The 103,796-nt window shown below is 43.3% G+C and overlaps 1 long non-coding RNA gene across 6 annotated transcripts; it reads right to left on the bottom strand.

Moving 5' to 3' along the window:
• Positions 1 to 15,224: 15,224 nt before the first annotated feature.
• On the bottom strand, positions 15,225 to 80,871 carry LOC144579427 (uncharacterized). 6 transcript variants are annotated; one of them, XR_013526902.1, is made up of 10 exons: positions 80,683 to 80,871; positions 76,219 to 76,362; positions 72,194 to 72,294; positions 59,238 to 59,493; positions 56,383 to 56,604; positions 51,378 to 51,516; positions 50,076 to 50,176; positions 25,737 to 25,804; positions 18,852 to 18,983; positions 15,225 to 18,395 (listed from the first exon to the last, which is right to left on the bottom strand). It is a non-coding gene; the product is annotated as an uncharacterized LOC144579427 (long non-coding RNA). The 6 variants fall into 6 exon arrangements; XR_013526904.1 differs by having other exon boundaries at positions 75,422 to 76,362; XR_013526901.1 differs by lacking the exon at positions 59,238 to 59,493.
• Between the last annotated feature and the right edge of the window lie 22,925 nt (positions 80,872 to 103,796).

The following is a 103,796-nucleotide window of genomic DNA, read 5'->3' on the forward strand; positions in this document are numbered from 1 at the left end:
AACGAGTTCCTTTAACTCCCAGAAGTTTCTTATCATCCACCTTTTAAAGCCTACTTCAGATAATGGAACACAGTCCTTTTCCATCAGGGCTTGTTCCGTTACTGATGAGTCCTTTTCCATCAAGGCTTGTTCGATTGCTGATGAGTCCTTTTCCATCAGGGCTTGTTCGGTTGCTGATGAGTCCTTTTCCATCAGGGCTTGTTCTGTTGCTGATGGGTTCTGACCTTGAGTATACTCGGCCTTCTTAGGCTGTTTTTTTCCCTTCATTATAGATGAACCGCCTTTCTAATTAGTTTTCTGAGTCGACGTCTGACTTATTGATTCCCAGTGTTGGGATCTGAGCAACCCGCTGTGGCAGCCTAAATAGCAGCGATAAGACTGATGGTGCTCTTCTGCCCGGGAATCTCTGGTCTGGCTTCCCTCTTGAGTCCGCAACAAGCGGCTCTGACTTCCCGGAGCTCCAAACTCCGGTCAGTAGGGGAAGCAGTCCCGTTGGCTCTGCATGAAGAGCTGCTGCGCCGAGACACCGGCAAAACCGCTGCGGCAGCCACAAGAGTCGCGCTGGCGACCCATGGGGCTCCTCCACTGGGAATCGGCTGATCGGTGAGTGACGAAAATTTGTCTAAAAGTGTGGTGTCGTCTCGTTCTCTGGGCTTTCACTGGGAGCTACAATCCTGAGCTGTTAGTGGTCGGCCATCTTGGATCGATCTGTCTCCAGATTTTTTAATGATCGCCATTCTAACTGGCGTGAGATGGCATCTCAATGTGGTTTTGATTTGCATTTCTCTAATGACCAATGATGATGAGCATTTTTTCATATTGTTGGCCTCATGTATGTCTTCTTTTGAAAAGTGACTGTTCATGTCCTTTGCTCACTTTTGAATGGGTTTGTTTGTTTGTTTTCTTGTAAATCTGTTTTAGTTCTTTGTAGACTCTGGATATTAACCCTTTGTCAGACGGGTAGATTGCAAAAAGTTTTTCCCGTTCTGTTGGTTGCTGGTTCACTCTAATGATTGTTTCTTTATGTGCAGAAGCTGTGGAGTTTGATTAGATCCCATTTATCTATTTTGGCTTTTGTTGCCAATGCTTTTGGTGTTTTAGTCATGAAGTCCTTGCCTGTGCCTATGTCCTGAATGGTTTTGCCTAGATTTTCTTCTAGGGTTTTTATGGTGCCAGGCCTTATGTTTAAGTCTTTAATCCTTCTGGAGTTAATTTTAGTGTAAGGTGTCAGGAAGGGGTCCAGTTTCTGCTTTCTGCACATGGCTAGCCAGTTTTCCCAACACCATTTATTAAAGAGGGAATCCTTTCCCCATTGCTTGTTTTGTCAGCTTTGTCAGGGATCAGATGGTTATAGATGTGTGGCATTACCACAATCCAATGAGGTCAGTATTAACCGAGTTCTCAGATGAGAAAATTGAGTCTCATTCGACTTTGGACTATGTGTAATCTTCAGACCTAGAGGACCAGAGGAATCTGTAGAGAAGTGAGAGTCGCATGTTCATGATGTTCATCCTGGAAACTGCAGGAATGATCAAAGTTCCCTGCATTGGCCCCTTTTCTATCAGCAGCCTTACAGAAATTGTGTTGACTCTCATTACTATCTGCCATTATACATTTGATTAAAAAAACAAAACACCTCACAACACAATCCCTTAGGGTTCTGGGAATTTACAAAAGCATGAATTAATTTAATTTTGCTGAGGTAATGACATGGTTAAAATAGATCAAATGTGCATATATGATAATGGCCACTTTTGCATGAACTTGACCATCAGCTTCCTAATAATCTTGTTGGATATATGACAATGTATTTGTCTCAATCCCTGTGATTGGAAACTTAGGTTACCACCATTTATTTTATTATTTTATACAACTCAGTAGTGAACATCTTTGTGCATATGACCTTTTGAAGTATTTCAGAAGATTTCCTTAGAAGAAATTCCCAGAGGTGGATTTAATGGGTCAAAGCATCTTGATTGATATTGCAAAACTGCTTTTCAAAAAGGGTTCACCATGTCTGTGGCCACCAGATGTGATTTCCAGGCAGTTTTCTGGGAGAAATCCTCCATAATCAGTCAAGCATATCTGCAAAGGGTGAACTTGCTGCTGCAGTGATGTGGGGCATGGAAAAGGGCATTCCCTCTTAGCTAGCCTCCCCAGGAACAAGAGCTTGAGAGAGAGAAAAGCAGTCCCTGTCCTCCTGGAGCTGGCCTGGTGCTATCAGCCAGGCTTTGGTGTTGCTCTAAGCTGGCCTGGAACTCACAGTTAGGCCTTAATGTTCTCCTTTGAATACAAAAAAATTATCATAGACCAGCAACCACGGACAAGACTGTACTGTGACCATGATGAATCAAAATAAAAACAAGGCGAGGCCAAGGCGGGCGAATCACGAGGTCAAGAGATCGAGACCACCCTGGCCAACATGGTAAAACCCCGTCTCTACTAAAAATACAAAAAATAGCTGGGCATGGTGGCACATGCCTGTGGTCCCAGCTACTCTGGAGGCTGAGGCAGAAGAATGGCTTGAACCCAGGAGGCAGAGGTTGCAGTGAGCCAACTGGCACTGGAGAGACGGCACTCCAGCCCGGCCGTAGAGCAAGACTCTGTGTGAAAAAAGCAAAACAAAACAAGGCTACTCCCTAGTCATGTCTGAACACAGGCACACGTGAGCATTGTTCGAGCCACAAAAATGACCAAACATCCACGTATTCTGGCTGATACGAGTGATGGCTGTCTCTTTTCCAATTGTGTCTTGAGCCTCGCTCTAGTCTGCCATTCCTGTAGCTATGATCTATGAAGATCCCCATTCATAGACTTGTTCCTGCTTTCTGATAGCATGGGAGCCAGTTCAAATCCTAGTTTCCCTAAACCCTCCTTCGGGTCACCTAACACAAGCCCAAATCCTATTGTAAGTGTCCTACTACCTTGTTCCCGAGATGCCCTGTGTGACTCCCCAAGTTGTGTGTTCTCCCTCCCTGCCATGAGTAGTAAGTCCAGCATGTTCAACTACAGGTAGTCCTGGAGGCCATTGGCTGCCGGACATTGACAAGGCTTCATCCTGCCCCAAGCCTCCCACTCTGCCTCCCCTCGGGGAACATGCCCCAGGGCTAACCTTGTTTTCCATTTATAACAATCACCAACCTCAGCCCTCAAACTCAGCATGTAAGGAAAAACATCACTTTATTTTCTATATTAAATTTAACTTCTGATTCCAAGCCTCTATTTCACTAGACTGGAGGAAAACCTCTCCTAGTATTTCCTGGGATTCTCCCCCTTCCACTTTGCCATGGTTGGGTCATGATGATGTTTCATATAGTCAGGGCACCTGGACCTTGATCATTACTGCATATAGGTTTCCTGAACTCTCGGCCCTGCTCACAAGGACCCTGAAGGTGTGGAGCTCTCTGCTGCTGCTTCTGAGCAGTGACTGTGTCTAAGAATAGTTTGGGAGGCTGCTTGTGGTTTCATGGAGGGCAGCACTACATAGTCATGTCTTTCTGGGGCCTGAGGACCTCCTGGGTGGAGCTATGAGGGTGAGAAGGAAAAGCCTTAATTATCTCTGTCATTCCCCAAAACGCTCCACGTCACCTATAGATTCTCTATTTTAGTTTTCTATTGCTGCAGTAACAATAATAGCGCAACCTTAGTGACTTAAAACAACACACAGGTATTATCTCACAGTGGGTCAGGAGTTGGGGCACAGCTTAACTGGGACCTCTGCTTAGGGCCTTGCAAGGCTGCAATCAAAAAATGGTAAGTTTATGCTCCGTGGTTCTCAGTTATTCTCCTGGCACAGTTTATGTCAGGGAGATCTGGGGTGGTAACTTGTAAGAGAGGAGTCCCTCACCATGCAGGCACCACTGAGGGACCAGGGAGACCCACGAGACCATGAGTAGAGAGGGACCTGCATAGAGACCAGGTGTGTAGCTTTGCACACTACCATGCCCTCAGGCTGAGGGTTTCAACCCACATACCACCCAGACCCCCATCAAGGTCTTTGGAGCCAACCTCAAAATAGTCTGAATAAGAAGCAAAAGATAAAGTCAGATTTTCTGGGTAGAAGAAGTCATGTGCTGAGGTACTTATAGTCGGACTTAGTCCCCAAGCAGAGTTGACTGAGGATCAGGTTAGTGGCAGCCATCAGATGGAATGACAGAATGATACTAGTGGCCACACCACAGGTAGCAAGGCTGGTCATGGGAGGAGGGTGTTGCCACTGTCCAGGCTTGCGATGGCTGGGAGAGGGATGGATGCTTGAACTCAGCCCATCCAGCCCTCCCAGGGCAGGGGCCAGAGTGGCCCCCTACCCATTACTTCTCCAGGTGAACATGTCATGGCCAAACAGGGCATGTGAGTGTCCTGTGATTTTGGGAATGAAGAGGGTACCCATGGGTCAAATCAGAGAATCAGCAAAGTCATGGGCTCCCACAGGTGCCTGTCCCGCTGACCATCACTGGGACATGCTGGACACTTGTGGAGGAACAGCCAACACTGGTCCTCAATACAGCTCAGGCAGGAAGCTCTCTCAGGTAGACCCTGGTGGGATGGTGGGCATGGCCTCTGCTCCTGCAGGACTCCTGGGTGCTCACCTGGGTGGGGGCACTGCCTGCTCCTGGTGTTGCGCTGTCTGTGAAATCATGTGGGTCTGGCTCCCCGGTCTGAGATCCCATGACTGCACTCCCTTGCTGCTTTTCCTCTGCCTCTCTCACACTCTCCTTGTCTGAGGACACTTTTTGAATTTCAGGGATAGGAAAACTTGCTAGTTTTCCTTATGTACCTCTCAAATCCTTCCTCTATGTTCTGAATCCTTCTCTCAGCAAATAACATCAACAAATAATTTGAATGAAATTAAAAACCACCATGTAGGCCGCTCGTCCACCATGGCAATAAAAATGCACATGGCTGAGTTCAGCTTGGAGGCTGCCACCGAGGCTTCTGGGATTCCTCCCTGCCAGTCACCTTGGCCTGGGAGTCTCAGAGGAACACCTTGAGATGGGGATTCATGGGAAAGAAAGGGCTTTATTAGAAAGCATTCCCGGGAATACCGATAGGAGAGTGAGAAAGTGGGACAGGGAAGGGAAGAAGGCCCAGCTATAGCAGACTGCTCTATAACAGGCAGAGACCTACAGAGGGTCACTCCTCCAACCCTGCAGGGGCTCTGACACAGGACAGGCCCCCCCTTCAATTATCCTGACTGGGGACGAGGGAGTTGCTGTGGTTTTACTCCCATGCTCATGGGTCATCGGCTAAGGGCGTCTCTGGGTAGATGCAAATGTCCAGGCATTTCCTGCTCCCAATGCACTCAGACAAAGGGGACTGGTTCCTGAAGCCCCTAGAAAAACTAGCACGTGATAGTGCTAGCACATGGGATAGCCTGTGTGCAGGACAGCAGGGAAGCCACCCAACAAGAGATGGGAGGAGCACCAACAGCCTCTTCTACACCATGAAAATCTCTGGATGAATGATGGTAGGAGTCTTTTCGAAGAATGAAGCTCTAGGGGTTGCACTTGCCTAAATCAATTGTGGAAAGATGTCATGGGACAGGATACAGTAGTAACTAGTGACTAGTTTCCTCACAGCCAGTCTTCGAAATTAGAAGCAATGTCCACCTTGAGAAACATTAATGGCTTCCTGCCAATTGATCCAACAGCAAATACACTCCTGAAGTCAAGAAGAAATGATACCACCTGTAAATCCAAGCCACAAGACATACAGAGAGGTTGAAAGATAAGTCACATACTATGAGACAGAGAGGATGAAAGATAAGTCACATACTATGAGATATGTCCTAGGTCTGTCTTCTGTTACAAGAAAGAGACTAAGCTCCTGGGTAATGTTCTTGGGAAACAGAGGGAGAGTGGTGAGAAACTTCCTCCAATTCCTAGCTTTCATCCTCACCTCCAGGAAGGTTGGGGCATAAATGTCCCTGGGGCTCTCCAGGAAGAACATCACTGCATTTCTGCACAGTGCCTGGGAAGGTGTTCTGCCATGTTGAGACCAGAGAATTTTGGATTTCTCATCAGGGAGTATAATTGCTTTCCTGGCAGTCAAACAAATAGAATTAAGACTCTTCCTTATTTTATGGTTTTTGTTGTTGTTGTTGTTGGCGGGGGTGGTTAATCACTGTAGTCTGACTCAGGGATCCTGAAAGCCCAGACACCTGGACTAAGTCATCAGTAAATGTTCTCAGTCTGCCCTTGGGATCGATCCAATAATAAACTTAGATTGAGTGCCTACTACGTGCCTAGTGTTGTCAACTCCTAGTGGGTATAATGTTAAAAAGACTTAGATGCTAGCCCTAGGAAGTTCTGTTTTATTAGGCTGGTCATTTATTAGGTCATACAAAGTAATGCCAAAAACAGCAATTGTGCCCCAACCTCATAGATGTCCAGTAAAGCAAAACAAAAGTTAGTAGTCAGTTAATTGTGCTCTGCAGGCTGTGTAGAAATTATTTCACCAAGGCTGAGTTGCAAGTGAGTGAGAGGACTGACATCTCCTTATGCTAAAGAAAGGTTAATAAGACACAATATTGTCGGCCTGTGCGAAACTGTAAAACCAGAATTCAAGGGAAGACCCTTAGGCCAGGGAGAAGGTAAGGAGAATTTCATTGAGCTGAAAGAACAAGAAATAATCTTGAAAACCTTGTGTGCCTGAGATCAGAAACAATTAAGAAATTAACTGACAGATATACACCACAATGTTATTAGTGGTTTTCTCCAGGGGATGGGATTTTGGTTGAGTTTAATTTTCTTTTTCTTTTTTTTCTGTTTTCCATTCTTCCTTTGTTAGTTGTTTCCTTACTTCCTCTCTCCCTACCTTCCTCCCTTCCTTCCTTTTCCCCCTTTCATTAAAAAAATTCTTTTATTTTAATTTTTTTCTAGCTTTAGTGAGGTAAAATTGACAACAAAAACTGCATATCTTCAATGTGTACAATGTAATGATTTGATATATGAATACAGTGTAATGATCACATTAATTCTTTAACCTATCCATCACCACCCACAGTACCACTTCCTTCATTTTTTCCTACCTCTTTCTTTTCTCTTATGCTTTGTTAGTATTTGATAGTTTTGGTTTTTTTTTTTTTACAATGTGTCATTAATTCATTTTGAAATAAGGTCTTAGTTTTAACATAAAATAACTGAGAATCTAAGGCACATTGTATTTGGGGTTGAAGGTCAGGACAAGTTGGTGCCAAAGATAAGCTAACCCTGCCATAGGCCCCCATTCTCTCTGCCCTTCCCCGATCCCCGATGCTTGGCTATCACTTTGCCGTCATCAGCTCAGGGGAACTAGTTAAACAGATCCAGTTTTTAAATGTCTCTTTATTTAAAAAGTTTACAGACCCAGTGCTTATTCTTATCACTTTTCCCTCCTTGGACAGTCACCAACACTTCTCTTCAGATCATTTCTTCTCACTGAGAATGAAAATAATTAGGAAACCAAGAGCGAGAGATTACCTCGACCAATTAGGACCCACCTTTATTATTACATTTTTTGAAAGACGTTCTCCCTCAATAGTGTCAATGGCCCATGTAAAGCAGCCACAGCTATGTCACTGAAAGGGGTCCTGATCCAGTTCCCAAGAGAGGGTTCTTGGGCCTTGTGCAAGAAGGAATTCATGGTGAGGCCATATGGTAAAGTAAAAGCGAGTTTAAGAAGTAAAGGAATAAGGAATGGCCACTCCATAGGCAGAGCAGCAGCGTGGGCTGCTGGGTTGATTGTACTTATAGTTATTTCTTGATCATCCGCTAAATAAGGGGTGGATTATTTATGAGTTTTCTGGGAAAGAGGTGGGCAATTCCAGGAACTCAGTGTTCCTCCCCTTTTTAGACCTTTTAAGGGACCTTGCCTGACTTTGCCATGGCATTTCTAAACTATCATGGCATTGGTGGAAGTGTCTTTTATAATAGCATGATATGATAATGCATTATAGTTAGCATATAATGAGCTGTGAGGATGACTGGAGGTCATTTTCGTCACTGCCTTGGTTTTGGTGGGTTTCAGCTGCCTCTTTACCACAACCTGTTTTATCATCAAGGTCTTTGTGACCTGTATCTTTTACCAACCTCCCATCTCATCCTGTGACTAAGAATGCCTAACTTTGGGAAAGCAGCCCAGTAGGTCTCAAACTCCTTTTACCCAGCCCTTATTCAAGATGGAGTCACCGTGGTTTGAACACCTCTGACAGTTATGGTGTTTCTTTACATTCTATATTATACACAGTTGCATCCAAGTTACGATGATAATGGCATCAACAACTATTCTATGAATCAGAAACAGCCCCCAAGAGAATAAGAAAACCAAAACTATTTATGTTTGTTTAAAACACATGTTGGCACGTGGTTCCAGTTCTCTTTTCAACTTAAAATTTGTAAGTAACTGGCATTTCTATACATCTCCAGAATGCTTTCATGCCGAAACTCATTGTGCAACCATGGTTGACGTTAAGGCACCAAAATATCTACAAATGTAATCGTTTTGCATGCAAACTACTCTTCAGCTTCCTCTTTAAGATCCAAAAATACCCCTAAGGAAAAATCCACCTTGGTGCATTCAGTCCTCTCGTGCTGAGGTGCCCCGCTGCACTCTTCAGCACTGTTCTTTCTTTCTAATAAAACTCCTTTTTCAAACCTACACTGTCATCAGTAAAGGTTCTTACCAACCCATGGATCAACTACTTTCCCATGCTGGGGCTCTGATACCTCACTTGGTGTTAAACAGAGAAACTGAGGGAGCTAGAGTTTTGTTTGTTGTCTGCTTAACACATGTGGATTTGGAGTTTGTACCTGGGACTAGTGCTTTTCAAATTTTAGGTCACAACCCATTAGCGAGCTATAAAACCCCTTTTGTTTAGTAGATTGATACCATCAGTTTTGAGAATAAAGCAGAATAGAAAATATAAGGGTGTAAGACGCACAGTAAGGGTGAGTATTGTTTCAGGGGATTTTGTATATGTGTGTGTGTGCGTGTGTGTGTGTGTGTGTGTGTGTGTGTGTGTGTGTGTGTAGTGGGGTGGCATGTAAATGCACTTCTCATTGTGGGTTGTAGTTGAAAGTTTGTAAATCACTGCACTGGACCGTCGTCTTACGGTGCCAGGAATGGGCCCTGTTGCCTTGAGCTGTTTGTATGATGTTGGAAAAGCCTGATTAGGATGGCCATCCCTGCTGAGATGCTTCAAGGGGATTCAGGTGTAGAGGAGGCATTTGGAATAGGGGACCTCTGAGGCTCCTTCCAACTTTGGAATCCCGATTTTAGGATCCAACAAGATTTATAACAGCTTGGTCAAAAGAATGTGATTGACCAACTTTTTAAAAGTGGGTTATGTAAATAAATGGTCAAAATAATGGTTCCATGATAAACCCTGCAGTGACTCAGGATTTCTTTCCTAAGTGTTTTGAGGCCACCACAGTGGATGTTAACATATTTCTGTAAGGTTCAGTCCCGTTCCATGTCTCCCTCCATGTTAATAATCTGTGGGCTTCTTCATTGTTAGGGCAACCCCCTTCAATGTCACTCAGTCCACACACTCCAGCAGCTGGCATGGGAGCCAGTGGACAGTCTACACACCAAGAAAGAGTAAATAGGGCAATCCCTTCTTCAGAAGAGTGTATCCCAGCTGCCTTGGTCAGGAAGGAAGCTTTTCTCTCTTCCTCAACCCTTCACGCTTCCCACTATCAGGACATGGTCCCTCTATTTATGATCTTGGAGTCATCTTCTTTGTCCTTCCTTCCCCACAGCCAATCTGTCACCAACTCCTGTCTGCTCTACCTCAAACTAAACACCAGTCCATCCATGCTTCCCTTCTTCACCTTGGGCAAAGCCACCATCACTTCTTGCCTGGAGGGCCAGAGCCACCCTCTAATTTGTCTCCCTACCTCTTCTCTAACTCTTTGCCAACCCCATTTGCACTCTGAGCCCTGAGAGGGCTTTTTGAAAGGCAAATCAAATCACGGCACACCCCTGCCAAACCCCACCATAAACAATCCTAATTTCAAACTAATGTTGGAACTGGAAGAAAAATCAATTGTATTCAAAACCATGACTCACTTTGCCTTGACAGCACTCATTCTGGATTAATAAGAGTTTTTCTTACTCCCCCCTCCCTGCCACTTTCTTCCTGGCTTCTCTGTCTTTTCTTCCCTTCTCTACTTTCCTCTCTTATCTTTCTTCCTCTCCCTCTCATTCATCCACCTCATTCCTTCCTTCCTTCATTCACTCATTCTGTTTTGTTTTCAATCCTGAATGTCGTCCTTCATTTCCTGTCTTGAGATCTGGACTAGGATGAGACAGGAAATGTAAGGAAGACCCAAAGTTTATTCTTCACAATGGCTTTGACTCTCCCAACAGCTGCAGTGAATTGCACCTTGTCACCCTGTTCGGACCCTCTGCCTTACTAGGAAGTCAGTCCTGTTTCATTGTCAGGGCCCACCTGGAGAACTGAGGTCCTGGAACCAGACAACAAGACCCCAGCCTCTTAAGGGGGCCCTCGGCAGTTGCATCAAAGCAGAGGATCAGACGGATTAAATCAATCAAGCATGAAGTGCCGTTACTTGCACTGAGGTTCCATTTAGCACCACAGTACCGGGTTTCAGCAAAGAGAAAATCTGGAATCAATACTGCTGTCATTTCACAAAATTACAGTACTGGGTACTGAAAATGAGCCACAAGTCAAATTCAGGCTTCACTTGCCAGAGCAAACAGTTTTCCTGTGAGAATGACGGCACCCTGGAACAAGAGGGTCCAGGCCTTCCCCATGGTCATTTTCCCACCTGGGAATGCCGATGATCTGGAGAGAGGATTCCCAAGTGCACCACTAGGAGCGGAGGCTGGTCAGTAGGCTCGGATGCCTTGGAAGAGCAGCCTGACTGAAATGCGACAAACCTGAATCTCCAAAGCCAGCCAAGCGGAAACGGCTGCAGACAAAATTGGGAGATTCTGGCCTCGGAGGTTGCCCCAGCCCATTCCCATGCCCTAATTTCCTTCTTTCCAGTTTGGCCTTTCTTGGTGAGCTGGAACTGTCTCACCTGTGGATTTCAGCCCCAGGAGTTGGCTGGGAGATTAGTAGAGGGAATACTTTGTTTGCTGGGAAGGCTCCCAGCTATGGAGCTCCTGACCTTGTACCACACAGAGTTGTCTAAAAGCCTTTCTCTCTCTTCTCTTTTGCTTCCTGTCTGACATTATTTACAAAAAGCAGAGCTCTGGGCATTTCTGTCCTGGCTACACTTAGCACACCACCTTTCCTTCATGAAAATTGTGAGCATAATGGTCAGGGGTTATCAGATGCACCAGCCCAAGCACCTTGAGATGAACCAGGCTGCCCTGCCTAGGGATGTCCTGACCCATAATCCACTGTATGTGTCTTGGGCCACCTTTTTGCTGCCCCACAAAATTGTAATTGCTAAAGGGCATAGAGTATGCCCTCTACATTTTGTACTCTTTCCTGGTCCATAGTGCAAAATGCCAAAGTACGTACCTACTGAGGTTGAGAACTAAATATATTTCATCATTTTCTGATTGCCACGATAAAATGGGAAGATAAATCCAGGTTATATAAGTCCAATTATCTGAGTTTTTATCTGCTGCTAAGTTCTCAATGGGAATTTATTTTGAAGGGTATTTGTAGAAGGGACACTGGAAAGCATAAAGAAAAAACCTTCAACATGGTTTTTATGAGAGATTAAGCTATCCTATTAATAAACTATGCCACTTACCCTTGGTGGGCTTATTTCTTCATCAGTAAGTAGTAACAGTAATAAAAACAACCTTACCGACAGGGTTGGGGTATTACAGTATTTTGTGAACATAGATGAGTATCACATTAAGATGGCAGAATGCCATGTGGGCACCATAATCATCTCGATGTGGACTTGCTCAGAATCACATGTATAGTGAGCTCCAGCTGGGACCCAGCTCCTTCAGGTTGCTTCCCAAGATCCTCAGTTCCCGTCCACCACCTTGTGCAGTCTACAGAGACTACTCCTAGCCTGCCTCCTGTCCAGGCTTGTCTGCCTTGTGGAGGACTACCCGAATTTTCCAGGCACCTCCCACAGACTTCTCTTTTCCTTTAACCATGGGGGACATGGGCTTCTGTTTGAAGAAAGATAATCATGATCTCATCACTAGGGAGGACTCTTCCAAGACAAGTCTCACAGTGATCATGAGAGAGAATTTTTTTTTTTTTTGAGACAGAGTCTTGCTCTGTCACCAGGCGCCAGGCTGGAGTGCAGTGGCGCAATCTCGGTTCACTGCATCTCCGCCTCCCAGGTTCAAGCAATTCTCCTGCCTCAGCCTCCTGAGTAGCTGGGGGGACTACAGGCTCGTCCCACCACACCCAGCTAATTTCTGTATTTTTTAGTAGAGATGGGGTTTCACCATGTTGACCAGGATGGTCTCGATCCCTTGACCTTGTGATCTGCCCACCTTGGCCTCCCAAAGTGCTGGGATTACAGGTGTGAGCCACCACACCCGGCCATGAGAGAGAATTTTCAAGCCTAAAGAAAGGCATGAATCCCCAGTATCAAAAGTCACACTGAGTTAGATGCAGGATTAAAAAAAAATCTGCCCAAATACATTAGAGTGAAACTGCAGAATAAACAACAAAACAAAAAGCTATCCAAGAGACAAGACAGCCTCCAAAACAACAAGAATTAGATCTACATCTAGTTTCATTTTTATAACTGGACTTCCTATCAGGAACAGTGGGATTGCTAGCAGACACAGTCAATGTGCACACAAGAAGTCAAGAACGACTACGAGGAAGTCTACGTCTTACATCTGTTAAGAAATCCCCACTGTAGTGCACGAAGAGGCAATTTCTTGCTACTCTGCCATTGTCAAAGGTGCCGTCCTTTGCTGGTGGCTATTTTAAGGCAGGCCTGTGAATGCTTCTTAAGTGATCCTCAGAGAGCTTTTCTCAATCGGTGAAAAAGCAAAATGTCCACTGTTGGTGAAGATGTGGGGAAATGAGCTGTCTCACTGTTGGTGGGAATGTAATACGAACAGTTTTTTGAAGCGTTTTTGTTCCTAACCTCGAGTTCTGCTTCCTGGGATCCACTCTACACAGACACACACACGCACAAAGCTGGCTGCATGGTACAGGGAAAGTCACCGCAGCTTTCTTGGTTGTAGTAGTGAAATACCTATTTGCTGGTAATAGCAAAAAATGACTATTAGCTACTAGGGGACTCGAACTCATCAGATAATGTTATAAAACCTAAATACAACAGGATGCAATGCAGCTGCTAACATAAATGAAGTAGATCTATAGATGCTAACATGGAAGGACATCCATAATATACTGTTCTAGGAAAAAAACAAGTAAGTTGATGATCGAGATGCATGGAGTGACCCTATTTAAAAAATATATATGTATAAGTGTAAGTATATGTGGGATGTGTGTGTGTGTGTGTGTGTGTGTGTGTGTTTACTTAGAAAGTCAAGAAGCCAATAAAACAAACCAAACTGTGGTTACCTCAAGGTTATGAGTCCTGCATGTAGGACTTTCTTTCTATTTTTACTTTAGATACTTCTGCACTACTTGCTTTATTTAGTAATTTTTAAAAGCCAATAAAGGGACAACTAGCAAACCTCCCACTGTGTATTTGTTCTACTTATTAACATCTTTGGTCTTCAGGTCTCTCATCTACATTTGGGCCAAACAAGAATTGCCATATTCAAATGTTTCTTAGTCTGTTTTATCTAATAGAAATTTTTATTCCTAATTAAATTTTACGTAAAACCCCAAGGTATAAAAATAGATAAAATTAGGACTGCTGTGTCAGTCAAGGGCAAGCCTAGAAAACAGGAATCACTCCAGGAATTTTAAACAAAGGGAGTTTAACACAAGCACCAAGGGAAAGTGTCAACCCAGAGGTTAACCAAACAGGAAGCTGCTACCATCACTGCTGGTCACCCCATGGAAGCTGGAACCACAGTGAGCTGGAGCCACAAAGTAGATGCAGCCTCCTCTGGAGATGCCACTGAGGCAGAGAGGAGGAGAAAATGAGAAGTGTTGATGCAAGGCAGAGCAGGGCCAGGGTGGGGAAGGCTGTGAGAGCAAACAGGCATGTGGCCAGTGCAGATGCCCTCATGGCTCCCTCATCCCTGGCAGCATGTCTTGGAGGACAATTTCACGGCATTGGAAGCTATGTGTGATATCTATCGTTCCGTGGCTTACTTGCCCCTTTGAGAACTGAATAGTGTCAGAAGGATGCTTGTCCTTGTTCCAAACCAAATCTAAAGGCCATTGGAAAGTAGAAAACGTGTTCCTAAAAAGTGTATGTTTCTTTCACTTTTAATTATGTGCCCCTCTCTGTCTTTTCTCTTTCCATTCCTGTGAGTACATCCATCTTACCTTGAGTGCCTAGAGCTCCTCCTTCCAGTGTCCTGCCAACACCAGACCACCCAGGCAGCAGTCCTACATGCTGAAAGGATCTCTTTCTTCAACCCCTGCATTCCACAATGCATTAAAACTCCGTTTTCTAAGCAATAGGTCTCCTCTGGCAATATGGAGCAGAAAGAGTCTGGTGTGGGCATTTGAAACCCCTAAATGATGTGGCTGTGCCACTGTGCACCTGTGTGCAGCAGCTGACCTGGGACGTGCCCTTCAATGCTGGCATGACTCTGCCTCGCCTGCTTGTCTGTCCATACTCTCGCCAGTGCATTACCACCTCCACTCTCGGGCTTTGGCTTACAGGGTCCCTGGTAAGGGGATATTTCAGGAGCTATGACTCAGTGGCTCTGAGGACCCGCCATGAAGTCAGCTTCTCTGTGTGTCATGCTCTGACTTCAGGCACCATCTAACTCACTCTTATGAGTCAACCTCCACCTTGTGCTTCTGGGAACTGAGGCAGTAGAAACAATTACTGAGCCCTGGTGTTGTCTCCTTGGGACTAGTTTTTGCCTTGCCATTCTGTCTTGTTCCTTGTGCTGTGACTTTTCTTTTCTCCTTCAAGATGGCAGAGTGTCCTCAAATGGCTCTCAAGTCCCTAAAATGGAAAGATACATACCTGGAACACCAGGTTAGTGCTGCTTAGCAACATTAATGCTACACAAGAGTTTCTGTGCATTTCTACTCTGAAAGTTGGCCACGCTGCACCACCTAAAGTCCCCTGAACACAGACACAATCTCTTTGTCTATGGCTTTGTGAGTTTGGTTCCTTCCACTCCCTAGCCATCCTTCCAGCCTCCGCTTACATCTACAGCCCATAAATCCACCAGTGTATTGCCAGAATTATATTTATTAAGGGATAGATGAATAATACCACAACTACTGGCCCTGCCTGTCTCCTTCCTTTTTATACAAGCTGAAACATACTTTTGAACCTTTAAGTTCAGGGGTACAAGTGCAGATCTGTTACATAGGTAAACTTGTGTTATGGGGATTTGTTGTACAGACTATTTCATCACCCTGGTATTAAGCCCAGTACTCATTAGTTATCTTTCCTTATTCTATCCCTACTCCCACCCTCAATCCTCCATTAGGTTGAGCCCCGGTGTCTGTTGTTCTCCTCTATGTATTCATGTGTTCTCATCATTTAGCTCCCACCTATAAGTGAGATGCATGAGGTATTTGGTTTTCTGTTCTTGGGTTAGTTTGCTAAGGTCAACGGCCTCCAGCTCCATCCATGTTCCTGCAGAGGACATGATCTTGTTCTTTTTTATGACTCTGTAGTATTCCATGGCATACATGTACCGCATTTTCTTTATCCAATCTCCCATTGATGGGCATTTAGGTTGATTCCATGCCTTTGCTATTCTGAATAGTGCTCAATGAACATATGTGTGCATGTATCTATCTTTATGGTAGAATGACTTATATTCCTCTGGGTATATACCCAGTAATGGGATTGCTGGGTTAAATGGTAGTTCTGCTTTTAGTTCTGTGAGGAATTGCCACACTGCTTTCTACAATGATTGAACTAATTTACACTCCGACCAATAGTGAATAAGCATTCCGTTTTCTCCACAACCTTGCCAGCATCTTTGATTTTTTTGACTTTTTGTAATAGCCATTCTGACTGGTGTGAGATGGTATCTCATTGTGGTTTTGGTTGACATTTCTCTAATGATCCATGATGTTGAGCTTCTTTCATATGCTTGTTGGCTGTATGTATGACTTCTTTTGAAAAGTGTCTGTTCATGTCCTTTGGCCACTTTTTAATGGGATCGTTCGTTTTTTCCTGTAAATTTAAGTTCCTTATAGATGCTGGATATTAGAACTTTGTCAGATCCATAGTTTGCAAAATTTTTCTCCCATTCTGTAGGTTTCTATTTACTCTGTCGATAATTTCTTTTGCCTTGAAGAAGCTCTTTAGCTTAATTAGATCCCATTTGTCAATTTTTGCTTTCATTGCAATTGCTTTTGGCATCTTTCTCATGAAATCTTTGCCCATTCCTAGGTCCAGAATGGTGTTGCCTAGGTTGTCTTCCAGGGTTTCTGTAGTATTGGGTTTGACATTTAAGTCTTTAATCCATGGAGTTGATTTTTGTATATGGTGTAAAGAAGGGGTCTAGTTTCAATCTTCTGCGTGTGGCTAGCCAGTAATCCCAGCACCATTTATTGAATAGGGAGTCCTTTCCCCCTTGCTTGTTTTTGTCTGCTTTGTCAGAGATCAGATAGTTGTAGGTATGAGGCCTTATTTGTGGGCTCTCCATTCTGTCCCATTAGTCTATGTGTCCATTTTTGTACCAGTGCTATGCAGTTTAGGTATAGCCCTTTAGCATAGTTTGAATCCTTTTGCTTAGGATTGCCTTGGCTATTTGGGCTCCTTTTGGTTCTATATGAATTTTAAAATAGCTTTTTCTAGCTCTGTGAAGAATGTCATTGGTAGTTTGATAGGAGTAGCATTGAATCTATAAACTGCCTTAGGCAGTATGGCCATTTTAACGATATTGCTTCTTCCTATGCATGAGTATGGAATGTTTTTTCATTTGTTGCTGTCATCTCTGGTTCCTGTGAGCAGTGTTTTGTAATTCTCATTGTAGAGATTGCTTGTCTCCCTGGTTAGCTGTATTCCTAGGTATTTTATTCTTTTTGTGGGAATTGTGAATGGAATTGTGTTCCTCTAGGCTTGACTCTTGTTGTATAGGAATGCTAGCAATGTTTTTACATTGATTTTGCATCCTGAGACTTGCTGAACTTGTTTATCAAAAGCTGAAACTTACTTAAGGCAAGTGACAAGGGTAAAGGTTTAGGGAACATCAAAGCTTTGCATCTAGCTTTCTGTGGCCCCTTTGTCATCTCTGCCTGGGGTGGACAATGAGGTCTGAAGAAGAACTGGAAGTGAGCCCTTATCTTGTCCAGGCTCTAGTAAGTCTCCAATATTTTTTAGTCATGTCTTATTTCAGTTACTGCGATTTCATTTGCCACCTGTCCAGACAATCAGTTCCCTCCACCAGGGGATCCTTTAGGTTACAACACCTGGAGCTTGTATCTAAGCGATTTAAATATGCAGATATTGGACAGGCCACATAGAAAGAGAAAATGGAAAATGTTCAGCCCTGTGGAAATTTGTAGGGGTAATTTTCCCAGAAGCTCTCTCATTTCTCCCCTCCTTCCCAAAGATAGTGCCTGCTCTTCTGGTTTTCTACCTCACAGATTCCCCAGGCCTGACCCAACTCCCCATTGGGGATCCATGGTGTGGCCCATGTAGGAAGCACCAGGGATGCTTGGTGGCCTGCATTTCTTTCCTTCCTTTATTTATGTCTTTGGTTTCCCAGGCCATCCAGGAATATGCTGGCAGAGCAGCCTCACAAAGGTCGTGGAGTTAGATATCTTCCAAGCATCCCTACCCCTGAGTGTAGCTGTAGGAAAGCCAGGGGAAGCGGGCCTATCTTCTGGCTTGGGCTGTGCTTTTTGACACTAGCCGGTTAGAGAAATCTAAGGCCATTTAAAGGCTGAAATAATAACTATTATTTCAAAGACTGAAGTTACTGCTTTATTCCTCCTCAGTGCTTGCGTTCACAGATTTTTCATTCTCTGAGATGGGTGGAGGGAGGAGGCTGTCATACCAACCTCCAAAAGTTGTCCACTAGAGATCGGGGCCCTGATGGGAGGATTGTTTAGTCCACCGATGGCTTGCTCTTCAGGTCCTCCTGCAAAGCTGCCTTGTTGCCTTGGCATGCCAGGCTGCTCCACATACACCCATGTTGGGGCATCCTCCTCACCTTTTAAGTCTGGCCATGTGCAGCCCAGGGGATTCACATGTGGGATCGGGGTAGAGGTGAGGTGCTTTCCTTCTTGATGCTCATGAGAGTATTGGCCAATATTCCCTTGTGGTCCCTCCTGGTCACTGGTTCTGAGGCCAGGGACAAGGCACTTAATTTCCCAGAGACTCATTTTTCCCATCCTTCCAAGGGGTGTCCCAGGAGCACCCATTCGTAAAGGGCATCTGTGAGAAACAAAAAAGGAAAATATAAACCACAGATCAGTGAACCTCAAAATATGGTCTGTGGTCCCTAGGGGTTTCTGAAACCTTTTGAAGGGTCTGAGAGATAATTTTTTGTTTGTTTGTTTGTTTTGAGACAGGGTCTTGCTTTTGTCACCCAGGCTGGAGTTCAGTGATGCAGTCATGGCCCACTGCAGCCTTGATCTTCTGAGCTCAAGCTATGCTCCCACCTCAGCCTCACAAGTAGCTGGGACTATAGGCACATGCCACCACACTGGGCTAGTTTTTTTTTTTTTTTTTTTTGGTAAAGATGGGGCCTCCTTGTATTGCTCAGGCTGGTCTCAGCCTTCTGGGCTCGAGCAATCCTCCCGACTCAGCCTCCCAAAGTGCCAATTACAGGCATGAACCACTGTGCCTAGCCAAAAACAATTTTTGTAGTAACCATAAGACTTCATTTACCTTTTCTGCTGTGTTGATATTTGCACTGATAGTACAAAAGTAAGAGTGGGGAGACTCCTGGTGCCTTAACATGAAGTGAATCAGTGGCACCAAACCGTGCACGTGGTCACTGTATTCTTCACCTCCTTGAACCTGCAGAAAGAGAATGCCAGTGGAAATTAAGGGTATCTTCGATGAACCAGTAAAAACTATTGATTTTATTGAATCACAATTACGGAGTACGTGCCTTTTAAATACTCTGTGTGATGAAAGGGGAAGCACACATAAAGCACTTATGCTGCATACTGAAATGCGATGCTCAGCTTGAGGAAAAGCAATTGTGTGACTGAGTTGTGAGATGAACTAGCCACTTTTTTCATAGAACGCAATATTTAATTAAACGAACCAATTACAGACTTACGGATTTGGCAGACATTTTCTCTCTAATTCGGCAAGTATGCCATTTTAAGGAAAATAACTGACAGTATTTGTTACCACTGATAGCATGTTAGCTTTCAAGCAAAAATTAGAACTTTGGAAAATTTGTATTTGCCTTTCTGAGCTTCACAGTGTCCCGATGCTTAAGTACTTTTCCCATGAGACTGCCAGTGATATTAATACATGTGATTTTTTGATACTGCATATCAATGCATACCAATGAAATGTTTCAACATTTGGAAAATATGCATAAACAATTTTTTTTTAATTTTTTATTGGATTTTAGGTTTTGGGGTACATGAGCAGAGCATGTAAGACAGTTGCGTAGGAACACACATGGCAGTGTGCTTTTCTTTCCTTCTCCCCTTCACCCACATTTGGCATTTCTCCCCAGGCTATCCCTCCCCACCTCCCCCTCCCACTGGCCCTCCCCTTTTCCCCCCAATAGACCCCAGTGTTTAGTACTCCCCTTTCTGTGTCCATGTGTTCGCATTTTTCATCACCCACCTATGAGTGAGAATATGCGGTGTTTCATTTTCTGTTCTTGTGTCAGTTTGCTGAGAATGACGTTCTCCAGATTCATCCATGTCCCTACAAATGACACAAACTCATCATTTCTGATTGCTGCATAATATTCCATGGTGTATATGTGCCACATTTTTCCAATCCAGTCTATTATCAATGGGCATTTGGGTTGATTCCAGGTCTTTGCTATTGTAAACAGTGCTGCAATGAACACTCATGTACATGTGTCCTTATAGTAGAACGATTTATAGTCTTTTGGATATATACCCAGTAATGGGATTGCTGGGTCAAATGGAATTTCTATTTCTAAGGCCTTGAGGAATCGCCACACTGTCTTCCACAATGGTTGAACTAATTTACACTCCCACCAACAGTGTAAAAGTGTTCCTTTTTCTCCACATCCTCTCCAGCATCTGTTGTCTCCAGATTTTTTAATGATCGCCATTCTAACTGGCGTGAGATGGTATCTCAAAGTGGTTTTGATTTGCATCTCTCTGATGACCAGTGACGATGAGCATTTTTTCATGATTGTTGGCCTCATATATGTCTTCTTTCGTAAAGTGTCTGTTCATATCCTTTGCCCACTTTTGAATGGGCTTGTTTGTTTTTTTCCTGTAAATCCATTTGAGTTCTTTGTAAATTCTGGATATCAGCCATTTGTCAGATGGGTAAACTGCTAAAATTTTTTCCCATTCTGTTGGTTGCCGATCCACTCTAGTGACTGTTTCTTTTGCTGTGCAGAAGCTGTGGAGTTTCATTAGGTCCCATTTGTCTATTTTGGCTTTTGTTGCCAATGCTTTTGGTGTTTTGTTCATAACGTCCTTGTCTACTCCTATGTCCTGGATAGTTTTGCCTAGATTTCCTTCTAGGGTTTTTATGGTGCCAGGTCTTATGTTTAAGTCTTTAATCCATCTGGAGTTAATTTTAGTGTAAGGTGTCAGGAAGGGGTCCAGTTTCTGCTTTCTGCACATGGCTAGCCAGTTTTCCCAACACCATTTGTTAAACAGGGAATCCTTTCCCCCTTGCTTGTTTTTGTCAGGTTTATCAAAGATTGTATAGTTGTAGATATGTTGTGTTGCCTCCGGTGCCTCTGTTTTGTTCCATTGGTCTATATCTCTGTTTTGGTACCAGTACCATGCTGTTTTGATTACTGTAGCCTTGTAGTATAGTTTGAAATCCGGTAGTGTGATGACCCCTGCTGTGTTCTTTTTGCTTAGAATTGACTTGGCTATGCGGGCTCTCTTTTGGTTCCATATGAAGTTCATGGTGGTTTTTTCCAGTTCTGTGAAGAAAGTCAATGGTAGCTCGATGGGGATAGCGTTAATTCTGTAAATTACTTTGGGCAGTATAGCCATTTTCACGATATTAATTCTTCCTAACCATGAACATGGAATCTTTCTCCATCTGTTTGTGTCCTCTCTGATTTCGTTGAGCAGTGGTTTGTAGTTCTCCTTGAAGAGGTCCCTTACGTTCCTTGTGAGTTGTATTCCAAGGTATTTTATTCTTTTTGTAGCAATTGTGAATGGCAGTTCGTTCTTGATTTGGCTTTCTTTAAGTCTGTTATTGGTGTAGACGAATGCTTGTGATTTTTGCACATTGATTTTATATCCTGAGACTTTGCTGAAGTTGCTTATCAGTTTCAGGAGTTTTTTGGGCTGAGGCGATGGGGTCTTCTAGGTATACTATCATGTCGTCTGCAAATAGAGACAATTTGGCTTCCACCTTTCCTATTTGAATACCCTTTATTTCCTTTTCTTGCCTGATTGCTCTGGCTAGAACTTCCAGAACTATATTGAATAGGAGTGGTGAAAGAGGGCATCCTTGTCTAGTGCCAGATTTCAAAGGGAATGCTTCCAGTTTTTTCCCCATTCAGTATGATATTGGCTGTTGGTTTGTCATAAATAGCTTTTATTACTTTGAGATACGTTCCATCGATACCGAGTTTATTGAGGATTTTTAGCATAAAGGGTTGTTGAATTTTGTCAAATGCCTTCTCTGCGTCAATTGAGATAATCATGTGGTTTTTGTTTTTGGTTCTGTTTATGTGGTGAATTACGTTTATAGACTTGCGTATGTTGAACCAGCCTTGCATCCCTGGGATGAATCCTACTTGACCATGGTGAATAAGTTTTTTGATTTGCTGTTGTATTCGGCTTGCCAATATTTTATTGAAGATTTTTGCATCTATGTTCATCATGGATATTGGCCTGAAGTTTTCGTTTCTTGTTGGGTCTCTGCCGGGTTTTGGTATCAGGATGATGTTGGTCTCATAAAATGATTTGGGAAGTATTCCCTCTTTTTGTATTGTTTGAAATAGTTTTAGAAGGAATGGTACCAGCTCTTCTTTGTGTGTCTGGTAGAATTCGGCTGTGAACCCATCTGGACCTGGGCTTTTTTTGTGTGGTAGGCTCTTAATTGCTGCCTCGACTTCTGACCTTGTTATTGGTCTATTCATAGTTTCAGCTTCCTCCTGGTTTAGGCTTGGGAGGACACAGGAGTCCAGGAATTTATCCATTTCTTCCAGGTTTACTAGTTTATGCGCATAGAGTTGTTTGTAATATTCTCTGATGATGGTTTGAATTTCTGTGGAATCTGTGGTGATTTCCCCTTTATCATTTTTTATTGCATCTATTTGGTTGTTCTCTCTTTTCTTTTTAATCAATCTGGCTAGTGGTCAGTCTATTTTGTTGATCTTTTCAAAAAACCAGCTCTTGGATTTATTGATTTTTTGAAGGGTTTTTCGTGTCTCAATCTCCTTCAGTTCAGCTCTGATCTTAGTTATTTCTTGTCTTCTGCTGGGTTTTGAGTTTTTTTGATCTTGCTCCTCTAGCTCTTTCAATTTTGACAATAGGGTGTCAATTTTGGATCTCTCCATTCTCCTCATGTGGGCACTTATTGCTATATACTTTCCTCTAGAGACTGCTTTAAATGTGTCCCAGAGGTTCTGGCATGTTGTGTCTTCATTCTCATTGGTTTCGAAGAACTTCTTTATTTCTGACTTCATTTCATTGTTTACCCATTCAACATTCAAGAGCCAGTTGTTCAGTTTCCATGAAGCTGTGCAGTTCTGGGTCGGTTTCTGTATTCTGAGTTCTAACTTGATTGCACTATGGTCTGAGAGGCTGTTTGTTATGATTTCAGTTGTTTTGCATTTGTTGAGCAGTGCTTTACTTCCAATTATGTGGTCAATTTTTGAGTAGGTGTGATGTGGTGCTGAGAAAAATGTATATTCTGTGGATTTGGGTTGGAGAGTTCTGTAAATGTCTATCAGGTTTGCTTGCTCCAGGTCTGAGTTCAAGCCCTGGATATCATTGTTGATTTTCTGTCTGGTTGATCTGTCTAATATTGACAGTGGAGTGTTAAAGTCTTCCACTATTATTGTGTGGGAGTCTAAGTCTCTTTGTAAGTCATTAAGAACTTGCCTTATGTATCTGGGTGCTCCTGCATTGGGTCCATATATGTTTAGGATCATTAGCTCTTCTTGTTTTATCAATCCTTTTACCATTATGTAATGGCCTTCTTTGTCTCTTTTGATCTTTGTTGCTTTAAAGTCTATTTTATCAGAGATGAGAATTGCAACTCCTGCTTTTTTTTGCTCTCCATTTGCTTGGTAAATCTTCCTCCATCCCTTTATTTTGAGCCTTTGTGTATCCTTGCGTGTGAGATGGGTTTCCTGGATACAGCACACTGATGGGTTTTGGCTTTTTATCCAATTTGCCAGTCTGTGTCTTTTGATTGGTGCATTTAGTCCACTTACATTTAGGGTTAATATTGTTATGTGTGAATTTGATACTGCCATTTTGATGCTAAGTGGCTGTTTTGCCTGTTGGTTGTTGTAGATTCTTCATTATGTTGATGCTCTTTAACTTTTAGTGTGATTTTGGAATGGCTGGTACTGGTTGTTCCTTTCTATGTGTAGTGCCTCTTTTAGGAGCTCTTGTAAAGCAGGCCTGGTGGTGACAAAATCTCTGAGTACTTGCTTGTTCGCAAAGGATTTTATTTTTCCTTCACTTCTGAAGCTCAGTTTGGCTGGATATGAAATTCTGGGTTGAAAGTTCTTTTCTTTAAGAATGTTGAATATTGGCCCCCACTCTCTTCTGGCTTGTAGTGTTTCTGCCGAGAGATCTGCTGTGAGTCTGATGGGCCTCCCTTTGTGGGTAACTCGACCTTTCTCTCTGGCTGCCCTTAGTATTCTCTCCTTTATTTCAACCTTGTTGAATCTGACGATTATGTGCCTTGGGGTTGCTCTTCTTGCAGAATATCTTTGTGGTGTTCTCTGTATTTCCTGCATTTGAGTGTTGGCCTGTCTTGCTAGGTGGGGGAAGTTTTCCTGGATGATGTCCTGAAGAGTATTTTCCAGCTTGGATTCATTCTCTTCGTCCCCTTCTGGTACACCTATCAAACGTAGGTTAGGTCTTTTCACATAGTCCCACATTTCTTGGAGAACTTTGTTCATTCGTTTTTGCGCTTTTTTCTCTAATCTTGGTTTCTCGTTTAATTTCATTGAGTTGGTCTTCGACTTCAGATATTCTTTCTTCTGCTTGGTCAATTCGGCTATTGAAACTTGTGCATGCTTCACGAAGTTCTCGTATTGTGTTTTTCAGCTCCTTTAATTCATTCATATTCCTCTCTAAGTTATCCATTCTTGTTATCATTTCCTCATATCTTTTTTTAAGTTCCTTAGTTTCTTTGCATTGATTTAATACATGTTCTTTTAGCTCACAGAAGTTTCTCATTATCCACCTTCTGAAGTCTAATTCCGTCATTTCATCACAGTCATTCTCCGTCCAGCTTTGCTCCCTTGCTGGTGAGGAGTTTTGGTTCTTTCTAGGAGGCGAGGTGTTCTGGTTTCAGGTGTTTTCCTCCTTTTTTCGCTGGTTTCTTCCCATCTTTGTGGGTTTATCCGCTTGTCGTCTGCGTAGTTGCTTACTTTTCGATTGGGTCTCTGAGTGGACACCCAGATTGTTGATGATGAAGTATTTCTGTTTCTTGGTTTTCCTTCTACCAGCCTAGCCCCTTTGCTGTACGACTGCAGAGGTCCACTCCAGGCCCTGCTTGTCTGGGGTGCACCTCTAGCAGCTGTGGCACAGTGAGGGATGCTACCCGTTTCTTTTTCTGCTATCTTTGTCCCAGGATGATACCTGCCAAATGTCAGTCTTTTGGATATAGAGGGGTCAGGGAGCTGCTTGAGGAGACAGTCTGTACTTTTTTGGAGCTCAATTGCTGAGCTGTGAGCTCTGTTGTTCATTCAGGGCTGTTAGGCTGCTATGTTTGATTCTGCTGCAACAGAACTCATTAAAAAAAAACCTTTTTTTCTCAAATGCTCTGTTTTGGGGGGTTCGGGCTTTATTTTTCGATGTCCGATGAGGTGTCCTGCCCAGCTAGAAGGCAGACTAGCCACTGTTTGGCTGCCGAGGCTCCGCCCTGCTGTTGTGTGGTTCGCCCTGTTCCTGCAGGCTCTGCTGTGGTCTCCGCTACGCCCTGCGGCGGAGTCTCTTCATTGTAGCATGTTGCCTCGGCAACGGCAGGCTGCGTCAGCAGTGGGCATGTATCTCAGTTGCGGCGGGTTGCCTCGGTAGTGGTGGACGCCCCTCCCCCACAGAGCATCTCGGACCATCTGCTCGGGATAGTTTGAAATCGCGGTTTTGTTCGTCCCACTGGGTACCCCAAACGATCTGTCCCTGCAATCCCCTGGGCTGGCCTACTGTCCAAGTCTCGTTCAGTCTCAAGTCCAGCCCTCTCAAGTCTCAGGTTGCTGGTTCAGCAGGACACTCGGACAAGCGTGCCCTGTGGGGATTGCTGGGTAGGGCCGGCTGCTGCCGCCCCGGCTGCCGGCTTTGCCAGGCAGACCTACTGCCTGGCGTCCCGTGTCTTTTTTATACTTGGGAGTTTCCCTGTTCTGTGGGCAACAAAGATCAGTCTGGAAATGCAGCTCCGACTCACCTGTTTGCGGATTCAATGAGAGCTCCAATCCTGGGTTGTTCTCACAGCGCCATCTTGAGTCCTCCCCACTGTATAAACAATTAAACCAATATTTTCCAAGTGGCCAGTGCATGATGCTACAAAATTAACCTGGATAAAGGAGCCATTTAAGATGGAACATTTTAATCTAAGAGTATATAATCTTAATGTTTGATTAATTTAAGATTTTTCTGTGACATAATATTTAAAAGTTTATTGATATAATTCTAGATCCCACATTGATTTGTTATAAACATTAAACAAACTATGATGTGTTGAGTTTGGGTATATCAAAGAATAGCTACTATTTTCTGAAAAGATTATTTTAATACTTCTGTCTTTTTCAAATATACTTCTACTTCAAATCAGACATTAAAGAGCTTTACAAAAATGTAAAATAATATTACTCTTCTCATTATATTCTTTTGTTTTCAAAATATAGTCTTTTATTTATTTCTTATAAGATAGGGTCTCATCATGTTGCCCAGGCTGGTCTTAACTCCTGGGCTCAAGCAGTCATCCCACCTTGGCCTCCCAAAGTGCTGGGATTACAGGTATGTGCCACTGCACCCAGTCCCAAAATATAGTCTTTAAAAAATATTATTTTACATATAGAAGGAATGGTTTTATTAATCTTATTTTAAAATAAACCCATAAATATAATTTGAAAATTACTCAGCCTTAAAATATCCATGGATATAGCTGATATTAAAAATGCTTTTTGAAGTCCTTAAGAAATGTTAAATGTAATGTTTCTGACACTGAAAGTTCAAGAACCCCTGCCATGGGGCACAGTATAAATTTCAGATTTTATTTTTTTGCTCTGTCACTGAGGCTAAAGTGAGGTGTGATCTTGGCTCATGGCAACCTTGGCCTTCTGGGTTCAAGTGATTCTCTTGCCTCAGCCTCCAGAGTACCTAGGATTACAGGTGCCTGCCACCATGCCCAGCTAATTTTTGTATTTTTAGTAGAGACGGGGTTTCACCATCTTGGCCAGGCTTATCTCGAACTCCTGACCTTGTGATCCACCTGCCTTGGCCTCTCAAAGTGCTGGGATTAAAGGAGTGAGCCACCATACCCAGCCAATTTCAGATTCTTTTAAAAACCACTGTTTCTTCTCTGATTCCCCAAATGGGTTTCTAATTAGAGACAACCTATAGCTCCTCCTCTCAGAGACACTGTCTCAGAGCCCCAGCTTTCCTTTGCTAGAGCAAGGCTGATAAGAACTTCCCCTGAGATTTGAGCATTCAAAAAATCCCTGAAACCTTTCTTACAAAAGTATATGGTCTTAATGACGTATTTCTTATATGTGACAGGAAATACAGTCATGAAGATATATTGCTTAGATTTATTTAAAAATTGTCCTCAGCAGATAATGAGATCTGCTCTGGTCCACCCGCAAGCATAGGAGTCATTTCATTTTGTAGCAAGTGAGTTTTCAAGCCACCAGCACACGCGCAGGGCTTGTCTTCAAAAGAACATGAATATGAGCATGGCTGTTCCTGCCTGTCTTCGTCTTCATTGTGCCTATGCTGGACAAATTGCTTGGCCTGCCCTTCATCCACTCCACTTTTCTGGGAACCTCTCCGCACCTCTTTTCCCGTGTGCACAATTACTCATGGAAGCAACCACTTTTTAACACGACCCTGCCCTTGGCCACAGTTGATTGGCCAGCGCATGTCTGCGAATTTTGGCTATAGGATCCAGAGTCAAATTAGCTTCATTCCAATTTTAGCTAAAACTACAACACATAAAGCTTTAGAGCCTCTATTGTCCGTGTTTTCCAACACATTGACTGAGAAGTGAGGGAAGCCAGTCTGCACCAAAAGATGGGAATGAAGGTGTGCAGAAAAGCCAGCATAAGAGAAGAAAGAGTAGTGTTCTGCATCCAGCCCTGGTTGCAATTTTTCCTGAGGTCCAGTCATATCTCTACCTTTCCCATGGTTTGGCTAATCTGTGCTTCCTGGTTTCTATGCATTTTCCAATGCCCACTCCACCACTTTCCTAACCCAGTTTTCGTTGTTTACTTGTTTAAGCAAATCTGAGTTTCTCACCAGTATTAAAGAGTTCTCTCTTAGTAGGCGCAGCATAGCACATATCCAATCTATCCATCATCAGGAGTAAAGTAATTTTCTATGTCAAGTGGGTGACAGGTGACTTTTCATTTGATAGTGATAGTGAATCAACTGTCCTGGGCTCAAGTAGAACATGTTAGTGTGTGAGTGTGTGTGTGTGTGTATGTGTGTGTGCATACAGGTGTGCTTAGGCTGATGCTGCCTGACTCCACATGATAAAGCCCTTGGTGGCAGGAAAATGTAACTGTCCTAGAACTTTCAAATGAGTCACATTGCTCCCTACTGCTTATGAAATTCAGACTAATGAGTGGATATATGAAGACTGGTTTTCCAGATAGCTTCTATCATCTCTTTATGCTTTCACACAAAGACTATTTTCAGAGCCTTTACTGAGAAATGCAAAACTATTTAATGGCTATACAACTGGGTAGTTCACAGTTCTTAACCTGAGGTATAAGAATAGAATTCAGTCTGTGAACATGCATGGGGAAAAATGGCCTCTTTATTTTCACTAATCTCTAACTGAAAATTAACATTTCCCTCAATATTTCATGTAGGTAGAAAGCTACAGTTGTGTAAGCAAGACTCATTTATAGAAATTACAAGTATTTCCATATTAATTAAAGTGTTACAGATAATCTTCAAAAGTTATTTGTCCTCATCATACTTTAAATTTATAGTAGCTATGAAATCCTCTTCCAGATTCTGCTATTTCACACATACATTCCTCCATCAAAAATGTCAATATTTTGGTAAATATTTCTACTTAATTGGTATATTTTGTTTTAGGCATTTAAAAACATTATTCTGAGACTGTATGGATATAATTCATCCAGGGGCTCTCCTTTTAAAAAATAATGTCAACTTTTATTTTAGATTCAGGGTACATGTGCAGGTTTGTTATATTAGTATATTGCATGATGCTGAGGTTTGGGGTACTATTACCCAGGTAGTGAGTATAGCACCCAATAGGTAGTTTCTCAGCCCTTTCCCTTCTCCCCACTTTTGAAGTCCTCAGTGTCTATTGCTGCCATCTTTATATCCATGAGTACCCAATGTTTAGCTCCCACTTTTAAGTGAGAACATGCAGTCATATAGTATTGATTTCCTGTTCCTGCTTTAAATTGTTTAGGTTAATGGTCTCCAGCTACATTTATATTGTTGCAAAAGATGTGATTTTATTCTTTTTTATGGCTCCATAGTATTCCATGCTGTGTATGTACTACAGTTTCTACATCCAGTCCACTGTTGATGGGCACCTAAGTTAATTTCATGTTTTTGCTATTGTGAATAGTGCTGCAATGACATACACATACATGTGTCTTTTTGGTAGAACAATTTAGCTTCCTCTTCCTCCATGGGTTCTATCACACACACACACACACACACACACACACAAAACAACAACAACAAAACAAAGCTAAGAACTCCTGGTTTATTTACCTTCTCGGAAGCAGAATTAATACACAAGAAGCAGAAATAGCAGAAATCTGATGCAAAATACTACAAATATGACTTCACTGTTCCATAGGACAAGTTTTAAAAATAATGTTCTTCTAGTTATATATTGCTAGATAATAAGACAATCTGAGGTATAGTGCCTTAAGAACAACAAAAATTATTTCTTTTGCACCTGAGTCCTCAATTTAGGCAGGACTTTGGTGTCAATGGCTTCTCTCTGCTCCTTGTAGTAGCAACTCAGGGAGCTTGACTGTAGCTGAGACCCACTTCCAGATGACTCTCTCTCCTGGCTGGTGGGTTGGTGCTGGTGACTGACTGAGAGCTCAGGGGAGCTGTCAGCTGGGAGCCTCCTCCCTCCCTACCTAGTCCTCTCCACTGATCACTGGGCTCCTAACTGCATGCTATCTGGATTCCAAAGAGTATTTGAGGTACTAAATGCTGCCAGTCTCCTCAGAATTAAGCCTGTAAATTAGGGCAGTTTCCCTCCCACTATATTTTCTTGTTTAAGCAGTCAGGAGGTACAAAGGAGAGCTATTTTTACTATTCTCTGTACTTTTTAGTATAATTGAAAATTTCAATTAAAAATTATAACATCAATCTCATTTTGGTTACATCTCTGTGTGACTGGTAGGGATATAAATACATTCTAAAAGAGCATACAAGTAAGCCAGTCCTCATAAAGTTTTCACCAATATCCACTGAAAATGAGCTCAAAATTCAAAATTACAAAATTCATAAGGAATCAAGATGTCAAGAGTGAGCTAGTTGAAAAAACAAATAGCAGAATTGAATCCCCCAATTACTTTTAGATGATGAAATAATTAGATCGAGAATACAAAGTATGTTCAAATATTTTAAAAATTAAAGATGGAATAGAAATCATGAGAGAGGAATACCATGCTGTAGAAAAAAATTCTCTCATATTTGAGAATAAAACAAATGGAATTTCTAGAAATTAAAGCTGTTACAATTGAAACTAATTTCTCAGCAGACAGAGTAAATCAGAGATTAGACACAGCTAAAGAGATAAATGATAAATTGGAAAACAGATAAGGAAATAGCACAATAGAGAGAGACAGATAGCAAATTTGAAAGAAGAGACACAAAAAGTCGAATATACACCTAATGAGAAAGTCTGATATGTACCCAATTTTAATTACTGAGAAAGAAAAGTTACCAGAGCAGAGAAAACACTCAAAGAGATAAAACAGAATTTTCCAAAGTTGATGAAATAAATAGACTCTAAGATTTAGAAAGTGCAATTAAATGTACATAGCAAACTTTTTAAAAATTGTCAATTCCAAAGATAAAACAAAAAATTTAAAATCAAGCAAAGGGAAAGAACAGATTACCTACAAAGAATTACTATTAGGTTGATCATAAATTCTTCACTAATAGCAATAAGAGCAAAAGATAATGAAATACTATCCTCAACGTGTTGAAAAAGAAATTATTAACATGGTGTTTTAAACTACCTTAACCTATCACAAAACAAGGGTGGAATAAAAACATTTATAAACTAACAAAAACAGAGAAATTTGTTTCCTAGACAACTGAACCTAAGGAACATCTAAAGGATGTCATTTTGTAAGGAAATTGAACAGAAGGAAGAAATGAGCTGCAATGCAAAATGGTGCATAAAGAGCTAGAAAACCCAGGACTTCCAGGTGTGGTTGTATAGGGGTGCTACATCTGGGGGTACCAGTTGATCTGTAGACGGTGTACCTTCTATGTTTATTATGTATTCTCTTAATGTGTGGTATATGTATAGTATTGAATGAATGTTACTTTCCACAGATGGAAAGAAAGTGTTTTGAGAGAGAAATGCCTTTTCCTAATTTGCACAAAAATGCTATATGGATTAGCAGTAGCTCAGCACAAACATGTGGGTAAAGCTAAACAAATATTGACTGTATACTACAACAGCAATAGAGGCAATAATTTATAGTATAAAAGAGAGACAAGGAGGAAAATACTGGATAAAAATAACTTTTAAGAAGGGACAGGTTGTTAGATTAAAAACATTCAAAGGTCCTTCTGTTGTTCTGGAGTAGAGAGATTTGTAAAGGTTTCCTTTTTAAAAAATAGCAAACGTTTTTATATGAAACATTCTAGAATAGGGCAGAAGCTCTAGTGTGCAGATTGCACATGCACTGTTAGGGCAGACACCTGCACCTGCTTACTTACCACTTAAAGGACACAGAATGAAGCGCAGAGGGCTGCATCCAACTACTGAGAAGGCAGAGAGACAGAGATGAGTTCTCCACCTGGAGCTGCACCTGCCAGGGCTCCCCACCTTCCCCAAGGCCTTCCTGTCACTGCTTTGAATCAGCCCCACTGAGTTTCTTTAGCTCCTGGAACAGACTCTCCCCCAGTGGCTCTAGGAGCAGCTGTCCAGGGGCTCTGGAAACCCCAGGACCCACCTAGGTGCCCAGGGGGCCAATGGGTCAGTAACTGCAGCCCATCCCTAGTGAACTGCAGCATGCCATTTAGGAGTCTGCCTGTGAACCAGAGCTCCTCACAAAAAATAGAATGTTCTTAAAAACCAGACTGTTTAGCACCAAAGTTACAGAAGTTTGCATACATATGTAATTTATTTGACATTTAAAACATGGAAAACACTGCTCTATATTGCTTATGAATATATCTACATGTAGAAAAATATAAGGACATGCATGGAATTGATTAACAAACTTTAGGATAGTGATTATTGCTAGAAATATGGGAGGAAAGGTGATTGAGAAGAGGCAAACACAGACCTTCAATTGTATTTGCAACATTTTATCACTTATACTGAGTAATGAGTATATGTATAGCCATTCGATTATTCTCTATGCTTTTTTGTCAACTTGAAATATTTCATAAATTAAGGTGGATATGAGTCTTCAGACTGGCAAAGATCATCACATACCAAGCCATGTAGATAATACATAATTGTATTATCTACACACACACATCATGATGGAATAGAAGAAGATCAAAGTTAGAAAAACCTTATAAGAGGGAAGTTAAGAAAGAGAGAAACAAAACCAAATAATATTAGGCTTAAAAGGGGTAAAACTTTAGGTGTAAAATTTTAAAAGCACTTTGAGAATGAATAAATGTATTTATTCCAATAATTTTGTACATTATCAGCAATTAAAAAGTATAAATAGACTCAAACAGGAATTAAAATATTTAATTGGCAGAGCATCATGGCATGTACCTGTATTCCCAGCCACTAAGGAGGCTGAGGTTGGAGGCTTCTTTGAGCCTGGGAGGTCAAGGCTGCCGTGAGCTGTGAGCATGCCATTGCACTCCAATCCAGGTGACAGAGTGAGACCCTGTCTCACACACAAAAACCAAAAATCAAAAAACAAACTATGGATTCAAAAGTCTAATGGTTTCATTCAGGTTACTGTGGTTTTCAAGAAAGTCCATTTCTTCCAAGTTCTTAAATTTATTAGCATAAATTTATTTATACTATTTGTATTACAAATACTATGACATTACATTGTAATACACATTGTAATAATATACTATGAATATTACATTGTAATGTATATAGTATATTATTCAATAATATTCATACTATATTATTACATTGTATATTACAATGTAATAGTCATAGTATTTGTAATATTCTCTGCTTGTATTTGTCTGTTTGCAGACTGCTATAAAAACTACCTGAGACTTGATAATTTATATAACAAAAATGCGGTTTAATTGACTCAATTTCAAATGGCTTGAGAAGTCTCAGGAAACTTACAATCATGGCGGAAGGTGAAAGGGAAGCAAATCATGTCTTACATGGTGGTAGGAGAGGGTGGGGAAATGCCACAGACTTTTAAACCATCAGATCTCGTAAGAACTCACTCACATCATGAGAACCCCTGCATGGGGGAAATCTCTCTATGACCCAATCATCTCCACCACGTCCCTCCCTCAACATGTGGGAATTACAATTTGAGTTGAGATTTGGGTGGGCACACAGAGCCAAACCATATCACTTATTTTTCTTTTCATTTCTGCAGGATCTATAGTGATAGCTCCTTTTTTTCCCCCGAAGTTAGTATTCTGACTCTTCTTCTTTTCTTTTTTTATTGCATTTTAGGTTTTGGGGTACATGTGCAGATCATGCAAGATAGTTGCATAGGTACACATATAGCAGTGTGTTTTGCTGCTGTCTTCCCCTTCATCCACATTTGGCATTTCTCCCAGGCTATCCCTCCCCGCTTCCTCCCTGACCTGCTGTCCCTCCCCTATTCCCCCCAGTAGACCCCAGTGTGTAGTACTCCCTTCCCTGTGTCCATGTGTTCTCTTTTTTCATTACCCGCCTATGAGTGAGAATATGCGGTATTTCATTTTCTGTTCTTGTGTCAGTTTGCTGAGAATGATGTTCTCCAAATTCATCCATGTCCCTACAAAGGACACAAACTCATCCTTTTTGATTGCTGCATAATATTCCATGGTGTATATGTGCCACATTTTCCCAATCCAGTCTATCGTGGATGAACATTTGGTTCCAGGTCTTTGCTATTGTAAACAGTGCTACAATGAACATTTGTGTGCATGTGTCCTTATAGTAGAACGATTTATAATTTTTTGGATATATATCCAGTAATGGGATTGCTGGGTCAAATGGAATTTCTATTTCTAAGGCCTTGAGGAATTGCCACACTGTCTTCCACAATGGTTGAACTAATTTACACTCCCACCAACAGTGTAAAACTGTTCCTGTTCCTCCACATCCTCTCCAGCATCTGTTGTCTCCAGATTTTTTAATGATCGCCATTCTAACTGGCGTGAGATGGTATCTCAATGTGGTTTTGATTTGCATCTCTCTAATGACCAGTGGTGATGAGCATTTTTTCATATGTTTGTTGGCCTCATGTATGTCTTCTTTTGTAAAGTGTCTGTTCATATCCTTTGCCTATTTTTGAATGGGCTTGTTTGTTTTTTTCCTGTAAATTTGTTTTAGTTCTTTGTAAATTCTGGATATCAGCCCTTTGTCAGATGGGTAAACTGCAAAAATTTTTTCCCATTCTGTTGGTTGCCGATTCACTCTAGTGACTGTTTCTTTTGCCGTGCAGAAGCTGTGGAGTTTGATTAGGTCCAATTTGTCTATTTTGGCTTTTGTTGCCAACACTTTTGGTGTTTTGGTCATGAAGTCCTTGCCTACTCCTATGTCCTGAATGGTTTTACCTAGATTTTCCTCTAGGGTTTTTATGGTGCCAGGTCTTATATTTAAGTCTTTACTCCATCTGGAGTTAATTTTAGTGTAAGGTGTCAGGAAGGGGTCCAGTTTCTGCTTTCTGCATATGGTTAGCCAGTTATCCCAACACCATTTATTAAACAGGAAGTTCTTTCCCCATTGCTTGTTTTTGTCAGGTTAATCAAATATTGTATGGTTGTAGATATGCTGTGTTGCCTCTGATGCCTCTGTTCTGTTCCATTGGTCTATATCTCTGTTTTGGTACCAGTACCATGCTGTTTTGATTACTGTAGCCTTGTAATATAGTTTGAAATCCGGTAGTGTGATGCCTCCCACTGTGTTCTTTCTGCTTAGAATTGACTTGGCTATGTGGGCTCTCTTTTGGTTCCATATGAAGTTCATGGTGGTTTTTTCTAGTTCTATGAAGAAAGTCAGTGGTAGCTTGATGGGGATAGCATTGAATCTGTAAATTACTTTGGACAGTATAGCCATTTTCACGATGTTGATTCTTCCTAACCATGAACATGGAATGTTTCTCCATCTGTTTGTGTCCTCTCTTATTTCGTTGAGCAGTGGTTTGTAGTTCTCCTTGAAGAGATCTCTTACGTTCCTTGTAAGTTGTATTCCTAGGTATTTTATTCTTTTTGTAGCAATTGTGAATGGCAGTTCGTTCTTGATTTGGCTCTGTTTCAGTCTGTTATTGGTGTATAGGAATGCTTGTGATTTTTGCACACTGATTTTGTATCCTGAGACTTTGCTGAAGTTGCTTATCAGTTTCAGGAGTTTTTGGGCTGAGGTGATGGGGTCTTGTAGATATACTATCATGTCGTCTGCAAATAGAGACAATTTGGCTTCCTCCTTTCCTATTTGAATACCCTTTATTTCTTTTCCTTGCCTGATTACTCTGGCTAGAACTTCCAGTACTATATTGAATAGGAGTGGTGAAAGAGGGCATCCTTGTCTAGTGCCAGATTTCAAAGGGAATGCTTCCAGTTTTTGCCCATTCAGTATGATATTGGCTGTTGGTTTGTCATAAATAGCTTTTATTACTTTGAGATATGTTCCATCAATACCGAGTTTATTGAGGGTTTTTAGCATAAAGGGCTGTTGAATTTTGTCAAAGGCCTTCTCTGTGTCAATTGAGATAATCATGTGGTTTTTTGCTTTTGGTTCTGTTTATGTGGTGAATTACATTTATAGACTTCTGTATGTTGAACCAGCCTTGCATACCCGGGATGAATCCTACTTGATCATGATGGATAAGTTTTTTGATGTGCTGTTGCAATAAGCTTGCCAGTATTTTATTGAAGATTTTTACATCTATGTTCATCATGGATATTGTCCTGAAGTTTTCTTTTCTTGTTGGGTCTCTGCCGGGTTTTGGTATCAGGATGATGTTGGTCTCATAAAATGATTTGGGAAGGATTCCCTCTTTTTGGATTATTTGGAATAGTTTCAGAAGAAATGGTACCAGCTCCTCTTTGTGTGTCTGGCAGAATTCGGCTGTGAACCCATCTGGACCTAGGCTCTTTTTGGGTGGTAGGCTCTTAATTGCTGCCTTGACTTCAGACCTCGTTATTGGTCTATTCATAGTTTCAGCTTCCTCCTGGTTTAGGCTTGGGAGGACACAAGTGTCCAGGAATTTATCCATTTCTTCCAGGTTTACTAGTTTATGTGCATAGAGTTGTTTGTAATATTCTCTGATGATGGTTTGAATTTCTGTGGAATCTGTGGTGATTACCCCTTTATCATTTTTTATTGCATCTATTTGGTTGTTCTCTCTTTTCTTTTTTATCAGTCTGGCTAGTGGTCTGTCTATTTTGTTGATCTTTTCAAAAAACCAGCTCTTGGATTTATTGATTTTTTGAAGGGTTTTTCGTGTCTCAATCTCCTTCAGTTCTGTTCTGATCTTAGTTATTTCTTGCCTTCTGCTAGGTTTTGAGTTTTTTTGATCTTGCTCCTCTAGCTCTTTCAATTTTGATGATAGGGTGTCAATTTTGGATCTCTCCACTCTTCTCATATGGGCACTTATTGCTATATATTTTCCTCTGGAGACTGCTTTAAATGTGTCCCAGAGATTCTGGTATGTTGTGTCTTTGTTCTCATTGGTTTCAAAGAACTTCTTTATTTCTGCCTTCATTTCATTCTTTATCCATTCAACATTCAAGAGCCAGTTGTTCAGTTTCCATGAAGCTGTGCAGTTCTGAGTTAGTTTCTGGATTCTTAGTTCTAACTTGATTGCACTATGGTCTGAGAGACTGTTTGTTATTATGTCAGTTCCTTTGCATTTGCTGAGGAGTGCTTTACTTCCAATTATGTGGTCAATTTTAGAGTAGGTGTGATGTGGTGCTGAGAAGAATGTATATTCTGTGGATTTGGGGTGGAGAGTTCTGTAAATGTCTGTCAGGTTTGTTTGTTCCAGGTCTGAGTTCAAGCCCTGGATTTCCTTGTTAATTTTCTGTCTGGTTGATCTGTCTAATCTTGACAGTGGAGTGTTAAAGTCTCCCATTATTATTGTGTGGGAGTCTAAGTCTCTTTGTAAGTCGTTAAGAACTTGCCTTATGTATCTGGGTGCTCCTGTATTGGGTCCATATATATTTAGGATCGTTAGCTCTTCTTGTTGTATCGATCCTTTTACCATTATGTAATGACCTTCTTTGTCTCTTTTGATCTTTGTTGCTTTAAAGTCTATTTTATCAGAGACGAGAATTGCAACTCCTGCTTTTTTTTTTTGCTCTCCATTTGCTTGGTAAATCTTCCTCCATACCTTTATTTTGAGCCTTTGTGTATCCTTGCATGTGTGATGGGTTTCCTCGATACAGCACACTGATGGGTTTTGGCTTTTTATCCAATTTGCCAGTCTGTGTCTTTTGATTGGTGCATTTAGCCCATTTACATTTAGGGTTAATATTGTTATGTGTGAATTTGATACTGCCATTTTGATGCTAGCTGGCTGTTTTGCCCGTTAGTTGGTGCAGATTATTCTCTTTTCTTTTTGATGCTCTTTAGCATTTAATATATTTTTGGAATGGCTGGTTATGGTTGTTCCTTTCTATGTGTAGTGCCTCTTTCAGGAGCTCTTATAAAGCAGGCCTGGTGGTGACAAAATCTCTGAGTACTTGCTTGTTTGCAAAGGATTTTATTTTTCCTTCATTTATGAAGCTCAGTTTGGCTGGATATGAAATTCTGGGTTGAAAGTTCTTTTCTTTAAGGATGTTGAATATTGGCCCCCACTCTCTCCTGGCTTGTAGAGTTTCTGCTGAGAGATCTGCTGTGAGTCTGATGGGTTTCCCTTTGTGGGTGACCTGACCGTTTTCTCTGGCTGCCCTTAGTATTTTCTCCTTCATTTCAACCCTGTTGAATCTGATGATTATGTGCCTTGGGGTTGCTCTTCCTGCGGAATATCTTTGTGGTGTTCTCTGTATTTCCTGGACTTGAGTATTGGCCTGCCTTGCTAGGTTGGGGAAATTTTCCTGGATAATATCCTGAAAAGTATTTTCCAGCTTGGATTCATTCTCTTCATCACATTCTGGTACACCTATCAAACATAGGTTAGGTTTCTTCACATAATCCCACTTTTCTTGGAGACTATGTTCATTCCTTTTGCGCTTTTTTCTCTAATCTTGGTTTCTTGTTTTATTTCATTGAGTTGATCTTTAACTTCTCATATTCTTTCTTCTGCTTGGTCACTTCGGCTGTTGAAACTTGTGCATGCTTCACGAAGTTCTCGTGTTGTGTTTTTCAGCTCCTTCAATTTGTTTATATTCCTCTCTAATTTGTCCATTTTTGTTATCATTTCCTCGAATCTTTTTTCAAATCTTTTTTCAAGGTTCTTAGTTTCTTTGCATTGATTTAGAACATGTTCTTTTAGCTCACGGAAGTTTCTCATTACCCACCTTCTGAAGTCTGATTCCATCATTTCATCACCCTCATTCTCCATCCAGCTTTGCTCCCTTGCTGGCGAGGAGTTTTGGTCCTTTGTAGGAGGCGAGGTGTTTTGGTTTCGGGTGTTTTCCTCCTTTTTGTGCTGGTTTCTTCCCATCTTTGTGGGTTTATCCTCCTGTGGTCTGAGTAGTTGCTGACTTTTTGGTTGGTTCTCTGAGTGGACGCCCAGATTGTTGATGGTGAAGTATTTCTGTTTCTTAGTTTTCCTTCTAACAGTCTAGCCCCTCTGCTGTATGACTGCTGAGGTCCACTCCAGGCCCTGCTTGTCTGGGGTACACCTGTAGCAGCTGCAGAACAGTGAGGGGTGCTACCAGTTTCTTCTTCTGCTATCTTTGTCCCAGAATGATGCCCGCCAAATGTCAGTCTGATCAGTCCTTTTTGAGGTGACTCTTTGAATATTCCGGGGTCAGGGAGCTGCTTGAGGAGACGGTCTGTACTTTATAGGAGCTCGAGTGCTGAGCTGTGAGCTTTGTTGTTCATTGAGGACTGTTCGGCAGATACTTTTAAGTCTGCTGCAGCAGAACTCATAAAACCCTTTTTTTTTCCTCAGATGCTCTGTCTCGGGGCGTTAGGGCTTTCTTTATGAGTATCCGTTGCACTTTCCTGCCCAGCTAGGGGGCAGTCTAGTCACTATTTGCCTGCCGAGGCTCCACCCTGTTGGTATTGGCTCTGCCCTACTGTGGCAGGCTCTGCTCTGTTGCCTTGGGCTCCGCCCTGTTGCTGAGGGCTCCGCCCTGCTATCGTGTGCTCTGCTCTGTTGCCTATATATTGGCGGAGTATCTGTTATGGCAGGTTGCCTCGGCAACGGCAGGCTGCAACAGCAATGGGAGTATACTTCCGTAGGGGCAGATTGCCTCGGCAATGGGGGACGCCCCTCCCCCACCGAGCTGTGCTGTCCTGGGCTCAGTTGTGTTTGCAGTGAAACTCTCAACCCCAGGCGTATGGAATTGCCACCTTGCTTGTCCCTGTGGGGGTGGGACCTGCCGAGCCTCGTCACCTCGCTCGCCACCTCAGAGTCCCTCTTTTTCCCTTTCCAGAGTTGAAAGGTTGACTCTCTCCCAGATATTTCAGTCGCCCACTGATTAGGGACCAGGATCTGTGCGATTTCCCATGCAGCAACCCACTGCGCCGGCTCAAGTGTTGCCTCCTGGTAATCTCCTGGTCTGGGTCACTGTCCAAGTCCCGTTCAATCAGATGGATATGCTAATCTGCCCTCCCAAATCTCAGATTGCTGGTTTAACAGGGCATCCAGACCAGTGCACCTTGTGCGGAGTGCCGCTGAGCTGCTGCGCCGGCTGCAATGGCAGTGCCGGCCAAAACAGCTGTGGTGGCGCTCGGTGTCTCTCCTCCACCTGGGAATCCCCCCATTCTGTGGGCAACAAAGATCCATCTGAAAATGCAGCTTGAACACACCCTCTGAGCCTTCACTGAGAGCTGCAACCCCGAGCTGCTCCTACCCTGCCATCTTGAAGAGTCTGACTCTTCTTTTTATTTTGCCAATCTTGCAAGATATTTTTTTAAAGATCCACCTATTAGTTTTATTGATTTTTCTCTGTTGTTTTATCCCTTATATACAGCGCATAGGTATCTTGGGTTTCTTTTTTAAATCTCATTGGAGGTCTTTTATCTTTGATAAGTAAATATATCTTATAACATCTTCTTTATATGGCAGAGGAGTTTGGACATATCACTGTGTGTCATGCTCACCGTTTGTATTATTCACTAAATGGTCCATAGTCTCTTCATTTTGTTAATGTGCCTATATTTTTTTTTTCTTCTAATAATTTGGGAAGTTTGGATTTAATCTGTTTTAAAAAATTTTTTTCTAATGGTGCTATGAAAACTATCTTGTAGTTTTATATGACGAATTTTTTTAATTGCATTTTAGGTTTTGGGGTACATGTGAAGAAGATGCAAGATTGTTGCATAGGTACACACATGGTACCATGATTTACTGCCTTCCTCCCCTTCACCTATATCTGGCATTTCTCCCTGTGCTATCTCTCCCCAACTCCCCACTTCCTGCTGTCCCTCCCCTATTTCCCTGCAACAGACCCCAGTGTGTGATGCTCCCCTCCCTGTGTCCATGTGTTCTCATTGTTCAACACCTGCCTATGAGTGAGAACATGCGGTGTTTGATTTTCTGTTCTTGTGTCAGTTTGCTGAGAATGATAGTTTCCAGGTTCATCCATGTCCCTACAAAGGCCATGAACTCATCGTTTTTGATGGCTGCATAATATTCCATGGTATATGTGTCACATTTTCCTTGTCCAGTCTATCATCGATGGGCATTTGGGTTGGTTCCAGGTCTTTGCTATTATAAACAGTGCTGCAATGAACATACTTGTGCATGTGTCTTTATAGTAGAACAATTTATAATCCTTTGGATATATACCCAGTAATGGGATTGCTGGGTCAAATGGAATGTCTGTTTCTAGGTCCTTGAGGATTGCTGGGTCAAATGGAATGTCTATTTCTAGGTCCACACTGTCTTCCACAATGGTTGAACTAATTTACACTCCCACCAACAGTGTAAAAGTGTTCCTATTTCTCCACATCCTCTCCAGCATCTGTTGTCTCCAGATTTTTTAATGATTGCCATTCTAACTGGCATGAGATGGTATCTCAGTGTAGTTTTGATTTGCATTTCTCTAATGACCAGTGATGATGAGCATTTTTTCATGTTTGTTGGCCTCATGTATGTCTTCTTTTGTAAAGTGACTGTTCATATCCTTTGCCCACTTTTGAATGGGCTTGTTTGTTTTTTTCTTGTAAATCTGTTTTAGTTCTTTGTAAAATCTGGATATCAGCCCTTTGTCAGATGGGTAAACTGCAATTTTTTTTTGCCATGCAGAAGCTGTGGAGTTTGATTAGGTCCTATTTGTCTATTTTGGCTTTTGTTGCCAATGCTTTTGGTGTTTTGGTCATGAAGTCCTTGCCTATGCCTATGTCCTGAATGGTTTTGCCTAGATTTTCTTCTAGAGTTTTTATGGTGTTAGGTCTTATGTTTAAGTCTTTAATCCATCTGGAGTTGATTTTAGTGTAAGGTGTCAGGAAGGGGTCCAGTTTCTGCTTTCTGCACAATGGCTAGCCAGTTTTCCCAACACCATTTATTAAACAGGAAATCCTTTCACCATTGCTTGTTTTTATCAGGTTTGTCAAAGATCAGATGGTTGTAGATATGTTGTGTTGTCTCCGATGCCTCTGTTCTGTTCCATTGGTCTATATCTCTGTTTTGATACTGGTACCATGCTGTTTTGATTACTGTAGCTTTGTAGTATAGTTTGAAGTCCAGTAGTGTAATGCCTCCTGATTTGTTCTTTTTGCTTAGAATTGACTAGGCTATGTGGGCTCTCTTTTGGTTCCATATGAAGTTTAAGGTGTTTTTTTCCAGTTCTGTGAAGAAGGTCACTGGTAGCTTGATGGGGATAGCATTGAATCTGTAAATTACTTTGGGAAGTATGGCAATTTTCACGATATTGATTCTTCCTAACCATGAACATGGAATGTTTCTCCATCTGTTTGTGTCCTCTCTGATTTCATTGAGCAGTGGGTTGTAGTTCTCCTTGAAGAAGTCCTTTACTTTCCTTGTTAGTTGTATTCCTAGGTATTTTATTCTCTTTGTAGCAATTGTGAATGGCAATTCGTTCTTGATTTGGCTCTCTTTAATTCTGTTATTGGTGTATAGGAATGCTTGTGATTTTTGCACACTGATTTTGTATCCTGAGACTTTGCTTAAGTTGCTTATCAGTTTCAGGAGATTTTTGGGCTGAGACGTTGGGGTCTTCTAGGTATACTATCATGTCATCTGCAAATAGAGACAATTTGACTTTCTCCTTTTCTATTTGAATACTCTTTATTTCTTTTTCTTGCCTGATTGCTCTGGCTAGAACCTCCAGTACTATATTGAATAGGAGTGGTGAAAGAGGGCATCCTTGTCTAGTGCCAGATTTCAAAGGGAATGCTTCCAGTTTTTGCCCATGCAGTATGATATTGGCTATTGGTTTGTCATAAGTAGCTTTTATTATTTTGAGATATGTTCCATCGATACCTAGTTTAATTGAAGGTTTTTTTCTTGCCCATCCAGTATGATATTGGCTATTGGTTTGTCTTAAACAGCTTTTATTATTTTGAGATACGTTCCATCAATACCGAGTTTATTGAGGGTTTTTAGCATAAAGGGCTGTTGAATTTTGTCAAAGGCCTTCTCTGCGTCATTTGAGATAATCATGTGGTTTTTGTCTTGGGTTCTGTTTATGTGGTGAATTATGTTTATATACTTGCATATGTTGAACCAGCCTTGCATCCCCAGGATGAATCCTACTTGATCATGATGGATAAGCTTTTTGATATGCTGTCGCAATCTGCTTCCCAGTATTTTATTGAAGATTTTGCATCTATGCTCATTATGGATATTGGTCTGAAGTTTTCTTTTCTTGCTGAGTCTCTGCCGGGTTTTGGTATCAGGATGATGTTGGTCTCATAAAATGATTTGGGAAGGATTCCCTCTTTTTGGATTATTTGGAATAGTTTCAGAAGGAATGGTACCAGCTCCTCTTTGTATGTCTGGTAGAATTCGGCTGTGAACCCTTCTGGACATGGGCTTTTTTTGTGTGGTAGGCTGTTAATTGCTGCCTCAACTTCAGACCTTGTTATTGGTCCATTCAGGGTTTTGACTTCTTCCTAGTTTAGGCTTGGGAGGACGCAAGTGTCCAGGAATTTATCCATTTCTTTTAGGTTTACTAGTTTATGTACATAGAGTTGTTTGTAATAATCTCTGATGCTGGCTTGAATTTCTGTGGTGGTATCCTCTTTATCATTTTTTATTGCATCTATTTGATTATTCTCTGTTTTTTTTTTAATTAATCTGGCTAGTGGTCTGTCTATTTTGTTGATCTTTTCAAAAATCCAGCTCCTGGATTTATTGATTTTTTTAAGGGTTTTTTTTTTGTGTGTGTGTCTCTATCTCCTTCAGTTCTGCTCTGATCTTAGTTATTTCTTGTATTTTGCTAGGTTTTGAGTTTTTTGATCTTGCTCCTCTAGCTCTTTCAATTTTGATGATAGGGTGTCAATTTTAGATCTCTACTTGCTTCTCATGTGGGCATTTATTGCTATATATTTTCCTCTAGAGACTGCTTTAAATGTGTTCCAGAGATTCTGGTATGTTGTGTTTTCGTTCTCATTGGTTTCAAAGAACATCTTTATTTCTGCCTTCATTTCATTGTTTATCCAGTCAACATTCAAGAGTTCTTGAATATATGACAAATTTATTTTTAAGAGATTCCTTCTAGGTAAGGTCTACTTATTTTCCAATTTGACATATGAGTAACTGTCACACTTATGCTTCTCTCTACCATCCCTATGGTGGAGTCCATCCACCACTGGAGTTGCATTAATTATATTATTATTTTTGGTTGTCTTACTTGTGTATTTTGTATAGTTTAAATATCACATGGACACCTTTATTAGTTAGCTTGTTACATATAATGTGTTGATGGGCTATGCTCTGTGAATTTTGAAGAAATTGAGGTGCTTACACTACTGTGCACCACTGAATCTTAACCTCCACTTCTCAATTTTCATTAGTAATATTATTTCATAGTATCATGGTTTTTAACATTTATTTTCTGTTTTGTAATGATCATTTCCCTATTTAGCCTTAGTTCTGTATGTAAATTGGTTCAATGCTTACAAGCTATCTTTTTACCCTGGCTTTTTCATTTGTCTCCTAAAAGACTAATTTATTAAACATGGTATTATTCCCTAATTCTTGTATATTTGACCATAATTTTGTGGCATTTACTCTTGAGTGACATCTTTGCTGGAATAAATTCATAGTTACATTTTCTTTCCTTGAGGACTTTGTGGACATTTGTCAACTCTCTTCTAATATTGAATATTGTGTGGAGAAGTGTAAGGCAAAGCTGATTCTCCTGCCCACTGACTCCATGAATATATATGTATACACGTCCACATAAATATCTCCTATAATATTTTATGTGTGTGTGTGTTCTTTACTTTTAAAGTCTAGCAAATTTAGCATATGTATTAGGGCTGATCACACTTTACTGTTTTCCCTTTAGATGCAATCTAAAAAAGTGAAAATAGATCAGCAAAATGAAATAGCATAGAGTTTTGAAAAGATTCAACATAAATGAAAGATACAGAAGACAAAGACCAACACATACATAATTAAACACATACAAAATTAATGTGCTTTCAAAAAGAGACTAGAAAAATGTAACAAAATATTCAAAGTTGTAGTAAAAGAAAACTTTACTGCATTGAAGGAACATTTGAATGTGGAGATTTAAAAACTTTCCAGACTTACTTATTCCTGTGTTTCACAATAGTCTATTGTTTTGTTTCTAATTTTATTTTTGTAACACATTTGTTTTTCTCTGAGATAGGCTAGATGACTTTTTAGCTTTTAATGTTGCCAAATCACTCCTTCTGTGTATGTTTTATTTTTCTTCTTTGAGCTTTTATAAAATTACAGCTTTATATACATTTATTGTTGCTTTGCATGATTCATAATTTTCTAATGCTTTGTTGCAGGTTTTCAGGCATGAATTATTTACCTGCTTTTTTGTTTTTCATGTTTGTTTCATTATTTTATTATTTGGCACCCTTAAATGGGCCCTGTGTGACTCCCTTTTATATTATTACTCCTTTTTTAATGAAGGCTAGCTGCCTAATGAAATCTCAACAGGCCCCAGCTGCCCACCACAATGACAAATTCAGGAATACATCTTTGTACTAGTTTCCCTTCCTACCTATTTCCTCCTCCCCCTTTCCTTATGCCTGTCCCCAAACTAACTTCCCAAATTAAACCACCTGAATGCAAATTTTTCTCTTAGGCTTTCATTTCCTCATCAGCCTTTTGTTGTAGGCGTTGGGCAGTGTATGGGGAAGGGATCAGAGAAATAAGCTGGGTCAGAAGCCATCTTGGATTTGGATGGATGGTCTCTAAATAATTCCTCACCAACACTCTGCCCAGAGGGAATGGATTTGCCTCAGGTTAGCAGGAAGTCCTCCTGTCTCAGGTTGAAGGTCTGTACATTTCTTGCAATGATCAACAGTTATTAACTCTGCTTGATTGGCATCATCAAATTCAGGGCTACTTTTTTCTTTTCACCCCCTACCCTATCCCAGTAAGAGCCTACTTTTTGCAGAAATTGTGTGTGTGTTAACACCTCATGGAGCAATCTCTGACTAATAGAAGCAGAAGCTGATGGATAAATGCCCTCTTCCATTCCTCAGGCACACGAATTCCAAAGCACATTCTATATGGCTCCTGAGAAAGTCTTAACAGGCCCCAGTTGCCCATAACAATGACCAATTCAGGGATATGTCTTTGTACTAGTTTCCCTTCCTATCCATTTATTATTTCCCTGTTTCCTATACCTGTCCCCTGGAGTAACTTCCCAAATTAAGCCACCTGAATGCAAACTTTTCTCTTAGGTTTCCATTGTTTTCAGACAGCAGCTCTTCTCTAAGAGTGTGGTTTGAGGTTTTGGCTGTTTTCTTTTTTCATTAAAAATATAGTTTTATTTTTCCAATCCAGTCTATTATCAATGGGCATTTTGGTTGATTCCAGGTCTTTGCTATTGTAAACAGTGCTGCAATGAACATTCGTGTACATGTGTCCTTATAGTAGAACGATTTACAGTCTTTTGGATATATACCCAGTAATGGGATTGCTGGGTCAAATGGAATTTCTATTTCTAAGGCCTTGAGGAATCGCCACACTGTCTTCCACAATGGTTGAACTAATTTACACTCCCACCAACAGTGTAAAAGTGTTCCTTTTTCTCCACATCCTCTCCAGCATCTGTTGTCTCAGCAATCAGAAATGATGAGTTTGTGTCATTTGTAGGGACACGGATGAATCTGGAGAACATCATCCTCAGCAAACTGACACAAGAACAGAAAATGAAACACCGCATATTCTCACTCATAGGTGGGTGATGAAAAATGAGAACACATGGACACAGAAAGGGGAGTACTAAACACTGGGGTCTATTGGGGGGAAAAGGGGAGGGCCAGTGGGAGGGGGAGGTGGGGAGGGATAGCCTGGGGAGAAATGCCAAATGTGGGTGAAGGGGAGAAGCAAAGCAAAGCACACTGCCATGTGTGTTCCTACGCAACTGTCTTGCATGCTTTGCTCATGAACCCCAAAACCTAAAATCCAATAAAAAATTAAAAAAAATATATATACATATATAGTTTTATTTTCTGTTCTCATTTTCCCTATTGTTTGTATTTGGTTAATTTTTTTACTTTTACTTTTATTTTCAGTCTCTGGCAATTGTATTTGGTTTAAGAGGGAGAAGCAGACATGCTGATGCCTCCATGTTTTAATTATTATTGCCTTAAAAATCTTGGCCAACTTGTAGCTCTCTGAATTCTCTATCTGTAAGGAAGCAAATCAAGTCCTGTGCCTTCTAGATTGACATGCCTTAAACCAGCCTGCAACGTTTTCTTCTTCTTCTGTGGTGTCTTTATGAAATCCCTGAGCATACAAAAGCAACATTTATAAGCAATTCAAGTCATTGCTAAATCACCACATTTAAAAGTCATGTATTCCTTTCTCTGTCTCTGTCTTTCTCATACACAAATGAAACAGAATGCACACTAAAACAGAAATGAAAACGGAATGCACACTAACACACTAATGGCAAATGGAAACTCAGTCACCATTTTCATTTGTAGTCTCCCCTTGAGTATCACCCAAGGTCAAAGACATAGCTGACTTGAAGGTGTTTTTCTTTTATGAAATCAGGCTTTGACCTTTCAAAACATTTGAATTATTTTTACCCAGGCATTTGCATCAGGAGGCATGAATGGCTTTTCTATAGTCCAGAGCAGAATTGGCTCTAGTCCTGCTCTGACCTGTCTCTGGGAAGCATATTTTCTGGCCAGCTACACCTTGCTCTGCCACCTACCCTCACCATAGCATTTGTGAACCAACTCCTGGCCCAGGTTTCAGCCCCTCTATGGGTAGAAAGCAAGTGTTGGGACTCTTGTAAACATCCACTACCCTGTGGTGTAGGGAAAAAATCTTTGCCTCCGTGGGTAGGAAATGGCTTAGTTTGGGACTTCTTAGGTAAGGGGTGATCACAAGTTCTTCAGCTACCCAGTTTGGAAACCACCAACTCCATGTGTCTAGGGTATGCTGAGATCTCAGGTTATAAAGAGACAACTGTCTGGATCTTCCGTTTTATGCTTTAAGTGGGGAAGACTAAGAAGGCCTGTCGTCATGGGCAGTGGTTGCCCTTGTCACATAGTGCACAGATAAGTCTTAGAAGAGATGATTCTCCACCTACATCTCATCAGCTTTGTTCCTGTCTTTGCTTCTTCTGCACCCCATGGAAGGCTAGGTGGATAAGAAGCTACAACTGGGACCTTTTCTGTAGCTGTGTCAGCCCTTCCAGCATATAGGTTGAGGCCTGTGTCAATACTTGGTATTTGCCCTGTGTGGAAATATATTCCTTAGGTCTCTAGCACACCTGACATTCTCTAAAAGGGTCAGGGGTATGTATCTGGATGCCATGGCCTCTGTGGGGGTGAAATCTATATTCAATATCCTGGGGACTGGTGGGTATGGTGATTAGGGGTGGTAGTCTGGGTTGGACTGCCTGGGTTAAAATTCTGGCTCCACCACTTGCTTCCTGTGCAATGTGTAAATTACTTCTTCCCATGTCTGTTTCCTTTTCAGTAAGATGAGAATAACATTAATAATGCTACCTCATAGGATTGTTGTAAGTTAAATGAGATAATCTATGCCTAAAACACAGTGACTGGCATGTGGTATGTGCTCCATAAATTTTAGCTTTTCTTATTATTATCGATCATTATGATGATCTAAGTGCAGAGTAATTGTGTGTGTGTGTGTGTGTGTGTGTGTGTGTGTGAGAGAGAGAGAGAGAGAGAGAGAGAGAGAGAGAGAGAGAGAGAAACTGATTATTTACACCCTAACATGGGAGCTAAGGCAGTATTTGAAGGCACCTTGCTGAGGCAGGACAGAGGCCAATGGAGAGGCTTCTGTAGAAATGAGGCTTGAGATGTTAGGAAAATGAGATGGAGAATCAGAGAGCTGTACACTCAGACCCATATATTGCCAAAAACTTCAACACTGCCCACCTGTTTGTATGATTTATAAGGGAACTGAAGTCTTTATTTTCACTGCTGTCTCCCCTACCTGCCCTGCACACCTGCCTTTGCAGTCTGAGAGCTGTATGTGTGCATGCATGTGTGTGCACACCCTTGAGGAGTGGGACTGGAAGCAGTGAATGGATGATTGTGAACAACCCTATCAAATCTCTAACAGGGATTTCCCCCAAGGCTGGTGGACAGAGAACAAAAGGACAACAATAAGGGAGGGTGGGTGGAGGCAAGGTGTACTTGGACTTCAGTTTTGTGACCAGTTATAAACTGGAAACACCATAGACTTCATTCATTCCATCTCCCCAGCAGGAGCAGATTGAGGGTATTGGTCTCAACCTGTTGCAGATGTCTACTCAGCATCTCAAATGGCAATGGAGTAATTTCCTTCCTCCCCTCCCCTCCCCTCCCCTCCCCTCCCCTCCCCTCCCCTCCCCTCCCCTCCCCTCCCCTCCCCTCCCCTCTCCTCCCCTCCTTTCTTTCTCTCCTTCTTTCTTGACAAGGTCTTGCTCTGTCAGGATAATGACTTACTGCTCTCTTGACCTCCCAGGCTCAAGCAATCCTCCCACCTCAGCCTCCCGAGTAGCTGAGATTCCAGGTATGCACCACTACACCTATACCTTGCTAATTTGGTTAATTTTTTTGCAGAGATAAGGGTCTCACTATGTTGCCTAGGCTGGTCTCAAACTCCTGGGTTCAAGCAATCGTCCTGTCTTGGCTTCCCAAAGTGCTAGGATTACAGGCAGAGTCACCATGTTCGGCCTCAGTTTCAAGCAGGAAACTTTTTCTGAGGAGAACAGTAAAAAGGTGGAGAAAGAGTTGTGCCATTGCGGAGGAAGTTGGGCTGGTATTGAGTCTGAAGTATCCAATATTGGTCTCCACCTTGATCATCTTCACCTCCCTTGTCCAGGGCACTTGTCCCTGCCACATTCTTCTGTGTAAGGTGCTGCCTTGCTGGGTTTTGGGGGGCAAACTTTTACCCTCACTGTGACTGCTGGGTGTTGGTTGTCCTCAATAGATTGCCACAGAGGCGTGGCTGCCTCCACCTGACTAACATCCAACACTGAGGCCCACAGACTTCTCCTTGGGTTATTACCCATTTTCCACGTGGTCTCTTAATCAATTCCCACTCAGTTATTGGATCCCAGCCAAATAACATTTCTAATGAAAGCCTCCCTGCCCCTCAGACTAGTGAAGGCCTCTGTGGTATACACTCTCCTATCACTCTGCATTCTCTTTCCTGGCATTTATCACCATAGTAATCAATTATTTGTGTCACACATAGTCTATTTACCCCATAGGGTCATAAATGTCATGAGGGTAGGTACTCTGTTGACCCCTGAGGTGTCCTGAAGACCTAAACACAGTGCCTGATTCAAAATACATACTCAATGAACACATATTTACTAAATAACTGAAAGAGCCCCTTTGGGATGATCTTCCAAAACAGGGTTTTGATATGAGATATGAGAGTCTCACTGTGTTGCTCAGGCTGGTCTTGAATGACTGGGCTCAACCAATCCTCCTGTCTCATCCAGGAGTTGCAGTTTTAGGAATACATGTGAGCTGCTTTCATATGCCTGTAAGACAAGCATGGAGGGGTGGTTTTAACTACTTAAGTCACCAATTGATATTAATTAAATCTAATTAAATATCATACTGATAGACCACACCAGCAATATACCCATCAACCAACTCACCTGTTATGGTTTTAAAATTCTGCCTAAAACTTCCTAAGACTGATGGTTAAATAGAATCACAATCAGGCAAAATGGAGCCATGAAAACACGTTTTTTTATTAGCCACAACAGGGAGCATACAGATGAAAATACTCCTGAGGTTGGAATTCCATGTTTTCCAGACTTTCTCAGACATCCTGTAAATGCCTGAATCACAGAAAAAAAGATGTGTATATTGTGGCCTCCCAGTTGGTGTTTCTGCCTTCATTCTCTTCCTCAATTGTACTTATAGTCTCTCCTCATTAATTCCCGCGTTGTATTAATTTCCTACTGCTGCTCTAACAATGTACCTTATGGCTAAAAACAATAGAAATTTATTCTCTCATGGCTCTAAAGGTCAAAAAGTTCAAAATCAGTTTCCCTGGGCCAAAATCAAGATATCAGAAATGCTGTCCTCCTACCAGAGGCTCTAGGAGACAATCTGGTTTTTTGTCTTTTCCAGTTTCTAGATGCTACTCACATTCTTTGGCTCATGGTGCCTTTCTATTTTCAAAGCCAGCAATGACTAATCATGTCTTTATCATGCACATCACTATGACACTGGCTCTTCTTTCTCCCTCTTCCACATTTGAATGAACCTTGTGATTACATTGGGACCAGCCAGATAACCAAAGATAATTTACTTATTTTAAGATAAATCAAATGGCAATATTAATTCCATTTGCAACTCCAATTCCCCTCTGCCATGTGACATAACATATCCATAGGTTTCAGGGATTAGCATGTGGACATCTTTAGGTGACTATTATTCTGCCTACTATATCAATTTAAGCCTCACTTGTTCTGAAAATAAAATTGTTAAACTTAAAATTTTAAAAATCCATGGATGTGTTAAATGAAATATTAAACACCATTGAAGCTAGAGTAAGGTAATTTGAAGATGTGCTTGAAAAAATTGTATCTGTGAATTGTGGATAAAGAAGTAAAAAATTATACACATCACATGAGGGTCAAGTAAAAAGTTCTAATGACTATCTAATAGGGACTCCAGAAGGAGATAACAGAGTGAACTGGAGAGAGGTAACATTCCAGTTAGACTAACCCTCAAATTCAGGAAATCCAATGATCCCAAGCATAAATCAGAAGTATTCATCATCTCGACACATCAAAGTGTAGATAATCTGCTTTCTCTCTTTTAGATCCTTTTTTTCCTTTTTCTTTCTTTTTCTGTTTTTGGTGTTCTACGAAATGAAGGAACAACAATTAGACTGACAACTAACTTCTCAGCAGCAACAATGGAAGCCAGAAGAAAGTGGAAAGCTCTGTGTATTCAGAAAGAAAATAATTGTCCACCTAGAACTATGTACTCAGAAAAAAACTGCCTTTCAATAATGAGAGATAAGTAGGCATTTCTAGACAAGCATAAACTAAGAGAATATACTCTATCTCTCATTAAAAGAAGTTTGAAGTGATATTCTTAAGGAAGATGAGAATTGATTCTAGAAGGTAGATCTGAGGTAGACAGAATGATGAGTAAATAAACTGATTGATGTGTAGGTAAATATAAGTAATCATTGGTGTATGAAATAATACAATAATATCTAATTTATTGAGTCAGGAAACAAAACAAGATAGAACTAAAATATTTTACAGTAATAGAATTGGGATGGGAAGAAGAGGTCATCTATGAATGATAGTTAAATTATTTTTATCTTACTTGATGAGGCAGCTCAAACCTGAAATTTCAGGATCTCAGCTGCACCTGCTACTGCCTCCAGGTGGCACGGAAGCCCATCTTCTCCAATTCCCAGACAGCCCTCAGTTTTCACCTGTCTCCTCAATAACAAATGCTATTGACTTAGTTTGATGACCTCATGCCTTCATAGTTTCTCCTCTGAGTCTCCTCAAAATACCATTTCTGAAGAGAGAAAGCTGTTGGTTCTCTTTGCTTGGTAACTGTGAGGATAGAATTCTTATACCCTGGGGGAAACTATGGGTGTCAAACTTCAAGGTAGGTCCAGGAATGAACTTCGCATGGTCAGAAAGACTATACCAAGGAGGTTCCAGAGAATAGGCCACTTCCTTTCCTATGTTTGTATAGCACCTGGTTTGTGAAGCAGCCAATGAGCTCATACTTTCAAATACTCAATGGCTTGACTGCTGAGCCCCATCTCTGTTCCTCTTTCCACCAAAGGGGCCTCTCCTGGACTCAAAGGCCATTTTCCTGGCAATGGTGCTGCTGTCACTACATTCTCCTTCTCATGATCTGCTCCCTCGGTGCACATCCACTGTCCTGACTGCTGCTGGAAGGAGTCTCTTGGCTGCTACCCAATATGAGGCTCCTGGAGAGATAGATGGTCATTTCCAAGCCACAGTTGCCTTTTCCCAACATTCCTATTGCCACATTCCCCAGGGGAACACATTTTACTTCCAGGTAGGCTCTCTGTTCTTGGGGGCAGTAAAAGGGCTTGGTCCCTCCAAGCAGGCCAGCCATTTTGTTCCACTCATCTCTTTGGTAAGCTAGCATGACAATGATTTTCTATTTTTCTTTTCTCTGTGGGTATCAATGTCAGTAGGTTGGGTTGGGTCTGCTCCTTGGAGCCAGTCATTACAGATTTGATGAGGAGTAGGCAGCAGGTTCCTTAAGGCCCTGTGGCTGAACTCAATTTTACCAGGGAGCCCTGTGCAGAGGAAGCCAGTAGCAGATTCTGGTCCTTATTAAATGATGCTACTTCCCATTTGTGTGCTGAATCCAGCATCCTAGAGGGAGAGGAGCAGAGGACAGCAGCATGGGGAGTAAATGCTGCTGAACCCATTCAGAATTCAGGCTTTGAAGTCAGAAATCCTGGCCCCTTCCCTGTGAGGTGTACAGCTATGAGCAAGATATTTAACTTCTCTAAGTGTCAGTTCCTCCTGACTTTGAAAACCAACATTAGTGTTGTTGTAAATGAGTTACAGTGTATCCAATGCTCAGTACTTTGTATGACTCATTATTAGGATTCCCAAAATCAGACTTCGTACTGTTTTAGCCAATATTTACAGTAATCAGTCTTCTATGAATCAATCCACGTGGGTTTATCTTTTCCTTCAACTATTACTGAGAAAATTTAGGTTCTGAATCCAGAGGCACTGATGATAAGAAAAATAGGAGTTGAGAAAGTAATGGGGGCGAGGCTTCTACCAGACCCAGAAACGCTAGCAGAATTTCAAGGAGTAGGAAAAAGAAGATGGCCATTCCAGGCAGCAGAAACATTGTGTGCAAAGGTGTGGAGGCAGGAACGGCTGCTCGGGCCCATGAACAGACCTCTCTGACTCAGAGGAAGGGCTGAGAGACAGAATTGGATGGCAAGCATGAGGCTGGCTTAGGCAGAGGTCTGAAAACCAGGCAGCAGAGTGCAAGCCCTCTGCAAGGGCTACACAACAAACAATAGAAGGTTTCAGAGCGAAGGAAAGATAAAGAGCAGATGCTGCCATTGCCTTGTCCATATCTCCTTGTCCTACTGAACTTCAAAGTTTTCTGGTTGCGGGAGTGCGTTAGCCCAGAAGTGCCAGAGCGCTAATACCCACACATGATTCTCAACTAGTGAGGGATGTGGTTGGGTGATAAATACCCAGCTTCCTCACCCCATTGGAGGGACCATTTTGAGGCACGTCTCAGAGTCTCTCTGGGGTCCCCAACAGAATGGAGCCCTCAGTGCCCACGGTTGTTATTTACTCTTTGTCACTCCTTTTATTGGCTTCTCTCCCTTCCCTGTCTCACTTCCCCACTTCTTTACTCACTTCCTGGAATCATCTCTCAAATGAACAGCTTGCATCCAAATGCTTGTCTTGAGTCTGCTTTGGGGGAACCCAAATTAAGACAATGAATGTGCATTTGGAAACAATTTGCCTGGTGGTGTTTATAGGAGGGACAGGAAGACCTGCTTGTATAAAATGGTTTGGATTTGTCCCAACAGATGGTCTCCTGTTGACTGTCCTCTTTGTCTCAAGAAAACCATGAAAAGTAAACTCCAAGTATTTATTTTATGAGGAAGTGCAGTAAGACAACAACAGAGTGAGTTCCAGTTCCAAACCAAGAAATATGTGTGAGATGTTGCTGGGAAGGCCCCAGAATCTCTCTTTCTCTCTCTGCTCCCTTTCCTGTTCAGAGAAAATTCATCCATCTGGAATTTATGCCATGCCATGAGCCCTGCACTGAGCTCAGGGTATAAATCCTTGTCTCTAAGGGTTCATGATCCCCAGTCTAGACTGATGCCAGCAACTTATTCATGGCAAAAACTCTGCCAGGCTAGAGTTCTTTGCAGGCTCTTAAGGCCTTCGGCATTCTGAGGTAAAAAGTCAGTGGCTTCTCAGGCTTCTCAGGGTGTCCCATGGTGGAGGGAGGAGAATGCAAATACACACAACAGAGTTTACTTAATTTCTCTTTGGTGGGATAGTCCTCCTGCCCCACTCCATCAGAGCTCTTTGTGGTACACAGGGAGTCCCTTACTGAAGTTTGGGGATGAGAGATGGCCCACATCATGCTGCCCAGATGGGTTCCTGAGCACCCCAGCCAGAAGGTAGCAAGAAGGAGAGGGCCAATGGAAATTTTCAGGAGGAGCAGAGGGAGTGGGGAAAGACAAGCCTTCCAAAAAAAATGTACTTTGTATATCAAACTCTTCTTGTATCTAGGAGGTGTGAACCTCTCCTTAGCAGTCTCTAATGAGTGCCTGGTTTCACCTGTGAGAATGAGAATCCATGGTTCACACACACAACACCCACGCTTCTCACATGGGTTCCAGTTAGGAAAGATGTGCACTTCTCATGTCACTGCAAACAGGGGCTGCTTCTTCCTGAGTCTTCTAATCCCCTCTTCTCATTTCTCAGTCTTGCCCAGGCCAGGGAAAGTGCTCTCTTTGTGCACCCAGAGCACATTGCATGGCCTTCCATTCCAGCTTGTTGTCACTCTATAACTGCCTGTTCATGCTCTCCACTCATCCAAGTCCCTTTGAAATCAGAAACTGCACCAGTCAGCTATTGCTGCAAGAATGCTGCATAACAAATCACCCCCTGAAGTTCAGTGCTTAAAACAAGCATTTTTTTGGTCCCAGTTTTATAGGTCAGCTAGAATTGAATTCAAACTATAGGTCAAATCCAGGTCTGTTCCACATGTCTCCCATCCTCCTCAGACCAGTGGCTACCTGGAGCATGCTCTTCTCTTAGTGAATGGCAGGGGCTAAAGAGGAGCCCACCCATACAGGCACTCCTGAAGCTTCTGTTTACACCACACCCACTCACATCCTGTTGACCAAGCAGGTCTCATGGCCATGCCCCAAGTCAGGGAGTCAATGAAGTACCCGATACCCAAGGTAGAGGGGAGGAGAGTAAGGATGAACTGAAAAGTAATCCAACCCCTCACAGGGGCCATGGAGTGTGTATTTTGGAAGCCCCAGTGTTTTGCATGAGACTTGCCATGAGGTAGGTATTTAGTAAATAATGAATGAATGAATGAATGAATGAATGAAGACAAGCAACAGTTGTGTTCTCAGGTAATAAGGATGTGGTAGTTCACAGAATCATCTCACAGAGTGATGGTATTAAATGAAAATATGAGTCGAGTCTAGAATGTGGATTCCCACTTCTATAGTCACTATAGCTTTGCCAAGTTAACCTATTTGAGCTTCAATGGGAATAATACTTGCTTGATTAGGTTATTGTGAAAATTAAATGAGACCACTATGTAAAACACCTAGCTCCATGTCTGGAATTTCATAAGCACTTGTAAATATTAGCTATTGTTATTGTGACTGCTACTATCTTGTGTTCTGCCAGTCAAGGGAAAAAATAAACTAAGTTACTGTCAATTAAATGGAGGAGCTGCTGGTCTTGGCATTAATAGTTCCAACCTAACTCAGGTGTGACAATAGTCCTAATTGGCTCTTTAACAATCTAGACCTAGGAATTGTTGGGTGGCGGTGTCAGAGAAGAAGAATAAGCATAATAATGGATGATGTGCAAGGGCCCGGATTCTCTCTCTCCTATTTCTGGATATGGGGGGTGGGCAGGCAGGGAAGACGTTGCCTAAGGACATCATGGACACACCCTCTGTCCCAACACCTGGTGCTAACCTGCAGGGGGCAACAGCATGGGTCTCTTGGGGCAGCTTGATTAGAGACCATCCATCCCTGGAGTAGATGTGAAGATAGGGTGATGATCCTCATCGTGTGCCAGGTGGTCCAGGTGAGTACTGGGCAAGATGACATTTCTGAGCCCCTGGCTGGGTTCCATCCATGTTTTCAAGTGGTGAGGGCACCCTGTGCCTGTGGAAAATCCTGCTGGAAAGGTGTCATCTGGAGAAGGTAAGGAACAAAGACCAGGGATGAGCTCCCCTCCCAGTATGGTAGAGTTAGGCGGGTCCTGCCTGGCAGCTAGCAGGGCAGACTGGGCTGCTGCTGTATCCATAGAAGACCATGCTCCTCAACCAGGCTGGTGTGGCATGTGTGGATAGAGGGTAAAGCCAGGTACACTAGGGTAGAGGTGGCTTCCTTCTGCCACACCCCCAGGGAAGAGGGGTAATACAGGCAATAGACATGATTCTGCCTCTGCCCCTTATGAGCTACATGACAAGGGGCAATATTTTTCCTTTTCCTGGGTCCAGTGCCCTCATCTGTTAGCTGGGGAGCTTGGGCCCCATTCTTTCTACTCAGCAGCTATTAACTGAGTACCCCTGATGAGCCAGTTGCTGTTCTAAGACCCTGGAGATACACCTGTGAAGAGAACAAAGGTTTTCAATGAATATTAGATTTGGCTCTATGTAACAGAAACCCTAAAGAACAGTGTCTTAAACAAGGTAGCGATTTATTTATTTTTGTCACATACAGCAAGTCTGAAGACATGCAGATCAGAGCTGGTGTGGTGACTCCACAGCCACCAGGAACCCAGGCTTCTTTTATTTCTCTGGTATAATATTCTTTTTAAAAATGTATAATTTCGTGCAGTGGCTCATGCCTGTAATCCCAGCACTTTGGGAGGCTGAGGCGGGCGGATCACAAGGTCAGGAGATCGAGACCATCCTGGCCAACATGGTGAAACCCCGTCTCTACTAAAAAAAAAGCAAAACAAAAATTAGCTGGGCATGGTGGTGCGTGCCTGTAATTCCAGCTACTCAGGAGGCTGAGACAGGAGAATTGCTTGAACCCCGGAAGCGGAGGTTGCGGTGAGCCTAGATTGCGCCATTGCACTCCAGCCTGGCTCCTGGCGACAGAGCAAGACTCTGTCTCAAAAAAAAATATATATATATATATATATGCATATATATATAAAATTTCAACTTTTATTTTAGATTCGAGGATATATGTGTAGGTTTGTTACATGGATATATGGTGTGATACTAAAGTTTGGGGTACAATTGAACCTGTCACCCAGGAAGTGAGCATAGTACCAACAGTTAGTTTTTGAGCCCTTGGCCTAATTTTTCCCTCCCCCATCTAGTATTCCCCAGTGTCTATTGTTGCCATCTTTATGTCCATGAGTACCCAGTGTTTAGCTGCTTTATAAGTGAGAAGATGTGATATTTGGTTTTCCATTCCTGCATTAATTTACTTGGGATAATGGCCTCCAGCTGCATCAATGTTGCTGCAAAGGACATAATTTGATTCTTTTTTATGGCTGCATAGTGCTCCATGTTGTATATGTACCACATTTTCTTTATCTAATCCACCCTTGATGGACACCTAGTTTATTCCATGTCTTTGCCATTGTAAATGGTGCTGTGACGAACAAATGAGTGCACATGTTTTTTTGGTAGAATGACTTATTTTCTTTTGGCAATATACCCAGTAATGGGATTGCCGAGTCATATGGTAGTTCTGAGTTCTTATACACATCTCCAAACTGCTTTCTACAGCAGCTGAACTGATTCACATTTCTACCAACAGGGTCCAAGCATTCCCATTTTCCCATAGCCTCACCGACATCTGTTGTTTTTTGACTTTCAAACAATAGCCATTCTGAGTGGTGTGGGGTAGTGTCTCATTGCGGTTTTGATTTGCATTTTTCTGGTAGTGATGTTGAGCATTTTTTCATATGTTTGTTGACCACTTGTATGTCTTCTTTTGATGAGTTCATATTGTTTGCCCCCTTTTAATGGAGTTATTTATTTTTTGCTTGTTGAATTAAGTTTCTTATACATTCTGAATATTAGATTTTTGTCAGATGCATAGCATGTGAATATTTTCTCCCTTTCTCTAGGTTGTCTGTTTACTATGTTGACAGTTTTGTTTTGTTTTTGCTGTGCAGAAGCTATTTAGTTTAATTAGGTCCCACTTGTCAATTATTGTTTTTGTTGCAATTGCATTTGAGGACTTAGTCATAAATTCTTTCCCAAGGCCAAAGTTCAGAATGGTGCTTTTTAGGTTTTCTTCTAGGATTTTTATAGTGAGGTTTTACATTTAAATCTTTAATCAATTTTGAGTTAAATTTTGTTTTTTAATTATTACTTTTATTTTTTATAGTTCAGCTGGTTTCACATCAATTGGGTTAAATTTTATGTATGGTGAATGGTAGGGTTCCAGTTTCATTCTTCCACATACAGCTAGCCAGTTATCCCAGCACCATTAATTCAATAGAGAGTCTTTTCTCCATTGCTTATTTTGTCAGCTTTGTCAAAGATCAGATAGCTGTAGGTGTGTGGCTTTATTTCTGGGTTTTCTCTTCTGTCCCATTGGTATATGTATCTGTTTTTGTACCAGTACCATGAGTATGGATTGCTTTTCCATTTGTGTCATCATGATTCCTTTGAGCAGTGTTTTGTAGTTCTCCTTAAAGAGAGTTTTCACCTCTTTGGTTACATGTATTCCTAGGTGTTTTGTGTGTGTGTCTGACTTTTCTAACTGACATTGTAGTCTTGATTTGGCTCTCAGCTTGAATGTTATTGGTGTTTAGAAATGCTACTGATTTTTTTGCTGAGCATGATGGCTCATACCTGTAATCCCAGCACTTTGGGAGGATGAAGCTGGTGGGTTGCTTGAGTTCAGGAGTTCGAGACAAGTCTGGGCAACATAGCAAAACCTCATCTCTACAAAAATTTTTTTAAAAATTAGTTGAGTGTGGTTGCACATGCTGGTAGTTCCAGGTACTTGGGAGGCTGAGACAGGAGGATCACTTGAGCCCATGTGGCAGAACTTGCAGTGAGTCGAGATCATACCACTGCACTTCAGCCTGGGTGACAGAGTGAGACCCTGCCAAAAAAAAAAAAGAAGATGACTTCCCTTCTGTAGCTCACCACTCCCTTAAAAAATGCTATTGATTTTTGTACATTGATTTTATATCCTGAAACCTCAGTGAAGTCATTCAACGATTCCAGGAGCCTTTTGATGTAGTCTTTACGGTTTTCTAAGTATAGAATTTTATCATCAGTCAAGATAGAGAGTTCAACTTAGTTTAACTTCTTCTTTTCCTATTTAGTTGCCTTCTGTTTCTTTCTCTTGCCTGATTGCTCTGGCTAGTACTTCCTGATATGCCATTCTTAGTATGGGACCCCCATCTTCCAGGTCACCTCATGGTCCCAAGGTGGTTAATGCAATTCTAGCCATTGCATTACATATCAGGCAGTGGGAGGAATGAACAGAAAAGGGCAAAAAGAGAGCCCCTTTCAGCTAAGAGATTTCCAGGAAGCCCACAGAATGATTTTCACTTGCATCGAATTGGCCACTTATCAGCAAGGCAGGCTGGAAAGTGTAGATTTAAAGCTAGGTATATTGCCACACCATCACTACAGGGGTTCTGTTTATAAGGAGGACAGGGAGAATAAATAAGATCCAGAACTCTGCACCACAACAGATTAGTTTCTTGTTCTCATGTTCCAGTTGATGTTCCAGCAGGGAAAGTTAGTAACTGATAAGAAAATAAATAAATTAAAATATGACTTCAGACGGCAATAAGCTTCATCAAGAAAACAGAATATTGTGATGAGATATAGAAGGTTATGGAGCCCAGTGTGGATTGGGAGGCTGGGAGACCTTCCAGAGAAGAACGCGTCCTAAAAAGTCTTCTAATTCTAACACTCTGTGATTTGGGATCAAAGAACAAAATAATAAAGGGGTTTTCAATGAGGAAACTATGTTTTCTTTCCCCAAACTCTTAATTCCTCTTGTTACCTTCAACTCCATCAGAAATGAAATATGTATCAGATTCTTTCAACTACAAGAATTAGAAAACCTAATTCAAAGTGGCTTAGGTTTTAAGGAAAACATGCCGTCTCACAGAGCTAGAAGTCTAGAAATAAGCGTGGGCTTAAGAGTTAATTAATTCAGGGTCCCTGTGATATCAAGGACTTGGACTCTTTCTTGGTTCTGTCATGCTCAAGGTTTGACTCTATCATCTGGCGACAGAAAGATGTCTGCAGCCAGCCAGCACTGGGACTTGCAACTGCCTAACATGCTAAGCTCCCTGGGTGGGGGAAGGGTGGCACCTATTTCTACAGCTCCAGGCTGCACTCTTCCCCTGCTGGATCCAGGGAGGCTGGATGGCTTGGTCCCAAGACTTGTCCCCACCGTCCAACACACCAGCTGTTGCAGTCTGTGGTCAGAGCACCTCTGTAGGCCCAATGCTGACCCATCCTTCCTCAGTGGGCAGGCTTCCCTGAAGGATCTCCAGTTACTCCAGCCAGACGCTCAGGGACAGAATTTGGATCTCCCTAGGCCTGAGCCCCTAGGGGAAGGCGTGGTTGCAGACTCTGTGGACCAGCAGACTTAGCCTCTCCTCCTAGTAGTTCTGAGGAATATGGGCAGCCCAGATGAGTGGGTTTCCCCCCAACCATACTCTCTCCACCAAGGGACAAAGTGCTTCATTAAATGGGAACAGCTCCCTATGTCACACAATTGGGTGAGGCCCTCTAACAGGGGGTTGTCAGACACTCTATACAGGAGCAATCCTACTGCCATCAGGTTGGTGTCCCTGAGGTCAGAGGTCTCAGAAGAAGGAGCAGGCACCCATCTTTGCTACTCTGCAGCCTCTTCTGCAGCCTCCTCACATCTCCAGGCATAGGAATGAATCAGATGACTAAGGCCTGAAATGACCCCCAGCAAACTGCAGCAGCCCTACAGAAGAGGGACTTATCTATTGAAAGAAAAACAAACAAACACGCAGAAAGCAACAATGACAGCATCATCATCAACAACAACAAAAAGGCCCCCCACAAAAACTCCATCCAAGGGTCAACAGCCTCAAAGACTGAAACTAGACAAACTCAAGAAGATGAGAAAGAATCAACGAAACAATTCTGAAACCCAAAAGACCAGAGTGCAGAACTGGGCAGAGGATCAGATGGACAAATTGACAGAAGTAGCCTTCAGAAGATGGGTAATAAAAAACTACAATGAGCTAGGGCCAGGCGCACCTGTAATCCCAGCGCTTTGGGAGGCTAAGGCAGGCACATTGTCTGAGGTCAGTAGTTCAAGACCAATCTGACCAACGTGGAAAAATCGCATCTCTATTAAAAATGCAAAATTAGCTGGGCATGGTGGTGCAGGCCTGTAATCCCAGCTACTCGGGAGGCTGTGACAGGAGAATCACTTGAACCTGGGAGGCAGAGTTTGCAGAGCTGAGATCCCCTCATTGCACTCCAGTCTGGGCAACAAGAGTGAAACTCTGTATCAAAAAAGAAAAAAAAAAAAGGCCTACAATGAGCTAAAGGAGCATGTTCTAACCCAATGCAAAGAAGCTAAGAACCTTGATAAAATGTTAGAGGAATTGCTAACTATAATAACCAGTTTAGAGAGGAACATTTATGACCCGATGGAGCTGAAAAACACAACACAAGAACTTTGTGGAGCCTATACAAGTATCAACAGCCAAATCAACCAAGTGGAAAAACGGATATCAGAGTTTGAAGACCACCTTACTGAAATGAAACATGCAGATAAGAATAGAGAAAAAAGAATAAAAAGGAATAAACAAAGCCTCCAAGAAGTAGGGAATGTCATAAAAAGGCCGAACCTATGATTGATTGGAGTACCAGAAGGAGACAGGGAGAATGGAAACAAGCTGGAAAACACATTCCAGGATATTATCCAGGAGAACTTCCCAACTTAGCAAGACAGGCCAACACGCAAATTCAGGAAATACAAAGCATACCGTTAAGATAGTTGATGAGATGATCAACCCTAAACACGTAATCATCTGATTCCCTAAGGTTGAAATGAAGGAAAAACTGTTAAGGGCAGCCAGAGAAAAAGGCAACCTACAAAGGGAAGCCAGTCAGACTAATGGAAGACCTCTCAGCAGAAACTCTATAAGCCAGAAGAGATCGGGGGCCAATTTTCAACATTCTTAAAGAAAAGGATTTCCAACCCAGAATTTCAAATCCAGTCAAACTAAGCTTCATAAATGAAGGAGAAATAAAAGCCTTTCCAGACAAGCAAATGCTGAGGGATTTCATTACCACCAGGCCTGCCCTGCATGAGCTCCTGAAAGAAGCACTAAATATGGAAAGGAAAAACTGGTACCAGCTACTGCAAAAACACACCAAAATATAAAGACCAATGACACTGCAAAGAAACTGCAACTAGTGTACAAAATAACCAAATAGCAGCATGATGGCAGGACCAAATTCACACATAATAATACTAACCTTAAATGGAAATGGGCTAAATTCCCCAGTTAAAAGACACAGACTGGCAAATTGGATAAGGAGTCAAGATGCATCTGTGTGCTGTATTCAGGAGACCCATCTTATGTGCAAAGACACACACGGGCTCAAAATAAAGGGATGGAGGAAAATTTACCAAGCAAATGCAAAACAAACAAACAAACAAAAAGCAGGGGTTGGAATCCTAGTCTCTGACAAAACACACTTTAAACCAAAAACGACAAAAAAAGGGCATTACATAATGGTAAAAAGAACAATTCAAGAGGAAGAGCCAACTATTCTAAATAGAAATGCACCTAATACAGGAGCATCCAGATTAATAAAACAAGTTCTTAGAGACCTATAAAGAGACTTAGACTCCCACACAATAATAGTGGGAGACTTTAATACCCCACTGTCAGTATTAGACAGATGAATGAGACAGAAAATTAACAAGGATATTCAGGACTTGAACTCAGCTCTGGATCAAGCATACGTAGTAGACATCTACAAAACTCTCTACCCCAAATCAACAGAATATACATTCTTCTCAGTGCTACGTGGCACTTATTATAAAATCAACTGCATAATTGAAAGTAAAACACTCCTCAGCAAATGCAAAAGAACTTAAATCATAACAAACAGTCTCTCAGACCACAGTGCACTCAAATTAAAAGTCAGGATTAAGAAACTCACTCAAAATCACACAATTTCATGGAAATTGAAAACCTGCACCTGAGTGACTCCTGGGCAAATAATGAAATTAAGGCAGAGATCAAGAAGTTATTTAAACCCAATGAGAACAAAGAGACAATGCACCACTATCTCTAGGACATAGCTAAAGGAGTAAGAGGGAAATGTATAGGACTAAATGCTCACATAAGAAAGTTAGAAAGATCTCAAATCAACACTCTAACACCACAATTAAAAGAGTAAGAAAGGCAAGAGCCAATGAATCCAAAAGCTAGCAGAAGACAATAACTAAAATTAGAGAAGAATTAAAGGAGATAGAGACACAAAAAAACCTTCCCAAAAATCAATGAATCCAGGAGCTGTTTTTTGAAAAAATTAGCAAAATAGATAGACTGCTAGCTAGACTACTGAAGAAGAGAGAGAAGAATTAAATTGACACAATAAAAAGGGGGTATTGGCACATATACACCCTGGAATACTATGCAGACATAAAAAATGATGCATTCGTGTCCTTTGTAGGGACATGGATGAACCTGGAAACCATCATCCTCAGCAAACTGACACAAGAACAGAAAATCAAACACCACATATTCTCACTCACAGGTGGGTGTTGAACAATGAGAACACATGGACACAGGGAGGGGAGCATTATACACTGAGGTCTGTTGGGGGGAACTAAGGGAGGGACAGCAAGGGGTGGGGAGTTGGGGAGGGATAACATGGGGAGAAATGCCAGATATAGGTGATGGGGAGGAAGGCAGCAAACCACATTGCCATGTATGTACCTATGTAACAATCCTACATGTTCTTCACATGTACCCCAAAACCTAAAATGCAATAAAATATATTTTGAAAAAAATTTTTTAAAGGGGATATCACCACTGACCCCACAGAAATACAAACTACCATCAGAGAATACTAAAAACACCTCTATGCAAATACGCTAGAAAACCTAGAAGAAATGGAAATATTCCTGGATGCATACACCCTACCAAGACTAAACCAGGAATAAGTTGAATCCCTGAATAGACCAATAACAAGGTCTAACATTGAGACAGTAATTAATAGCCTACCAAACAAACAAAAAAAAACCAAGACCAGACAAATTCACAGCTGAATTCTACCAGAAATACAAAGAGGAGGTGGTACCATTCCTTCTGAAACTATTCCTAACAATTGAAAAGGAGGGACTCCTCCCTAACTCATTTTATGAAGTCAGCATCATCCTGATACCAAAACCAGGAAGAGACACAGGAGAAAAAAGAAAACTTCAGGATAATATCCCTAATGAACACTGATGCGAAAATCCTCAGTAAAATACTGGCAAACCAAATCCAACAGCACATCAAAAAACTTATCCACCAGAATCAAGTCGGCTTCATCCCTGGGATGCATAGCTAGTTCAACATATGCAAATCAATAAACATAATCCATCACATAAACAGAACCAAAGACAAAAACCACATGATTATTTCAATAGATGCAGAGAGGGCTTTTGATAACATTCAATATCCCTTCATGTTAAAAACTCTCAATAAACTAAACGGGGTATTTATGGAACATATCTCAAAATAATAAGAGCTGTTTATTATAACCCACAGCCAGTATCATATTGAATGGGCAAAAGCTAGAAGAATTCCCTTTGAAAATGGCTACAAGGCAAGAATGCCCTCTCTCACAAGTTTTATTCAACATAGTATTGAAAGTTCTGGCCAGGGAAATCAGGCGAGAGAAAGAGATAAAGAGTATTCAAATAGGAAGTGATGAAGTCAAGTTGTCTCTGTTTGCAGATGACATGATTTTATATTTAGAAAACCCCATCATCTCAGCCTAAAAACTTCTTAAACTGATAAGCAACTTCAGCAAGGTCTCAGGATACAAAATCAATGTGCAACAATCACATTGGTGTAAAGGCACCAACACAATGATTGTAAGAGAGGACACAAACAAATGGAAAAACATTCCATCCTCATGGATAAGAACAATCAATATTGTGAAAATCACCATACTGTCCAAATTAATTTATAGATTCAGTGCTATTCCCATCAAACATACCATTGATATTCTTCACAGAATTAGAAAAAAACTATTTTAAATTTCAAATGGACTCAAAGAAGACCCCATATAGACAACAGAATTCTAAGAAAAAAAAAAATCAAAGCTGGAGGCATCATGCTACCTGACTTGAAACTATACTACAAGGCTATGGTAACCAAAATAGCATGGCACTGGTATCAAAACAGACATAAAGACCAATGGAGCAGAACAGATACCTCAGAAATAACACCACACATCTACAACCATCTGATCTTCAACAAACCTGACAAGAACAAGCAATGGGGAAAGGATCTCTTATTCAGTGAATGGTGCTGGGAAAACTAGCTAGCTGCTGGGAAAACTAGCTAGCCATATGCAAAAAGCTGAAACTTGACCTTTTCTTTATACCTTATACAAAAATTAACTCAAGATGGATTAAAGACTTAAATGTAAAACCCAAAACCAAAAGAACCCTAGAAGAAAACCTAGGCAATACCATTCAGGACATAGGCATGGGCAAAGACTTCATGACAAAAACTCCAAAAGCAATTGCAACAAATGCCAAAATTGACAAATGGGATCTAATTAAACTAAAAAGCTTCTGCACAGCAAAAGAAACTATCTCAGAGTGAACAGGCAACCTACAGAATGGGAGAAAATTTTTGCAATCTGCCCATCTGACAAATATCTAATATCCAGATTTTACAAGGAACTGAAACATATTTACAAGAAAAAGAAAAACTCCATCAAAAAGCAGGCAAAGGGTATGAACAGACACTTCTCAAAAGAAGACATTTACATAGTCAGCAAACATTAAAAAAAGCTCAACATCATTGATCATCAGAGAAATGCAAATCAAAACCACAATGAGATACCATCTCATGCCAGTCAGAATGGTGATTATTAAAAAGTCAGGAAACAATAGATACCGGTGAGATTGTAATAAAATAGGAATGCTTTAACACTGTTGTTGGGAATATAAATTAGTTCAATCATTGTGGAAGACAGTATGGCAATTCCTCAAGGATCTAGAACCAGAAATGCCATTTGACCCAGCAATCACATTACTGAGTATATACCCAAAGGAATATAAATCATTCTACTATAAAGATATATGCATATGTATATTTACTGCAGCATGATTTGCAATAGCAAAGACACGGAACCAACCCAAATGCCATCAATGAAAGACTGGATAAAGAAAATGTGATACCTATACACCATGGAATAGTATGCAGCCATAAAAAGGAATGAGATAATGTCCTTTGCAGGACATGGATGAAGTTGGAAAACATTATCTTCAGCAAACTAACACAGAAACAGAAAACCAAACACCGCATGTTCTCCCTCATAAGTAGAAGTTGAACATTGAGACCACATGGACACAGAGAGAGGAACAACATACAGAAGGGTCTGTTGCAGGGCTGGGGATGAGGGGAGGGACTTAGAGGATTGGTTAATAGGTGCAGCAAACCACCATGGCAAACGTATACTTATGTAACAAACCTGCAGGTTCTGCACATGTATCCTTTTTTTTGTTTTTGTTTTTTTAGAATAAAGAAAAAAAGAAAGAAAGATGGCTGCAGTCATCCTAACCATCATTCCGTTATGACATTTAAATGGATAAGAAAGACAGTTTCCTGTGTGACTGCTGATCTTGCTTCAAGTTCACTGGTCCTTTCTTCTGCTATCTCAAATCTGTTATTGAACCTTTCTAGTAAAATTTTCATTTCTAATTTTTTTCTTTGACCACTGGGCAATTTAGAAGTGTGTTGTTTAATTTCCACATACTTGGTGATTTCCCAGATATCTTTCTGTTGATAATTTTTAGTTTAATTTGAACTGGTCAGAGAAATTAATTTGTATTAAGTAAATCCTTTTCTATCCATTGAGACTTTTAATAGTCCAAAATATGGCCTATCTTGGAGAATGTCTATGTCCACTTGAAAGGCATATTCTACTGTTGGGGAATGGCATGATCTATCAATATCAATTCAGTCATGTTGTTTGGTAGTATGTCTTCCCTGGCCTCGTGGATTCTGATGAAGAGTGTTTCCCAATAGAATTGTGGGGGACTCTGAAGAGAAGTCTCCCAACATAATTGCGAATTTGTCTATTTCTCTTCTCATTTCTGTCTTTCCTAGATTTACATATTTTGAAACTCTGTTATAGGTAGATATATATGTAGGACTTTCATGATTTCTTGATGATTTCATCATGATTTCTTGATTTGAACCTTTTATAATTTCAAATTTTCCCAGTTTATCTCTGGTATTACTTTAATTGCTAGTACCAAATCCTACTTTGTCTGATATTAACATGGTTATCTAGCTTTCTTATCGGTATTAGAGTTTGTATGGTATCCTATTTTCCATCCTTTAACTTTTAACCCATCTGTGTATGTGTTTTTAAATTCTTATAGATAGCACATAGATAAGTTTTGCTTTTTAAATCTGGTCTAACAATTTCTACCTTTTAACTGGAGCACTTAGCCAATTTACATTCAATGTAATTATCCATATAGTTAGATTTAAGCTACCATCCTGCTGTTGGTTTTCTATTTGTCCCATCTGTTCTTCCTTCTATTTTTTCTCTTTTTCTGACTTCTTGTGGACTATTTTTTAATGTTCTATTATACTGTCATTGGTTTATTAGTTATACCTATTGGGTTTTGTGTTTAAAAAATTTATTTGAGCTCACACAATATACTTTTAACTTATTCCAGTGTACACTGAAATTCTATGAAATCCCTCTATGCATAGTGTAAGAACTTTACCACAGCATACCTCCGTTTTCATCATATCTTTTGTGATACTATTGTCATACATCTGATTTCCACATATCCTACAAATGACACAATATGTTATTAGCATTTTACTCTATACAGTTAATAAAAATGAGAAAAAAACGACTCATATTTATCCACGTATTTACTATTTCTGACATTCTTTATTCCTTTGGGTAGAGGGATGATATGAATTTCCATCTCATATCATTTATTTCTGCCTGAAGAGCTACCCCAACATACTTTTGTAATGCAAGTTTTCTGGTGACAAATTAACTTCCTTGTTTTATAAGAAAAGTACTTTATTTTGCTTTCATTTTTGAAAGATTGGGGCATGGGATATAGAATTCAAGGTTGATGGAGTTTTTTTCCCTTTCAGTATTTCAACCATATTACTCTATTGTCTTTTGTTGTGCACAGCTTTGAAATAGAAGTCTATGAAGTTCATAGCTTTATTCCTCTTGACACAATGTATTTTTCTATTTTGGTTGTTGTAAGATTTTCTTTCAATCATGGATTTTCAAAAAATTGTGATGTGTCTTTGTGTGGTTTTCTTTGTGTTTATTCTGGTTGGTGTTCATTCAATTTCTTGGATCTATGGATTTATAACTTTCATTAAATATGGAAAAATTTCGCTAATTTTTAGATTTTCTTTTGTCTATGCAATCTCCTTCTGGGATTACTGTATACATATGTTAGATTGCTTGATATTGTCCCATAAGTTACTATTTTATTCTTTATTTATTTATTTTGGCTCTTTCTCCTTTTGTGCTTCATTTTGAATGGCTTATATCACTGTGTCTTCAAGGTCAGTAAACATTTTTTCTTCAGTCTAATTTGCCACTAATATCTTCCAGTGAATTTTTTATTTAGGATATTTTATTGTTTATCTCTAGAAGTTTTACTTGATTTCAATCCTTATTGTGTTTCTGCCTTCTTTTGAATCCTTGAAAATCCTTGAAAATCTTTAATAAAGATATTGTCTGCTAATCCCACAATCTCTATCTTCCCATGCTTCTTTCCACTGTCGGAATTTTCTCCTGGTTTTGGGCTACATTGCTGTGTTTCTTCATATAACCAGTAAGTTTTGACTGGATGCTGTATATCGTGAATTTTACATTAGTGAGTGCTGGATTTTCTTGTGTACCTTTAAGGGGTGTTGAACTTTTTATGGCATGCAGTTATTTGCAGATCAGCTTGATCCTTCTGAGGTTTGTTTTTAATCTTTTAAACTTTCTTACGGTGGGTTATAAGTAGCTTTAATTCTAGGTTTAGTTTAGCTTATTGCTAAGATGTGAATCACCCAAGGTCTCCACTGAAGGCCTGAGAGTCTGAGAGCTCTCTTACTCTAGCTGGTCAGAAACTGGTCATCTCAGCCTCGTGTGAGCTCTGCGAACCGTTCAGCTTACAGCTCCCTGGCTGTTCTTTCCTCAGCTCTGTGGAACTTCACTCTATGCTTATATGATTTAGTGTTCAGCAACAGATTCAGGGGATCTTGTGTAATTTTCTGGAGCTGTTTCTTTAAGCGGATTCTTCCTTTCTAGTACTCTGCCTTGCAATTTCTAGCCCCTTCAGCATTTTTGAACTACAATTTTATTTCTTCAACTCAGAAAGAGCTATGCTATACTTGCGATCACCTTTCCTGCAGAAAGTACCTCCAGACAGAAAGTCAGAGTGGTAACAAGCTCATTTTGTTCTATCTTGTTCGGTGTTGTCCAATGTCTGAAAACTCTTGCCTGATATATTTGGGGTTTTTTTTAGTTAACATAAGAAGATAGGCTAGTCTCAATCACTCCATCACGGCTAGAAATAAAATTTCCTAATAATTTTTATAGGCATATTAAAAGCATAGTTCTAGTTATACGGTTAAAATATTTTTGAATAAAATATTAAACATTTCTTTACTGAAGTATTACTCATTAAATATTCATGCACTTATGTTTTCATGACATTGTACTAAACACCATGGAAGTTTGCGTTTCATGGAACAATCTCTTCCTAAAATTTTCATCTGATTAAAATGTAAGATAGATTAAAATGTATTCACAAGTAGCATAAAATAAGATTAACTGTGCAGACAAGTGTGGTTTTAAATGCACTTAAAACAAGTCACACTTTCACAGCCATTTAAATCAGCCTGATGGGGGGTCTCATAGGAGGTGAGGGTGGGGAATGTAAGTCAGTCGTGTCACTAGCAGATGTGAAATGCAGTCAAGAATTGTTACTCATTTCCATAGATGGTTACTTAGTGGATCTAGAAAGAAACAAGAACTGCTCTAGAAGAATCAAGCTACTGTATTAACTATTTCTTCAGATTCTGTCAGGAATAGCTTTGTCTGTTCTGAGGAACTACTGTAAATATATCATCACACCATTCACAAAGGGAATTTGCTGACATATTCTTGGAACATTCAGAAGGTTTTTTTTTTTTTTACCTTTTGCTTTGTAAGAGTAAACAGACGCTATGTGAATTTTTAAAAAACTTTACAAAACCTAGGTGGGTGTGGTGGCACGTGCCTGCAGTCCCAGATACTCAGGAGGCTGAGAAGAGAATTGCTTGAGCCCAGGAGTTTGAGGCTGCAGTGAGCTATGATTGCACCACTGCACACTAGTCTGGGAGACAGAGCAAGACCCTGTCTCTAAAAGACAAAAACCAAAAACTCTTTTCTATTGAAGGCAATCAGGTGTAAATTTTTCTTTCTCTGAAACTCTAAACAACTCTTAAATGTCACCTGGCCCTAACCATATCTCCACCCTCAACTCTCCTCACTCTCCCTTTCACCTCTCACTTGCCTAAGGGCCTTGGCTCGTGCTTGGGAAGCTCTTCCTCTCCCACCCTCCCCTCCCTTTCTTACTTGGATAGCTCCTTGTAATTTTTTGTTTCAGCTTAACTGCCTCAAAGAGGTCTCCCAGGATCACCCAATTTAATAATACTCTTCCTTTAATTCTCCCCCAAAAGACTGTTCTTTTCCTTCAGATCGTGAATGCTGGTTCTCCCTGGCCTGTTTGCCCTCAGATCTATGGCTTCACCCTTTCCCTGGCCGGCCCTATGCCTCTGGGGAGCGACCCCTGCGATCACACTTGCTTTCCCAGACTACCTTGCTTTCTGACTTGTGCCGTAGCTAAACCTTTGCGAAGTACTGATAGACATAAAAAAAGGCAGGAGGAGGAGAAAAGATGAGGTTTTCTCTCTTCTCTTGTAGTTCTGATTTTACCTGCACAAAGGCTGAAGGTCCCCCGTGTCTTCCACTCACACCAGGAACCCTCTTTTCCATGGTCCCAGTCCTACTTAGGCACTGGGACCTTACTACTTGGTTCCGGTTCCCCTCAGATGGTACCAAGTCCTACACTCCGATAACATCACCTCTTTTCTTTGTTTGTTGAGGACCTCTGGGTTCCTCCACCATCCCAAACTTCTCAGCACTTCCATCACCCAGATAAGTAACAAATTCCCAGCATTCAATTCCCTCTGCTCTACATATTCAGGGGGATCGCCTAGACTGTCTGTCCTGCCAAACCCTAGGACAGGAGGCAGGGTCTTCCTCCCTTTCTGCTTGAATCCTGACTGGCACAGTATCAAATTGCAGATCATCGGCCAGTGTTCCTTTCAATCTAATATCTGAATACCCGCCCCTGCCCACACACACACATTCCATGAGAACAAGAACAATATCTATTTTCTTCATTACAGAATCTCTAACACCCAGCACAGTGCTTGGCTTTGGGTTGTTGCCCAATTAATATTTATAGAATAAATGCTTGAAAGGGAAGGTGGCAGGGATGAAATCAAATTTACCATCAGTCCCAGGTGACCTGAGTATGCTCCTCCCGCTGCTTCTGTCCTGCGGATGGGCTGAGTGGATCATGGAGAGCAGTCCTTCATGGTTATGCAAAGTCCTGTGGGGGGACCAGAATGCTCAGCTTTGCTGCTATTATTATTTTCTCTTTTCTTTTTCTTTTTTTCAGATTCAACTTTAGTGGAAAGAAAACTTTCTCGTTTCCCATTTCAGCTCACTGAATTATTCATCAAAAATGTTCTGCTGGTATTTCCTCCTCTGTCAGAGTTCTGCTGTTCCAGAAACACTCTGCCCTGGAGTTGCAATCAGAGCAATTAGCAGCCCATTACGGGATGCGCCTGTCCGTGCCCTCAGGTTCCCGACCTGGGGCTGTGCTGATGGAGAGCCAGCCCTACCATGGAGCCTGACGCGTGTGGGCTGGCCTGCGCTGCTAACCCCATTAATGGATGGGGAGCCCAGCAGGATCCCCATTTTCCTTTGCCAGGATCAGCTAATCAAGTAACCATCACGCTGACAGCTCAGGACTTTAGCTAACACCACCCTCTTGTCTGACAAACTGATTCCATTGGGCCTCAGTTTCCTTAGCTCTAGAGAGGGAAGGACAGCCCTTGCTGGCCTGCCTCACAGCACCACTATGGCTGTATGGGCCCACCTTGGCCCTGAGTTCTGTCCACTGCTGGGGTTCCAAAAAGCTAGGCAAATTGGTAAAATGTGCCTCTAGAAATCCATTTGCCTCTAAGAATGCATTCTCTCCAGAAGGTGTTTCATTTTTGTTACAAGCTTGTCCCTGATACACAACTTCCATCCCTGGAAGGGAGGATCAATTTCCGTGTTCCTCCTGGTGTCCCTCATCTGCATCTGTCCTCAAACCCACCCTCAACTACCCACCCATGTCTGTGTCCTGCTCGGAGCACTGAAAGATGAAAGAGCTCCACATCAGCTCTTTGGGCAAAATGAGAGAGGGCATCCTCCCTACTGTCAAGGGTCTGTCTGGCTTTGTCACCTTGGTGCTCTGGGTGCCACCTTGGCATCTGGAGTGTTGGCATTAAGCTGTATCTCTGGCCTGCAACTCAGCCCTTCTATGCTGGGTTCTGCCGGGCTGTGCAGGACTCTGCAAACCAGGCTCTCCTTTACCAGTGGCTCCCTGACAGGCTCTACCATTAGGGGGTGCTGGAGAGAATGGAAGCCAGAGGAGGAAGCAGGGACGGGCTCCACCCTGTCTGCTTTTTGCTTCTCTGAGCAGCACCCAGCAAGGCTTCTTCTCCCTGGCAGCAGCAGCTCCTTCCAAAAGCAGCTGGTGAATCCACATTGCAGTATTTCCATTTTCCACTTTGCAGAGTGAGATGCATCACCCACTCCCTGGCCAGAGACATTGTACAAGCCATCAAGCACCCCCTTCTCAGAGCTCTGGGTCTCGTGAGCTGGGAAACATGAACACCACCTGACCACCGCACCCCCAGATATCTCCAGGTCCCTCCTCAAAACTTCCAAATCTTTTAATAATTCGAACCTCTTCCCTTGGTGCCCCCAGCCCCAGAGGTGGTGGCTGCTGCCTACAGCTGCTGCCTTTTTTCTACCTTCAAGCACTGTATAAAATCTTTTCAATTGTACAGTTAACAATTCTTTGCATTTAATTCTCTCTGTTCAAGTAACTAGTAGTTTCTGACACTTCCCAGGTTCCTAACCGATTGAGAAACAGGAGCTTGGAGCAGAGGCAGGGATGGAAGACAGCAGGAAGTGACGGTGGCTGGCAGAGCCTGGGGACACAGAGGATGCAGGATTGAGTGTAAGAAGAGGAGTGTACTGTAGACCATAGGGTTTCGATGGCCAGCTGGGCTGTGTGTGAGCTACAACTGAAACACCTTCCAGGGACTGCCAAAAGCACCTGCGGAGATGGTGAACCAGGCTCTTGAAAGCACAGCATGAGTTTGGGAGCTCTGAACTCAGAGGGCTGTGGATACTTGGCTAAAGAAGCTTGGTAGCTAGGAAGCCCTTCACACTGCAGCCTGTGTCTGAGCAAGGGGTAAATGGAGAGAGGAGGGATGCTTTCTCTAAGGGGGTCCTGGCTGGCTGGTCTCGTCTCCCCCACAACCCTCAATATAGGCACTCTCCTGCCTGTCTTCTGTCCTAGGGTTTGGGAGAACAGACAGTCTAGGCTATCCCCTGTGGACCAACCCCAAGCCCATGCTTCCTTCAAAGTCAGGTTTAGATGCTGCTGCATCCACGGGACTTCTAGGATAACCCTCTCTCCACAACCATCTCTCCTTGCTCCACACTGATAGTAGTGACTGTCAGTACCACTCAATGGGCCAGAGGAACAGTTCCCAGAGGGAAAGACACTTTCCTGCCCTCAACGAGGTGTCAATGGGAAAGAAAAATAAAAAAAAAAAAACAACCAGCAGTGACTTTCTATCTATTTGTATGTCTGTCTATCTATCTATCTCTCTATCTCTCTATCATCTCTCACCTATCTAAACTAATTGTACCTAGAAGGTGTTTGATAGATAATTATTAAGTAAATGAATGGATAGATGAGTAGATCAATGAATGAATGGATGGATGGATAGACATGCATCTCTCCTAAGATGGAGAGGCAGGCAATCTGGGCGTGGCCATCTGTCACTGAGTCCTCCTCAAGTTCTTGATACCAGCATACCGTCTGACATGTCTATCCTTGGATGAGTTCCTGGAGTAGAACAATGAGCAAAGGTGTAGAGAAAGAAAAAGCTAGAACATATAGATGATCTGGGGACTTGACTCCTAAGCCAATGAACTCTCCCACCTCCTGCTACTTGTTCTTGGTATCTGAAATTCACCCTGCAGATGTTTCCCTTGGTTCAACACTGTGTACTTGGCCAGACCTCTTCTGGTCCAGCTTCAGCAGGAACTGTAACATCCAAGCAGGTCCTGGGCCAAGCAGCTGGTCCAGAGCTTTCTTTCCTAATGGGAGGAATCTTGAAGCAGGGAGGTCCTGGGGCTGAGAGACAGGCCTAGCAGAAGAAGTAAGGTGGAGGAGGAGGAGGGTCCACTGGGACAGATCTCCCTAATCTCACAGCACTTTATATAGAAACTTCTCTGTAGCAACAAAAGTCAAAAAGTTGTACAATACTGGTGGCTTTGCTTTGAAGCTCCACTCAGACAAGGGCCATGAGTCAGGAGGAGCAGACGAGGCCAGAGTTAGCCTATGGAAATTTTACTTGGGGAATGCATGCCCTTGGGATCGATACCTGTGGAGAGGAGGAGAAGGAAGCTGGGCTGAGTAGAGGAAGGAGGTTTCCAGGGTGGGCAGGTTTCTGAAGCTGGATGAGCTTGCATAATGTTCTAAGTTGGGGGGTCTACGGGACTAGTGTGCCCTGGTGTTGATTAATCATTGGATGTGACTGTCCCTGAGGAGTGGCGTGGCCTTGGATGAGGCTGTGTTCTTCACCTGAGGTATCTCCAGGAGGGCTGGTGTCTCAGGGCAGTTCCAGGCAGCACTCCCAGCCAGACAGCTGGGGCAACAAGCCGTCATCTCTACAGGGATTCTGGAGGCACCTTGAGGAAATGTTCATTGTCATATCCTGAAGGATGTAGCCCATGCTCCTCCCTGTCTTTACCCAGCCTCAGTCGTCCTCCCCTGGCCTCTCTGCTCCTCTCCTCACCCACTCACACCCCTGCCGCCTCTGCAGCCCCACACTCCACAGCCCCGCATTGCATTACCGGCTGGCTGCTGCTGTCAGGGTCTCCAGGAAGATAATCTATCCAGAAAAGTGCGTGCGAAATTACTAAATCAATAAACAATGCTAACCTCTTGATTCACTGCTTGTCTGCAGAGAGCACCTCAGCCCTGCAGCCTCTCGCTTTAATTGGAGGAAAGCAAATGTGTTAGTGGGCACAACCCACAGGCCGGGAAGGGAGGGGCAGCCACATGCGCCTGGGTGCCCACAATCAGGAGGCACCCCTCCTCCACCTCTGTCTTCAAGTTTCAGTCTTCACAGAGGTGAGCAGCAAGAAAACACAGGTCCTGCTGTGTGTTCAGACTCACCTTCTATCCCTCAGCCCGATGGAGACATCACCTGAAGATCCACCCCAGATTCCATCCATGCAACATCTTGCCCTCACCAAGTCAGGGCTAAGGGTACGAGCTCTAGTTTGTTTAAGGTAGGAAGTATTGTCTGCATATTCAAAGCTATTTTAAAGAAGAAGAAAACTTTACAACGTGCAAATTCAAATTGTAAAAGGCTATTTTAATGATTAATAATAGGAAGAGCTAGAACCTACAGTGCTCAGAGCTTATTCCATGCAGAACATTGTTTTAAGCTCTCTGCATAGACTAACTCACCTAAGACCAGCACTCTGAAGTGATTAGTATTACTACTGTTATCCCCACTTCACAGATGACATTTTGTTCTCTGTTTTAGAGACCCAGAGAGGTTAAACAACCAGCTCAAGATCACACAGCTAGAACATGGAAGAGTCAGAATTTGAACCCAGGGCTCATGCTCAAACGGGGCAGTTCCATTCAACACACATTTGCAGCAGAATTACTTAGTGGTGTTAATGTTTTCCTCCCTCCTGCTTCAAGAAGGTAACAGAGTACTTTATATTTCCTCTCTGGAGAGATTTCCAGGGCAGAAAGGAGAAACTGCTCCAAGATAACCATTTCTTCTGCATTTTGTGCAAGGCTGCACTATTCTGGAGATATTAAACCCATGCTTCCTTACTGCCTACCTTGGTGAATGCTGAAACTTGAAAACAGAAGCTGGAGGTGGGGGTGTGCTTAAGTGTGGGGATCGCAGTGAGTTCGGCCCAGCAGCCAGCACTTGGTCTGTTTACCAGGGGGCTGCCTTTAGAGCCCAGTGTTGCCAGTGCATACCAATAGCTAGACATGTTCCCTGAGCAACATTTGAGGACTAATGAAGGAATCCTTGTCTCTGATGGGGACTCGCTGAGGTGTGACCTACACACCAGCCCTCCATGCCATCACACCCTCACTTGGCCTTCTTTTCCATCATTATGGAATTTCCAGGGAACACTTGCTAAAAAGGCACATTCGCAGAAATCCCCATCTCTCTTTCTCCTTTTGAAAAACCCTGAGTAAGACACCACACTCAGGGCTAATGGGCCAGAGAGGAAACAGCATCATGAGGGTCCAGTGGGAGCTGCAGCTTGGTGGAGACTCAGCCAGTGTCCGGGGGGAAGTACTCCAACCACTCTTCAGTACACTGGTCTCCTGCCTGTGCCTCCAGTTGGCTGGGCCCTCAGCTTAGAACTGGCATTAGTTCACTTCTGCCACATTCTACTGTCCAAGAAAGTCACGGCCTTGTCCAGATTCAAGGGGTAGGAACATAGGCTCCAGGTAGTGGTGCCAACTTAGGGCCATTTTATAGTTTGCCACACCATCCATGCCAACATACCCCTTGGAAGAGTTTTCTGCTCTCCCGTTTCAAAACCGCTGGGTTAGCCAGCATGAGTGAACCAAGGGCACCTAGCTACTAAGTAGAGTCTTGGGAAATGGAGGCCAGGGCCTAGGGCATGTAGGGTGTAGTCAGTTACAGTGGTTTTAAATTAGTCACCACAGATATGCAAGTAACATCTTACTTATTCTCTAAGAAATAAATGAGGAGAATGATCCAAGATGGCTGATCGCTAACATCCTGGGATTGCAGCTCTCAGGGAAGGCGCGGAGAACTAGAGGACGCCACACTTTCAGACAAAGTCTGGTCGCTCACGGAGCAGAAGATCCCCCAGTGGTGGAAACACACGGGTCGCCAGCGCGACTCTCGTGGTCGGCGCAGCGGTTCCGCCGGCACCTCGGCGCGGCAGCTCTCGGAGCAGAGTAAACGGACTGGTTCCCCTTCTGACCGAGGTTTGGAGCCCCGGGAAGGCAGAGTCGCCTACTACGGACACAAGAAGGAAGCCCGACAGGAGAATCCTGGGCAGAAAAGCACCATCAGTTTTAACGCCGCTGCTCTGGCCCTGGGAACTAACAACCTGGACGTCCACTCAAGAGACCTAATCTGAAAGTTGGTAATTTCAAAGACGAGAGGAGGATAAATTTACAATGACGGGAAGAAACCAGCGTAAAAAAAGCTAAGAATACTCAAAGTCAGAACGCCTCTCCCTCTAAAGATGATCACAGTTCCACATCAACAATGGAACAAGGCTTGATGGAGAACGAGCGCCTCCTGATGACAGAATCACTCTTCAAGGAATGGATAATAACAAACTTCGGTGAGTTAAAAGAACATGTTGTAGCCCAACGTAAAGAAACTAGGAACTTTGAAAAAAGGTTTGATGAAATCCTATTGAGAATAGACAACTTAGAGAGGAGTATGAGTGAATTAATGGAACTGAAGAATACAATACAGGAACTCCGAGAAGTATGCACAGGTTTAAACACTCGAATTGTTCAAGCAGAAGAAGGGATATCAGAGGTCAAAGTCCAACTTAATGAAATAAAACGTGAAGAAAAGATTAGAGAAAAAAGGATAAAAAGGAATGAGCAAAGTCTCCAAGAAATGTGGGACTATGTGAAAAGACCAAATTTACGTTTGATAGGTGTACCTGAATGCGACGGAGAGAATGAATCCAAGCTGGAAAATACCCTTCAGGATATTCAGGAAAATTTTCCTAAACTAGCAAAGCAGGTCAACATTCAACCCCAGGTAATACAGAGAACACCACAAAGATATTTCTCAAGAAGACCAACCCCAAGGCACATAATCGTTAGATTCACCAGGGTTGAAACGAAGGAGAGGATACTAAGGGCAGCCAGAGAGAAAGGTCGGATAACCCACAAAGGCAAGCCTATCAGACTTACAGCAGATCTCTCGGCAGAAACTCTACAGGCCAGAAGAGAGTGGGGGCCAATATTCAACATCCTCAAAGAACAGAACCTTCAGCCCAGAATTTCATATCCAGCCAAACTAAGCTTCACAACTGAAGGAAAAATAAAATCTTTTATGAACAAGCAAGAACTCAGAGATTTTATTACCACCAGTCCTGCTTTACAAGAGCTTCTGAAAGAAGCATTACACACAGAAAGAAACAACCAGTATTAGCCTTTCTAAAAATACACCAAAAAGTAAAGAGCACCAACATAAAGAAGAATTTACACCAACAAATGGGTAAAACAGCCAGTCAACATCAAATGGCAGTAACCCTAAATTTAAATTGACTGAATTCCCAATCAAAAGACACAGCCAAAACCCAACGGCATGTTACATCCAGACCTGTTTCACATGCAAGGATACACAAAGACTCAAAACAAAGGGATGGAGAAAGATTTACCAACCAAATGGAGAGCAAAAATAAATAATAAATAAATAAAAAGCAGGAGTTGCAATTCTTGTATCGGATAAAATAGATTTTAAAGCAACAAAGATATAGTGGTAAAAGGATCAATGCAACAACAAGAGCTAACGATTCGAACACCCAGATAGGAGACTTAGATTCAATGAGACAGAAAATTAATGAGGATATCAAGGACTCGAACTCAGATCCAGAACAAGTAAACTTAATAAATATTTATAGAGCTCTCCACTTCAAATACACAAAATATACATTCTTGTCAATACCACATCACACCTACCCATTAGTTTAAATAAAACATTGATTGGCCATTATTAATACCCAATTTTTTTTCAAAATAAAGTAATATTTCCATTTACTCTCCCTCTTTCTCTTCCTCTTTCTTCCTCTCCTTTACTTATTTTTTTTTTCTTTCCTTCTCTCAAAAAAAAAGAAATCAACTTGTAAACCTCCAGATCCAGGTCGGCAATGTCTCTTTCATTGCTTGATTTCCTTTCTTCCCTTCCCTCCCTCCCTCCCTCCCTCCCTCCCTCCCTCCCTCCCTCCCTCCCTCCCTCCCTCCCTCCCCGCTTCCTCCCTTCCTTCCTTCCTTCATCCCTTCCTAAAAAAAAAAAAAAATAAATAAATGAAAGTAGACTCTGAGCTCTTATGAAGTTGAAGGAGAATTCTATTCCCTTCCCCCACCCCAAAGGTATGCCACAGTCCTGGTGTCTAGTGAGAACACAGCATTCTCTGAGGAACCTTCCATTATTGGCTCACGCCGTGATGTCTAGCAAACAAGCCTGCTGAGGACACTGGAGCTTGACCTGGTGGTGGGGCCTCTGGACCTTGTGGATTATAAGGGTACCCCGCAGTTCTTCCCCTCTGAGGCTGTGCAGTTTCCTTGGGGCAGTGCTGGAGACCTGAGAAATCCCCTCTCCTTATGTGTCCACCATTCTCTGCTCCCTTTGCAGATTGGGCTTTCTTCCTTTGCCAAAGTTTTTCAAAATCGGAACTGACAGTCAATGGAATTTGCACATCTGGTTTTAGATACTCTCAACTGTCATGGTGTATTGGTTGTAATATATTCTTCCTTCCTAATATGGAGACATTCATTAGTACATCATGGGGGAAGGCAGATATTAATATTGGGAGGAACAAGGGCATATACCTCTCAATGTCATGCTAGTGGCCTTTTATATCCTTTCCCAATTACCTGGAAGAAGGGTGGGTAAGAAGAAACATGTCACCTGACTTCTAGGTCCAACTTGCTTCCTGCTGTTCACTGGAGAATTGTCTGACAGATACATGCCCTCTGTTTATAAGCTGGCTCTCTTTTCTAAACTACCTCAAGCTTCCACCAATCATGAGGGTGTTAACCTTTTAGAGTCTTCCATTCCTACTCAGAAAGTTACCCAAACACCACAAAGTCAGGGAGTGTCCTCATAAGTTCCCTCACTGTGCCATCATTAATGGGCTGGACCAAGCAGATGTAGGTGCTCGGGAGGAGCTGCAGTGGAATTGCATCATGGTGTACACTGGACTGGGGAGAAGAAAATGTTACCAGACTATCTCAGTCCAACCTCAGCATTCCCTTCTCTAGTGTTCCGAAAGCAGTGCAGCCTCTCACAGAGGTCTGCACCTTGACCCAACGGCTGGCCAAGGCTGATTCCCACTTACTCAGACTCAGTCTCCTTTACCTCCTGGGCTCTGTGACAAAGAAGTGATGGTGGCCCCACTGAGTCACCCTTCAGTAATCTCTGGGAACACAGTAAGAGGAAGGGGAATAAACTGAGAAGCTCAGATGGCCACGAACATGGCTTGCATTCCTCCATCGGACCCATTTCTCCATGGTCCCTGATGCCACCAACTGCTGGCCCATTAAAAAGAGTCATCATCTCTTTCTGGAGAAGGTCATTCTCTACTTGCCTCCAGACCCATTCCTTGCCCTTTGTGGCCCTGTTCTTTGTCCTGGAGGCTGACTTCAGACTCTCTTGCCAGGCTTCTAACTGGATTTGACCCATAGGAGACATGGGCAGGAGTTTGAGTAATGAGGAGAGAGGTCAGGGTGTTCATTACCTCCCTGCCTGCCTCCTGTCTGCTCTGCCTCACGGCAGCCCCTCCTTTCAACAGGCTTAGATCACCCTCCTTCCTCCCCTTTGCTCTTTCAGCCCCAGGGGTGGCAACAGTTTCCTGATGTTGCTGGTCTCTGGGTGCTTCAACATCCCCATCTGTTCCCTTAACTCTGCCCACCCCTCTGGAAGTATCCCCTTCATTAAAGTTCCCATATTTGAACCATCCAGGGTGAATTCTGCTCCCTGTCCAGCCCAACTGGTACAATATGCGATGCCTCCCTCCTCTGAAGAGGAAGCAGGCAACATGTGAGGGCCTGGGCTGCTGGCCACAGGTGCACAAGGAGCGAGCGGCTCCATTTCTTTCCACAAGACCCACAGTTACACTGGGCCTCTCCCGAGCTCCAGCAGAGCCACCACTTCTTCTTCACCTGCAGTGTCCTGGGTTCAAGAGTTCTGCTTCTCCATCCTGCTGGCTGTGTGTCCTGGGGCCAGTTCTACCAGCCCCATGAGCCTCTATTTCCTTCCAAGGCTCTCCCAAAAATGCAGCAGGCAGGGAAGATGACATGGTGGGCTCGAAGCAGACAGGTCTAGGTGCCAAAGAGGAGGACTGTAGGTCCATGCAGGGCTGGGAACAAACGGATGGGCAGACCCGGAGGCTGGCAACTTATTCACAGCAGCCAGCCAGCACGATGGAGCACCTGGTGGGCGCTAGCCATGTTGAAGGGGGCGAAGGGTCCTGAGGGCTCATAGTTTAGTCCCAGGGAGTGGTGCCCTACCCCACCTCCCAAACAAATAAGAGTCACGGTGCATGATCCATGCGCTCTGTGCCTGCTGCAGATGCTAAGTGCTTGGGTGTCTCAGTGGAAGTGCCACAAAGGGGTTATATTCAAGATGGGTTTTTCACTGGGATGAGGAGTTGGCGAGGGCATTTCAGGCAGAGGGAACTGCGTTTGCAAAGCCCAGCTGGGATGAAGCAGCACAGTAGAGTAAACAAAGGCAGGCTATTCAGAGCGTCTGAAATGTTGGTGCCACCAGTCTGGTGGGGTTGGGGTAGATGGGAGAAGCAGTGTGGCCGTCACAGGGTCTCTCAGGTCAGGTTCCCCAGAAGTGAGCCTGAGACAGGGATTCTTGTGCAGGTGCCTGGTTGAGGGAATGCTCACCAGAGAAGGCAGCGAGGGAGGAGGCTGGGGCAAGGGAAGGAACAGAACCAGAATGTGCTCTTGGGCAGGGGTCTGTCTGCAGCCCCATTCCCACTGCAGGAGCTCTGGAGCAGGCATTAATCTGGGCTTAAGACAAAGGGCTGCAGGCAGGGCATGGTAACTCATACCTGTAATCCCAGCACTTTGAAAGGCCAAGGATTAGGGAGGATCACTTGAGTCCAGGAGTTCAACATCAGCCTAGGCAACATGGTGAGAACCTGTCTCTACAAAAATAAAATTTAAAAACTAGCTGGGCATAGTCTGTAGTCCCAGCTACTCAGGAGACTGAGGCAAGAGGATTGAGCCCTAGAGGTCAAGGCTGCAGTGAGCCGTGATTGAGACACTGCACTCCAACTTGGGTGACAGAGCGAGACACTGTCTCAAAAAAAAAAAAGTGTGTGTGTGTGGTGGGGGTTGGGGTGGGGTCCTGGGGCTATAGGGACTGGGGTGAGTAAGACTCCTGGGTTCGGTGGTTCCTGTCTCCACGCAGCTGTGCCGGCAGCCACGCTCACTGCAGCTAGGGTGCAGGGCCTGCCAGCAACAGGATCTGGGCTCAGCTTGGGCAGCCTTCACAATCTGCGTTCACACTCAGGCTCCTCCTGCCAACCCCCCACTCTGGATTCCTCAAGAACCCTGCAAGGGGTTTCTTGTCTCTTCCCTTCCAATGCCCCCTGGACACCTTAGATCACTCTCTTGCTACAAAACCTGCAACTATGACTGCATAAAATTAGCACCCATGGATGCCGGCTCCTGACTATCTGTCCAGCGTGATCTCTTGGCATCGCTGCCCTCACTCTATTCTCTGGACCTAGAGGTGGTCTCTTAGGCCTCCAGTCTTTTGCCTCCTCTTGGAATGCCCCAATTCCTGCTTAACTAACTCACATTTGACATTCAACTTCACTTCCATTGAGCCTTTGCCACCCAGCCCAGCCCAGCCTGTGGTTCTGGGGAGGTCTCTCAGCATCCTGGGCTCACCTCTGCCACCTCCACAGCACACTAGCCAGTCACAGTCCACTTGTCCAGCTTTCCCAAAGCTTCTTGAAGCCAGCTGCCCTTCATCCCTCTCTAGGTGCCATCCTGGGAACCCATACAGGGCCTGCTACCAGGGAGTGACCAACGCACAGCAAGTCCCCACAAACAACCCTGAAATGGAGAGAATGCTCCATTCTGGGACTCCCAGTTCTTTGTGCCACCCCACTCACCCAGGCTCCACCTGGTTCAGAGTCCTTCCTTGCTCTCTGCGTATCTTAGGTTCAATTTTGAAAACACCAACTCCTTAAATAATGCCTTCCCTATGTTTTTGTTGTTGATATCTGAGCTCTGCAAAAGTGCTTTTTGAATAGTTGTAGGGTATTTTTTTTTTTTTTTTTTGCTGCTGTTGTTGTTATTATTTTAGGTAATTTTTGCCCCAGTCTGTGCATCTAGAGAGTATTGACAAGACTCTGCAAGGATAAAATTGTTTTGGAAAGAAAGGCAGAATAGGAGGAGGTGGAGGAAGAGGAAAGAGAGGGAAGAGAGACAGGAGAGAAGGAGGAAGACAGGGAAGGGCCATGAACTGCTGCATCTTTAAGGCTCTCAGAAATTGTCCAGTCCCGTTTCCTTATTTGTCAAATGAAGAAACTGAGGCCCCCAAACAGGAAAATAAACAGCCAGTCTTTCTTGCCGTCAGCTGATGATAGAGCCAGTGCCCGACCCAGCCACGATGCACAGGGCACTGCAGCAGCGGACAAATGCACAGAGTGCGTTGACAGTGAGCTGGAGTCACTCAGCCCTCAAGTCCACCCCTTCCTCTGAAGCTTGCTGCTGGGGAGGATGGGAGGTGAGGTCACCATGTTCCACCATAACCAGATCAGGGTCTGCAGTCCCCCCCATCTGTCAGAGGAGTCAGCAGCAGCTGCTGACTCCTCTCCCTCTGTCCAGCCTTCCAACACATGTACCCCAATGCCAAGAAGGGCCCACCTGTGGCACAGAGCCAAAGTATACTTGCTCTCAGAGGAAGTAAATAAGTAAGGTTAAGAACAAAGATCTCTCAAGTTTCAGCCAAGGTGTGGGCTGTAATGGGGGCTGTCTCGTGCCAGGAGGTAATGGCTGTAAATCAGACCACACTGGATGGAAATTCTGCTGTGTTTTGAAGTCCATTTGGTCTTATTGCTTATTCAGCTTCTTAATGCATTAATGATAAAACATCACAGTGAATATGTATTCCAAAAAAAAATTGCAATTAATCAATACTGCACTTATTCCATTTGGCTGCGACTAAGTGGTAAACAGGACTTAGGCCGGCCCTGTGAGCACAGGCTCTTCTCCGTCTCGAGGCCTTTCCCGGAAGAGCGAGGATCTGAGGGCGCATCAGCTCCTAAGAAGGGAGCAGCTGGCCCGGAGGTCCTGTGGCCAGGTAGCCAGGTACATGCTCATGCCTTCTAGGGAAAACCAGCATTGTGGGCTGGTGCTACGAAAGACCAGGCCCTGCCTCGTCCATACACCTGCTTACTCTCTCTGGTGTTAGGCTAATGCCTGCAATTTTCCCTCTCATCTGTGAAAATATGACATGAGCTCCCACACCTCAGTGGAGCTGAGGAGTACAGGAGGCACTTGATCAAAGTAGAGGCCATTGTAAGAATGCAGAAAGTTAACGAGTGTTCTGTGCTCACGTACATGCTGGTCATACATTAGGTTATTATTTCCATTCATTCCCACCTCCTAGCCTCTTGGGATCCCAAATGCATTGTCTTCAGCAAGTGCTGCCTGGTTTCAAGGAAAGCCCAGGGCAAAGGCCTCAAATCTAAGTCTTAGCCCATGATTTTGCAGATAAGGAAATTGAAGCCCAGCAAGATCAAGTCCCAAAGTCACACAGCTGGCTCGAGGCAGAGTTCAGTCTTCCCATCCCTGAACTCTGACTTCTGAGCATGCCTGACCTAAGTGATCTGGAATGGCAAAGAGTGAGGGCCCCATGCATAAAATATTCTGCAAATATTTGTTCAAGGTGGATTTAAGGGTGAGGCTGAGCTCTGTGGTGGGAATGAAGATCATTAGGAGCACTGGTGTTCACCTCTTACTCAGCTAAACCAAAGCCCTCACTTAGGGGGACCTACACCCTGGGAGGCAGTTTAGAGAACCTCTGGTCTTTCCCAAGCATTTCTTCAGCAAATGCTTACTGAGGGACGACTTGTGTCAGCCACTAGGCAGTACAGCATGTCCCTGGGGAACACAGCTTTTCTCCCCACAGGCAATGTATCAGAAGATTCATTTCAAACACATGCTGCTTGGCATATTTGCTCCCTAAAAATTCTGGTAAATGAAATTTGCTCCATCCTATCCCATCTCAAGCACCTCTTATCACCTGGCTCCCATGATCTGCCTCTTTTCTGGCCTTAGGCCCTGGACGACAGCTCCCCATCACATCAACAAGGGCATATTGTACAACAGCACATTCACTGGGCAGACTTTTCTCAGCTTAGGGGTGTTCTGGAAAACACAGGTCAGCAGTTGAGGGGCATGCTGTGAAAGTAGGAGACATTGGATAGGTGCTCAATAAAGCCTTCTTACTCAGTGCCCTTCAAATGGCTAAAGACTGGGTTCATGTCCCCTTTGAGCCAGGCGCTCTCTGTTCCTTCCTCCTTCTTTATGTGATGTGCTCTATTAGCTTAGTTCTCTCTTCAGCACTATTCCCAATGTGTCTCTTTCCAACCAAGAGGCTTTCATCTCCATTCCCACTGCTATCCACAATGGTGCGGGGTGAGGCAGTGAGGGTATTACAGGATCAAATTCCCTAGTGCCACCAGCTGGGGGGAAAGGAGGGTCGGTAGGTGACTGGTCAGACTGGTGGGTGTTTCATACCAAGCCCTGCTGTGCCCACTGAGTTGGACCCAGTCCCATGTGTCTGCTGTGGCCCAGCTTCTCTTCTGGCTGATGAGATGAACTCTTCCCATTGGCCTGATGAGAAGACTCAGTGCTCAGTGTTTAGGTGCTGGACTCAGGCCTTGGCAGCACTTTCTTTTCCCAAGTGTGGTCATTTTCCTCCCAGGATGAGCCACACAGCTCAGCAGCAGGACTAAGTCTCACCATGCTGTGGGGCCCACCTCATAGAGCCAAATCCATTTGCAAAGGAGGGGCTGTCAGAGCTGCTGTTTGTCTTCTCGAGGCTGTGAAGCATCCTGCATTAGAGTCTCGGCAGCCTTCCAGGGGAGCTTTGCTTTTAACTGTATTGTAGTGGTTGGGCAGCTTGGGAAATCTGAATTCCATTGACACGTTTACAATCCTCTTGTCGCTCAGATCATGAAGAAAATCCATCTCATATACACAAAGTCTTTCTCAGCTCTGGGCCTCTTAAAGGATAAAAACACTTGTCTTATTGGATGGGAAAGTAGGCACCTCTGGGCAAAATGGCACCCAACAATGAAGACCTTTTGTTTGGGTTTCTTCTCCTCTTGGCTTTTCACTGAGAGAGGGACTGTCTGGAGTAGATGGTCCCTTGCAACTGCTCTTTGTTACTTCAGTCACCATCAGAGTGATTTTCTCCACAGGGACCATGAGCTTTTTAAGGGCTACAAAAATGTCCCAAGGGCTAGGGAAAAAAGTGTTGGCAACACAATGCTAAAATAAAACTTTATTTGAAATTTATATAGAGATAATTAAACGGCTACAAAATTTAACATTTTGTTAGCTAGTCAACTGCAATTCAACTCATGTCCTATTTTCACATGCAAATTCTATTTGCATAAAGGGTGGGCATGTTGTATATAACGTGAGATGAGTCCCTGAAAAGTCAGGAGGCTGTATCAGTCAACGCCCCTCGAGGAAAACAGAATGGTCCAGGCCAAGTAGCTGGGATGAAGAGATTTAATATGGGAGGGGAAAAGGGTCAGAAGAGCTAACTGCAAAGGAAGCAGGAGAAGGCGAGGCAACCGAGAGTTTAGCTACAGCTGGAAACCACCACCACCCCTCGGGCTGGAAGGATCAAAGGAGAAGGGGATGATCCCAAACTTGGGCTCTAGGAGCCACCAGGTAGGTCTTGGAAGGGGAGGATGCAGTGGGAGAACCCGCTGAGGGAAGGAGCTGGACCCATGGAGAACACTGCCAGAAACACTACCTGGAGCAGGGGGAGTAGGGACAAGTACCCTGGCTCCTCCCTCTCTCTCCTCTCCCAATCTCTCTTCAGAGTCTTTCAATAGCGTCTTTCAGTAGCCACACCTATCTGCAAGCCAGTGAGCAAGGGCTCCAGGACACTAGTTCGTGGGGCTCATCCCTCACGATGCAGAGAAAAATGGGAAAGAGGACAGGGCAGGAATATGAGAGCAAACCAGCAAGTGACCTTGCCCATAGTTTTGGAGAAACATTGACAAGTAGAAGTGTGCTTGTAAGACAGTAACAAAGGTGGTGAGGGACTCAAGTGCCAATCATAAAAAAGAGGCAGGAATCATGAATGTTAGCTGAACTTAGACCTTCAGAGCTCAACCTAGGGAAGATTTCCTTTCAGAGTGTCCAGAGAAGTGGACTCCCGTAGGAGGCAGGGAAGGATGAAGGTTGGGAAGAGGAGTCGGGTCAGATGATCTTGCAGACTCATTCATTCCCTGAGATCGTGATCCTGCACTCCACCACCACGATGCTGAGAGCCGGTCTGTATAACACTGGCTAGACCAGAATGCTAATACACATAATGGTGAGAGGATTGCTGCAAAAATGACCCATAACAAACGGCCCTGATAGCTCAGTAACTTATAGCAACCACTGATTTTGTACCCACCGTGTGCTGGTTGGCTGTGGTTTCGCTGGTCTTGGCTAGACTCAGCCAAGTTCGGATGAGAGAGGCTGACCCGTGGGCATCAGGTTGGGACCAGGTCTGTCCCACAGGTGGAGTGAGCTGTCCCAACTTTCTGAAAAGCTGGGACTTAAGCTGAGAGCCAATGGCTTCAGGAATGTGCTTTTCTTGTGGCAGAGAGTGGAAACACCAAGAGGACCGACAGGAGCATACTATGCTGCCTATGCGGCCTCAGCTCAGAATGGCATACTCTAACTTCCATCCTCTTTCCATTGGCCAGAGCAAGCCATATGGCCAAAGACGAAGTTAAGGGTAGAAGATCTGCCCACGGAAAAGTCATATCAAGGGATAGGAGGGTAGCAACGATTTCAGACAAGTAATGCAATCTACCATGGATAAAAAGAATCTTCTCATAGTAATGTGGCAGTATAGCAGAGTGGTTAAATGGTTTGAGCAAACTGACAAGGGTTTGAGCTCCAGCTCTGCTACTTCTGGACAAAATGGCCTGGGGCAAACTCTCTGGGCCTCCATTTTCTCATCCAGAAAATGGGAAGCCTCGTATGCAGACCTTCCAGTGTGGTTGTGAGGCTGTGCTGGGCTGACAGATATGAAATGCTGAGCTGGGTGCCTGGCATCTAGGAAGAGCCTAATAGATGCTGGCTGGTACGTTGTTAGGAAGAATCTATTGAAAATTGTGCCTTCTGGGGACAAGGCATACAGCAAAGGTGAGGGGAGAACATTTCAGGGGAATAATTTGAAAATCTCTGCATGGTAGGCTTATGAAAAAAGGAAATACCTCAGTAACTGAGTCATCCCCTGAGCTCTGGGAACAGAAAGCCTGCAGGCTGGCACTGTTCTCCACTGCAGAGTTGACAGCTTGTAGGAGGAGGAGTGGCACAAGGTGGGGAGTGGGGGCAGATTTCCTCTCCTGATGACTTACTGTGGTTCACCCACAGCCCCATGTACACAAAGGTCCAGTTTCTGGAAGCAGCCTTAGAAATTCTGTGGAATTTCTGGGTCCCAGGAACTGCCACTTTGCAATTTGAGAATTTAAATATATGTAGATGCTTAGTCTTTTCTTTTACAGAAAGATACAAATTCCTCCAAAAATACATCGTCCTCAATCATTTTTTATTCTTGTGCCTACCCAAATCAAGCCCTAAGCTGTTGAAAGAGAGAAAGTAAATAATAGGGAAAGAGACCAGCAAAAACCAGATTGAGGTCCCAAACCAAAAGCCAGGTGAAAATCCCCCCAGTTATGAGATGCCCTTGACTGGGGGCCAGGAGGGCCGGTGTGGGTTTGCTGGGTCTCTATGTGACACAGTGGTTACAACATGTCTTTTGGAGTCAAACTGCCTCAGTTCAAACCCCATCTCTGCTGGCCCCCAGATATGTGACTGGCTAAACAAGCCCTTATGAATCGGAATCCTCATCAGTTAAAATCAGATGACGTTAGCGTCTTTCTCACAGGTAATTGCAAAGTTTGCAAAAGATACTAGTAGCTCTTGAAGCACTTGCTATGTGGTGGCCACATGCATTGCTTTTCTTTGTGAATGATAAACACTGTTGATAAGCACTCCATTAGCCAAGGTCAAGAATTTTATTCCCACATGGCAAACAGTGTTTGCTTTGAGAAAAGATCAGGAGGGATGAGGGAAGCATGCTGCACAAAATACATCCGCTGGTCCTCAGCTTTGGAGGCTCAGCAATTAGATTTGTTAATATAACTGTCTTAGTTTGAGTTCCCAAAAGCTGACCCTGCCTGAGATGAGGATTTGTCTGGAAGCAATTCATTTGAAAATGATTCATTAGCAGTTGTTCCCTGGAAAACTGGAAAGCAAGTGGGGAAGGAGGACCAAGAAGCAGGAGTGTGGTAACTTCGTACGGCCTGGAGGGTAACTTCGGCTGTTTCCCCAGGTGACACCTCAGAGTGTCTGGGGGTGGGGGAAGCTGGGGCATTTATCAGTTGTTGGTCATAGGTGGCCCCAGGAAGAGGCACATCCCAGGCATTTCCAGCTTTCCATGCACACAGGCAAAGTGGGTTTCAGCAGCCCGAGAGTTGTCCTCAGATGCTGGCTGTTAAGGAGAAAGCACAAGAGGTATGTATGGGCACAAAAATGGTGAAGGGGATCCAAGGGGCTTGGGCAGAGCATAGCAGCAAGTGATATGACACTTAAAGATGATAGGTGTCGGGACTGATTTGCAAGAAGCAAACTCCCAACAGATGGCCACATTTCCAGAAACAGACAGAACTAGTCAGCACTTCTGGATCTCATGTCCAAAGAGCCTCAGCCATGTTCTCTGGGAAGAAAACCTCTGTTATAAATGGGGATTATTGGGTAAGGATGCACTCATGGCTGGAAGTTTGCTTGGATTTCATAATGGCTGAGTCCTGGAGCTTCATTGGTGATAAGAGAAGGACAGGACTGTTCATGGGTCAGGACCCCCATGTTGCCCTGTGAGAGGTGGAAGCAACCACGTCACGGGCAGCTGTGTGGTGCAGTAAGAAATGTGCGGCACTTGGAAGTCAGGGAGAGCCACGATCCAACCCCGTCTCTTTCATGTTCCAGCTACGTAACCTTGGGCCTCTCTAAGCCTCATCATCTAAGATCTGTCTGGAATGCCTGTCACCCCACCCCTTGTAGGGTGGCTTCAGAATCCGTGTCTTATATCTCCTTAAAGAGCCACAGCATTCCTGCTCTATGTGAGGGAGCCGTCACTCAGAAGACAGTACATGACAATTATTATTGCCTGTGTTTTCCCCTTGGCTAGCCTCCTTGTATTTTGTCTCTCCTCTTTCCCTTTCTTTTTTGAGAAGAGGCAGTTTGTCTCCAACCTCCCTGAAGCCTGCCCCCTGTTTCTCCCGACCTGGGCTGCTGCCGGCTCTCCCTGTCCTTCCCTCTCATGTAGCCACCACCCTTTGTCTTCATTCCCCCAAGCACTGCTAGCAGGTTGCTGTTGTGTGTCATGGAATCTGATTGAGGCTGGGGAGTAATGAAGTGGGATATGACAGAGCCCAGAACAGGAAGCAAGTTTCTCTGCAGTCCTGGAGATGACTGCACCGGAAGGCTGCCGGGCCCTCCACACCCCTGGGAGCATCTATTTGCCCTTCGCCTCCCGCGGCCTCCCCTCCTTCAATGCTGCTGAACCCCTCTTGCATGATGACCCTCTTTCCAGCACACCCTCCCCAAACCTCCCCCAGTGCTGGCTGCCCAAGGACAAGTCTCAATGCCTGTGGCCCCATCAGGTGGCCAGAGTGCCTCTTCATGGTCTTTACCCCATTTCCCTCTGGTCCAGGCACAGGAGCCTCATTTTTCTCAACCCTAAATAAACAAAAGAAAATAAAAACAGAAGGCTTCCCCAATTTTTTTTTTTTTTTTTTCTTTTTAACAAAAATATACAGCAGAGCCTAACAGGCTAAGGGAGACTTTGTATTTTTCCAAGACGTCTGGATCAAACGGCAGCTTGGTTTTCACAAGAGCGCCCCTTCCAGACGCTTATTGTTGCTTCCAACTCCACAGGCCTCTGGTTCCCTCTTCTCTTGTTCCCCCTGTGTTCCCCGCCCCCAACACACACTGCCTCTAGCTCTTGAATTCCTCCAATCACAGCAAATCTGGGCTGCAGCCCTCCTGCCTCTTTAAGGTGACTTGGCATTTCTCTGTGTGGATCCATTTTTGCATGCTTTATGGTTTAACTGGCAGAGGGATGTCTTATTTCCTGATCTCTGTGCTGTCTCAGGCAGTCTCTGCCCGCACCCCATGGCACCCCATGGGCGCCCTCAGACCTTGTTCACAGCAATCAGCCCCTATGCCCACTCCCACTGTCTGTCTGCTTTCAGATGTCACCCTTAGGTTTTACCCCATCCATCACCTGCAAAGCTCTGGAATTCTTTGAAATATTTTTAAACATTTTTATTACAAAGAGAATGCATGTTTATTTCAGAAGAAAAACTGAAAATGTGGGTAAGCAAATACAAATATCGGTCTTAATCTACTGTGCAGAAATAGTTACTTTAAAGATTTTGATAAACATTTAACAGATTTTATTTTCCATGAGTATGCATGCATGTCAGTCAAGACTCTCTTGGTTACAGGTGACAGAAACTCAACTCAGATCCCTCAGTACAGGCTGAATTGTCCCTTCCTGTCTCCCCTCCAATATGTTGAAGTCCTAACTCCAGTGCCTCAGAATGTCACTGTATCTGGAGATGGGGTCTGTAAAGAGGTAATTAAATTAAAATGAGGTCATCAGGGTGGGCTCCCATCCAGTGTGACTAGTGTCCTTATAAGAAGAGACTAGGACATAGGTAAGACAGAGGGAAGATTATGTGAAGAAAGAGGGAAAAGGCGGCTATCTCCAAGCCAAAGAGAGAGGCCGCACAGGACACCAACCCTGCTGACGCCTTGAGCTTGAACTTCCAGCTTACAGAGCTGTGAGACAGTAAATTTCTGTTATTTAAGCTCCCCAGCCTGTGGTACTCTGTCATGGCAGACCTAGCATGCTAATATACCCCTCAAACTAGCCACGACCCGAAGGGGAATTTGTTTGACGGATCTTACGACTGCAGGAACAACAGAGGTGCTGCTGGGCCACACAGAGCAACAGGAATCAGGGATCTGAAAGCCACTAGGAGAGATGACCTCTGTCTTCCGTCTCCGCTTCTCTCTGACTTTGTCCTCTCAGAACCAGCTTCCTGTACATGGGAGGGAATGACTCTCCCATTTGCAACTTATAGCTTCATCACCAAGGAGGGACTGGCCTTTTGTCCCACCACTAGTTTACAGAATCCTAAAGAAGGATTTTTATTGGCTGGCCTAAGTCATTGCCCAGCCCAAGACCAATAATAGACACAGCAGCTTATTTGTTCAGCAACTACTCTGTGCTAAGCACTCCATTCATTCTACTAATTCGCTAAACATGTGGGGTTATTATCATTATGATTATCCCTTTACAGATGAGGAAGCTGAGTCGTGAAGCAGTCAGGGAACTTGTCCCAGGGAACAGAGTGTGAGTAATATCCGAGTCCAATGTGGAGTAGCCAATGAGGGCAGCTAGCAGGTCCTGTTTTTGTTTGTTTGTTTGTTGTTTGGCTTTTATTTGTGAGACAGGGTCTCCTTCTGTCTCACCCAGGCTGGAGAGCAGTGGTGCGATCACGGTTCACCTCCCAGGCTCAAGTGATCCTCCCACCTCAGCCTCCTGAAGAGCTAGGACTATAGGCACGTGCCACCACACCTGCTAATTTTTTGTATTTTTAGTAGAGATGGAGTTCACCACATCGCCCAGGCTGGTCTTGAACTTCTGATCTCAAATGATCCTCCCACCTTGGCCTGCCCAGCCCAGCAGGTCCTTTCTAAACCAAATGAGTTCTAAACCAGTCTCCCCTAGTCCCTGTAAATCTTGCCACACCCTTCAAGTACCTTCCACTATGCAGCCACCTTGCCCAACAAAGGGTGCCCTCTGAGATTCTGAGAAAAGGCCACAGTGATTTCTGGCTGGCAACTCCATCATGCCTTTTATTCAAAGGCTGCAGTGGCCAATACAAAGAGAGCCGGCAGGGTGGTAAACAAACCAAAAATTGAGAGCCTGGGAACTCCAAGAGCCTGACCTGTGTCCTGCCCTAAGCAGGCCTGCCCTGTGCTCCAACCTAGTGGGGTCTCTGAGTTCTCTGTCTTCTCCTTGGGTTTTCCAGGCAGAAGAGGAACTTGGCAGGCAGTCTATAGGGTGAGTGGTTAATTTGTTTTCTGCTTTCTCCTCTCCTTCTTTCTCCTATAACTTGTGGACTGAGAGACATGCTCGAAGGCAGGTATCCGCTCTCATGCAGCCCAAGAGGTAGGCACTCCCAGGGCCCCTCAGCCCACCCCGCCAGGATGGCACTTCCTCTTAGGCCACCCAGGCTTTCTCCTTGCGCTGGTTGGAGCAAGGAGCATGGCTAGAACCTTGGGAAATTGCACAGTGACCCAGCATCTCAGGGATTCACTGGGCCTCTTCATGGAGATCGCCCCGCCTGGGATGCCACCTGTGTGAAGACTTGCTATATTCATATCTATTTTTTACAACACTTAGTTTTAGAAGAAGAAACAAGGTCCAAGGAAGTTTAAGAGCTATTCAAGGTTGTACAGAACAGCAGGGCCATCTTTCCAGCATGTCCATGTTGCTTTCTGGTCCTGCTGTTGGACTCTATCCCCATGGACACCATTCAGATCATGTTGCTTGAGGAGCCAGGTAGGGACTGTTGAGACAAGAGAGGCCTCACCTGGAGTGAAAAATGAAAGCGGGCACCAAAGAACTCGTAGTCAAGATAAATAAAATTTTTGTGCAATCTTTCTAAAGAAACATATTGGCCAACCGTGGCCCACGGGCTGTCTGTCTGTTTCTATCGCTGCAGTTTTATCAGGGCCCCGTGGGCTCATCCATCCTGCAGCACTTTGCTGCTGTAACAATAGAGTCTGCCAAAGACAGAGTGAGCCTCCCTGAGGCATCTCTTACTTTGGTGCTGAATTAGTCAGGGTTCTCCAGAGAAACAGAACCAACAGGATGTATATATATATAGAGAGAGACTTATTTTAAGGAATTGGCTCATGTGATAGTGGAGGATTGGCAAATCCAAAATCTGCAGGGTAGGCCAGCAGGCTGGAGACCCAGGGAAGTGTCGCGGTTCAGGTCCAAAGGCGGTCTGCTGGCAGAATTCCCCCTTCTGATGCGAGGTCAGTCTTTTTCTATTAAGGTCTTCAACTGATTGGATGAGGCCCATTCACATTATGGAGGTTAACCTGCTTCACTCAAAGTCTACTGATTTAAATATTAGTCTCATCTTAAAAAAATACATCTACAGAACATATTGAATAACAAATACAGTTTAACAAAATATCTGGGTACTGTGACCTCACCAAGTGGACACACAAAATGAACCCTTATAGGTACCTTCTATTATTATTGAGTTTCAGAGTGCCATCGTATTTTCCATATGCATACGTTATTTTTCTTTCTAGCAAGAGAAGAAAGCCCTGCATTTGGAAAGAAGAGACCGTATTTTACATGTCTTCCCACGCTCTTGCATTTTCCAGCATGGTACTAAGCACAAAACAGACACTACATGTTTGTTGTTTGATGGGAAACTATTAATTTGGCTACTTTTTTTTGGCTTCTGATTTATTTATTTCTTTATTGATCTGATCAGAAACTCATAGGAACTTGTGAGGAAACTTTGGTTACTTTTCAAAATCCAAGTACAGCATAGTTGAGGTACAAATATCAGAAAAACAGTCCTTTCAAGAATATTTTCTCTTTTTCTTCCAACTTGTGCCTTAAAGATCAGCACTTGACCTTTGAGAGAGCTCTGTGTGAGGAATCAGAAGCCCAGGCAGTCTTTCTCTGTGGAATGCAGGAACTATTCCATTTGCAATTACTTGTCTCTAAAACTTAATCCTAATAATAATGAAAGTGATTTATCAGATTAAGACACAAATTAATCCTGTCGGAACAACTTGATGCTATCATGTTTAATTTCAAATTTAATTATTTTGGTATTTAATTACAAAACAATTAATTACTTTATTGTAATTCTGTATTTTTTTAAAGTAGAAAGGGGCCAAAAAATCCCTGATAATGGGCTACCCTGAGGCATAGCCATTTTTCGTTTATCTCCGACATGTATCAGCCCTGTTTCTTGATTTTCCTGTTGCTTAAGCTTCTCTTCGATGTACTTTTTGATTTCTCACCTCCTATTTGTTTTTGGTCTCTTCTTTACTCTCCCAGAATCAATATCCAAAGCACAGTTTCACTGCTTACACTAATTTCTACAACTAGGCCCTTCAAAGCCTTGTTTGAAAATATCGCCTTAAATAGCCTCACTGTACTGACTTCCACCTTCTGAGAGCCAGGAGCCTGTGTGTGGGACATTAAGTTGGGAATTGCAAACTTAAGCATTTCGAGTGTGATACTGTCAGTAGGCATCCAATGCTAGCATGGGGCAGGATGGCAGTCAGCACAGGTGCCCGTCCCGGTTCCACCACAGCCACTGGGTTTGCTAACTTTAGCCATTTGGGAATGAAGGTCCCAGGGAAGGTGCCAGTCTGGCTGATGGATGGGTTCTTGGGGGCTCAGGGGGCTGGCTGTTTACTCACAAGCATGGGCCTATTTTGATATCTCCACCACTGGTAGAATTTTACCAGAACACACTGGTTCAGCCCCATCCCTGCCCGCAGGGACAAGGCAGGTTAGGAAAACTCGTGAAGCAGGTGAGTGTTCATGGGCGGTGGGATGACAGGGAAGGGAGAATGTGCCCCACACCAAGGAAGTATCCTGGGGATGGTCACAGCAGGAAGTTTTTCCAAGAGAAAGCAAACATCCAGGTTTTTTAAATGAGAAAATTTCAGATTTTAAAATGTCTGAAGCCAACTCAAGTTTTTGTTCAAACACCTGTGGCTCAACTGGAATATAGCCAGGGCTGGAGCTGGTCCTTGGGAGTCCCCTCCCCCAACTTTAAGCCAGTGACTCTCCCTTCTCCACTGGGGCTCTGTCTTCCCACCTTCTGTTTAAAAGTGCAGATGGCCTCTGTCTTCTGCTTAGGATGTAGAAAGCTGGGGAAACATCACTCCCACCCTTATAACGAGAAAAAACTGACCATTGTGCAAATTCAGAACTTTTCTTGAACCTATATGAGACCTGAGGCCACAGGGTAAACAATTAACTCAAAATCTAGAGAAAGACAAGTACCTGCAAGGAAAGATGGGATGTCAGCACTTGCTTACCTAGAACAGACGTCACCAGATGCCATACTAGTCAGTGAGAAGAGTTCACCTAAAATTTTCAATGAGTTGCTAAAGGCTAAGTGGGGGTACTGTAAAAATATGGAGCCCCTGGGAGACACAGACGCAGGTGTAGTGTTGAAACTTAACCCCTAAGATGATGGTATTTGGAGGTGGGGCTTTGGGGAGGTGTTTAGGTCACGAGGGCAGAGACTCCATGAATGTGACTAGTGCCTTTTTTTTTTTTTTTGGAGACAGAGTTTCACTCTTGTTACCCAGGCTGGAGTATAATGGCACAATCTCGGCTCACCGCAAGCTCCGCCTCCTGGGTTCAGGCAATTCTCCTGCCTCAGCCTCCTGAGTAGCTGGGATTACAGGCATGCGCCACCGTGCCCAGCTAGTTTTTTGTATTTTTAGTAGAGATGGGGTTTCACCATGTTGACCAGGATGGTCTCGATCTCTTGACCACGTGATCCACCCACCTTGGCCTCCCAAAGTGCTGGGAGTACAGGCGTGAGCCACCACGCCGAACCCCAGAGAGAGAGCTGGCTTCCCCTTCTGCCATATAAGAACACAGTGAGAAGGCAGCCATCTCTGAGAAAGCCAGCCTTGACCAGACATTGAATCTGCCAGCACCTTGGTCTTGGACTTCCCAACCTTCAGAACTGTGAGAAATAAATTTCTGTTATTTATAAGTCACGTTTATGGTATTTTGTTATAGCATCCCAAAGAGACTGAGACACGAGAAAATTTGCACAGACTAGCAGGCTTGTCTTCCCTGATCTCGCCAAGAACTCATAAGAAAGATTCAGAGCAGAGCAAGTGTCCTGAGAAAGCATCTCTCATGCTGCAGCCCTGGGGCAGGGGAACAGCAGCAGCCGCTGCAGGAACAGCAAGAAGTCCTTCTTTCTTGTGGAATGATTTCAAGCTGCTGAATAACTGATACACTCAAGGGCAGCAGACTCCACTGCCTTAGAGCACCCATTGCAGCTGGAGGAAGAGAACAGAAAAAATTTCCACCCCTGAGAAAGAGACAGAAATACATCCTGGGCCCAAACTAGTAAAGATCTCCTACAGCTGGGGGCAGTGCAGTCATTTAGAAGGCCTCTGCAGAGGTGTCCTGGGACACCAGCATGGTGCCAGCCTGACAGATTGAGTCAGAACAAAGAACGCTCCTTCCCCCACCCACACACTGTGACTGGGTCAACACATGTCAGGCAACAAGGGACACCATCTATTGCTAGGACAGGGGCAGGAGCATTGCTAGGGGAAACAGCCTCTCGGAGGGGCAGGTGCAATAATACCTGGAGCTAAGGGTGAAGTAGACACTGAGAGAAACCCTCTGGAAAGAATTCGCATGTCCTACAACTGGGGAATAGATTAAGAAACTATGGTCCATTGCACAGCGGAATACAAAACAGCAAGATGAAGGGCTTATTTACTCATGTACTCAATAACACAGATGCATCATACATGTGTTGTGATAATTCTTACATACTGTAGGATTCCACTTACATGACATTCGTGCAAAGGCAGAACTGTAAGCACAGAAAACAGATCATTGGTTCCCAGAAGCTGGGGAAGAGGGCAAAGATTAAACACCAAAGGAGAACAGAGAAATTCTAGGGTGAAAGAATTGTTCTTTATCTCGACTGTGATAACGATGCCAAGACTATGCTTTTCTCAAGACTTGCAGAACCGTACACGAAAATGGGAGAATTTTACTCTGGGTAAATTATACCCCAATAAAATAATTGAGAAAAAATGAGGGTCATGAAATTATCAGATCAACCATCAATCCATATCTCTTGACCATTTTTTATTTTAAGTTGGTTTGGTTGTCCTAAGAGAAGCAAAGGACGAGCACACAAATCGGTCAGGCTCTTTATACCTGTAAGTGACAGTAACTCAGCTCAGTCTAGCTCAGGGCCAAGAGTAATTTGATGAGAGGACAGTCTGTTGCTCTCACAGACTAGCAGCCTAGGCACCTGGGACAGTGGGAAGCAGGAATCCATTCTGGTCCTGTGTGCATCTCTCTCACTGCACACTGACTTCTATATGGAGGTGAACATGGCTCTCAGCAGCCCCAGCCTCACATTTCACAGCTTCACCAACAAAGAGGAACTATGTCTCGTATTCTAATTCCAGTTCAAAAGATCTCAGGGAGCATTCTGATTGGCCCAGCTGAAGCCAACCAACAGTGGCCAAGGGGAAGTGATCCTGTGATTAACTTCCATTCTACATGGTTGGAGAGCTAAGTAGACAAAATATTAATTGTTTACTGCAGCTCATAATTTTAATGCAAGAAATTTCTTTTTTCTTCTCTAACAGATGCTAAAGTTGTCCTTCTGGCTTTAGGTCATTTTAGTTTTGTTTACAAGCAACAATTGTGTATCTGCTCCGGGATGAGAGGTGGAGGAACCAAGATGAGTAGGACAAAATCCTTCCCTTCAAAAAGCCACACCACAGTCAAATAGGGGACACAGATACATATGTAGCTCTTTGCAAAGCCCTGCGATAAGTGCTCTGAAAGCATAGTGGGAGAGGAACCACCTAAGCAAGTCTGGGTCCCAGACAACGTCTCCTGTAAAAGCTAATTTGGGGCAATCTTGAAAATTGAATTAGAAGGGGAAGGGCATTCCAAACAGAAGTGTAAAACCCAAATGAGGACAGGAGCATTGCTCTCACAATTAATCAATTGACTGTAAATCCCTTCATGGGAGAGGTCAGGTCTTTGTGATGAAGGTACAAATACTTTACCTCTTTTTTTTTTTTTACACTTTATCATTTTCAGAACACTTATCTAACAGAAACATTACCACAAATAGGAAAATAGGAACAAAACAAACTACTGAGAAAAAGATGAGTAGATTTTCTTCAACAGGGCTCAGCCCACACACGCCCCACTGCAATCCCAGGAATAGGACTGGCCTGCAGGTAGGTTAATTGCTCCAAGATTGGGGCTTTGCAGGTGGGTGTGGTGGAATCTGAAAATTGCCAGGAACTGCCAAGTTGCTAAGCAATGCCTCACGGTGCCTAGACTGGGCAGGGAAGGTGGGAGTGGCCCTGTGAGAAAAGGGAGCATCAAGGAAGTGGAGTTCTAATGAGGTTAAAGAAACAAACACAGGAATAAGGTCACAAGGAGTTGGAGGGACAGAGGGTGAAGTCTGAGATGGAAAGATTTCTTTTTTTTTTTTTTTTTTTGGAGATGGAGTTTCGCTCTTGTTACCAAGGCTGGAGTGCAACAGCGCGATCTCGGCTCACCGCAACCTCTGCCTCCTGGGTTCAGCCAATTCTCCTGCCTCAGCCTCCTGAGTAGCTGGGATTACAGGCACGCGCCACCCTGCCCAGCTAATTTTTTGTATTTTTAGTAGAAACGGGGTTTCACCATGTTGACCAGGATGGTCTCAATCTGTTGACCTTGTGATCCACCCGCCTCGGCCTCCCAAAGTGCTGGGATTACAGGCTTGAGCCACCGCGCCCAGCTGGAAAGATTTCTAAGATTGTGTAGTTCTAGCAGGTGGCATGCTCCACAGGCTGTGACTGTGCCAGTGGTTTGCTGAAGAGGTCATGGGGAGGATAGTTATTGGAGGTGAAGAGGTCAAGGACCTTTGAGACAAGATGTCAGATGTCATTGAGGTCATTGACGTTTATGGATGAGCTTGGAGTGGAAAGCAAAGGCAAGAGGCAGGTGCCAAAGCCTTCAGGGAAGAAAGGGAATGACCAGGAGGCTATGAAAGATGGCCACTGGGAGGGAGGAAGGAGGTAGAGATGGATGACAGGAGCTTCAAGAAGGAGGTCTTTGCATGGGCATGGAAGAGCCAGGTCCATGAGCAGCTGCAGAGTTGGTGGGAGATGGCCATCGCTCCTCTGCAAGATGCTCCCAAGTAAGACAGAAGAGCTGGAGATAAATGAGCAGCCCACACTCAGCAAGTATGTGACACAGCACTGGCCAGCATTGAAGGTGCCAGGACAGCAAATATTTACCGAACACCAGATTCTGCCTGAAGTTAAAGATCAGCTCAGTGTTCATCAAAGTGTAGCACTGCATCACTTTTCATGAGTGAGATGGTCATTTTCTCAGTTTAAGACTAACAGTCTAACACTAACATCTTATTCTAACGTATATTAGAAAAAATATACGCAATCAGCCCGTTTACCTGGAGAACTCACAGATATTATTTCTTAGAATGAGGCTAAGGTTTAAAATAGAGCCAATTTAAAGAAAAATATGGACTAAATAATAAGGCAGATGGTACACAGGTAAGGAGGAAAGTGTGAAAGTGGTATGCAAATGCCCAAAACATGAGAAACACTGGCTTATCCCATTTACTTTTCACAACAACTTGGTGAGTTAGACATAGCTGTCATTCTCATCCGTGTATCAGGGCTTCAAGGCTTGGGGCGTGGAATAACCTTAACTACCAGGAAGCAGTGCAGCTGGGGAAGCTGCAGCCCTGCCTAACGGCGCAGAGTCTAACCACCACAATACGCTGCAGCTCCAACTCACACGAAGGAAGAAGTCCCAGGTCTCTGTGCTGCTGAGGGCTCTACCAGTCTTGGTCCTGGGTGTTCTGAAGACACACAGTCACTCATTGTATTTTTTACGGAAGTATTTTAGATGTTGGTTCAGCCTAATTTCTTCTAGAAAATTTAAAACAGGAACGAAACATCCCCATGGCATCTGACCCTTTGTGCCCCGCCTCGGGCCCTTTCCACAGCCCCCACGAACCCCATGCCCAGCCTCTACTGTGATGGCTCTGGAAAGCAGAGCCCCTGTGGAAGGCTCTGGCTGCTTTCCCAACTCCCAGACTCACATGATGAGGCATGCTGCTGGACACAGGGTCTTGGCTTCCCGGAAGACAGGGGATGCAGCCTAGAAGCACAGGAGAGTTGACTCCCTCTGTGAAGACCCCTGACCAGTGCAGGAAAAGAAGTCGGAGAGAACCAGGGATAAATCCCTACTCCATTCCTCCATGATGGGCTGTTTCAAGGCATGGGATTTCTGTAAATCTGTTCAGAGACATCCCACATGACTGAATGACCAGCTGGGCCTCTTCCTGAAGCAGGGCCGGCTCAGCAAGGCAGCACCTTGCATTTCCCCCACCCTTTCCCTGTGTCCCTTCCTTCACCCTCACTGTTGCTGCCCTGGGATCCTGCCTTCCCCTTACACCACACCTCACGCTTTCTATTCAAGGGAGCCTAAGCTAACTGAAACCAAGCAGGGATTTCCACCCCCACGGTGGAAATCCATAGCGATTTTAAAGCCAACTTCAGAAGTGCAGTGGGCTACTCTCTCACTTCACGAGACTTCCAGAGGCGTAGAGTGACCTGCAGGCAGAGGCTAGGAGGTGGAGCCTGCTTGGGTAGAGGCGCCAGAACTGCCACTGTGCCTCTGTTGGTCCCTCTGCATTCGGGTGGGGCATCCAGCGAAGCAGGCCACATCATTAAATGCTCAGAGATGTCAGGTGGACATGAGTGACTAGGGAGAGAACAGCAGCCATGAGGCCATGCAGCCTCATCCCCGCAGGTACTGGCTCTCCCTGCCCCTGCTTTCTGGGCCTTGCCCTGGCAGGAGGTCCCTGGGATATTCTGGGTAGAGGTAGAGGAGGGGCAGACCTTGTGGAGAGAGACCTTTGAACTGGACAGTGATTGAATTCCTGGATTAGACGAACATTTTGATTGGATTAGACTGGGCTTTGCTGGAGTGGACTGAATTTAGAGTTCCTGCTGCCAAGTGGGAATGAGAGCTCATTAAAGAAAGTACATGCAATTATTATTATTTTTTAAGTGCAGTTGGACTCTCCCAGGCCCCACTTTAATTTGGCCAGGAGCCCTGTCCTTGAGTGTGAACCCTGAAGAGAGCCAACCAGACTCTGGCACTTGGACAAACAGGGTTTGTGTTTCTGTGGCTGGAATAACAAGGCATCGGGTGAACCAAAATGCAGTCCAGCAGTCTAGTGCAGAACCTGTCTACACAAGAGGCCCACCTCTGCACCCTCAACCACAGAGATAATGAGATGAAACATCAACACTTCAAGAACATTTAAAAATTTTGCTTTACTATTTGTATTCATTGTGAACATAGCTCCAATATCAGTTTGCTGGTTTTTGTATGAGCTGGGGGTATGTGTGTGTATAATGCTTAAGAGCTCAGGCTCTGATGAGATAGACCTGATTTGAGACTCAGCTCTGTCACCAGTAATGTAAGCTTGAGCAAGTTTTCAACCTTTCTAAGGCTCAGCTTGTCATCTGAAAAGTGAGCCAATCCATACCAACCTCACTGGACCATCATAAGAAGCCAGATCCAGCCCCCACTCACCACCTCTGCCATTCCTGCCATGCCCACAGCTCACCCACTGCTTGGCTACTCTCTGCTCCCACCCTGCCCCCACCTAGATCCAGTCTCTGCCCAGATCTGTACTCCTTGGGAGGTAGACCCTGTGGACTCCACTGGGCTCCCAGCCCACTGGCCTCTGGTTGGGTTTGGCCTATGGCAGGTGCTGGCAGGAGGGCTGAGGCAGCAGGAGGAGGGAGGTGGGAGAATCTCT

This window comes from Callithrix jacchus, chromosome 15 (assembly GCF_049354715.1).
Source record: "Callithrix jacchus isolate 240 chromosome 15, calJac240_pri, whole genome shotgun sequence".
In the NCBI taxonomy this organism is placed as follows: domain Eukaryota; kingdom Metazoa; phylum Chordata; class Mammalia; order Primates; family Cebidae; genus Callithrix; species Callithrix jacchus.